The 142,154-nt window shown below is 49.1% G+C and overlaps 1 protein-coding gene across 3 annotated transcripts; it reads right to left on the bottom strand.

Moving 5' to 3' along the window:
- Positions 1 to 40,793: 40,793 nt before the first annotated feature.
- KITLG (KIT ligand) lies at positions 40,794 to 103,739 on the bottom strand. 3 transcript variants are annotated; one of them, XM_054168045.1, is made up of 10 exons: positions 103,564 to 103,739; positions 68,746 to 68,859; positions 62,289 to 62,351; positions 55,511 to 55,690; positions 51,874 to 52,036; positions 50,573 to 50,668; positions 44,473 to 44,582; positions 43,530 to 43,606; positions 41,692 to 41,775; positions 40,794 to 40,904 (listed from the first exon to the last, which is right to left on the bottom strand). In XM_054168045.1, the coding sequence occupies exons 1-9, from the start codon at positions 103,576 to 103,578 to the stop codon at positions 41,736 to 41,738; spliced, it is 858 nt and encodes a 285-aa protein (XP_054024020.1). In that variant the 5' UTR covers positions 103,579 to 103,739; the 3' UTR covers positions 40,794 to 40,904; positions 41,692 to 41,735. The 3 variants fall into 3 exon arrangements, with proteins under 3 accessions (XP_054024020.1, XP_054024023.1, XP_054024021.1); XM_054168048.1 differs by lacking the exon at positions 103,564 to 103,739 and adding an exon at positions 103,390 to 103,414; XM_054168046.1 differs by lacking the exon at positions 68,746 to 68,859.
- Positions 103,740 to 142,154: the final 38,415 nt, after the last annotated feature.

Genomic DNA, 142,154 nt, shown 5'->3' with positions numbered 1-142,154 from the left:
CTTTATCCTTCCCTTCCATAAATCCAATAGGTTCCAAGCCTTCCAGCAGCCAGAAATTCAAGGCACATGTGAATGTTTGTGCAGGGAAGCTGTTGTGTTCAGAGACTGAGATTAACCAGAGTGGTCTCAGAAAACTCTGGATAACAAATGCCATGCTCCCAGTAAAGACCTAGATCCTCATGGCTTGAAAAGAGAGGGCTGCCCAAAGCAGAGCTGTGCTTCCCTAACCTATTCCTAGGGAGAACTTGCAACCTCTTTTTATTCTATTTCCCTGCCTAAAATGGTTTCTCCTTCAGGATATGGTCATGGTCTGGCCTAGCCAGAGGTGGAGAAAGATTTGTCTTGGTAGCAGTGGTGGAGGTGCTCAAAAAAGGTTTGGATGTGGCACTTGGAGCCATGGTTTAGTTAGTCAGGAGGTGTTGGGTGAAGGGTTGGACTGGATGACCTCTGAGGTCTTTCCCAACCTTATTGATTCTATGATTCTGATCCCCTGTGCTAGTGAGAGCAAGCCTAGAGGAATCATAGATCCAAGGAGTCAAGGAATGGTTTGGTTTGGAAAGGACCTTAATCATATCTAATTACAAGCCCCCCACCATGGGCAGGGACACCTCCCACCAGCCCAGGTTGCTCAAGGTCTCACCCAACCTGGCCTTGAACACCTCCAGGGAAGAGGCATCCACAGCCTCCCTGGGCAGCCTGTTCCAGTGTCTCACCACCCTCACTGCAAAGAATTTCTTCCTGATCTCCAGTCTCAATCTCCTCTCTTCCAGGTTCAACCCATTCCCTCTTATCCTATCACTCCCAGCCCTTCTCAGAAGTCCCTCCCCAGCTCTTCTGTAGCCCCCTTCAGGTACTGGAAGGCTGCTCTAAGGTTTCCTTGGAGCCTTCTCTTCTCCAGGCTGAAACTCCCCAGCTCCTCAGCCTGTCTTTGTAGGGAGGTGCCCATCTTTTGATCATCTTGATCTGTCTTGTGGAGCTCTGCTGACTCACCCAAACACAGGCATCTAATGTGAGCTGAGATGCCACAGAGAATCAGGTGTCTGTGTGAAGCTGGCAAATCTGACAGCTGCAGGGTATCTTTACCCTTCTGGACCAGTAAGCAGAAGCCAAGTGAGACACTGCCAGTCTTCTCAGGTGACTGTCTCAGGTGTCTAACTTAGATTAAACCCCATGAAATTACAGTACCACAGTACATTAGAGGTTGAAAGGGACCTCCAGAGGTCATCAGGTCCAACCCCCCTGCCAAAGCAGCATCACCCAGGGCAGGTAATGCAGGAATGCATCCAGGAGGGTTTGGAAAGCCTCCAGTGAAGGAGACTCCACAACCTCTCTGGGCAGCCTGCTCCAGGGCTCCAGCACCCTCACTCTAATGAAGTTTCTCCTCCTGTTGAGGTGAAACCTTCTGTGTTCAACCTTGTACCTGTTGTTCCTTGGCTTATTATTGCACACCACTGAAAAGAGCTTGGCCCCCTCCACTTGATACCCACCCCTCAGCTATTGATAGACATTGATCAGATCCCTCTCAGCCTTCTCTTCTCCAGACTCAACAGCCCCAGGGCTCTCATTCTCTCTTCACAGGGGAGATGCTCAATTTCCCTAAGCATCCTCCTGGTTCTCCCTTGGCCTCTCTCCAGCAGGTCTCTGTCTCTCTGGAACTGTGGAGCCCAGCACTGGACACAGGATTGCAGCTGTGGTCTGAGCAGGGCAGAGCAGAGGGGGAGCAGAACCTCCCTGGCCCTGCTGGCCACACTTTCCTTGATTGCATCTGAAGACAGGAGAACACTCATTTACTGTGCAGGTCTGCAAATGCTGGGCCAGGTGGCCTGGAGAGGTTATGGAGTCTCCATCTCTGGAGCTACTCAAAATTGGCTTGGACACAGTGCTGAGCAATCTGCTCCAGCTGACCCTGCTTGTGAAGGAGGATGGGGCTGAGATGATCTCCCACTGCAACAGTTCTGGGATTCTCTGCTGCTCTGTCAAAACCCTCTTAAGCTTTCAGCTATTTTCAACCACGTTTGAAATCCTTTGAGAGATGTCTTCTGGTGTTATGACTGCTGTGGGAGGAAGTTTAAACCAGGAGGACCAAAAAAAATGTGGTTCTGCTAGCAGCCTTCATTTGCTTGTTTAGACTAGCTAGCATTTTGTTTATTTTCTCTCTTGCTCTGTAATCTCTAGCCTGGGAGACAGAACAGGAAGAAAAGAGCAGTAATGCAGTTTGGTGTGTTGAGCCTGGAAAAGCTTCCTGGGATTCCCTTCCCCATTCCTGTAGGAATAGTGGGTGGGGGGAAAAAATGGTTCAAATATGTTGGAACATCTTTAAACACTGAAGGTCTAGGTATATCTTCCCTTAGAGTTGCTTGGGATGTCTTGTTTTGCAGGAAGGGTTGGTTGGTTGCGTGCAGGAAATGTTCTGTGTGCTCACAGTGTTTGTTCCAACAACCTCCCAGCATTAATCATGGCTGGGATCACAGAGTCATGCAGTGGGTTGGGAGGGACCTCCAAAGTCACCCAGTCCGACCCCCCTGCACTCAGCAGGGACATCCTCCACTAGATCAGGTTGCTCAGAGCCCTGTCCAGCCTCACCTTGAGTATCTCCAGGGATAGGAACTCAACCACCTCCCTGGGCAACCTGTTCCAGTGGTCCACCACCCTCATGGTAAAGAGCATGTTAGAATCCTAGGAGGGTCTGGGTTGGAAGGGACCTCCTGCTGGCCACCCTGCTCCTGATACAGGCAAAGGCTTGGCAGAACACTCCCTTCTGGCAGATGGGCTCCCCCTGCTTTCTCAGATTGAATCACCACAAACCTGGAAGTCCAGGGGAAGTCATCTGAATGCTGCTGAAAGAAAACCCATGGCAGCTGGAGGGAGAAGGGGAGGCCAGAGAAGAGGATTGTTGGGAGTGGGGCAGGAGATGGAACAAATGGTAGAGCAAATAAGGGGAACTCCAGAAATACTCTGTTGACCTTTTCTTTCAAGTTGGCCTTTACCCTTGGGTAATTTCATACAGTATTTATTCTGAGGAAGTATTTCATAATGATGCTCAATCCAGCCTTCCCCTCTGTGTTCCAGATAAACCCACCAGATGCTGGCACAGACACTAAATGGAGGGACTTTCTTGATAGCCACTTCTCCTCCCTGCAGTTCTTTGTTTGCTCACTGGAGCTGCTTTCCAGCACATCCCCCTTTAACCTGTGCTGCTGCAGGGAGTTATTCCTCCCCAGGTGCAGGACTCTGCGCTTGCCCTTGTTGAACTCCACGAGGTTCACCTCCAGCAGATCCACAACATTTTGTCTGGGTCTCTCCTGCTTTCTTTTGCTTTTGAGTCTTAGCTTTTGACCTGCCTCTTGATTCAGAATCATAGAATGGTTTGGTTTGGAAGGGAGCTTAAAGATCATAGTATCAGTCAGGGTTGGAAGGGACCACAAGGATCATCCAGCCCCAACCCCTCTGCCCTGGACAGGGACACCTCCCACTAGCCCAGGTTGCTCAAGGCCTCATCCAACCTGGCCTGGAAAGAACCTTTGCTCCTTTTTATATGTCAATGATTCATGCTTCCACTCTGCTCCCTGTCCTTGGCTGCCTGCCCTGTGCTGCTGCTGTTCATAGCTTCTCTGCACTTGGATATGCTCAGCTGGTCTCAGGAGATGAACAAATTCCTCTCCCCTTCCTTTCTAGCAGGAGTGGCACCGAGAAGCATGGCAGCCAGGGCAGGGAGCTTCTCTGCTGCCCACAGCCTTGTCACAAAAGACACAGGTTGCATTTGGAAGCTTCAGGGTTGCACTGCTTGTTGAAACAGAGGCTGCAAGGTTGATTCATTCTCAGATTGGAAAGGATCATAGAATGCTTTGGGTTGGGAAGGGCTCTAAAGATCATCTGGTCCCAACCCCCTGCCGTGGGCAGGGACATCTCCCACCAGCCCAGGCTGCTCAAGGTCTCATCCAACCTGGCCTTGGTTGTAGCCAGGGAGGGGTTGGTCTCTTCTCTCTAGCAACCAGCACCAGAACATGGGGACACAGTCTCAAGCTGTGCCAGGGGAAGTTTAGCTGGAGGTGAGGAGAAAGTTCTTCACTGAGAGAGTTGTTCATCATTGGAATGTGCTGCCCAGGGAGGTGGTGGAGTCACCGTCCCTGGAGGTGTTCAAGAGGGGATTGGATGTGGCACTTGGTGCCATGGTCTAGTCATGAGGTCTGTGGTGACAGGTTGGACTTGATGATCTTTGAGGTCTCTCCTAACCTTGGTGATCCTGTGATACTGTCATACTGTGATACTTCCAGGGAGGAGGCATCCCCAGCCTCCCTGGGCAACCTATTCCAGAGTCTCCCCACCCTCACTGTCAAGAACCATCACAAAGATCACCGTGGTTGGATCAGGTTTCAGTCCACAAGGAAGTGGAGAGCACAGGAAGGAGCCAGAAAGGGACAGAGGCAAAAAGCCTGGGGTGCAAACTGAAGAAGTGACAGAAGGGTTAATACTGACTCAGAGAAGAAGCTCAGTTCCTGTGGTAGGACAGAGAGCTGCGATGTTGATGTGAGCCTCTGCTACACCTCCTTGTTCTCACTTCAGAGCTCAGCAGGGGTTGGTCAGGTGGCACAGGTGCAGCACTGAAAGGGACAAGTGTTTACACTGCTTCAATAGGGGAGGGATGGATAATACAAGAGCTGGGTGAGTTGCAGAGACTTTGAAGCCCTGACAGAGTAACCCAATTGTATCTACTAAAATCAAGGAGCAAGTCATCTCCAGGCTAGTCCCTTCCATTTCAGCTCCCAAGCAACCCAAACAGCTGAAACAGTATCACTCAGTATCCCAAACAAACATCAAACTCCAAACAAACAACCAAAGCCCACAAATATTTCCTAAGCAAACAGAGTACAGCAGGGAGCCTTTCCCAGCCCACCTGCACATGATCCTGTGTGAGCCTCTCCACGGGATCCTGCTCCAGCAGAGGGCTTGGACTCCTCCAACCCTGACCATTCTGTGAGCCTAGGAATGTTCTGAGAGTCATAGAATCAGCCAGGCTGGAAGAGACCTCAGAGATCATCAAGTCCAACCTAGTACCTAATCCCTAGCACCTCCTGACAACTAAACCATGGCTCCAAGTGCCATATCCAGGCTCTTCCTAAACACCTCCAGGGATGGGGACTCCACCACCTCCCTGGGCAGCACATCCCAAGGGCCAATCTCTTTTGCTGGGGTGAATTTCTTCCTAACCTCCAGCCTAAACCTCCCCTGGCACAGCTTGAGACTGTGTCCCCTTGTTCTGGTACTGGTTGCCTGGGAGAAGAGACCAACCCCCACCTGGCTACAACCTGCCTTCAGGTAGTTGTAGAGAGCAAGAAGGTCTCCCCTGAGCCTCCTCTTCTCCAGGCTAAGCAACCCCAGCTCCCTCAGCCTCTCCTCCCAGGGCTGTGCTCCAGACCCCTCCCCAGCTCTGTTGCCCTTCTCTGGACACCTTCCAGCACCTCAACATCTTTCCTAACCTGAGGAGCCCAGAACTGGACACAGGACTCAAGTGCTGGGTACAGGACAGAAGGACCTCCCTGCTCCTGCTGGCCACACTGTTCCTGATGCAGGCCAGGATGCCATTGGCCTTCTTGGCCACCTGGACACACTGCTGGCTCATGTTCAGCCTACTATCAACCACTACCCCCAGGTCTCTCTCTGCCTGGCTGCTCTCAGCCACTCTGACCCCAGCCTGTAGCACTGCCTGGGGTTGCTGTGGCCAATGTGCAGAACCTGGCACTTGGATGTGTTCAATGTCATGCCCTTGGACTCTGCCCATCTGTGCAGCCTGGCAAGGTCCCTCTGCAGAGCTCTCCTACCCTCTAAACAGCTCAGCTCCTGCCCCCAGCAGAGAAGTGAGCTGCAGTGAATTCTTGGAAGAAAATGACACATTCAATGCAGAGAAATTGCTGTATGTCACCCACAGGAAAAGAGAGAGAAAGAAACAACCACAAAAAGACAAATAAAATACAAGTTGGGTGTTTTAAATGCAAACTCTGGTAGCAGTAGGCACCAAGGAAAAAGTCTCCAAGGGAAAAACCAAAGAAGAAGAAGGAGGAAGGAAAAAAAAGAAGAGGTGCAGGGAAGTTCACCTCAGGTTGTTCATTTTCCATAGCTGGAAGATGTTAAAGAGAGATTGGAGAAGTGTTTGACAGAGCAGATTTTATCTTTGGCAGGGGAAGAAGGCATGCAGGGGAAGAAGGTGAGGAGTAATTAGAGAGCTGCCCTGCCTGCTTTTCCCACCCCCTCCATCTATAACCATTGGGCTGGCAAAAATGTTTGTAAATATCAGAGCTACTCACTCACTCAGGCCATTTATTATTCCAGAGCAGGAGACTCCACAGCCTCTCTGGGCAGCCTGCTCCAGGGCTCCAGCAGCCTCACACCAAGGAAGTTCCTCCTCATCTTGAGGTGGAGCCTCCTGGGTTCCAGTTTGTGCCCACTGCCTCTTGTCCTAGCACAGGACACCACTGAAACCAGCCTGGTCCCTTCTTCTCTGTAGAGTCAATAAGGCTAGAAAAGACCTCAGAGATCATCCAGTCCAACCTATCACCCAACACCTCCTGACTAACCAAACCATGGCTCCAAGTGCCATGTCCAATCCTTTTTGAACACCTCCAGGGACGGTGACTCCACCACCTCCCTGGGCAGCACATTCTTGCCACCCACCCTTAAGGTATTTGCAAACATTGATCAGTTTCCCTCTCAGCCTTCTCTTCTCCAGGCTGAACAGCCCCAGGGCTCTCAGCTTTTCTTCATCAGACAGGTTTTCCATCATCCTCACAGCCTCCATTGGACTCTCCAGCAAAGCTGGGGAGGGGTCTGGAGCACAGCCCTGGGAGGAGAGGCTGAGGGAGCTGGGGTTGCTTAGCCTGGAGAAGAGGAGGCTCAGGGGAGACCTTCTTGCTCTCTGCAACTCCCTGAAGGGAGGCTGTAGCCAGGTGGGGGCTGGTCTCTTCTCCCAGGCACCCAGCACCAGAACAAGAGGACACAGTCTCAAGATGTGCCAGGGGAGGTTCAGGCTGGAGGTGAGGAAGAAATTCTTCCCAGCAAGAGAGATTGGCCCTGGGGATGTGCTGCCCAGGGAGGTGGTGGAGTCACCATCACTGGAGGTGTTTAGGAGGAGACTTGATGGGGTGCTTGGTGCCATGGTTTAGTTGATCAGATGGTGTTGGGTGATAGGTTGGAATTGATGATCTCAAAGATCTCTTCCGGTTCGGTTCTGTTCTATCCTACCCTACCCTATCCTATCCTATCCTATCCTATCCTATCCTATCCTATCCTATCCTATCCTATCCTATCCTATCCTATCCTATCCTATCCTATCCTATCCTATCCTATCCTATCCTATCCTATCCTATCCTATCCTACCCTACCCTACCCTACCCTACCCTACCCTACCCTACCCTACCCTACCCTACCCTACCCTACCCTACCCTATCCTATCCTATCCTATCCTATCCTACCCTATCCTATCCTGTCCTGTCCTGTCCTGTCCTATCCTTGTGCCCCTTGAACTGGGGAGCCCAGAACTGGACACGATGTTCCAGATGTGGTCTGACAAGGACAGGGTGAACGGGCAGGAGAACCTCCCTCGTCCTGCTGGCCACACTCTTCTGAAGGCCACCCAGGAGACCATTTGCCTTCCTGGCCACAAGGGCTCATTGCTGTCCCATGGAGAGCTTGTCAATGCCCTTGTGAGAGGCAATGTTTTCTGTGGAGCAGTGACTCATATTCCAGCAAGTTTTCCATTCCATAACCTCACAATGGAGCCCTTCACAGGCTGTTAATTTGTTATTCAGTATCTATTTGTTGTCAATGATTTGCCTGGAGAATCCCATTAATTAAGGCACTCAGGCCTAAGTGTCATTGTTGTATTGCTGATTCTATCACACCTCTCTTGGGTGGCTGTCTTTTTGACCTCCCCTTTCCCTGGAAACAAGCTTCAGCCTTGCTCTCCAAACTCCCTCGTGCCCTGGTGATTGAACTCTGGCTTCCCCAGGGGGCAATGGGAGGTGAGAATAAAAGTGATGTTTAGCATAAATTTTGCAAAGCAGCTTCTTGTACCACCAGGGAAGCAATAAAAGCCAGGCTGCTTACAAAGCAAGCCAGACACCATTCTTCTACCTGAAAGCACACATGGGGATTGTTAAGTAATAACATATTGCTAGGCAGTCATGATCCTGGATTCCCAGAAGAGACAATTACCCTTTTGTTTCCATCTGAAAGCAAGTGATCCTTCTGTGGAGATGAGTCTTATGCCTCAGCTCTGTTCCCATGTCTGATAGAGCTTTGGAATGGTTCAGTTTGTGGCAGAAGTTGGGAAGAGAGAGTTGGGGCTGTTCGGTCTGGAGAAGAGAAGGCTCCCAGGAGACCTTCTCGTGGCCTTCCAGGATCTGCAGGGGGCTACAGGAAAGCTGGGGAGGGACTTTTGAGGGTGTCAGGGAGGGATAGGATTGGGGGGGATGGAGCAAAACTAGAAATGGGGAGATTGAGATTGGATGTGAGGAAGAAGTTGTTCCTCATGAGGGTGGTGAGAGCCTGGCACAGGTTGCCCAGGGAGGTGGTGGAAGCCTCCTGCCTGGAGGTGTTTGCAGCCAGGCTGGAGGTGGCTGTGAGCAACCTGCTGTAGTGTGAGGTGTCCCTGCCCATGGCAGGGGGGTTGGAACTGGCTGATTCTTGAGGTCTCTTCCAACCCAAACCATTCTATGATTAGAAGGAGCAGCTTTGGCATGACACTGGAGTCACAGATTGGCTTCCTCAGCTGAGCAGTCAGATCAGTAACACCAACAGCTACAAACATCGAATCAGAGAACTGTTTTGGTTGGAAGAGACCTCTAAGATTGCATCCAAGGATGCAGATTGGAAGGGATTCCTGGAGACTGCCTAGTCCAGCAGCTCTATGACCATAGTGATAGAAGGTTCTAACCTTTCAGAGAAGATTTGGCTGCTTTCTGGTGTGGGAAGAGTTCTAAGCAGAATCATAGAATCATTAGGGCTGAAGATGATCAACCAGCCCAACCAGCAGCCCAGCACCACCATGGCCATCAAACCATGGCCCCAAGTGCCATGGCCACAGGTTTCTTGACCACCTGCAGGGATGGGCACTCCACCACCTCCCTGGGCTGCCTGTGCCAATCCCTCACAAATATTTCCTAAGGAGACTGAGAGAGGAAAAGGCTTCTCCATCCTTGAAGAGTGGGAATGAATGTGGCATTGTGGCAAAGCCTCCTGCTGCGTGTATGCCCAGAGAGCGGCCACACAACGAAGCAGAAACCTGAGCCAGGGCAGTTTCTGTTTTCTTCCAGATGTTACCTGATTTTTTCCCAAGGAGTAAGCATTTCTTTCTGCCCCATCACATTGGAGAAAGCACAGAAAAACTGCACTCTGTATCCTCACAACAAAAATATGTCATTCTGTGGTGTAGCCTGAAACTACCACACCTACCTCACTCCCACACTGCTCATATGATGTGCTTCCAATCATACAACCATAGCATGGTTTGGGCAGGAAGGGACCTTGAAGATCATCCAGTTCCAACCCCCTGCCATGGGCAGGGACACCTCCCACCAGCCCAGGTTGCTCAAGGCCTCATCCAGCCTGGCCTTGAACACCTCCAGGGAGGGGACATCTGCAGCATCCCTGGGCAAGTTCTCCCAGTGTCTCACCTCACTGCCAAGCATTCCTTCCTGACCTCCATTCTGAATCTCCCCTCTTCCATCCTAGCAGCTTTGTAACAGCTTTCCTGTTCTGGTTGATCTCTTCAGCCTGTTTGACAAGTGAGTACTTTTGATGCCTATGTTCTGGTGCTTGAAAATCCAAATCATTGTGTGTTTTATTTGACAGTATTGGCCAACCCCGGCGTGCTATGCACTTAGAACAGAGTGGAATAGAGTGGAGTGGAATAGAATAGCATAGAATAGAGTAGAATGGAATGGAATGGAATGGAATAGAATGGAATAGAATAGAATAGAATAGAATAGAATAGAATAGAATAGAATAGAATAGAATAGAATAGAATAGAATAGAATAGAATAGAATTAACCAGGTTGGAACAGACCTCTGAGATCATCAAGTCCAACCTATCACCCAACACCATCTGATCAACTAAACCATGGCACCAAGTGCCTCAGCCAGTCCCCTCTTAAACACCTCCAGGGATGGTGACTCCACCACCTCCCTGGGCAGCACATCCCAATGGCCAATCTCTCTTGCTGGGAAGAACTTCTTCCTAACATCCAGCCTGAACCTCCCCTGGCACAGCTTGAGACTGTGTCCTCTTGTTCTGGTGCTGGTTGCCTGGGAGAAGGGACCAACCCCCACCTGGCTACAACCTCCCTTCAGGTAGTTAGGACACCTTGGAAACCAAAGGTGAGGCAGAATTTCTTCTGACCTACCACTCATCCCCTTAGCACCTGGAGCTCTGTGTAGTCTCTTTTAGGTGATGTGGGTTTGGGTCTCGTGGAGGAAGTGTCATGAATGAGGCAAGGAGTAAGGCAACAGAACCAATGCCCCTCTCCTGCAGCAGAAGGGACATGGCCCTCCTTGGCTGCAGGGTTTCTGAGCTTTGCTAGGAAGAGCTCTGAGCTGTGGTTTTCTCTCAAGCACATCTGGGGGAGCTGCTGAGCTCGGCAGGGGAAATACTCATTGAACCAGAGACAATGTAAGCAAGCAGAAATTAAAATGTTAATTGGAGCAGACATTGGAATCCATTTCTCCTCCTCCCCAGGTGAATGCCCTCAGGATCTCACTCGTTCTTCCCTTCTCCTGTCTTATTAATGTTTAATTCTGCTGTGTAAAGTGGAGCAGCTTAAATGGGTGATAATGAGAAACCTCAGCCCTGAACATGTAATAAGCATGGTTTTCACCCAAGATGCCAGACACAGGCCAAGCAAATGAGTTCTCTCAGCAGTGGGTGCTCTGAAAGCATGAAAATGTGGTTGTTAAGAGTTAAATCTACAGAGCAGTGAGGTGAGAGAGTAGGAAGCAGCCCTGGGCAGGGTGCAGGAAAGCAGGGAATCATGGAGAGGTGCTCTGGGGTGACAACAGATGGACCCCAGAGCGACCCCAGAGCTCTCCTGTGATGCTTGGCTACAAAAGGCTTCAGAACTGCTTGTTTGGTGATGTTTGGGAGACAGTGGCAGAGGAAGGAGCAGACCTTTAATATCTTGCTTTCCAAGAAACCCTGAAGCTGCTGGATGCTTTTTCTCCCACTGGATCTCTTAGGGCATAGTGGGGAAAGAAAGAATCTCTGTAAAAACCCTGAAGTTGGATTTTGGAGTCCATCCTTCTGGCCCAAACCAGAACAGGTAGCACCTAGAGCTTCAGTTCTGCCCCTGGTGAAGTCTCATGATGACTGGGGTGAGTGAAATGTGTTCTGCATGCTTAACTCTTCCCCTTATGCAAGATGCTTGTCCAGGGAGGTGGTGGAGTCACTGCCAGTGGAGGTGTTCAGAGGCACCTGGGGACAAGGTGTAATGGCCACGGCGGTGGTAGCTTGCTGGTTGGACTTGGTGATCTTGGAGGGCTTTTCCCACCCCAACAACTCTGTAATTCCCTGAGTCCAGGCACAAAGGAGAAGAAAAAAATGTCCAGCCTCTGAATTATTACCTGGCTTAGACATGAGACAGCTGTCTAGCAGAAGGTGAGATGCAGCACTTCTGGCCACATCCAGAGGCTGAACTTCAGGTTTCTAATTTGCAAGCCTTAAGTCTGCTCTGTGCTTTAGCACCTTGGGAAGGGAGCAGAAACTGCAGAGTGCTTTGGAGGGTTTTGCCTTGGATCATCATTTCCAGCCTCTGCCATTTACATTTTCTTGTGGGGTGTGTGTGTGTGTGGCTGCAGTCCTGGGGCTATGCTGGAGGTGTGCTTGCCTTTGCTTCAGCTCATGAGAACCAACTGCTCTGTCTGCAGGGTGATTTCAAGAGGAGCACTGAGCCCCAGCTTCCTCGAAACACCTTCCTGGTGAGAGTGTTTGATGAATGGCACTTGATGAACCCATTTGTAAGGCAAAAAGGTGACAATAAAAGCAAGAAACGTGCCTGGCTTGTCCTGGAGTTATTTAGAGGGGTAGAAGATTCATCAGCTTCCAAATCTTTCCAAATCCCCATCAGTGTTACACCAAAGAGGGGCACAGAGTGATGTGTTCTGACAAGCACTGATCATACTGAATATCATTAGCAACCATAATATTTTGATAGGTTTGATAAGAAGCCATCACTCCATCAAGGAAAGGTCTTTCTTTAAGCTCTCAAACACTTCTGTTACGAAGTGAAAGCACAAGGGAAAAAGCTAGATCTGGACAGCCTTATTCATTTAAGGGTCAGCTGGCAGCAGTTTTGCCTTCTAGCAACTCAGAAACAGGAGGAATGGGAAAGAATTTGCCCAAATCTCTCTTTCTTCCTCGGCCTGCTTCTCATCCACCTACTTTGGGAAGAGGGCCAGTAAGGACTGGAAGCACATCTGTTCCTTGTTTTGCATAAAAGCAAATGCAAGAGAGGTTTTGGAGCATCAGAGCCCTACAATTTGAGGCTGCTTGGTGAAAGTCAGGCTGTGTCATGTTTAAATGTGGCTTCAGGGAGTTTGAGCTGTGCTCCTGTACAGCTGAAACCGATGGGTTTGGAATTTCTCACACCTCCGCAAGAAGGGAACCCACTGAGTAGCCAAACCATTCACATCAGCGGTGTTGAGGCCAAGTTAAGTTCCCATCTCTTCCTCATTTAGAGGGAGAACTCCAAGCTGGATCTCCCACAGACCAAAGGAGCCTTGCCTCTAGCTAATGCAAGCTTCTTTTTTGCTTTGTGAAGCAAGCAGTTCTGAATGTGCAGCAGATCCAGTTAGCAGTTTTAATCTGGAGAGGGGTCCCTGCCCATGGCAGAGGGCTTGGAACTGGATGATCCTTGAGGTCCCTTCCAACCCTAACACTTCTATGATAAAAATGCAGATAGAACAAGTCACAGAATTATAGAGTCAAAGAGTGGGAGGGGTTGGAAGGGACCTTGAAAGAACATCCAGCCCAACCCCCCTGCCAGAGCAAAGTCACCCAGGGCAGGTCACACAGGAACACATCCAGGTGGGTTTGGAAAGGCTCCAGAGAAGACTTCACAACCTCTCTGGGCAGCCTGCTCCAGGGCTCCAGCACCTTCACAGGAAAGAATCTTTTCCTCATGTTGAGGTGGAACTCCTTGGGTTCCAGTTTGTGTCCATTGCCCCCTCTCCTATCGAGGACACCACTGACAAGAGCCTGGCCCCTGCTTGACACCAACCCTTCAGATATTTGTAACCACTGCTCAGATCCCCTCTCAGCCTTCTCTTCTCCAGGCTAACCAGCCCCAGGGCTCTCAGCCTTTCCTCATCACACAGAGGTTCCAGTCCCTTCAGCATCCTTGTAGCCTCTTGTGGACTCTTTACAGTAGATCCCAGGCCCTCTTGAACTGGGGAGCCCAAAACTGGGCACAGTATTCCTGGTGTGGTCTGATAAGGACAGAGTGGGTGGGCAGGAGAACCTCCCTTGACCTGAGCAATAGATGACTGCTGGAGTCCATAAGTTTCATAGCTATCTACTGAGCTGCTGTAGTCCCTACAGAGCTGCTCCAGACCTGATCCATTCTAGTTGCACAAGTTTTCATCAGCTACCTCATCCCAGAAGTGAGTAACTGCATAAACATTTTGGCCTTTGCCTATCAGCATCTTTCACCAAGAGTTATTTCACAGGAAAATGTCTGTATCAATTGTAATTATGGCAGATTTGATCTGCTGAGGTGTGATGCCTCTTTGGTTGACTGTGTGAAACAAGTCTCTAGGTCTGGTGGAGTCTCATATTCTGCTCCTGATTGTCAGTAGGATAAGAAGTTACAGGATGCTCCTGCAAGTTTGGGCAATGTCAGGAGAGAATCTAAGGGAAGGAAGGAAGGAAGAAAATAAGAAATTCAGGAAAGAACTCAGGAAGGAATTCAGGAAGGAATAAAGGAAGGAATTCAGGAAGGAAGGAAGGAAAAGGGGAAAAAAGAGAACGAGAGAAAGAAAAGAGATGAAAGGAAGGAGAGAAAAAGAAACAAAAGAAAGAGAAAGAAAAGAGAAGAAAGAGAGGAATGAAAGAGAAGAAAGGAAAGAGAGAAAGAGAAAGAAAGAAGAGAAAGAGGAAGAAAAGAGAAGACAGGCAAGAGAGAAAGAAAGAAAGGAAGGAAGGAGAAAAAGAAGGAAAGGAAGGACAGAAGGAAAGAGAAAGAAAGAAAGAAAGAAAGAAAGAAAGAAAGAAAGAAAGAAAGAAAGAAAGAAAGAAAGAAAGAAAGAAAGAAAGAAAGGGATACAGAGGGAAAGAGAGAAAGAAAGAGGGAAAGAGAGAAAGAAAGAAAGAAAGAAAGAAAGAAAGAAAGAGAGAGAGAAAGAAAGTCCTAACAGAAGTATAGATCAGTAGAGACAGCTGAAATTTCATTTGCTAAGAGGATTGAGTAAGGCAGAATTTACCTTCACTGTGAAAGGATGAAGAGGCTGAAAGACCAAGAATATTTTACTGGCTTCTCCCTAGGGCAAGCAAGAGGTTCTTGGAAAGAGAACTAGAAAGGTGTTAATAGAAAGAGGTTATTTCAGATGACAATTCAGAAGCCCTAAGAGGACCTGAGCTGCCCACTGGAGCAGCTCATCTCTTTGCACTAAGCAGAGGAAGAATGTGGCAAGACTTGTCTGCAGCTAACCTCTGCCTGCAGTCACCCAGCTCTGCTGGCACTGCAGTCATTTGTCCAAAGTCTCTTTGACTTCTGGAAGCCATCACAAATTCAACACGTTCCAGGTTTTGATGGGAAGAGTGTGGGGGTTACTTTATATGCCAGGCTGGAGGTGGCTCTGGGCAACCTGCTCTAGTGTGAGGTCCCTGCTCATGGCAGGGGTTTGGAACTGGGTGGTCCTTGAGGTCCCTTCCAACCCTCCCACTTCTATGATTCTGTGATTAATATGCCTTGCTAATCTTGGATGAGATGATTGATTCTCTCCTCAGCAGTACAGCATTAGGAAATAACTTGTTTCTGCTGTGATTACTTGCAGAGGAAGTGAGAAGTGAAGGTCTAATGCTGCCTTCCACTTCAGGGAGGTCACTTCTCCCAGTTTCCAGGAGAAGCAGCTGCCTCTACTATCTGAGCTCATTCTTAGGTCCACTCACAAGCCTGTGCTTCAAACAGCAGCACACAGATGCCAGGGAATTGCATTGAATATGTTTGGTCTCCCACAAAGAGTTTCCTAGGTGAGTTATAGGCAATACAAGTTCAACATCTTTATTGATGATCTGGATGAGGGGATTGAGTCCATCATCAGTCAGTTTGCAGGTGACACCAAGCTGGGGGCAGGAGTTGATCTGTTAGAGGGTAGGAGAGCTCTGCAGAGGGACCTTGCCAGGCTGGACAGATGGGCAGAGTCCAAGGGCAGGAGGTTGAACACATCTAGGTGCAGGGTTTTACACGCTGGCCTCAAGTTGTGTACTTGAGAGAAGAAGGGCAGTGCAGAGGCAAATGAGGCTGGGCAGTGAGCACCAAGGGACACTCTCCAGCCAGCACTCACAAGCCTGTGGTACCATGGCAACCAAATAGTAGAAAATTCATAAGGAAGTGGGCAGGATGCTGTATTTTAGTCCCTTACTTACAAACAAGAGATAGTTTCTTTCTGATGAGAGAGAACAGGGAAGACCTGCGTGGGCTGAGCAGCCTTAAAAAGCTGTGACAGCAACAGAGGGAAAACCTCCTTAGGCAAATGAGGCAGAAAAAGGAAAGGCAAAACTGACAGGAGGAGAAAGCAGAGCTCTTAGAGCCAGACATGCAGGATTGTGGGGTGTGCAGAGCACACATGCATGAGGAGAGGTCTGCTCATCAAACCATGGAAGGGACCTTAAAGACCACAGAACCATAGAATTGTTTCAGTTGGAAAGGACCTGCAGGATCATGGAGTCCAACCAGCAACCCAACCCCACCGTGGCCATCAAACCATGGCCCCAGGTGCCATGGCCACAGGGTTCTGGAACACCTCCAGGGATGATTACTTCACCACCTCCCTGGGCAGCCTCTGCCAATCCCTGACCACTCTTGCAGCAAAGAAATTTGTCCTCACCCCCAACCCTCCCCTGGCACAGTTTCAGGCCATTTCCTCTCCTTCTATCACCTGAGACTAGGGAGAAGAGACCAAGCCCCACCTCACCGCAGTCTCCTCTCAGGGAGCTGTAGAGAGCAATGAGGTCTCCCCTCAGCCTCCTCTTCTCCAGGTTAAACACCCCCAGCTCCCTCAGCTGCTCCTCCCCAGCCCTGCTCTCCAGACCCTCCACAATATTTGTGTTCATCACACTAAAGCTGAGCTGTATGCAAGGAAAGAAATTAGAGTCACAGAATCATAGGGTGGTCCTGGTTGGAAGAGTCCTCCAAAGGTCAGCTGGTCCAACCTCCTCAAATTCCCTTTCAGTTATCTCACCAGAAAAGTCTCCCTGCTTTTTTAAGACAGCTCTATGAGTGGCTTTAGAAATCAGCTTGTTCAGCCTGAGGGGAAGCACTCTTGGATCCTTCAGTAAAATACACTGAGGAGCTGAGCATTGCCAGCCTAGCCCAGGACCTGCTCTTAAGCTCTGAGGGTCAGCAAGCATGGAGTGCTGTCAGGTCAGGCAACATGCTCCACATGCTTACAACTCCTTTATCTCCCAGCAGGCTACACAAGACCAAAAGTATTTATTTCCCAAATGTAACTAGAGGCTGCTGCTTGCAAGCAAGCAGAAGTAAGGAGCAGTACACAATCAGTTAGCATTTTAGCTTCCAAGGCCCATTCCACCCTGCAGATGCTTCCCAGCCTTCCTGTCTGAAGCCTCTGCTGTAAGCAACCTCACTTCATCCAACTGCATTCATGGAAGTGGAGCCTGGATTTACTGCTCCTGCCTGACAAATGTCATCGTTCTCCTGCTGAGACTGAACAGAGTGAAAGTTGCCTCTGCAAGACTCAGGATTTTTGGGCAAAGTCTCAGCTTTCCTGCCACCAGAAAAGTGTCTGCTTTGCCTAAGCTGGAAAAGTTAATGTCCCCTGGGCATGAGCCAGGGCTAACCTTGTTTTGCCCTGCAGCAAATGAGTCTTTCACAGGATGCAGAATACAGAACTAACCAGGCTGGAAAAGACCTCAGAGATCATCCAGTCCAACCTATCACCCAGCACCATCTGATCAACTAAACCATGGCACCAAGGGCCTCAGCCAGGCTCTTCCTAAACACCTCCAGTGATGGTGACTCCACCACCTCCCTGGCCAGCACATCCCAATGGCCAATCTCTCTTTCTATCAAGAACTTCTTCCTAACATCCAGCCTGAACCTCCCCTGGCACAGCTTGAGACTGTGTGCTCTTGTTCTGGTGCTGGGTGCCTGGGAGAAGAGCCCAACCCCCACCTGACTGCAACCTCCCTTCAGGGAGTTGGAGAGAGCAAGAAGGTCTCCCCTGAGCCTCCTCTTCTCCAGGCTAAGCAACCCCAGCTCCCTCAGCCTCTCCTCCCAGGGCTGTGCAGGATGAGAGGCAATGGATTGAATCTGGAAGAGGGAAGATTGAGACTGGAGATGAGGAAGAAATTCTTTGCAGTGAGGGTGGTGAGACACTGGAACAGGTTGCCCAGGGAGGCTGTGGATGTCCTCTCCCTGGAGGTGTTCAAGGCCAGGTTGGATGAGGCTTTGAGCAGCCTGGGCTGGTGGGAGGTGTCCCTGCCCATGGCAGGGGGGGTTTGGAACTGGATGATCCTTAAGGTCTCTTCCAACCCAACCCATGCTATGAATCTATGGCAATTAGCCTAATTCAGGCTCTTCCTCTCTGGAAAGCCAGGACCATGCCATGTGAGCAGGGGAGAGCTGTAAACAGTTTGCTTAGGGACAGGGGAAAAAAAACCCCAAAAGTGACAGAATTTGTTTAAGTGAAAAGTATCAGCTTGGGTTAGAACCTTCTCTGCCTTCACAAGCAATTGATCTCCACATCCATCACAGCCTGCCTGCATGCTTGGCTCCAGCCCCCTGGGCTCAGCAGCTTCTGCATCAATATGTTGCAGAGCAGTGACAAGTGGCAGCTCCCCTAGAAAGTGAATCTACTTTTGCATCTGCTTTTTTTCTGCTTTGTGGCTATTTTCTCCCCCCCTTTCTCCTTCCCCTCCCCTTCCTTACAAGGTCCCAGCAGCAGATTCTGCAGAACTCCAGGCAGGAAGCAGTCTGCACACTGCAGTGACGCTGGAGAGAGGCAGATGCAGTTCAATGACTTCTCTCAGTTAAAGGCTGAGGATGTCTGGGGATTACTCAGGGTGTCTTAGCAGGCTTACCCCTGCTAAAAGTCACTTTGCATCTAACCTTGCTGTGTGAGGGGAGGATGTTCTCTCCCCTCCCATCCCCACCCCCCTGCCAAACTCTGGCAAGCTCTTCCTATTCTCTAAAGCCATCAGCACGCCTGCAGCTCCACCAGACGCTCTGCACAATCCCGAGGGATCTGCAGCAGCATCCCCAGGGCTTGGCTGGGTCCTGTGCTCCTTGCAGGCTGCTCTGGGCTCTGTGTACACTTCATGCCAGCCTGCTGATGGATGTTTTGCTGATGCTATAGAAATATTTCCTTGCTTTTGAGGGCTTTGATTTGCATTATGCTAAGCATTACAGGTGGAGAATGGCTATTCCATGTCCCTGCTAGGGTGACTGGGGCAGGTCTCATCACACAGAGCTACAAAATAAGGGTTGGAAGGGAGCTCTGGAGGTCAGCCAGTCCAACCCCCCCTGTCAAGGCAGGGGCATCTAGAGAAGCTTACACAGGAACACATCCAGGTGGGTTGGGAATGTCTCCAGAGATGGAAACTCCACCACCTCTCTGGGCAGCCTGCTCCAGTGCTCCATCATCCTTAAGTTACAGAAGTTCCTCCTCATGTTTAGATGGAACTTCTGTTGTTAGGCTTCTGATTAGGCTCAAGGTGTTAGGAACTTCTGATTAGGCTGGAGGTGAGGAGAAAGTTCTTCCCAGAACGAGGAATTGGCCATTGGGATGTGCTGCCCAGGGAGGTGGTGGAGTCCCCATCCATGGAGGTGTTCAAAAAGGGATTGGATGTGGCACTTGGAGCCATGGTTTAGTTAGTCAGGAGGTGTTGGGTGATAGGTTGCACTGGATGATCTTTGAGGTCTCTTCCAACCTTACTGATTCCATGATTCTATGACTCAAGGTGTGGCCTAACCAGTGCTGATGGAACTTCTAATGTTCAAATCAGTGCCTGTTACCCCTTGTCCTGTCACTGTGCACCACTGAACAAAGCCTGCTCCCCTCTTCCTGACTGCCACCCTTCAAGTACTGATCAGCATTGCTGAGATCCCCCTCAGGCTGCTCTTTTCCACACTGAACAGCCCCAATTCTCCCAGTCTTTCCTCATCACAGAGCTGTTCCAATCCCCTCAGCATCTCTGCAGCCCTTTGCTGTGCCCTCTGCTGTCCTTCTCGGACTCACCAGAATGTCCAGCTAAAGCAACTGCTTGTATTTTAAAATCCACTTCCATTTAGGGCACTCCAAAATAATACTAAAAGCTGAGACTGCCACATCCCCTGAGTCTTTGTTTATAGACTTTGTGGCTGTGCCACTTTCCCTAAATACACAGAGAGATACTCAGAGAGATCAGCATCAGGCTGCAGGACACAGCTTTGTTCCAGCTCACTTGCAGCAAGGTGCCTGGTGGAGTCATTTTCAAGCTAAAAAAAGCCCCCTGGGTTCTATTTCTGCAGGGCCACAAGAATGGGATTGTAGAGAGAGCTATTCCCAAGGGGAAGCCTGTGGGAAAAGTTATCATAAACTGGCTCCCACCATTGTATTGTCCAGCAGGCCCCAAAAATAATAAAACCCAACCAAACAAGCCCACAAACAAATAAGTCTCTTCCTTTCTGTTGAAGGAAGCAGGCAGCATTGTGCTCCTGTTGTTTCATCCCTGTGCAGCATGAGAAATGTCCCTGGATGTAAAAAGAGAGCAGCCCCACTCTTATCACTGCTGCTGGCTGCTCCATGGCCAAACATGGGTCCAGTTCTGGGCCCCTCAGGGTAGGAAAGAGGTTGAGATGCTGGAAGGTGTCCAGAGAAGGGCAACACAGCTGGGGAGGGGTCTGGAGCACAGCCCTGTGAGGAGAGGCTGAGGGAGCTGGGGTTGCTTAGCCTGCAGAAGAGGAGGCTCAGGGTGGACCTTCTTGCTCTCTCCAACTCCCTGAAGGGAGGCTGTAGCCAGGTGGGGGTTGGTCTCTTCTCCCAGGCAACCAGCTCCAGAACAAGAGGACACAGTCTCAAGCTGTGCCAGGGGAGGTTCAGGCTGGATGTTAGGAAGAAATTCTTCCCAGCAAGAGAGATTGGCCATTGGGATGTGCTGCCCAGGGAGGTGGTGGAGTCACCATCCCTGGAGGTGTTTAGGAAGAGCCTGGATGAGGCCCTTGGTGCCATGGTTTAGTTGATCAGATGGTGTTGGGGGAGAGGTTGGACTGGATGATCTCAAAGGTCTTTTCCAACCTGGATAATTCAATTCAATTCAATTCAATTCTATTCTATTCTATTCTATTCTATTCTATTCTATTCTATTCTATTCTATTCTATTCTATTCTATTCTATTCTATTCTATTCTATTCTATTCTATTCTATTCTACCCTATCCTATCCTATCCTATCCTATCCTATCCTATCCTATCCTATCCTATCCTATCCTATCCCTAACATGAGGCTCCTTTCCTCCAAGCAGAAATGAATCAACACTGCCCCAACTCACGGTGAAGAGGCCAAGGATTTCAGTCCCAATAAAACTACTTTTGGGTGGCCTTCTGTACCAGGGTCTGTACTGGGACCTGTTCTGTCTAATATTTTTATCAATGACTGCTGAGACACTGGAACAGGTTGCCCAGGTTGAATATATTCACATATTATATCAAGGATGGAAATATCTCTCTATATACATTCATGTTGAAATAGAGAAATATTTCATGTGTTTATAGGTGATAGAAATTATTTAAGTGTAGATAACTGTAACTCTATAAATATTGGTAAATACCTGTGTAACTTATTTTGTTACATTTCACCTCTGGAGAAGTGAAGAATCCAAGGAGACCTTAATGTGACCTTCCAGGATCTGAAGGGGGCTACAAGAAAGCTGGGGAGGGGCTTTTGAGTGTCAGGGAGGGATAGGACTGGGGGGGATGGAGCAAGACTAGAAATGGGGAGATTGAGATTGGCTGTGAGGAAGAAGTTGTTCCCCATGAGGGTGGTGAGAGCCTGGCACAGGCTGCCCAGGGAGGTGGTGGAAGCCTCCTGCCTGGAGGTGTTTGCAGCCAGGCTGGATGTGGCTGTGAGCAACCTGCTGTGGTGTGAGGTGTCCCTGCCCATGGCAGGGGGGTTGGGACTGGCTGAGCCTTAAGGTCCCTTCCAACCCAGACAGTTCTATGATTCTATGACTGAGCATCTTTGTGGCCTCCTCTGGACCCTCTCCAACAGTTCTAAGTCCTTCTTGCGCTGGGGGCTCCAGAGCTGCACACAGTGTTGGCTGACAGAGCTTCAAGCAGCCTGGCCTGGTGGAGGATGTCCCTGCCCATGGCAAGGGGGATGGAACTAGAAGATCTTTAAGGACCCTTCCAGCCCAAACCATTCTCTGAATCTCTGAATTCCATGGTTCTATGAGATCTCAACCTAGGGGGGGTAATTTTTAAGACCAGCTAAGACCTAGCAAGCACAAACCCTCTATTAACTGTGTCTGGATTGAGGCCAGCAAAGCTTGCTGTCATACAGAGGAGAGACAGACAGACAGACAGAATGAGGAGGAAAAGCTAATTCTGTCTGCACAAAATAAAGGCAGAGAGAGAGAGAGAGAGTTTTGTCACTGCAATATATCCCATAAGCTAAGGTGCATAATAGCATTTAATACTCACCAGGCATTAATGAAATGGATTTGGGGCAGCCTGTTCTCTCCCTCCCTTTCTCTCTCATTCTCAGGACCAATGATGATGAATTAAATCTCCTCCAGCTACTGTGGTTGTCTAGTTCTTAGTCTGTGAATGTCAGAGGGGAGTTTGAGTTTTCCTGAGATTAGGAGGGAATTATTTCCACCTGGCATCCTTAAAATAATAGCCAGTAGAACAAGAAGTACATTTCACATCTCAGAGGCAGAATTGCTCAAGCAGTGAGTCAAAGGCTGCTAGCTCCTTAGGCTGGGCTCCTATCAAAGGGCACTTCTGTACTGTTTGGATGCTGCTCCCTTCAGTGAGTCATTTTTGACCTGTGTGACGTGGAGGTAATTTTGGTTAGTCACAGAATCATAGAATTGTTTGGGGTGGAAAAGTTCCTTGAGCCCAACCTTCAACCCAGCACCACCATGGCCATCAAGCCCTGGCCCCAAGTGCCATAGCCACAGGTTTCTGGAACACCCCCTGGCATGGGGACTCCACCACCTCCCAGGGCAGCCTGTGCCAATCCCTGACCACTCTTGCAGCAAAGAAATTTCTCCTCCTCTCCAACCTCACCCTCCCCTGGCACAGTTTCAGGCCAGTTCCTCTCCATCTATCACCTGAGACTAGGGAGAGAAGACCAAGCCCCACCTCACTGCAGCCTCCTTTCAGGGAGCAATGAGGTCCCCCTCAGCCTCCTGTTCTCCAGGCTAAACACCCCCCAGCTCCCTCAGCTCCTCCTCCCCAGCCCTGTTCTCCAGACCCTTCCCCAGCTTTGTTGCCCTTCTCTGGACACTCTGCAGCCATTCAATATTCTTCTTGGAGTGAGGGGCCCCAGACTGAACCCAGTACTCAAGTTCCTTCTGACTACACTATTCCTGGTCCAGGTCAGGATGCTGGTGACCTTCTTGGCCATCTGGGCACACTGCTGGCCCAAGTTCAGCTGCTGTCAACCAGCACCTCCAGGTCCTTTTCTGCTGGGCAACTTCCAGGCACTGTGCCCCAAGCCTGGAGAGTACATGGGGTTGTTGTGACCCAAGTGCAGGACCTGGCACTTGGCCTTGTTGAACCTCATGCCCATGACCTGAGCCCATCGATCCAGCCTGGCCAAGCCCCTCTGCAGAGCCTTCCTACCCTCCAGCAGATAAAACCCTGTGAAAAGGAAGAGCTTCAACACAATAAACTCTACTCCTTCTGATGGAACTGATCAGAATGATGTGATGTAGCCTGCTAGCAGTTAATGCTTGGCTGAGAAAAAAGTGACTTTGATTTGAGATGGAGTTATTTTTAGCCTGCCTGCACTCTAAGTTTGTATAGCTTCATTCACTCAGGAGAAGGGGGTGGGAGGAGGAAGGTGGGAACAGTGCAGTAGGAATTCCATGCTCATTTGTGGGCTTCCTTCCCTACTGAGCAAGATATCTACACACTCAATCTGTAGCTGTCAGCTTAACACACTGGGGATCCATAGGACAATTTTGTTCATTCCCCAAAGCTCCAGCTATTAAAACTGGGGAAAGCCCAATGTTTTATAAGCAAAACCCTTCAGCAGTTCATTGTCTTGCCCTGATCTTTAAGTGGAGCAAGGGAGAAGGGAGCTAACAAGCTGAATATATCTGAAGTGGCTACTGCTGGCTTCCCCTCACAGTGTCCCAGAGACGTTCCATATGGGAGGAAGCAGATCTGATACTTTCTCCTTCTTCAAGAGGGAACTGAAGACTAAGAGGAGGATCTTCTGTCAAAATCAGGAGCATTTGGTCCCTCATGTCTGAGGAGCAAAGTCTGCCAAGAGAAAAATGGTTGATAGTAGGCTGAACATGAGCCAGCAGTGTGCCCAAGGGGGCCAAGAAGGCCAAGGGCATCCTGGCCTGGATCAGGAACAGTGTGGCCAGCAGGAGCAGGGAGGTCATTCTGCCCTGTGCTCAGCACTGGCCAGGCCACACCTTGAGTCCTGTGTCCAGATCTGGGCCCTCAGTGTAGAAAAGATGTTGAGGTGCTGGAAGGTGTCCAGAGAAGGGCAACAAAGCTGGGGAGGGGTCTGGAGCACAGCCCTGGGAGGAGAGGCTGAGGGAGCTGGGGTTGCTTAGCCTGGAGAAGAGGAGGCTCAGGGGAGACCTTATTGCTCTCTACAGCTACCTGAAGGGAGGCTGTAGCCACGTGGGGGTTGGTCTCTTCTCCCAGGCACCCAGCACCAGAACAAGAGGACCCAGTCTCAAGCTGTGCCAGGGGAGGTTCAGGCTGGGTGTTAGGAAGAAGTTCTTCCCAGCAAGAGAGATTGGCCATTGGGATGAATGAAGGATGAGGCAGAGGTTGGTCATCACTGAAAGCCTACCACAAACTCTCTCAGACTCTTCCAACATTGCTTCTCAAGCCCCTGGCAGTATTGCTTGTGGAAGGAGCAGTGCTGGGAGCCTGGGGCACACCATCAGGCCAACCTGAGGGCTCCACCAGCTGAGAGCTGTGCTGACTCTCTTCTACCCACTCCTCTGACCTGATTGACATGGAGAGGTTCAGTTTTCCCCAGCTTTCACTGAGGTCAGCCAGAGCCTGAACATCAGCTGGATGGATAGCTACCTCTTGCTGCTTGAAACCTAACTGTTAAGCTGCCCTGAAATGTACTCTTGATCCTGTAAGCTCAGTGAAGGCAGGAGACAGAGGAGGATTACAGGAAGGCATTGAGCTGCTGGAGCAGGACCAGGGGAGGGCAAGGACATCTAGAGAACAAGAAGCATCCTGGCCTGGGGCAGCAATGGTGTGGCCACAGGAGCAGGGAACTGACTGTGCCCTGTGCTGGGCGCAGGGGAGGCTGCACCTTGAATCCTGGGCTCAGTTGTGGGCCCCTTACTCCAAGAAGGACATTGAGGGGCTGCAGTAGGTCTAGAAAAGGGCACAAAAGCTGGGGAAGGGTCTGGAGAACAGGGCTGGTGAAGAGCAGCTGAGGGAGCTGGGGGTGTTTACTCTGGAGAGGAGGAGGCTGGGGGGAGACCTCATTGCTCTCTACAGCTCCCTGAGAGGAGGTTGCAGTCAGGTGGGGGGCTGGTCTGTTCTCCCTAGTATCAGGTGATAGATGGAGAGGAATTGGCCTGAAACTGTGCCAGGGGAGGGTTAGGTTGGAGATGAGGAAAAATTTCTTTGCTGCAAGAGTGGTCAGGGACTGGCAGAGGCTGCCCAGGGAGGTGGTGGAGTCCCCATGCCTGGGGGTGTTCAAGACACCTGTGGCCATGGCACTTGGGGCCATGGGTTGATGGCCATGGTGGGGTTGTGCTGACAGTTGGACTCCATGATCTTGGGAGTCCAACCAAACACTTCCATGATAGCTATGCCCCCTGAGCAAGCTTCTTGCTGAGAAAGCTTTGGCTTCTTTCCCTCTTCCTAACATTATCTTTAAACTCAGAGAGAGTGATTGCCCATTGGAATGGGCTGCCTGAGGAGGTGGTGGAGTCACCATCACTGGAGGGGTTCAGGGGGGAGACTTCATAGGGTGCTTGGTGCCATGGTTTAGTTGATTAGGTGGTGTTGGATGATAGGTTGAGACATGATGATCTTGAGGGGCTCTTCCAACCTGGTTTATTCTTCTCTTCTCTTCTCTTCTCTTCTCTTCTCTTCTCTTCTCTTCTCTTCTCTTCTCTTCTCTTCTCTTCTCTTCTCTTCTCTTCTCTTCTCTTCTCTTCTCTTCTCTTCTCTTCTCTTCTCTTCTCTTCTCTTCTCTTCTCTTCTCTTCTCTTCTCCTCTCTTCTCCTCTCTTCTCCTCTCTTCTCCTCTCTTCTCCTCTCTTCTCCTCTCTTCTCCTCTCTTCTCTTCTCTTCTCTTCTCTTCTCTTCTCTTCTCTTCTCTTCTCTTCTCTTCTCTTCTCTTCTCTTCTCTTCTCTTCTCTTCTCTTCTCTTCTCTTCTCTTCTCTTCTCTTCTCTTCTCTTCTCTTCTCTTCTCTTCTCTTCTCTTCTCTTCTCTTCTCTTCTCTTCTTCTCCCTTTGCCCCTTTGGCCTCTCAGAAACCTACAGCTGGTGCTGATCCTCTCACTCCTACAGTGGCTCCTAGATGAGAGCTGAAGAGAGCTCATCATGGGATACTTGAACAGTAGCCCTTCTCTTTTCTTCTACTTTTTTTTTATTTCATTAATCTGAGGTTTATTTTATTCCAGGCTTGTTGTGCAGTGCTGGTGGAATACCAAACTGAATGGAGATTTATGAAGCTCATCAGCTGAATGCTAGTGTCCAACATCTCAGGGCTCTGGCATTTCCTTCCACATGAGTGGTTGGTTCAATATCTGAAAGAGCTTAGTTGGGCTTTTGTTGTGCCTGGGAAACTCACTGGCTCCACGAGTTGCTCTTTTTTTAGTTGAGGATTTGTGTCATCTTGCAGCCATTTGCTCCCTTCTGCAGAGCAAGAGGTTGGGAAAGAAGCAGAGGCTTAGGCTCTGCGTCTGTTGTGAGACAGGAAAATTAATCAGGACATAAAACTTTGGGACAAGCTCTTCCATGGGGGATATCCTAAAGAGTTTTTTCTGTGTAGTAACTCTCTTTGGGCATTGGGAACCCCAAGAGGCAGGAAATCCCTTTTCTAGGGAATATGTAGAGTTGCTGGTATGGAAAAAAAAGAAAGAAAGAAGATAATTTTCCAGTGATTAGGAAAATTCCACACTAAATGAGCCCAGGGAGATGTCTGTGCCCCTTGGAAACCAGTAGTCATTGTTGGATGATAGCTTGGACTTGATGATCCCAAAGGTCTTTTCCAACCTGGTTAATTCAATTCAATTCAATTCAAATCTATTCTATTCTATTCTACTCTATTCTATTCTATTCTATTCTACTCTACTCTACTCTACTCTATTCTATTCTATTCTACTCTCTTCTCTCTTCTCTTCTCTTCTCTTCTCTTCTCTTCTCTTCTCTTCTCTTCTCTTCTCTTCTCTTCTCTTCTCTTCTCTTCTCTTCTCTTCTCTTCTCTTCTCTTCTCTTCTCTTCTCTTCTCTTCTCTTCTCTTCTCTTCTCTTCTCTTCTCTTCTCTTCTCTTCTCTTCTCATTCAGCTTCTCATTTTTCCCAGCTCTGCGTTTCTTTTCCATTTTCCTCTGCTTTTGTGTTTGGTTGGTTGGTTATTTTTCATTGTCCAGAAACCAATAATGAATGGAAACCAAATCCCATGGATTAACCTTGGACACTGGGAAGGAGTGGACTGAAGCTGGAAGAGGGGAGATGTAGACTCTTCAAAGATGGAGAAGCCCTTTCCTCTCTCAGTCTCCTTAGGAAATACTTGTCAGGGATTGGCACAGGCTGCCCAGGGAGGTGGTGGAGTGCCCACCCCTGCAGGTGGTCAAGAAACCTGTGGCCATGGCACTTGGGGCCATGGTTTGATGGCCATGGTGGTGCTGGGCTGCTGGTTGGGCTGGTTGATCTTCTTCAGCCTTAATGATTCTATGATTCTGCTTAAAATTCTTGCCACACCAGAAAGCAGCCAAATCTTCTCTGAAAGGTTAGAACCTTCTATCACTGTGGTCATAGAGCTGCTCAGTGTCCCCAGGGGTTGGACTAAGCAGTCTCCAGGAATCCCTTCCAATCTGCATCCTTATCCTGTGACTTTGAATCGGTTCTGTGGTTTAAGCATGGACAAGTGAGCAGGTGGCTTCCAATCTGAGGAGTCTGTGAGAGCTGGAGCTGTTCAGCCTGGAGAAGAGAAGGCTCCAGGGAGACCTCAGAGCAGCCTTCCAGGATCTGAAGGGGACTCCAAGAACTTTGGGGAGTGAACTGCTCCTTTTATGGGTCAAGCACTGGGTCTGGCTTTCTGTGTGGTTCCACATGCCTGAGAAAACAGATGTTCATCTGCTTCTCTGCTAATCCTTTAGCTTTCCTAATGCAGGGGAAAAAAAATAACCCAGCAAAACAATCTGCAGGCCCCAAGCACTCTGCAGTGTCCCTGCCAACAATGGAGAGTTTGTTCTTTCATCCTCCCCTACAGCCCTTTCCATGAGACACTTGGCTCTGCTTTTCTTGCCTTCAGTGGAGGCTGGCCTGTGGTGTCCAGCCATTGCAAGCTGGCATCTGCACAAGAATGTGTGATGGGGCTCTGTATGTTCAGATGAAATATGCTCCAGTGTGCTCTGCTGTGCTGCTGTGGCTGGGTGAGTGTGTGCCAGGGCAGGGGGAAGGAAGCTCACTCCTGAAGAGCAAGCTGGCACTTACCTAATGCTGTCTGCACTTGGAGTGGTGAGAGGTACCTGCAGGTGGCTGTGGACATAGCTTTAAGCCTGAGTTTGATTTCCATTCTAATGATTGGACTCAGTGATCTTTAAGGACTTTTCCAACCCAGGCAGTGCTATGATGCTGGGATTCTGCACAGGCTGGCAGCCTGCAAATGAGTGCTGGCTGCTGAGCACCTCCCTCCTTCCAGTCATTCAACCTGTCCTGGCCTTGCTGTCATTCAGCCTCCCACTTGCTTGCTCACAGAATGGTTTGGGTTGGAAGGGACCTTAAAGGTCACCCAGTTCCAACCCTCCTGCCATGGGAAGGGACATCTCCTGCTAGCCCAGGATGCTCAAGGCCTCATCTAAGCTGGCCTTGAACACCCCCAGGGAGGGGACATCCACAGCCTCATCTGAGTCCTCCTTGCACTGAGGTTAACAGTGTCTGGAACAACTGCCCTGTGGGGACAGGCTGAGAGAGCTGGGGCTGTTCAGCCTGGAGAAGGGAAGGCTCCAAGGAGACCTTAGAGCAGCCTTCCAGTACCTGAAGGGGGCTCCAAGAAAGCTGGAGAAGGACTTTTGACAAGGGCTTGCAGTGACAGGATGAGAGGCAATGGATTGAAGCTTGAGGAGGGCAGATTGAGACTGGAGATGAGGAAGAAGTTCTTTGCAGTGAGGGTGGGGAGACACTGGAACAGGTTGCACAGGAAGGTCTTGGATGCCTCTTCCCTGGAGGTGTTCAAGGCCAGGTTGGATGAGGCCTTGAGCAAGCTGGGCTGGTGGGAGGTGTCCCTGCCCATGGCAGGGGGTTGGGACTGGATGATCTTTGAGGTCCCTTCCAACACAAAGCAATCTATGATTGTTCTTTGAATGTGCACCGAAGGAGTAGGACACATGGAGGAGCAGAACTGGTGTGGGAGCTCATGGCTCCTCTGTTCCCTGCACCTCCTGCTGAGAGAACAAAACCCATTAGGTTGCACCTAGATGATTTTTAAGGTCCCTTTCAACTCAAACCACTCAATGAATCCTTTTAGAAGCAGCACTTTGCCACTCCCTTGCCTGCCACATGTGCTGGCAGCTGGCAGGTTTGGTTATTTTTTGCCCCACTGATGTTCTGAGGTCCTGGCTGCCGTTCAGCAGCACTGCCTGGAATGAACAGAGTCTGCCTCCTCTGACTGGAAATGAGGCAAGGAGGGAGGGATTCAGCTCCCTGCTTGTCATAAATGGACTTTCTAGGGAGTAGCTTTAAAACTGGAGCTCCTGCTCTGGCAGTTCTGAAGATCATATGGCATGGCCAAGGATCAGCTTTTTATGTTGCTAGGGCCCAGCCAGCATGCTTCTTGCTTGGATCAGTGATGTGCTCACTCTGTTGGTCTGATTATTCCTAGTAGCAGCCTGCACTCCCATGATCATTGCAGCCTAGGAGGGGATTGTGCACATACTCAGGTGTCCTTCTTTGCTGGATGTTGCTTCCCCCTCTATTCTGCTCTGCTGAGGCCCCACCTGGAGTACTGCACCCAAGTCTGGAGTCCTTATTACAGGAAGGGTCTGGAGGTGCTGGAGAGCATCCAGAGCAGGGCCACAAGGATGAGCAGAGGGCTGGAGCTGCTCTGCTATGAGGACAGACTAAAGGGAGTTGGGGCTGTTCAGTCCCTGGAGAAGAGAAGGCTCCCAGGAGACCTAACTGTGGCCTTCCAGTATCTGAAGAGGGCTACAAGAAAGCTGGGGAGGGACTTTTGAGGCTGTCAGGGAGTGATCGAAGTGGGGGGGATGGAGCAAAACTAGAAATAGGGAGATTGAGATTGGCTGTGAGGAAGAAGTTGTTTCCCATGAGGGTGGTGAGAGCCTGGCACAGGCTGCCCAGGGAGGTGGTGGAAGCCTCCTGCCTGGAGGTGTTTGCAGCCAGGCTGGAGGTGGCTGTGAGCAACCTGCTGTAGTGTGAGGTGTCCCTGCCCATGGCAGGGGGGCTGGAACTGGCTGAGCCTTGAGGTCCCTTCCAACCCTGGCAATTCTCTGATTCTCCCTTGGGAGCTGGCAGGGTGAGGAGAGAGATGGATCCTCAAGCCTTGTATCACCTACCTTAGCTTAACTTCTGAAACAGCAGTGGGGGTTTTGTTTCTTTTTATTTCAAGCCTTTCAGCTTGGCCTGGTTGATCTTGTAAGCAAATGGGTGAGAAATGCTAACCTGAGCTGTTAGCTGCAAAGCTGCCAAGGCTGCTCTGCAGCAGTAACCTCAGGCAGAGGAGCTATGATAAATGATGGGAAACTCTCACACACACAGCCTCCAGAGGCTTCTCTGCAGATCATTTTGCTTTTCCTCTCTTTATTTATCCCTCCCCCCCCCCGCCCCCTTAACTAGAGCTGTAGTTTTGGTTAGTTTCCAGTAGTGCTCATGTTCCAAACATGTGTTGAAACAGACAGAAACTTGTAATGAAGCTGGAATCAATTAAGGAAGAAGCAGAAGCAGGCATGAATTAAGCTCAGGCCAGAAATGTATTTGGTGGCTTTGAATCACAGAGTGTTAGGAGCTGGAAGGGAGCTTGAAAGCTCATCCAGTCCTCCCCCCCTGCCAGAGCAGGATCACCTAGAGCAGATCACACAGGAGCACATCCAGGAGGGGGGTTGAGTCAGCACTACAATGAAATCACAAAATGGTAGGGGCTGGAAGGGACCTCTGGTGATCATCCAGTCCAACAGCCCCCTGCCAAGGCAGGGTCACACAGGAACACACCCAGGATGCTTTGGAGTGTCTCCAGAGAGGGAGACTCCACAACCCGCCCTGAGCAGCCTGTTCTACAGTTCAGTCACCCTCACAGTGAAAAGAAATTCTGCCTCTTTCCAAGCAAGTTTAAATACCTGACACATGTAACTCATTTCAGGTCAGAGAGGTGACTGTGAATGCTCTTCAAAGGCAGAACAACCCCAACCCCCAGCCAAGCCCTTCTGCCTTCTTGTTTTGCTGCTTCCTGCTTGAGCAGCTCTTTGCATTTCCAAGAGGAGCAAGCTCTTATCAGGTAGATGGCACATCCTGATAGCTCATGGCACATCCTCCTGATAGCTCATGGCACATCCTCCTGATAGCTCATGGAAGATCCTGATAGCTCAGCTGCTTTACCTAAGTGCCAAAGCGCTGCTGTCTCCCGCCGCTGAACTCTGCCCTCAGCGGAGCACTGTTAGCATCCTAGAGAAGGCTGCAGCAAAGCTGGAGGTGGAAAGGAAATGAAACTTAATGATTTATATATATGTTTTAAAACATAATGACAGTTTTCTGCAGCTGAGATTTGCTTGCTTATCTCTTACAGCTCAGGTTAAACAAATACTGATGCAACGCAGCAGGGGCTCGGCACGTTGGGTTCAGGAATCCCTGTGTGAAAGGCGAAGGTTTGGGGGTGAATTACAGAACACAGAAGTAACCAGGTTAGACCTTTGAGATCATCCAGTCCAACCTATCACCCAACACCATCTCATCAACTAAACCATGGCACCAAGGGCCTCATCCAGGCTCCTCCTAAACACCTCCAGGGATGGGGGCTCCACCACCTCCCTGGCCAGCACATTCCAATGGCCAATCTCTCTTGCTGGGAAGAATTTCTTCCTAACATCCAGCCTGAACCTCCCCTGGTGCAGCTTGAGACTGTGTCCTCTTGGTCTGGTGCTGGGTGCCTGGGAGAAGAGACCAACCCTCACCTGGCTACAACCTCCCTTCAGGTAGCTGTACAGAGTAAGAAGGTCTCCCCTGAGCAGGTTGCCCAGGGAGGTGGTGGAAGCCTCATCCCTGGAGGTGTTTGCAGCCAGGCTGGATGTGGCTGTGAGGAACCTGCTGCAGTGTGAGGTGTCCCTGCCCATGGCAGGGGGGTTGGAGCTGGCTGAGCCTTGAGGTCCCTTCCAACCTTGACAATTCTATGATTCTATGAGTCTATGAATGACTAGCTTGGTCTTTTTCTCCTCTGATGCTTATTCTGCCCTTCCAAATAAGTGATAGAATGCTATTAGTAAATATTTCTTATATATCATGCCATCCACAAGATTGCAGACATCTAAATATAGAGAGCTTTTAATGCCATAAAACAGGATCCCACCTGCCCATCCCTGGACACAAGAACGATTGGTATTCCTCCTCTTACTTAATAGCTTAATCATGAAAGGCCTTGCCCAGGAAGAAGTTAAAACTAGGCAATGATTTTCTCAAGCCACCTGCTTGCCAGGTCGGGACCAAGGCTGTGCTCATCTCTCTGCCCTGCAGAACTGACTTGAACATAAGTCTGGTGAGGAGCAGCTGAGGGAACTGAGGTGGTTTAGTGGAGAGAAAAGGAGGCTGAGGGGAGACCTCATTGCTCTCTATAACTCCTTGAAGGGAGATTGGAATGAGGTGGGGGTTGGTCTCTTACATGCAACAAGTAACAGGACAAGAGGAAACGTCTCATCACCCTCACTGTAAAGATTTTCTTCCCTCATCACCAGCCTGCAACCCCCCTCCTCAAATGTCAACCTCTTCCCTCTCCTCCTATCCCTACAAACCCTTGTAAAAAGTCCCTCCCCAGCTTTCTTGTGGCCCCCTTTCCATTCACCTCCGTTACCTGCACAGCAGCTGCTGAGCTGAAGCCACCTGGGAGCACTTCAGAAGCCCAATCTTTTCCTAAACAATTTGAAGTGGTTTTTTTTCTCTTCCCCACCCCCCAAAATAATAACAACTCAGCTGTTTCCTGCCTACAGCAAAACTGCTCAGCACAGGGCTGCAGAGCACAACCAGGAGCCAGGAGGCTCCAACTGCAGAGCGTGACTCAGTGGAAGAGCATGGGAAGGCAGGGTGGGGGCTGAAAGAGTGGCAGGACACAAAGGTTTAGGTGTGCAAAAGGGGAAGCCTGGGGATTTTGGGGATTTTCCAGTACTGGTCCAGGTTGAAATGCAGAAGATTTGCTTGAGTCATGCAACCTGGAGCCAGATTTTCACTCTCAGTGAAAAAAAAACCACCCAACAAAACAAACCTTGGTGGCCTGCCTGAGTATCTAGGTGGATCCATTCTAGGTGCCCCCAGGGAGGGGGTAAGGTGTGTGTGGTTGTGGCACACGCTGCCAGGGAGCAGGAAGGGTGACAGTGCTGAGCTGCTGGTGACTGGGGAGCTGAGTGTAGGGTGGAGCTGCCAGGAGAACCTTTGGATCCCTCTGTGGCACTTGGCAATCCCCAGGCTCGCCCTTGCCAGGGGTTGGCTTTGTGAAGAGTTTCTGTAACCTGCCTCCATGCCTTCAGGGTGGATGATTGAAGTTGCTGGTACTTACCTCTGAGTCTGCTAAATCCAACCACTACCTCCTTCTCCAGCCCCCCCTCCAGCCCCCTCCATCCCACCACCCCGCCCAGAACTTCTCATGGACACTGAGTACCCCTGCTGAAAGCTTCCCTGGGGGGCACTGAGTCTATTCCAAGTGCAGAGCACTGCTGTCAAGATGGGGCCAGTTCTGGGCTCTCCACTTCAGGAGGGACAGGGAACTACTGCAGAGGGTCCAATGGAGGCTATGGGGATGCTGAAGGGATGGCAACATCTGTGTGATGAGAAAGGCCGAGAGCCCTGGGGCTGTTTAGCCTGGGGAAGAGAAGGCTGAGAGGGGTTCTGAGCAATGGTTACAAATACCTGAAGGGTGGGTGTCAAGAGGAAGGGGCCAGGCTCCTGCTTTGGCAGGTGGGTTGGAGTTGATGATCTCCAGAGGTCCCTTCCATCTCCTACCATCCTGTGATTCTATGGCAGCACGTAACAGTCAGCTGTATTCCACTGAAGCAGCATGAAACAGAGCCAGCAATGACCTCCAGAGCAGTACCCACCACGTCAATGGGATCACAGAATCAATTACTTGTTGTGCTTGGAAAAGACCTCTAAGATCATCAAATCCAATCATCAGCCCAACACCACCATGGCCATCAAACCCTGGTCCCAAGTGCCGTGGCCACAGGTTTCTTGATCACCCCCAGGGGTGGGGACTCCACCACCTCCCTGGGCAGCCTGTGCCAATCCCTGACCACTCTTGCAGCAAAGGCATTTTTCTTCATCTCCAACCTAACCCTCCCCTGGCACAATTTCAGGCCATTTCCTCTCCTTCTATCACTTCACACTAGGGAGAAGAGACCAACCCCCACCTGACTGCAACCTCCTCTCAGGGAGCTGCAGAGAGCACTGAGGTCTCCCTCAGCCTCCTCTTCTCCACACTGAACACCCCCAGCTCCCTCAGCTGCTCCTCACCAGCAGACCCTTTCCCAGCTCTGTTGCCCTTCTCTGGACACACTCCAGCCCCTCAGTGTCCTTGGAGTGAAGGTCCCAAACCTGAACCCAGTCTTAACATCTAGCTAAGCAGTAATTGTCCCCCAGATCTCATCCCTTTATTTCCAGGAGGTGATTCAGAAGCCGTAGGTGCTCTGCGGCTGCCTTCAGCGCTGCTGCTAATTGGCTTTGAGGCACATCCCCACTTTGTCATTTCTGAAGGTGAGGGCTGTGCTGTGTTTTGTTCCTGATGACAGCGCTGCTGAGAAAAAAGGAAGGCCTCAAGTATTTAACTTTCAGTACATGACAGATTAAATAACCTGTGGGGTCCTAATAATCATCAATCACAATGGAGGAGATGACAAGGTGAAATTTCTCAGCTGACACTTTGTCACTTGGGGTAGTCACTTCCACTGACAGAAACTATACATTTTTTGTGCTCTACAGCTTCTTTAACTCTAATTGGGCCAATTTTGACTCTCTCTTGCTGTTCTCCTGCACAGCAGAACTGGTGACAAACAAAGAGGCTTTTTTGTGTGATCTCAAATCAGGCTTTCCCCCCACCCCCACCCCCACCACCCCTTTCTTTCTTCCCATGAGCTCAAGAAGGATCTCTTCTTTGCCAAGAGAAGAATGAAAGTTGTGCCTATGTTCTGTGACTGGCCAGAAGCCCAAAGGCTCAAATCAGTCTGGAAGAAGTCAAATCTGTATTTTTAGCCCCTGCCTGCTGGCTTCTCGTGGGATCTTGCAGAGAGGGACACGAGGCAGGGCAATTAGAATCCCCTTTGGGGATCTTTTCCTGGGATGTCTTGAAAGAATTTTCCTCAGGATATGGTGGAGAGAAAAAAACCAGAGGGCTCAGCTCTAAAATCTTCCCAGTTTGGGCAGTCTGCTTTGATTTAGGCTTATTTTCTGCACCACACCAGCACCAAATGATTCCCTTTGAGCATGTAAACCCCAGGAGACTTGGTTGTGTTAGCACACGCTCGGGTGGAGGCTTTGGGAAACTTCATCCATCTGAGAAACGCTGGAGCTTTGGGAGAGGAAAAATTCTCATCAGCCTGGCTACACCAAGAGTGCTGATGAAGTGTCTCCAGGAATGGTTGGTGTGGTGTGAAGTCCTGAAACAACCCTGCCTGCTAGAACTCGGAATGCCTCGACTCAAAATAGCTTCCCTCAAAACTTCTTGACTCAGAAGCTCCTTGACTCAAAACATCTCATGCGTCACCAATCACTCAGAGGCTCTGAGCACAAAAGGTGCTCTAGGAATGGGTATGTTTGAGCATGGAAGAAAATGAAACCCCCTCCCTGGGGCTGTTCAAAGCCAGCTTGGATAAAGCCTTGAGCAACCTGGGGTAGTGGGAGGTGTCCCTGCCCATGGAACTGGATGATCTTCAAGGTCCCTTCCAACCCAAAGCATTCTATCATTATCTTTCTTATAAGCTCCCTTCAAGCACTGAGGGGCCACTGTAAGGTCTCCCCAGAGCCTCCTTTTCTTCAGGCTGAACAACCCCTACCCACTCACTCTTTCCTCACAGCAGAGGTGCTCCAGCCCTCCTCTGGACCATGGCTTTCCCATGCTGAGGACTCCAGATCTGGGTACAGCTCTGCAGGTGGGGTCTTACCAGAGCGGAGGGGCAGAATCACCTCCCTCAGCCCACTGGCCATGCTTGTTTGGATGCAGCCCCAGGTCATGGTTAGCTTTCTAGGCTGCAAGAGGACATTGTCAGCTCATGTCCAGCTTCCATTCACCACTACACAGGGCTGCTCTCCATCCCTTCATTCCCCAGCCTGTATTGATACTAAGGACTGCCTCGACCCGCGTGCAGGACATTGCACTTGCCCTTCTGGAACCTCATGAAGTTCACTTGGGCTCCCTTCTCAAGCATGTCTAGGTCCCTCTGGACCTAGGCTGGCTATCTGGACACATGCTTTGGTAGCACAAGACTTCCAAAAGGATGGTCAGGAAATGAAATGTATTATGGATGAGCCTGTACCCAGCAGCCATGCATCACAGAATCATGGAATCATAGATTGGTAGCAGTTGGAAGGGACCTCTGAAGATTATTGAGTCCAACCCCACTGCCAAAGGAGGATCATCTAGGCCAAGTCACACAGGAATGGGTGCAGGTGGGTTTGGAAAGTCTCCAGAGGAGACTCCACAACCTCTCTGGGCAGCCTGCTCCAGGGCTCCAGCACCCTCACAGCAAAGGAATTTTCCCTCATGTTGAGGATGAAACTTGCTGTGCTCTAGTTTGTGTCCATTGCCCTTTACCCTATCACAGGATAAAAAAAGCCTGGCCCCTTCTTCTTGACACCCACCCTTAGGGTATTTGTAACCATTGCTCAGATCCCCTCTCAGCCTTCTCTCCTCCAGGCTGACCAGCCCCAGGGCTCTCAGCCCTTCCTCATCACACAGATGTTGCAGTCCCTTCAGCATCCTTTTAGCCTCCACTGGACTCTCTCCAGTAGATTCTTGTCCCTCTTGAGCTGGGAGACTCAGAACTGGACACAATACTCCAGATGTGGCCTCACCAGGGCAGAGTAGAAGGGGAGGAGAACCAACCATGACCTGCTGGCCTTGCTCTTCTTAATGCACCCCAGGATCCCATTGGCCTTCTTGGCCACGAGGGCACATTGCTGTCCCATGGAGAGCTTCTTGACCACCAGGACTCCAAGGAGAGTCTGGCAGGAGATGACAGAATTTCCACCACCACCACCACAACCCCCCAAAGGTCAATCTGTGAGTTCTGCAGCAGTGCATAATATCTTTATTTAGAACAATAAAGTATATGAATATAATGTAAATTCCAAATTTGAACTGGTATAAAAAAAGGATCTGGGCCAAAAAAAAATCCAACAAACAACCAACAAACCAAAACCAAAATCAAACAACAATAATCCCCCCCCTCCCCCCCCCCCAAAAAACAAAACCAAACAACCAAACATCTATCTTTGAAGAGGACACATATTTACATCCACATCACATTTCTTGATCACCTTTGTCAATTACCTTCAGCCACAATGTTTTAACTCTGCAAGACAGTGCTGACACTGACACTGGAATCAAAGGGGTCTGCCCTACCAAGCAACCAGCAAAGGTCTGTGTCTCCACCACTAAAGAGTCTGAACTTTGGCATTCCATCGACTTGAGAAGAGAACTGCAACCTGCCACCACTCCTGCAGAGCTGCACTGAGGAGAGAGTGGGAAGTCCTGGCTGGAAGAATGTTTGGGTAATTGTTACCTGTTAAATGCACTCCAAAATGTTGTCACAGAACCATAGAATGGTCTGGGTTGGAAGGCACCTCCAAAGCTCATCCAGTCCAACCCCCCCTGCAGTCAGCAGGGGCATCCTCCACTGGGTCAGACTGCCCAGAGCCCTGTTGAGCCTCACCTTGAAGATCTCCAGGGATGGGGACTCAACCACCTCCCTGGGCAACCTGTTCCAGTGTTCCACCACCCTCATGGTGCAGACCTTGTTCCTTGCTGTTCCATGTAATAGGTGTGGGGACTAAACAAGTTCAGCCTGTGACAAAGAGAGAGCAACAGAGAAAGCAGAGAGCTGGTGGAGATCAGAAGGTCCAGAGAGCAAATGTGGAGGCTGACCACGAAGCTCCATAGGACAGCACATTGGAGAAGCTGACTGAAGACAGTGACCTCCTGGTGAAATAAGTACCATCAATTGATTCAAGTAAACACACAGCTAAAGCAGCAGCTTGAGTGACTCCAGGGATCACCAGCTGCTGCTTTATCCTCACCAGGCCACTACTGTCTGCATGCAAGGTTCAACTGCTCCACAGGAAACCTCGAACCTGATGGTTTCTCACCAACCCACGGGGAGCTGGGGAGCAGATTTGGTTGGCTTTTGTGTGAAAAATAAACTAGAATGCAAGAGTTGCTATTTTCCATTGTAAAAAGCAAGGCTGTTCATGTGCTGTGGTGATGAGAGGGCTCTGCCTACCTAAGAAGAAACTGATGACCCTACAGAAGCTGAACAGCTTCCCCCTGGATAAAGAAGAAGCAATTCAAGGACTATTTCTACCACCCCTAGTCCCATGGAGCAGTCACTTCATCTCCACTGATTTCAAAGATGCCTCATAGATTCCTAGAATGAGCTCACTCCATAGATGCATAGATGCATAGATTGGTTTGGGTAGGAAGGGACCTTCAAGATCATCCAGTTCCAACCCCCTGCCATGGGCAGGGACACCTCCCACCAGCCCAGGTTGCTCAAGGCCTCATCCAACCTGGCCTTGAGCACCCTCAGGGAGAGGGCAACTATAGCCACCCTGGGCAACCTGTTCCAGTGTCTCCCCACCCTCACTGCAAAGAGTTTCTTCCTCACCTCCAGTCTCAATCTCCCCTCTTCCAGCTTCAATCCCTTCTTCCTCATCCACTCCTAGCCCTTGTCAAAAGTCCCTCCCCAGCTCTCCTGTAGTCCCCTTCAGGTACTGGAAGGCTGCTCTGAGGTCTTCCAGGAGCCTTCTCTTCTCCAGGCTGAACAGCCCCAGCTCTCTCAGCCTGTCCCCATAGGGGAGCTTCTCCAGCTGTTACTAGCTCCAGTGCAAGGAGCAGACATGGTGTGAGAAAGTGCAGGGTTGAATGACAGCACAGGAAGGGAGGGAGGTGCTCAGCAGCCATCACTGATGTGTAAAGTTGCCATCCTATGCAGAACCACAGAATCACAGCACTGCCTAGGCTGGAAAAGACCTTTAAGATCACCAAGTCCCATCATTAGAATGAAAACTCACAAGTTCTTGAAGTAAAGCTCTTGCTGACCTGGTCAGTTTAAGGGCAGATGTCAGCTGGCCATCTGAGGTTGGCCACCATCACATTCTGAGGTGCAACCCCCTAAGCCAGGTACATAATTCATAGCCAGGATCTGGAGAGAGCCAGGATGGAAAGATGCACAACCACACTGGGAACTTTCACCATGGTTTCCTTTCTAGGATTTGCATCTCTGTACATCAGGCCTGGCCAGATTCCATGGGTGAAGAAGACAAGTGGGAAGTGAGGAGGCCTTTCTCTTTTGTTCCAAAGAATTCCCTTGCCAAGTGGGGAATGCCAGGACACAGAAAGCTTACTAATCACCTAAAACACAATGCAAACACTAATTACAGCTGATGTAAGTCAAAGCTAAATACACTCTCAACACCTTTGGGGTTTTCCTAAGCTCTAACATTTCAAGACAAGGTTTGGATGGCATGCATCTGCAGCACTGACAATGCATTCATGGCTTGGTCTTCAGCCTGATGGTTGAACACAGTTCAGACTCTTCACTTTCCCTTGGCCTGGCTGGGAAGCTCAGCAGCCTCCACACAGCCAGCAGTCAATACTTCACAGCTCCATGAGATACAGTCACCTCTTTACTGGGTCACCTCTTGGTGAACTGCGTTCACAGGGCCACTTGGTCACCTCCTGAACTTTGCTGACCTCTTCACTTTGTCTTCAGCCAGCATTTTGCTTCTCCTGAATGGAGGCCCCCACCAACACTGATGAACTCCTGAGGCTTTCTGTTGGGACTTTGCTCATGGAGGCCACCACCAACACTGATGAACTCCTGAGGCTTTCTGTTGGGACTTTGCTCATGGAGGCCACCACCAACACTGATGAACTCCTGAGGCTTTCTGTTGGGACTTTGCTCATGGAGGCCACCACCAACACTGATGAACTCCTGAGGCTTTCTGTTGGGACTTTGCTCATGGAGGCCACCACCAACACTGATGAACTCCTGAGGCTTTCTGTTGGGACTTTGCTCATGGAGGCCACCACCAACACTCATGAACTCCTGAGGCTTTCTGTTGGGACTTTGCTCATGGAGGCCACCACCAACACTGATGAACTCTTGAGGCTTTCTGTTGGGACTTTGCTCATGGAGGCCACCACCAACACTGATGAACTCTTGAGGCTTTCTGGGATGGGCAACCAGCCACCTGGCACTCAACAGCGACCACAGGTTGCTGGACATGCATCTTTTGCCAGGCTTAAGCACAGCTCCTTGCAATCAAAAGGCCATGGCCTGGCACGACTTGGCATGCCACCCATGGCACCACTTGGCTTTCAAGTTTTATATACAACATGGAAGAGCACATTCTCTGTATCCATTCCTGCATTTCCTGTCAGTCCAGAGGACTCCACCTGAAGACACCAAGGCGAGGGTAGAGGACACAGAACTTAAATTAAGGATGCAAAGGGTATTTCAATGATTACACGTAGCTGGAGGCAGTTCAAAGATGGCCTTTTAGGTTGAGGATGGGCTTTAATTCGCTGGCCAGAGTCAGCTGCAAGTCTCAATGCAATGCAAAATCTCCAGGTGCCCCCCTCCCCCCCCAGCCAGGGTCCATATTGACACGAGATGCAGCCCTGCTAAGTGCGCACTCCGCTCGCTGTTGTTCAATTCAGTGTTGGTTTCACAGTAACAAACACAAATTGTTCTGGTTTCTCTCTCGTGTCTGTGGAGTCATGGGCAGCAACAACAGATGCAGACTCAGTCTGTCACTCCAGAAGGAATACCAATGTGCTTAAAGCTGCTTCAGTTATGAAGCGAACATGGAACTGTTACCTGCCTGCAGAGGAAATAAACCAGAAAGGACTAATTTAGGTAGAATAGAATAGAATAGAATAGAATAGAGCAGAACAGAATAGGAATAGAATAGAATAGGAATAGGAATAGGAATAGGAATAGGAATAGGAATAGAATAGAATAGAATAGAATAGAATAGGAATAGGAATAGGAATAGGAATAGAATAGAATAGGAATAAGAATAGAATAGAACAGAACAGGAATAGAATGGAACAGAACAGAATAGGACTAGAATAGAATAGAATTGAATTAACCAGGTTGGAAAAGACCTTTGAGATCATCCAATCCAACCTATCACCCAACACCATCTCATCAACTAAACCATGGCACCAAGTGCCTCATCCAGGTTCTTCTTAAACACCTCCACTGATGGTGACTCCACCACCTCCCTGGGCAGCAATGTGCCAAAGGCCAATCTCTCTTGCTGGGAAGAACTTCTTCCTAACACCCAGCCTGAACCTCCCTTGGCACAGCTTGAGACTGTGTCCTCTTGCTCTGGTGCTGCTTGGCTGGGAGAAGAGACCAAGCCCCACCTCACTGCAACCTTTCAGGGAGCTGGAGAGAGCAATGAGGTCTCTCCCCTCAGCCTCCTCTTCTCCAGACCAAACAACCCCAGCTCCCTCAGCCTCTCCTCATACAACATGTTCTCCAAACCCCTCAGCAGCCTTGTTGCTCTTATCTGGACACCCTCCACCCTGTCTTTCTTATACTGTGGTGCCAGAACTGAGCCCAGTAGCCAAGCTGTGGCCTCTATGGATCTATGAACTTACCAGTACACGAATCAGTAACAGTGTTGAGGGAGAAAAAGCAACAGCTACACTTGTAGATGTTCCTTTTCTTTTTGCTGCAACATACTGGGGAAAAAACACACCAAAACCAAACAATCAATAAACTTTCTTACTCCAATGTTGGTGTTTCAAGGACAGAGAAGGGAAGGACTGATCCATAAGGTGCAATAAAAAGGACCTTAACATATTAGAATTTCTCTTTGCCCTTAGGTCTTCCTATTTACAGATGACTTTGACAAGCTTCATGAAGAGGAAGGAGAAACAAAAAGGATTTAAGAAGATGTCTGATGGAGAATGCAGCCAGTTTCAACTCCCTGTTAAGGTCATCTCCTGCATTTAACTAATTGGTTCTTTCCTCTTTTCTTCCTATAAAGCAAGGTTTTATATTTCCTGTGAAGATAAAGGAAGGCTTAATGTGTGCAGAGCCATGGCTTAATGTGTGCAGAGCCATGGTTTAACATGTGCAGAGCCATGGCTAAATGTGTGCAGAGCCATGGCTTAATGTGTGCAGAGCCATGGTTTAACGTGTGCAGAGCCATGGCTTAATGTGTGCAGAGCCATGGTTTAACGTGTGCAGAGCCATGGCTTAATGTGTGCAGAGCCATGGTTTAACATGTGCAGAGCCATGGTTTAATGTGTGTAGAGCCATGGTTTAACGTGTGCAGAGCCATGGTTTAACATGTGCAGAGCCATGGCTTAATGTGTGCAGAGCCATGGTTTAACATGTGCAGAGCCATGGCTTAATGTGTGCAGAGCCATGGTTTAACATGTGCAGAGCCATGGCTTAATGTGTGCAGAGCCATGGTTTAACATGTGCAGAGCCATGGCTTAATGTGTGCAGAGCCATGGTTTAACATGTGCAGAGCCATGGCTAAATGTGTGCAGAGCCATGGTTTAACATGTGCAGAGCCATGGCTTAATGTGTGCAGAGCCATGGTTTAACATGTGCAGAGCCATGGCTTAATGTGTGCAGAGCCATGGTTTAACATGTGCAGAGCCATGGCTTAATGTGTGCAGAGCCATGGTTTAACATGTGCAGAGCCATGGCTTAATGTGTGCAGAGCCATGGTTTAACGTGTGCAGAGCCATGGCTTAATGTGTGCAGAGCCATGGCTTAATGTGTGTAGAGCCATGGTTTAATGTGTGCAGAGCCATGGTTTAACATGTGCAGAGCCATGGCTTAATGTGTGCAGAGCCATGGTTTAACGTGTGCAGAGCCATGGTTTAACGTGTGCAGAGCCATGGCTTAATGTGTGCAGAGCCATGAATCATTTCAGAAGGATCTTAAGAATTTGAATGAGCTCTCATTAAGTCTTTTTTATCAACACAGCTGATAAGCTGGGGCTTATCATGAGGATAGCACAGAAGAGACACCCTTGGGGATGCCAAAATAAAGTGAAAGAGCATAAAAAATGTTAAGGCAAGAAAAGTATTTAGGAGGCCTTAGGAGCCCAGCCAGGGCCCCCCAGCTCTAACAAGGAAGACAATAAAAACAGGTAAGAAGATTCACCTTTTTGGGGTGGTTTCTCAGCAATTCCTCCTCACAGAGGGAGTTACTGATAGGCAAAGATAATAAACCAAAAGTGTTGTATGCACACACCTTGCTCCACATCAGTGTTTATGCTCAAACTAGAAAGGGAGAGGAGTTGCCTGTAAGGGAAGCATCTTGAGCAGGCATTTTGCCTCTCCAGCAAGGGCTTGGGGGAGGGAGGTTTGTGTCTGGCTTGGAGCCTCTGGCTCTAAAAGCTTCAGGAGCCTTCAGGAAGCAGCTCTGCCAGAGAATGTGTTTTATGGATGTCTATAAAGTGAAGCAAAGATACCTTATCTCATTTTCCTCTTGACAGTCGTGACACTGCGTGCTCTCATCGCTTTCAGCTCTGGATTTGGGATGTGTTTTCTAGGAGGAAAATGTATGAAATATAGCAAATACAGAGAAGGGGCTTCAACAGCTCCCCCCTGCACAGCTGCTGGGTGTTTAGGCTGGCTTCAGGCTTTCAGTACCCATGTCAGTGTTGAAGAGAAGGAAGGGAAGGGAAGGGAAGGGAAGGGAAGGGAAGGGAAGGGAAGGGAAGGGAAGGGAAGGGAAGGGAAGGGAAGGGAAGGGAAGGGAAGGGAAGGGAAGGGAGGAAGGAGTTTGGAAGGAAGGAATTTGGAAGCAAGGAATGAAGGAAGAAAGGAAGTAAGAAGTTGGAAGGAAGGAAAGAAGGAAGCAAGGGAGGAATTTCAAAAGAAGGAATTTGGAAGGAAGGAATTCAGGAAGGAAGAAAGGAAGAAAGAGTGGAAGGAAGGAAAGAAGGAATTCAGGAAGGAAGGATGGAATTGAGGAAGGAATTTGGGGAGGAATTCAAGAAAGCATTTGGAAGGAAGGAATTCAAAAGGAATTGAGGGAGAAAATCAGGAAGGAATTTGGGAAGGAAGGAAAGAAGGATGGAAGAGGCAAAAGCAAGAGAGTGTTGAGGGCAGAAGGGGCAAAAGCAAAAGCATCTTCTGAAGAGAAGATAAAAGTGGGAAGCTGGGAGAATCCCATGTTTTCCCCTTGCAGTTCGACAGCTATCATGTTGATAAGACAGGATTTGCACGTTGGTGGTTGGAACCGAGGAATTTGACAACACAGCTTCCCATTTGCATGTCACACAGCTGAGTGAAGATCAAAAGAGATGTCTCTTGCTGTCATCAGCCTCAGAACAGGGCTGCTCTTCCCACCTCCTCCCAGCTCAGGGCTGCAGTATCACCACATCAACAACAAAAGGGAATTTTTCTTACCTTCCAGTATAAGGCTCCCAGAATAAAGCCACTGAGCAGAGACAGCAGTGATGTCAGTGCTATGCTGATCCCTTGCAGGCTGGAGCTGCTAATGAAGCCAAGGGCCTCTTCTGTAAGTGCAAATGTTCTCATTAGTGGAGGCAGAGTTAGAGCAGAGAACTGTCTTAAGGGCAACTCTGCTAGCAACACCTACACAAGAGCATCTCAAGCAGCAAGAACCATAGAATCAGAGAACTGACAGGGTTGGAAGGGACCCCAGGGCTCAGCCAGTTCCAACCCCCCTGCCATGGGCAGGGACAGCTCCATCCCCCCCAGTCCTATCCCTCCCTGACACCCTCAAAAGTCCCTCCCCAGCTTTCTTATAGCCCCCTGCAGAGCCTGAAAGGCCACAATGAGGTGTCCTCAGAGCCTTCTCTTCTCCAGCCTGCACAACCCCAACTCCCTCAGTCTGTCCTCACAGCAGAGCAGCTCCAGCCCTCTGCTCATCCTCATGGCCCTTCTCTGGACACCACAGGGACTGCAAATTGCTGTGGGCATCAGCTGAGCTTCTCAACCTGACTGGTCAGTTCCTTGGGCAGCAGCAGGGGAGCTGCTTGCTCTAGCCACCAAGGTGCAAAAGGGGAGTAGAAAGAAGCCAGCATCTCTCAGAGCTCTCTCTCTGCACCTTAAGCAAGAAACCCTTAGCAAGATTATAGTGAGGCTGGTGAGACACTGGAACAGGTTGCCCAGGGAGGTGGTGGTTGCCCCTTCCTGAAGGTGTTCAAAGCCAGGTTGGATGAGGCCTTGAGCAACCTGGGCTGGTGGGAGATGCCCCTGCTCATGGCAGGGGGATTGGAACTGGATGAGCTTTAAGGTCCCTTCCAACCCAAAGCAATCTATGGAGTGAGCTCATCTGATGTAGACTCCTGTACAGTTTTCATGGGCATTGGGATGGTGCTGTCAAGCTGTGACCAAAACATGGGAAGCCACTCAGCTACACAGTGAGGTCATGGAGCTTCTCTCCACCTTGAGCCAAGGGTGCAAGTTTGGCAACCAACCACTCAAAGCCCTGGCTTGATTCTATTTTTTTGCTGTACACATCCCAAAGGAATTTTCAGTTCACTTCTGCTCAGCTCCACCACAATTACCACACAAGATCTTATCTGTAAAAACACCAGAGCAGCCCTCACCTGCTCATTAGGGGGTTTGCCTCCACTCTAAAGTTGGAACACAGGAGCAGAAGGCAACACCAACAGCATTCAGCCATGGGTGAACCTTGCCAAATTGTGCAATTAACTGAATTAAATGCTGGTATTCTTGCCTTAATCATGAAAGCAGGACTCCTTCCTAAAATAACAGTTCCAGAGCTCTGGGTGTTTACAGTGTTCTTGGAGCTGCTCAGTACTGAATAATAAAGCTCAATTGTTGTGAGGAAATTACAGAAGAAAGCACCACTGAGCTTTCCATGAAAACACAGATGGTATCGTGGAACTCAGCTCAGTGAGGAGTGTTAGGAACAACTCCCCCAGTTCAGGCTTTAATCAGGTGTGATTTACTCCAGGGGATCCTGATCTAGCAGGGGGAGGTTGGACTTGGAGCTCTCAGCAGAAGGAGGGCATGGAACTGCTGGAGTAGGTCCAGAGGAGGCCACAAAGATGATCAGAGGGCTGGAGAACCTCCCCTGTGGGGACAGGCTGAAGAGAATTGGGGTTTTCCAGCCTCCAGGGAGACCTTAGAGCAGCCTTCAGGTACTTGAAAGGGGGATACAGGGGAGCTGGGGAGGGACTTTTGGCAGGGCTTGGAGTGATAGGATGATGTGGAATGGCTTTGAGCTGGAAGAGGGCAGATTGAGACTGGAGGTGAGGAAGAAATTCTTTCCAATGAGTGTGATGAGACACTGGAACAGGCTGCCCAGGGAGGCTGTGGATGTCCCCTCAAGGCCAGGTTGGATGAGACCTTGAGCCACCTGGGCTGGTGGGAGGTGTCCCTGCCCATGGCAGGGGGATTGGAACTGGATGATCTTTAAGGTCCCTTCCAACCCAAACCAATCCATGCATCTGTGAATCTATGGAGTGAGCTCATCTGATGTAGACTCCTGTGCAGTTTTCATGGGCATTGGGATGGTGCTGTCAAGCTGTGACCAAAACATGGGAAAGCCACTCAGCTACACAGTGAGGTCATGGAGCTGCTCTCCACCTTGAGCCATGGGTGCAAGTTTGGCAACCGACCACTCAAAGCCCTGGCTTGATTTGTTTTTCCTTTGCTGTGTGGGAGGTGCTGCTGCCCAGGGCAGGGGGTTGGCACTGGATGATCTTTAAGGTCCCTTCAACCCAACCCATCCTATGGGTTCTATGGTTTTATGAAATAAACTGGGGAGGCTGGAGGTGTTTTGAGAGTTTTATGGGGGAGAAGATGGAGTGAGGAACATGCTACAGGGGGACAGTCAGCATTCCAAGGATGAAAACAGCACTACTGCCATGCAATAGAGGAACTGTACCTTAGAACAACTTAAGTTGTTCCTCTGGACCCTTAGTTGGGGGGGGGGGGTAAGATATTTGGTGCAGATTCAGGCCAGATTCTCCTCTATGAAAGCAGCTGAATTTGATTGTTGTGTAATAAACCAAAGAAGCCATGAAATATGAGTCAGGAACATGGAGCAACAGCATGAGAAATGAGAAGTAATTTCTCTTCTATTATAGCCAATTTCTAGGGTAATTATTCCACAAATGCTTTTATTAGCTGAGGCTCTCCAGGTATGGTCTAAGCTGGGTTTAGAATTCAAAGCAGGCCAAGTCATCTGCCTGCACAGAGTTTATTCACACATTCCCCAACTCATTATGAATCTGGAGGGCTGCTCTGGCAAACTGAATGCTTCTAAATGGTCCAGAAAGCATTAAGTTCAAATGGCTCATTTTAAAAGTGCTTAAAATTAAAGAGGGTAATTAGAAGAAGGGAAAAAAACCCACACAATCAAATTGCAGTGGTTTGTGTCTGGGGATGCTCTCTTTTCCTCCCCCCCCTTCAGGTCTGAAATGTGAATGCAGTGGTGCTGCTGTTGTGAGATGAGCAGTGAAGAGCTGCAAGCTTGATTCATTGTGGTTCCTTCCAAGAAGGTAGGGGTGGAGTTAAAAACAGAAAAGTGAGCAGTAAGGCCAAGACAAAAGCTAGAATCAATATTGAAAATCACCTTCAGGGAGTGAGAGAGACACCAATAAACAGAATCATAGAACCAATAAGGCTGGAAAAGACCTCAGAGATCATCAAGTCCAACCTATCACCCAACACCTCATGCCTAACTAAACCATGGCTCCAAGTGCCACATCCAGTCCCCTCTTGAACAGCTCCAGGGATGGGGACTCCACCACCTCCCTGGGCAGCAAATACACCACAGGTGCCTCTCAGCAAACAACCCCCCCAAAAAACCCAGCTCCAAACAAGTGACTGCAGTGTAACCAAGTCAGCACCCAATGTCCAAATGGATGTCATTTAATCTGCTTAGAAGCCCAGCCTGGCCCTGGCCCCAGCCCCACAGCCCCCATGGCATTTCTACAGAAGGCTGCTAACTGCTATCCCATTTTCCAATCAATTGCTTAAGAGAATGAGCAATTAAAACACACCTGTACAGCATATGGCCAGCCAGGCCACTGCTTGGACTTACTGCATTATTTTAATTAGCTTCCCCCCACCCCTGCCCTGCTTCATTATCAGTTCCAGTTAATAACCAAGATGCATGAACCTGCTTTTGTAACCCCCCTCTTTACCACACAGCCCAGCAGCCCTCCTCTTACTGTCCTGGGTCAAACTCCTTTCATCTCAACTGCTCTTCTAATCTCTCTGTCTTCCTTTTGCCTCCTAGATCCACCCCCCTGCTTCAGGCTGCAGCTGAAAATTGTTCCTCTGGCAGTGACAGCATGAAAATTATCACAGGTTCAGACCTGAGAATGCTCCTCAGCCCCCTCCTGGTGCCTCATAATTGGCCCTGGGCTCATCAGCTTCTTTGCAGCCAGCTCTGTGACCTCTTGGCACAGAATTTATGGCAGTGAGCTTTCTCTTTTCGCAGGGGCAGGCTGGCAGCCAGGAGCCAGAGGTGGTTTGTTGGGGTTTTTTTCCCCCCTCTTTTCTTCCAATCTTCTACTCAGAGGGTTCTGAGGAGTGATGACTTAAGACCTTCTCTTAATTAGAAAGCAATCAGGAAAGGCTTCAAATCTGACAGCAGCTGTGAGCCAGCTAAGAGGTAGCAAGCATGGGGATAAACACCCCAGAGAATGACTAAATCACACACTCCCCAGAGAGGCAGCATGAGAAGCAGCTCAGTGGTTCCTGTCAGAAGCTGCTGTTGTGCCCACCCAGGCTACATCAGGCTGTCTCCTCGCCCATGTTTTCTGAAGCACCAAGCCTGCCTGCCAGCCACACACTTTATCACCACACACCAACACCAGAAGGTCATGGACCTGATGGGATGGGTCCAGAGGAGGCTGCAGCACCTCCACTATGGGGACAGCCTGCGAGAGTTGGGGTTGTTCAGCCTGGAGAAGGCTCTGGGGAGACCTTCCAGCTGCATTTCAGTATCTGAAGGGGACCTAGAGGAAGGCTGGGGAGGTTCAGAAGGGTTTGTGGTGACAGCATGAGGGGTAATGGTGTGAAACTAGAGCAGGGGAGATTTAGGTTGGACATCAGGAGGAAGTTCTGCACAATGAGTGGTGAAACACTGGAACAGGCTGCCCAGAGGGGTGGTTGAAGTGGCATCCCCAGAGACATTCAGGATCAGACTTGCTATGGCCCTGGGCAGCCTGATCTAGTTGGAGGTGTCCCTGCCCCCTGCAGTGCAGTTTGGCCAAGATGACTTTTGAGGATCCTTTACAACCTGATGCATCCTGTGACTGTGTGATGTAGATAAGGTGGATGGCTGTGAAGTGAAAGGGGGCAACTGTAAAAGAGAGACAACACTGTCAGCCTGGCAGACACACTGCCATCCTGAGTGATAGACACACTGCCATCCTGAGTGACTGACAGACACACTGCCATCCTGATATTGATAGACACACTGCCATCCTGGTGCTTCCAGGAAACAGGAACAAGGGACACAAGGACATGGTTAAGCTTTAACCACCATTTCAGGAACCTCTAAGGAAAATCCTCTGCTTCTGTTCACAGGGGAAGCTCCAGAGGGTGTTCACCTTGTACACAACACTGCTAAAAGCCCCTGAAGCTTTGCTGCTTCTCTTCACCTCATGTTCCTCTTCCTCTGACCTTGTGAGGGGCAATGTTGAGGCTCTCACAGCAACAGTTCCAAGGCTTTCTGATCTGTCAGTGACCAGTCATGTAATACACTGACCAAGACAAATGAGGAACACAGAGGTGGCCATGCCAGAGGGAAGAGTCTAGCCTCTCAAAAGTGTAGTGATGTTGCCTTTGACCTCCACCCAAAGCATGCTGACTGTGGAGCTGGCCCTGCTGTGACTCCAGCAAGCAAACATGGGGACTCTCTTCAGGTTTGGTGTCAAGCTTGAGACTGAGGGTCCTTTCAAAGTCAGGCTCTTTGTCCCTGGGAGTGCCCTGGGCATGGTTTAGGACAGCTAGGGAGGTGAGACACTGGAACAGGTTGCCCAGGGAGGTTGTGGATGTCCCCTGCCTGGAGGTGTTCAAGGCCAGGTTGGATCTGGACTAGTGGGAGGAGTCACTGGCTGTGGCAGGGGCTTGGAACTTGGTGATCTTTAAGGTCCCTTCCAACCCAAAGCATTCCATGCTATGAGATTTTGATTGTCTGGAGTAACTCCTTTCCCTGAGAGCTAAACTGAGGTGCCCTGGGACAGCCAAGTTTGCTGAGGCCACATGAGTGGAGAGACCGCTTCCCAGGCAGAACCTTAGAGCCTTGCCCCCTCCAAGTTGGAGAGAGCTGTCACATCCTTCTAAGTGGATAGGAGCTCTCCACTTTGATTAGCTGAGCTGATTGCATTTGGGTTAAGGACAGCTGAGAAACACATGGCACACCATCAGGCACAAGTTAACTTCCCATTAATTTGCACAATTAATGACATTCTTTCCCTCTGAGCTCTCAGAACAGCCCAGCCAGCAGAACCAACTGGAGACACAGCTCTTAATGCAATCACTTGGTACTTACTGTTAGTGCTACTGTCGCTGCCAACGCTGTCATTCCTCAGGGAGCTGGCAGCAACAGGAGGAAACAAAAATGGGTTTGTGACAGCAACCCTGGAATCTGAACAGAAAAACCAGGGTGTCAGCATTATGCAACTGAAGATCCACTCTCCCCCACCCCCGTAAGGTTACTCTTCCCTCTACTCCAGGGCTCCTCTGAGGCTTGTTTGGCTACAGGGCTATTCATAAGGTGGATTAAGCCAAATTACTCCTACCCCTCCCCCAGCCAGCCTTATTAAGAGGCAGATGTGTCAACACACTGAGCTGCCTCTGAATAGCTGCTCTGGACAAGCAATTGCTTGGGTGATGGCACTGCTCTACTCCTAGCTACTGCTGGTGTCACTGTGCAACTGGGTACCTTGCCCTCAGGAGAAGCTAATAGCTGTCACTAAAGGCAGGGAGACAAAAGAGAGCACAACAGCTCCATGGACTAGAAGGAGGAGATTGGACTGCAGGAGCCTGTCTGGAGATTGTTCACACTGTTTTAAACTAAGTAACCATGGCCCTTTGTTGGGGGGGGGGGGGGTGTCTGGGCAGCTCCCTGAAAGGAGGTTGGAGTGAGGTGGGGGTTGGTCCCCTTTCCCTTAGTCTCAGGTGAGGAAATGGCCTGACATTGTGCCTGGGGAGAGTTAGGAAGAGGTGAGGAAAAGTTTCTTTGCTGTAAGAGTGGTCAGGGATTGGCAGAGGCTGCCCAGGGAGGTGGTGGAGTCCCCATCCCTGGAGGTGCTCCAGAAACCTGTGGCCACGGCTCTTGGAGACGTGGGTTAACGGCTGGGGTGGGGCTGGGTTGATGGTTGGACTTGATGATCTTTTCCAACCCAATCTGTTCTCTGATTTTCTGATTCTCTGGCTCTACCACTCTATGATTCCAGGGTTCTGTGATTAATATGGAGGTGACATGAGGCTGCTGCAATTTACAACCTGACCTAACCTCCTGTCCTCTCAGCAGCACAATCTGCAGCTCCTTTGCTGCTTTGTATAAATGAAACAGGGCTTTAATAGAAGATAAGAAGAACAATGTCAAGAGACAATCCAGGATGTATTTGGGAGGAAAGGGAAACACAGCAGAGGACTGTGAGGTTATTTGGGTTACATTAAAGAGTGATGGCAGTGGTTTCACTGCCAGAGACAACTCAGCCCAGGCCAGAAACACAAGCTTTGCTGTTGAACTGGCAGTAAAAAGGAGCCATGGAGGTCCCATGTCAGATCTTTAGCATCACTGTTTGGAGGAGCATCACCCTCTTCAGCTTCTGAGAGTCATCTTACCATTCTCTGGTGTTCCCACTGTGGAAGGCAGAATGCAGTCATTCTTCTCTAACGTGTCTGCAAACTCCTTGTAGACCTCAATGGTGCTATTAAAGTGCCTAAAAAACTCCTCAGGAACGAAGTGACCTTCTTCATAGAGGTGACCATTTTCTTTCACAAAATCCTGGGGCAAAAGAGAGAATTTCAGCTTGAGAGGAGGTCAAGGGAGATGCCCACTTCCACACCCCAACAGATGACAAGAAACAGCCAAAGCTGGCACGAAGGAGCTTGAATTTTTAACCTGCAGGAGAGCAAGTTTGCTGCATGCACCCTTCATAAAACATAGGAGCCCTCTGATCTGAGAGCTGCAGATCAGCTCAGCAGATAGGAATGAATTATTAATCCAGGGGTAGAAAATTGCCAAGGAATGAAAAGCAGTCTCCCATCTCCTTCTGGAAAACAAACCACAAGAGACCTTTTTGCTTGTTGTGCTTTTCCTTTCTGACTTCCCTCATCAAACCCCAGCTCTCTCACATTACTTTGCAAGCCTCCACGTGATCCTTTTCATCTGAGCACACAGGAACACGACCCAGAGCTGTTGTCAGAAGTGCACAGGGACCAGAATACAATAGGTGGAATCCTCTCCTGCACACAGGCAGGCTGAGAGCCCTGATAATGTACCTAAAAATAAGAGCATGACTACAAAGAAGGAAGCTCAGTCACTCTCAGCTCTAACAGACAAGTCTGTTATTGCCAGACTAAACAAGATTGAAGTCCATGTTAAAGACCATTGATGGTTATCTCCTTTAGGTTTCCCCCCCCTGTTCTACCTGACTCTGGCTTTCATAACAAGCATTTCATATGCCAGAAGGTCAAACCTGGCCTGAGGTTACTCTGTTCTCCCAAGAACAGCATGGATTAAATAAATACTGAGCAAAACTCCCGAGTTCTGCCTCCACAATGGTTTCATGTTTGAGGCTGGAAGTACCAGGCTCCATGATAATCCTTCCCTGAAGAGCTGAATAGCTTGTTGCTCCCATGAAACACAGGATTTCTATCTCTTCACCCTACAAAATCCAACCCCTCTTTCCCAACCACATCTCTGCTGAGTGATTTGAACCATCAGGAGCAGAATAAAAGCAGAGCTACTTTGAAGATGGGCCAGGATTCGGGGTGCAGTGGAAAGGGAGGGAACATCTAAATGCTCTCAGCAATGTAGTGGCAGGTGGGGGAGTCCCCATCCCTGGAGGTGTTCAAGAAACCTGTGGCCATGGCACTTGGGGACGTGGTTTGATGGCCATGGGGGTGCTGGGTTGATGGTTGGACTCCATGATCTCAGAGGCCCTTTCCAACCCAACCAGTTCTGTGGTTCTGTGACTCTGTGGAAGAGTTTGGTTTTGTAAGAAACTTTCCTTAACCATTTCAAACAACATATTGATTACACAGAGATTCAGAGAACAGTTTGGGTTGGAAGGGACCTTCAAGACCATCTAGTTCCAAACCCCCTGCCAAGGGCAAGGATACCTTCTCCTAGACCAGGTTGCTCATGGCCTGTCTCATATAAGCACCCTAATACTGGGAAACCTTTTGGACAAAGGGGACTGTGGATTGTGGCAGCATCTCCCTCTCCATCTCCCTGCTTGGCACTTTCCCCAGGTGATGGCCTGAAATTGTGCCAGGGGAGGGTTAGGTTGGAGATGAGGAACAGCTTTTTTGCTGCAAGAGTGGTCAGGGATCAGCACAGGCTGCCCAGGGAGGTGGTGGAGTCCCCATGCCTGGAGGTGTTGAAGAAACCTGTGGCCATGGCACTTTGGGCCATGGTTTGATGGCCACGGTGGGGTTGGGTTGATGGCTGGACTGGGTGATCTTAAGAGATCTTTCCCAACCTAAAGGAGTCTGCATTTCTATGAATGCCAGCTAGTACTTGACTGGGTTGTAAGGTTATGCCACTGTAAATGAGATTGTTGTAACACATTTGATCCTTTCTGGATGCTACACAGGTGCAACTGAAGCAGCGAAGGACTCACTTGACAAGGATAAACATATGGGAGATGTAATATTTGCCCTCAAGAACGTGAGGGATTTTGTCAGCTGTCTTCAGTGGGACAAAACCTTTGGCTACAGAATTTCTTTTTAATTACTGGCAGACTGGTTGGAGCTGGCTAAGGGATTAGAAAGTTAATTTATTCCCCCCCCCCCCCCCCCCCCCCCCCCCCTTTATCATTTTAACACAAGAAAAATCAAATGTCTCTCGAATGAGGCTCCTGGAATCCTTCCAGCTGCTGCTCAGATCCAGACACACATGGAAATGGGTCAAGAGCCTTCAGTCTTTGTACAAAAAAAACAGCCCCCCAAAAAGTTTGATTAAGCCATGGTGAAGCTTTCAGAGCTCCACACAGAGCTGTGCTACACACTCAGAGTATATTAATAGCTGCAGCTCCATCATCTTTAAATTTACATTAGGATCACTGGCAGGATGAATAATTGAAGCTGGATGCAGGAGGGAGATTTCTGCCACTTTCAAACATATCAGAAGGAATTAATTACCTTCCAGCTGAAGGGTACATTTCTGACTACTTAGCTGTATGCAGGTCATTGTATAAACTCTTAATTCCTTGTAAGCCATTTCCCTTTGAAACAGGAGGCAGGGACGAGGCAGTGTTAGCAGAGTGTGCTCAGCTCACTTCTAAACAAAGCAGAGCTTCAGATGTACAGGAATGGAAATGAGAACAAACCCTAATGAGGCTTTGGGGCATTTCTTTCTTCCTTTTTTTTTATCAACTGTTGTGCAACAGAAAGTGGAAATCAAGGGCATCCTGGCCTGCATCAGGAACAGCGTGGCCAGCAGGAGCAGGGAAGCCATTCTGCTCCTGTGCTCAGCACTGGTCAGGCCACACCTTGAGTCCTGTGTCCAGTTCTGGGCTTCTCAGTGTAGGAGAGATGTCGAGATGCTGGAAGGTGTCCAGAGGAGGGCAACAAAGCTGGGGAGGGGTCTGGAGCACAGCCCTGGGAGGAGAGGCTGGGGTTGCTTAGCCTGGAGAAGAGGAAGCTCAGGGTAGACCTTCTTGCTCTCTACAGCTACCTGAAGGGTGGTTGTAGCCAGGTGGGGGTTGGTCTCTTCTCCCAGACACCCATCACCAGAACAAGAGCACACAGTCTCAAGCTGTGCCAGGGGAGGTTTAGGCTGGAGGTGAGGAGAAAGTTCTTCATAGAAAGAGAGATTGGCCATTGGGATGTGCTGCCCAGGGAGGTGGCGGAGTCCCCATCCCTGGAGGTGTTTAAAAAGAGCCTGGATGAGGCACTTGGTGCCATGGTTTAGTTTATGGTGTTGGGTGATAGGTTGGACTGGATGATCTCTGATGTCTTTTCCAACCTGGTAAATTCTCTTCTCTTGTCTTCTCTTTTCTTCCTCTTCTCTTCTCTTCTCTTCTCTTCTCTTCTCTTCTCTTCTCTTCTCTTCTCTTCTCTTCTCTTCTCTTCTCTTCTCTTCTCTTCTCTTCTCTTCTCTTCTCTTCTCTTCTCTTCTCTTCTCTTCTCTTCTCTTCTCTTCTCTTCTCTTCTCTTCTCTTCTCTTCTCTTCTCTTCTCTTCTCTTCTCTTCTCTTTAATGCTATTCTATTCTATGCTATAAACCCACAGCCCCCTCTGGATGTGCTTACCTTATTTTTATCCAAAGCTAGGCATGCCATCAGGTCATTCATGATCCTGGTGAGGTTATTGATGATGGAATAGTTGCTTAAAACATCAGCCATGTCTGAAAGATCTGAAAACTTCTGGAGAAGGTTATGCAGACTCTTGGAAAATTCAGGCACCATCAAATGCAACCAACAGTGATTAGGCTGTCAGGGGATAGACAAGGAACAAAAAAAAAGAAGAAAGAAACTGAAGAGGGTAGATTAAATCTCAGAGTTTTGCACAAAAAAAACCACCCCAGCCCCAAACTGGTTGAGCAGCTCGGTGTGCAAAAGCAGATTAGACTGCTCCTTGCCCACTTAAATTATCTTGAAAGGCTAAATTAATATTCACCTCCTTTAGTGTGGCCAACTTTCTCTTCAGTCCTTCTGGTGAAGTTGCTCTTCTCTCTGATACTGACATATTTATGGCTGCCTCTTACATGCCATCCCTTCATTAAATCCTTAATGAATGCTAAGCATCAGTCTGCTGAGAAGCTGAGCCTTGGGACATACAGCTCTGAACCCCTAGCCCATGCTTTCATTAACCTCTTTATGTTGTTTTTTCTTTACATAACTACTCCTTTCACAATTTTCCCCAGACTTTTCTTTAAGCCACTCTCAGTTTTCACTTTATTACTGTTACCCTACGTGACCCAGTTCACCCCTAAAGATATCTGATTTTAATATCTTCTGTGAATGCTTTGCATGTGTGCTTTTATCCCTGTTTAAACTGCTTGGCTTAGTTAACCTCCCCCTCTCTCTTCAGCTTTTGCACTAAATGCCATTCCTGAGAGCTGCTGCTGCAACTGAAAGGCTTTTTTTGACTTCTCCCTGAGTTCTGAGAGAGAAGAGGGCTCTCCTGTGGCATCTGCCACATCTGGGCCTCTGCAATGAAGTCCACATCCTCTCATGTCATAGAGTCATAGAAACATGGAATCATGGAACCATGGAACCATGGAATCATGGAATCACAGAATCATAGAATCATAGAGTTATAGAGTCATAGAGTCATAGAACCATAATCATAGAGTCAGGATCACAGAATCATAGAATCAGAATCACAGAGTCATAGAATCATAGTATCATAGCATCAGTCAGGGTTGGAAGGGACCACAAGGATCATCCAGTTCCAACCCCCCTGCCATGGGCAGGGACACCCCACACTAGATCAGGCTGGCCAGAGCCTCATCCAGCCTGGGCTTAAACACCTCCAGGGACTGTGCCCCAACCACCTCCCTGGACAACCCATTCCAGGGCTTCACCACTCTCATGGGGAAGAACTTCCTCCTCACCTCCAGCCTGAATCTCCCCACCTCCAGCTTCATTCCATTCCCCCCAGTCCTATCACTACCTGAGAGCCTGAGCAGTCCCTCCCCAGCCTTCCTGTAGCCCCCTTCAGATACTGGAAGGCCACAATGAGGTCACCTCAGAGCCTTCTCTTCTCCAGACTGAACAGCCCCAACTCCATCGGTCTGTCCTCACAGGAGAGGTGCTCCAGCCCTCTGCTCATCCTCATGGCCCTGCTCTGGACACCTTCCAGCACCTCCAGATCCCTCTTGTAATAGGGGCTCCAGAACTGGATGCAGTACTCCAGGTGGGGTCTCACCAAACTGATTTAGGCTTCCATGCTTGGAGAACCAAAGGGAAACACATTGCTCAGTTCCACCTGGCTTTTTACTCTTCTGTGCAACTCTCTCACACACTGACAACAAGTGGCAAGCCAGTGCTGTCCCCTTCTGCAATCATCTCAACAGTGACTTAAAACAAGAAGGAGAAACAACATGTGAACTGGATGGAGTTTGGCTTGACTGGGCTTCCCTTTGCAGCTTCAGGCACAGGGAGAGGGGAGAGGCAGAAGGAAATAAATCACTGAGCGTTAGGGGTTGCAAGGGACCTGTGCAGCTCATCCATCCCCCTGCCAAAGCAGGATCTCCCAGGGCAGGTCACACAGAAACACATCCAGATGGGCCTTGAATGTCTCCAGAGGAGACTCCACAGCCTCTCTGGGCTGCTCCAGGGCTCCAGCACCCTCACATCAAAGAAGTTTCTCCTCATGTGGAAGCAGAACTTCCTGGGTTCCAGCTCATACCCATTGCTCCTTCTCATATTGCTGGGCACCACTGCAAAGAGCCTGGCACCTTCTTCTTGACACCCACCCCTCAGATACTTACAGGCATCAATAAGCTCCCCTCTCACCATTCTCTTTTCCAGACTAAACAGCCCCAGGGCTCTCAGGCTTTCACAGAATCACCAAGGTTGGACGAGACCTCAAAGATCAGCAAGTCCAACCTGTTCCAGTCCCTTCATCATCCTCACAGCCCTGCCCTCCACTGGACTCTCTCCAGTACATCCCTGTCTCTCTTAAAATGGGAAGCCCCAAACTGGACACATGATTCCAGCTGTGGTCTCAGCAGGGCAGAGTAGATGGGGAGGGGAATCTCCCCATATTTTCCTCTCCTTTAGCGTGCAGAAACCTGGACAGAGAGCTTCTGGTTTTCCCTGAAGTGCAAACCTGGCAACTCCTTCCCTGTGAGGATCTGTGGGTGTGCATTCTTCTCTGCAAGGAGCCAGCAGAAGCTTGCCACTGCTCCTAGTGAGCATTTGGCACTTCCAGCAGGGATTCTGTTTTGTTGCTCCCATGGTTTAGCTGTGTGTGGGAGGCTGCTCCCACTGAACCATTCTGACCCACAAAGCAGTGCCTCACTAGAGCTGCCAGTTTGCTTTTCAGCAACAGCAAGCTGTGCAATCATTTCCTAGCTCAGGACCTTCCAGAGTGCTGCAACTGAGAAATGGGAGGCTGTTTGCAAGGAGAAATGGAAGCTGGGCTCTGCTTCACTGGGTGTACATTTTGACCAAGATGAGGTTCATAGAATTGTTTCGGTTGAAGACCTCTAAGATCACTGAGTCCAACCATGGCCACTAAACCCTGTCCCCAAGTGCCAAGGCCACACATTTCTGAACATCCCCAGAGACAGTGACTCCACCACCTCCCAGGGCAGCCTCTTCCAATCCCTGACCTCTCTTGCAGCAAAGAAATTTTCCTCCTCTCCAACCTGACCCTCCCCTGGCACAATTTCAGGCCATTTCTTCTTCTCCTATCATTTGAGACTAGGGAGAAGAGCCCAACCCCCACCCCACTGCAACCTCCTTTCAGGAAGCAGCAGAGAGCAATGAGGTCTCCCCTCAGCCTCCTCTTCTGCAGACTGAACAAAACAATTCCCTCAGCTGCTCCTCATAAAACTTGCTCTCCAGACCCTTCACCAGCTTTGCTCCTTACTATGAGAGTGGTGGAACAGAGGAACAGGCTGCCCAGGGAGGTGGGGCAGGCCCCATCCCTGAAGACATTCAAGATCTGGCTTGATGGGGTTCTATGCAACCTGATCTAGTCAGGGATGCCCCTGCTGACTGCAGAGGGGTTGGACTGGATGGCTTTTAAAGGTCCCTTCCAACCCAAACCATTCTATGACTCTAAGCCAACTGCACATCTGACTCCCATGAGACATCCAGTTAGTCCTTAGCATCATCAAATCATCATAGAATGGCTTAGGCTGGAAGGGACCTTAGACATCATCTACTTCCAACCTCTCTGCCATGGGCAGGGATGCCTCTCAACTAGACTTGCTTGCTCAAGGCCTCATCCCACCTGGCCTTGAACACTTCCAGGGAGGAGGCATCCACAATCCTCTGGGCAGCCTGTTCCCACCCTTGTACTGAAGAACTTCCTCCTATGATCCAGTCTAACCCTGCTCTCCCTCAGCTTCAGGGATGCCTCTCAACTAGACTTGCTTGCTCAAGGCCTCATCCCACCTGGCATTGAACACTTCCAGGGAGGAGGCATCCACAATCCCCTGGGCAGCCTGTTCCCACCCTTGTACTGAAGAACTTCCTCCTATGATCCAGTCTAACCCTGCTCTCCCTCAGCTTCAAACCATTCCCCCTTGTCCTGCCACTAGACACCCTTATGAAAAGCCTTCACTTAGCTTTTTCTTTCTACACCTGTCTAAAAGTTTGGTGTTTTATCTCCTCTTCTGAGTTCATCCCTTGCTGCTGTCAGCTCTGCCTTTTAACCTTGAGGCTACACGAGACCACTTTTAAAGCCACTCAGCTGCCTTGAGCCTAGTGCATAATGCAACAACTCTTCTGCTTAATGGATTGGCTCAGTCTGTTCCTGTTAGGTGCACTACACTGCCTTCCCATCTGCTTTGCATTCCCCCTGCCTTCCTCCCTTTAGTCATCTGCATTTGAGACTTGCTACCTTGGCTCTGTTTCCCACTTCATGCACGCAAGGAAGTTTGAAATCCATTGGGACAAATAAACCCACAAACCGCAGAGCATCGTGTCAGTCCTGTCAGAGATGAAGCCTTTTCAGGGCTGCAGCAAAAGAAGTGTGGCCAGCAGGATGAGGGGGGTGGTTCTGCCCCTCTTCTCTGCTCCTGTGAGACCCCACCTGGAATGCTGTGTCCAGTTCTGGTGCCCCTCACACAGGGAGGACATGGAACTGTTGGCGAGCATCCAGAGGAGGTCATAAAGATGATCAGAGGGCTGGAGAGCCTCCCCTTGGGGGTGCAGGCTGAAGGAGTTTGGGCTGTAAGAGAAGGCTCCAGGGAGACCTTAGAACAGCCTTCTAGTACTTGAAGGGGCTCTAGTAGAAAGCTGGAGAAGAGCTTTTTACAGGGGCTTGTAGTGTCAGGACAAGGGGGCAGTGGATTGAAGCTGGATGAGGGGAAATTTAGACTGGGGATTAGGAAGAAATTCTTTCCAGTGAGGGTGGGGAGACACTGGCACAGGTTGCCCAGGGAGGCTGTGGATGTTAGAATAGAATAGAATAGAATAGAATTAACCAGGTTGGAAGAGACCTTCGAGATCATCGTGTCCAACCTATCATCCAACACTACCCAATCAACTAAACCATACAACCAAGCATCCTGTCAAGCCTCGCCCTGAACACCCCCAGCGACGGCGACCCCACCACCTCCCCAGGCAGCCCATTCCCGTGGGCAATCACTCTCTCTGTGTAAAACTTCCTCCTAACCTCCAGCCTAAACCTCCCCTGACGCAGCCTGAGACTGTGTCCTCTTGTTCTGGTACTGGTTGCCTGGGAGAAGAGACCAACCTCCGCCTCACTACAACCCCCCTTCAGGTAGTTGTAGAGAGCAATAAGGTCACCCCTGAGTCTCCTCACCTCCAGACTAAGCAACCCCAGCTCCCTCAATCTCTCCTCATAGGGCTTGTGCTCCAAGCCCCTCACCAACCTTGTTGCCCTTTTCTGGACACGCTCCAGAGGTGTTCAAGGTCAGGCTGGATGAGGCCTTGAGCAACCTGGGCTGGTGGGAGGTGTCCCTGCCCATGGCAGGGGGGTTGGAACTGGATGAATCTTGAAGGTCCCTTCCAACCCAAACCATTCCACGACCGCATGAACAGAGGGCATTTGCCTCATGCAAAGCTGTGAGTTTCCCAGCTCACAGGGCCCTTGCAGAGCTTGAGAGCAAACCCTACTCATTCAGGCAAGCCTTTGCTGTGGCATGAGTAACACAACCTGAAATCCCTAGAAAGGAATTTGGCAAAGCGGGGCGGGAGTACCGCCGAACGCTTCCTCCTGGGAAGGCATCTGGCCAAGAGCTGCACCTTCCATCACCATGACTGAAAGTGGCATAGGAACAAAGGGAATATGGAAATCCCAGCCCTGAACTTTGCTTCTTCCTCTTTTATTTCTTGGCTGCCGGTTGCAAACGTAAACTGGATGGGAGCCCCTGGCCATGAGGCAGCAGGATGACATGGCATTGCAGCTGGCAGCCAAACCAGCCACACAGCTGAGCAGGGAGAAGCACCAGGACTCATGGCTCAAGCAGCCTCTCCTGGCCTTCTTCATCCACAGAGACAACCTCCCCAGGAGCGCCCTGAACAGCCCCAGTCCAGCCCAGCTCCCACCCAGCAGAGCATGGGGAGCAGTGCTTGGGCTGCAGCTGCCCTCCACAGATGTCAGTCTCATCATAGCATGCAACAAGCAATGTGGTCTTGAGTAGGGGGTCTCTGCCAATGTCAGACTCCTTATACATCACTTCTTCCAACCCCCTTCTTTCAAACTACTTCTTCCAGAGTACTTATAAACTGCCTCTTCCAAACTACCTCTTCCACACTCCCTCTTCTACACCCCTTCCACACTACGTCTTCCACACTCCTTCCACATTACCTCTTCCCCACTCCCTCTTCCAAATTACCTCTTCCACACTCCTTCCAAACTATCTCTTCCAAACTACCTCTTCCCCACTACCTCTTCCACACTCCTTCCAAACTACCTCTTCTAAACCACCTCTTCTAAACCATCTCTTCCACCCTCCCCCTTCCTCACTCCCCCTTCCACACTCCCCCTTCCACAACCCCCCTCCATGCTCCCCCGTCCACACTCCCCCTTCCAAATGACTTCTTTAGCAAAGCCACCACTTTTAACTGACATGATGAAATAATCCCCTATAGTTTGGCTGTTTCCAGACAACATGAGACAAGAAACCCCTCACATTTAAAATGAAGAACCATTTCTTCTAAGATTCCTGTAATGAGAAAGCTTTGAAGTGCCTGCAGGAATCTCTCCATGTTTCTCTTCAATGAGTAACTGAAGCACACAGAAAGTGAAGTAAGCACTCTTGAATTTTTAAGTCACCAAGCCACAGGCTTAGGGACAAAATATTATGGCCACCACTAGTTCCCCATCACTGGTTCCAGTGGGTTCTTTTAACTGGGGTTAAGTGGAAGTGGTTGTACCTACCAGGCTGTCCATCTTCGGGACATATTTCAGGGTTATCATATAATCATTTGGGAGATTTCCAACCTGCAAGAAAACAGACAACCCAAATGTGACTGCTGACCACACAAAGGAAAACTGAAGTCCCATCACTGCAGTCCACAAAAGTCTCTCAAATGTTCACCACAAATATTCAGTGACCCTACCAGGAGCAAAAGTTTACACACTGAACAACCCCAGGTGCCAGTGAAGATTAGGGACTGGTCTGCTGGAAAGCAGCTCCATGGAGAAGGACCTTGGAGTCCTGGTGGACAAGGAGTTATCCGTGGGACAGCAATGTGTCCCTGTGGCCAGGAAGGAAAACTGTATGCTAGGGGGCATCCAGAGTGTGGCCAGCAGGTCAAGGGAAGTTCTTCTCCCCTTCTACTCTGCCCTGGGGAGACCACATCTGGAGTATTGTACCACTGAGTCCAACCATCAGCCCAACACCACCATGGCCACCAAACCATGTCCCCAGGTGCTGTGGCCACGCATTTCTTGACCACCTCCAGGGATGGGAACTCCACCACCTCCCTGGGTAGCCTGTGCCAGTGCTTGACTGCTCTTGCAGCAAAGAAATTTGTCCTCATCTCCAACCTAACCCTCCCCTGGCACAGTTTCAGACCATCACCTGGGGAAAGTGCCAAGCAGGGAGATGAAGAGAGGGAGATGCTGCCACAATCCAGAGTCTCCTGAAGTACTTTGTCCAGAAGGCTTCCCAATATTAGGGTGCTTGTATGGGGCAGGAAATCTATTTTCTTTTGTATCAATGAGGCCTTGAGCAACCTGGGCTGGTGGGAGGAGTCCCTGCCCATGGCAGTGGGGTTGGAACTGGATGATCCTGAAGGTCCCTTCCAACCCAACCCATTCCACGAATCAATGAAAGATCCAATTCCTATTTTCTCATCCTGGCTTGAAATCCACTTAGGCAAAAGACAAAAAGAACACCTTTGGTGAAGCAGCCTCCTTACTCTGTTCAGCAAATCATTTCCACTTCTTCAGGTTAAAGATCATTCTCTTATGGCTGCTTTGGATTCTGCTGCTATAGCAACCAGCAGAAGGATTTCTTTATTTTCTTTTCTGTGCAGGTTTTTTTTTTCCTTTTCTTTTCTTTTTTAGGTAGGCAGTTTTGTTGGATGCAGCAGAACATCTCCTTTGTCCACTAAAATGGAGCTTCAATTCCAAACCAACCCAGCCAGTTCAATGTGCCAGGGCTCCAGAAATGATGAAGGACAATACTCAGCCACCAGTGGAGTCCATTTGAGCCGTGGGTTTTCAGCTCAAGGACATCCAGCTTTTTCCTACAGCTTTAAAAACACAAGTTTGATACAAATGATCCTGGGAGATCCTTTCCCACAAGAGACTTGTTTTGGTTGTTGCTTTATCTTTATACCCACACACTCCCAAAGCAGCAGCTGCAGAGGTGCCACCAGAGCGACCTACATCAAGCTCTATTTGCCTGGCATTTGGGGGAGTTTGATTCAAGGTGCTACAAATACTGACAGAACATTGCAAAACATTTGTTCTTCCTTTACAGCATCTGATTTGTTCTAAAGCTTCATCCACAATTGTTTCCTCTAGGATCTGGACAGACAGGAGAGTTGGGTAAAGGGGAACCTCGTGAGGTTCTTCCTCATGAGGTTCAACGAGAACAAGTGGAGAGTGCTGCACCTGGGGAGGAACAACCCCAGGCACCAGCACAGGTTAGGGGTTGACCTGCTGGAAAGCAGCTCCATGGAGAAGGACCTTGGAGTGCTAGTGGACAAGAATTTATCCATGGGACAGCAATGTGACCTTGTGGACAAGAAGGCCAATGGCATCCTGGGGTGCATGAAGAAGAGTGTGGCCAGCAGGTCAGGGGAGGTTCTTCTCCCACTCTGCTCTGCCCTGCTGAGATCACATCTGGAATACTGTGTCCAGTTCTGGGCTCCCCAGTTCAAGAGAGACAGAGACCTGCTGGAGAGAGTCCAGCAGAGGCTATGAGGATGCTGAAGGGACTGCAACATCTGTGTGATGAGGAAAGGCTGAGAGCCCTGGGGCTGTTCAGCCTGGAGAAGAGAAGGCTGAGAGGGGATCTGAGCAATGGTTACAAACATCTGCAGGGATGGTGTCAAGAAGGGGCCAGGCTCTTGTCAGTGGTGTCCTGTGATAGGCAATGGACACAAACTGGAATCCAGGAAGTTCCACCTCAGCATGAGGAAAAACTTGTTTGCTGTGAGGGTGCTGGAGCCCTGGAGCAGGCTGCCCAGAGAGGTTGTGGAGTCTCCTTCTCTGGAGACTTTCAGCACCCACCTGGCTGTGTTCCTATGTGTCCTGCCCTAGGTGACCCTGCTTTGGCAAGAGGTTTTGGACTGCATGATCTTCAGAGGTCCCTTCCAACCTCTACCATTCTGTGATTCTATGATTCTCAAAGCATCTCAGCACCATGACAGGTTAACAGCTGCTGCAGTTTCTTTTCCAGCTTCCTTCTCATGCCTAGAGAAGCCAGCAAGCAGCCAGCAAGCAGCACTTCAAGCAGCAAAAGTTAGCAGAAGTTGCTCCTTTATGTTCCAAGTTTCCCCTACTCAACCTAGAGGGATTCAAGCCTTAGCAGTGTCAGCAAAACCACAGCTCTTTAAGAAAGGTCACTGGAAGATTCAATTTGTTCCAAATCAATGAACACTACAAGAAGTGAGATGCATTATGTATACCATCAACTTCCCTGGCATCAGAGCCTGCCAGGCACTTCTCAGGCACAGGCAGAATAAAGAAATAACTAACTACCTAAATAAAGGTAGCTGCCCAAGAGCCCTCTCAGCTCCTCACACTATTTTGGAGACCACAGCTCAACCTCAGAGCTTTTTCTCCTTGACAGACTGGGAATCAGAAAAGGTATTTTGGAGTCTCCTCCTGAAAATGGAGATGGCTGTGGGGGGAGGAGGGGAAGGTGTCAAGCACCAAATATATGCCCTGCCTTAAGATGAAAAGCCTTGTTAGTGCTATTGATTAAACTCCACATGCCAGGGGCTCTGCTGCTGGCTAAGCACAGAATCAACCAGGTTGGAAAAGACCTCAGAAATTATCAAGTCCAAAAAAGGGCAAAAAAAAAAGCCCCCCCTCAAAAAAAAAGCAAAGCAGTGTTAGTCCTTGACCATCTCTGAAGCTTTCTGTTTGGTGATTTGGCCTCTGCTTCTTCATTGATTTAATTTTACTGGGTTGTTTTGGGGGTTTGGGGGGGGGGTTTCTGACCTATGTCACTAAATATCCAGGCCTTTAAATATCCTTACCAGAAAAAAACCAAACAAACAGAACCTTTAGGCTGGAGAAGAGGAGGCTCAGGGGAGACCTTCTTGCTCTCTCCAACTCCCTGAAGGGAGGTTGTAGCCAGGTGGGGGTTGGTCTCCTCTCCCAGGCACCCAGCACCAGAACAAGAGGACACAGTCTCAAGCTGCGCCAGGGGAGGTTCAGGCTGGAGGTGAGGAAGAAATTCTTCCCAGCAAGAGAGATTGGCCATTGGAATGTGCTGCCCAGGGAGGTGGTGGAGTCACCATCCCTGGAGGTGTTTAAGAGGAGCCTGGCTGAGGCACTTGGTGCCATGGTTTAGTTGATCAGATGGTGCTGGGTGATAGGTTGGACTGCAAGATCTCAGAGGTCCTTTCCAACCTGGTTAATTCTGTAGCCTGTATCACAGTCTTCACGTTTTCACAGCAGCATTTTGCCCTCTGAAGGATGTGCCCCAAGTCACCTTATTTCAAGAAGGAAAGAACAATGGAACCATCACATCTTTGTCTCATTTTTTTCTCCTTTTTTCTTTTTCCTCATGGTGAGATCTTGAAAAGAGCATAATTTCAGACCTATAGAGAACAAAAGTGTTTGGAGAGAGTTCATTCTCTCATTGCTAATGACTTGCACTCCTACTTCTTTTCTTAATGAGCATCTCTGGAGGTAAATACATTCCTTGATGAGAAAAAAAAAAACAAGAGAGAAAAAAAAGAAGTTCCATATTCTGAAAGTAATTGCAGCAGCTGTCAGTATAGCCTGGCCCCATTGTTCTTTGCAGCACAGTGAGTGGCAAAACAAGCTGCATGCCTGTCACTGTGGCTCTGGGTTTGCATGGAAATGAGGAATCTGCTGTGCATGTCCTCATTAAAGGTGAGCATCAAGCCTGAGGTGGGCAGTATGGCTGGGAACTGCCCAGCAGAAAAGGTGCTGGTTGACAGCAGCTGAACAAGAGCCAGCAGTGTGCCCAGGTGGCCAGCAGCAGCCTGGCCTGGACCAGCAATGGTGTGGCCAGCAGCAGTAGGGAAGTGATCATGCCCTGTATTAGGCACTGGTGAGGTCGCTCCTGGAATCCTGGCTTGAGTGTTGGGCCCCCCACCTGGGGATCCACAACTTAAGTATTCAGTATTGAAGACATTTCAGGACATAAAAGCAATTTCCTGGCCTGAAACTGTGCCAGGGGAGGGTTGGTTGGAGATGAGGAACAATGTCTCTGCTGCAAGAGTGGTCAGGGATTGGCACAGGCTGCCCAGGGAGGTGGTGGAGTCCTCATCCCTGGAGCTGTTTAAAGCCAGGTAGATGTGGTGCTTGAGTTCAGTGGTGGGCTTGGCAGAGGAGGTTTCATGGTTGGAATTGATGACCTTGAAGGCCTTTTTCAACCTAAAATGTTTCTGTGATTCTGTGATTTTATCTCTTTGGTCATAGCATTTCCTACCACCAGGCAGCCCCTGCAGTGAGTTACCAGTAAGGAAAGTTTCTGGTCTTAGGACCTTTTCCTGTGCATCCACAGCTTAAATATTTAGCATTTAAGAGATTTCAGAATATGTAAGCAACTTAATGGCCTGAAACTGTGCCAGGGGTGTTCAAAAACCCTGTGGACATGGCACAAAACCCCTTCTTACTGCTACTAAGGATTTACTCCACAGAGCATGGAACATGGTACCTTATAGCAATGTGATCAGTCAGTATTCTCTGTGCCTTTCTCCCTTCTCATAGTCATGCTGCCAGACAATGATAGTTTGTTTTAAAAGCATTTTAAACCTTCCCCTACATTTCTGCCTTCCCCCCACCCCCAACTCCCCCATTTTGTTCTTCATGTCAAGTTGTCACGGCGTAGAGGAGGATCAGCGTGCAGTGCAGTCAGTTTCATTGGAACCAAGAGCTCCTAAACTAAGATTAAGATCCTAAACTTCCTCCCTAAACTAAAATTAAGATACAAAAAGTTCCTTCTGGGTTAGCCTTCCAATATTCAAGGGGCTTTATGGGAATCACTTCCACATGAAAAAAAGAATCTCAGCAAACACCAACACAGACAAAAGAGGGATGCAGATGATCCCCCAAACCTTCTCAGGTGCACACCTCCAAAACAACAGAAGAGAGAATCCAGCTGTTTGTGCTTTGCATTTTCTGCACCTCTCCATTATTTCTCCAACCCAAAACATAGTATCATAGCATCAGTCAGGGTTGGAAGGGGCCACAAGGAGCATCTCTTTGAACTTCCTAGTGACCTTCACCCATGTTTTGCACCTGGTAGAGAGATATGAATAGAATGGGTGAGGAGGACACAGTCTGGAGCTGCACCAGGGGAGGTTTAGGCTGGATGTTAGGAAGAAGTTCTCCCCAGCAAGAGAGATTGGCCATTGGGATGTGCTGCCCAGGGAGGTGGTGGAGTCCCCATCCCTGGACGTGTTCAAAAAGGGATTGGATGTGGCACTTGGAGCCATGGTTTAGTTGCCAGGAGGTGTTAGGTCTTAGGTAATAGGTTGGACTTGATGATCTCCGAGGGTTTTTCCAACCTTATTGATTTTATGATTCTAGATGGGCCCTGAAAGACTCCACAGCCTCTCTGAGCAGCCTGCTCCAGGGCTCCAGCGCCCTCACAGCAAAGAAGCTTCTCCTCATGCTGACCAACAACTTCCTGGGTTGCAGTTTGTGTCCATTGACCCCTGTCCTATCACTAGGCACCACTGGAAAGAGCCTGGCCCCTTTATTTTGACACCCACCCTTCAGGTATTTACAAGCATCAGCATGATCTCCTCTCAGTCTTCTCTTTTCCACTCTCAGAAGCCCCAGGTCCCTCAGCCCTTCCTGAGGAAAGACATCTTCCAGTCACCTCAGTTGTGTTTGCCACCAGTCTGCACCACACAGAGACTATCAGCTCTTATCTTCATGGCAATCAAGCTGATCCCAGGCAGTATTTGATGAAACTAAAACTTCTGGACAATTTTTATGGAAGGCTGGAGGGAGGAAAACACAAAGGTACATCCACCCCAGCTTGGTCAAGAAGGTAATCACCTCAGTGAGCTATCCTCCTGTCTCTGCAATAAAGGCTTTGGGTTTGACCAAATGACATGGATGGATTTTTAGTGAATTTTAATATTCCCCAGGGCCCTAGCAAGGAAGCACCACTGAGCCACTGATCATTGCTGACCAGCAAGAAGGACATCACCTGAAAGCCACTCACCAGCTTGGCAATGTCATTCACATCATCTGTCACTGGATTCCCGCAGGAACTCTGGGCTTTGACAAGAGGATTCAGCAGGAGGAGTTGAAGACAAAAGCAAGCGATAATCCAAGTCTGGTGAGTGAAAGAAGGACAAAAAGGCACAGGGAAGTAAGTAAACAAGGGAATAAACAAACAAACAGAACCCCCAAGAAAGCCAGCCCCAAATCTCCAAACAAGAGACTGTGGGGATGTTACCCAGAAACCAAGTGCAGAGGCAACAACCCTCCTTCATCTTTCAGGAGGGCAACTTCATAGAATCAGTAAGGCTGGAAAAGACCTCAGAGATCATCAAGTCCAACCTATCACCCAACACCTCCTGACTAACTAAACCATGGCACCAAGTGCCTCATCCAGGCTCTTCCTAAACACCTCCTGGGATGGTGACTCCACCACCTCCCTGGGCAGCACATCCCAATGGCCAATCTCTCTCTCTGTGAAGAACTTCTTCCTAACATCCAGCCTGAACCTCCCCTGGCATAACTTGAGACTGTGTCCCCTCATTCTGTTGCTGGTTGCCTGGGAGAAGAGACCAACCCCCACCTGGCTACAACCTCCCTTCAGGGAGTTGTAGAGAGCAAGAAGGTCTCCCCTGAGCCTCCTCTTCTCCAGGCTAAGCAACCCCAGCTCCCTCAGCCTCTCCTCCCAGGGCTGTGCTCCAGACCCCTCCCCAGCCTCATTGCTCTCCTCTGGACACATTCAGTCTCTCAATGTCCTTCTCAAATTGAGTGGTCCAAAACTGGACACAGGACTCAAGGTGTGGCCTACCCAGTGCTGAGCACAGGGGCAGAATGACCTCCATATCACCATAGGGTCACCTTCATGGCAAGGATCCACAGAAGTGCACTCAATTGATCTTTTCTGGGAGCAAATGCATTTAGAGTACTAATGAGAAAGTTGGTAGGGAGCCATCAGATGACTCGTGCAGGATCCTGCTGAGGTGAGCTCCTGCAGAATGCACAGGTGCCAAACAAGAGAAGAAGATGAACCTGGCAATACTCCAGCAGCAGCATGAATCATAGAATGGTTTGGGATGGAAGGGACCTCAAAGATCATCCAGTTCCAGCCCCTATACCGTGGGCAGGGACACCTCCCACCAGCCCAGGTTGCTCAAGGCTTTATCCAGCCTGGCCTCAAACACCTCCAGGGAGGGGATATCCACAGCCTCCCTGTGCAACCTGTTCCAGTGTCTCACCACCCTCACTGTCAAAGAATTTCTTCCTCATCTCCAGTCTAGATCTGCCCTCCTTAAGCTTCAATCCATTACCCCTCATCATGTCACTACAAGCCCTTGTGAAAAATCCCTCCCCAGCTCTCCTGCAGCACTTTTCAGGTACTGGAAGGCTGCTCTAAGGTCTCCCAGGAGCTTTCTCTCCTCCAGGCTGAACAGCCCCAGTTCTCCCAGCCTGTGCCCACAGCTGAGGTTCTCCAGCCCTCTGATCATCCTCGTGGCCTCCTCTGGACTCTCTCCAGCAGTTCCATGTCCTTCTTATGCTGGGGGCACCAGAACTGGTTGTGGTGCTCCAGCTGGTGTCTCGCAGAAGCAGAGCAGAGGGGCAGCATCACTTCTCTTACCCTGCTGCTCACACTTTGGATGCAGCTCAGCGCACAGCTGCCTCCTGGGCTGCCAGGGACCATTGCTGGCTCCTGGGGAGTTTGTCATCAACTGATACCCCCAAGCCCTTCTCCTCCAGAGTGCTCTCAATCCACTCCCCACCCCGCCTGGGCTGCTGCTTGTGTATAGCTAATGAAAGACTTGCCGTTCACCCGAGAAAGGATTTGATAAGCCTGTGCCTCTAGGAGACAAAACTACCCCAGCCCACAGCAAGATAAAAGGAGCAACTTCATCACCCACAGCCACTGCATTTGGCTACTCCAACTGCAGGCTCAACCACGGCTGGGACTCTGCCCAAACTCTGAAGTCTCAAGCCACAATAAAATCCATCTTCTCTAAGCGACACGTCCTGGCTTCTCAGGAGCAGCAGCTTGGCTTTGGCACTACCACCCCCCCCCCAAATCCTATTAGGAAGAGCAGAGCAATGTGCTCAGAGAGGCTTGGGAGCCCCAGCCAGCAGAGCAGCAGATAACTAGCTGAGATGCACCTGGGTGTCTCCTTGGCTACACCGCCTGAACTTCTTCCTCGCCTTCTGTTGTTCCTTGTGCTTCGCTGGGTTCCCACAGAGCCCTCTGCCAACTCTAAGCTGCAGATCCTTCATTTCCAGAATGCTAAAGCATTTAAGTTATGGATAATCAAAAGTTGCCTCGGGTGGTGAAGCTTCCTGTGCCAGCTGAGTGAAGCTGTCAGCAGGAGCCGATGATGCTGTACATTTACTGCAAGTATGGCATTTGTCTGTGCAGGCTCCCGAGCCTCCACGAGGGCAGGACCGAGACCAGGATTTGCTTTTGCACGAACCCCATCTGATGCTTCTCAGCTCTGTCTGTTCCTTCTGACAGGCAGAGAGCTCCTGTCTCCAGCCTTGCCTTCAAGCACTATGTAACCTTTCCCTTTAAGACCCAAACAGACCAAACAACAGACTCAGAGAGACATAGAATGGGTTGGGTTGGGAAAGACCTTAAAGATCATCCAGCTCCACCCCCCCTGCCATGGGCAGGGACACCTCCCACCAGCCCAGGTTGCTCAAGGTCTCATCCAACCTGGTTTTGATCCCCTCTAAGGAGGGGGCATCCAGAAATTCCCTGAGCAACCTGTCCCAGTGCCTCACCACCCTCACTGTCAAAAATGTTCTCCTCGTCTCCAGTCTAAATCTGCCCTCTTCCAGCTTCAATCTGTTCTCCACTCCTTGAAAAAACAGTCCCTCCCCAGCTCTCCTGGAGCCCTTTCAGGTACTGGAAGGCTGCTCTAAGGCCTGCCTAGAGCCTTCTCTTCTCCAGGCTGAGCAACCCAAGATGAAGCTCTCTAGGAAAAGAGAGAGAGACAGTCACAGAGGTGGAAGGGTAAGTATCACGACAGGAACCTAGAGGGGCTAATAAAGCATGAGGACAAGGATTACTTGGGAGCTACATCAACTTGATGGAACAGTGCCAGGTGCTCTACCTGCAGCTGTTAAATGACAAGCTAATCTCTCTCTTGCAGCTTACATCTCTCCAATCTTGTGTGGATCTCAAATGAAACTGGTCATTTTCTTTCTTAGAGGGTGCTTCTCTGACTCACTTAGGTAAACCCAGTGCGGACTGCTGCTGGAAAGACAACCCAGCCTCCTCCCCCCTGCCTCCTGCACTTGTCCTGGTGAGATGGTTCCACCAGCTGTACCAGGCAGACAGCTCCCATTTCTGACTCCCTTAGCCATTTTTCAGGCAGAGCAGCCTCCTGATAGAGGCAACTGAGACAGCAGAAATGCTCCATTACAGATGGGACATGGCAGGACTGGCAGAGACTGCACTTGGCTGTCCCTAACCTGTAACAAGGTGAGGATGGAATTCATAGAATCACAGAACCATGGAACTGTTGAGGATGGAAGAGAGCTTTGAGATCACCAAACCCAGCTGCTCACCCAGAGTTCACAGCCCCATCACTGCTGCTGAGCCACATCCCTCAGCACCACATCCATGCATCTTCTAAATCCCTCCAGGGATGGTGACGCCACCACCGCCCTGTGCAGCCTGGGACAGTGCCTGAGAACCCTTGCTGGGAAGGAATTTTTCCTAATATTCAACCTGAAGCTCCCCTGGCACAACTTGAGACCTTTTCTTCTTGTCCTGTCACCTGTTGCATGTGAGAAGAGACCAACCCCCACCCGGCTCCTACCTCCTGTCAGGGAGCTGTAGAGAGCAACGAGGTCCCCGGCAGCCTCCTCTTCTCCAGACTAAGCAACCCCAGATCCCACAGCCCTTCCTCAGCCTGTGGTGCACCTTCAGACAGCACAGGGCCCTGGGGTGGTGAGTAGACTTCCCCAGAAGGAACGAATAAGAATATTCTGAGCACAGTCTGCAGGCTGAGAATGGCTCCTGCTCCGACACGGCTGGCATTTAGATAGGTTTCTGATTTTTCTATTTGTACAAATGATCACTGAGATAATTATCCAGGTGAGGAACTTAGCCTTGCAGTTATGAGTCACCAGCCCTGGAGGTGTTGAAAGAACACGTGGACGTGGCACTGCAGAGCATGGCTCAGTTGTCATGGCAGTGCCGGGCTGAAGGTTGCACTTGATGATCTTAGAGGTCTCTCCCAACCTCCATGATTCCAGGATTCCATGAATTGAGGCTCTGCAGAGATGGGACAAAGATGCTGCCAGTCTCTGAAAAGACCTTGCAGTGCTCCTTGCAGGGCTAAGAGTTCAAAAAAATATTAAGAAGTGGCTTGAAGTGGTCAGAGAAACAAACATCTTCCTTTCCCAGCACAGGCTGCTCAAGGCCAGGGACCTCGAGTTAACAAACGGCTTCCTCACTGCAATTTTGGCAACAAAGCCGTGAGACAAAAAGGTGAGACAAGTTGTGGATGACAACCAGCTCCAAACTGAGCTTCCAGGAAGGAACAAACCCAGTAGTTCCACCTTCAAACAGGACCCAGGAGGTTACACTTGCAGGGATGTTTCCCTGATGTTTTCTTTGGAGATGGAGTCAGTTTCTTTACTGAGTTCCTCAACAGAGAATCAGGGAATTGTTTCAGTTGTAAAAGGCCTCTAAGATTGTCCAGTCCAACCATCAACCCAACCCCACCATGGCCATCAAACCATGTCCCAAAGTACCATGGCCACAGGTTTCTTCAGCACCTCCAGGGATGGTGAGAGGAGGCTGAAGGGAGACCTCATTGCTTTCTACAACTCCCTGAGAGAGGTTGCAGTGAGGTGGAAGTTGGTCTCTTCTCCCTAGTATCAGATGATAGGACAAGAGGAAATGGCCTGAAATTGTGCCAGGGGAGGGTTAGCTTGGAGATGAGGAAGAATTTCTTTGCTGCAAGAGTGGTCAGGGATTGGCACAGGCTGCCCAGGGAGGTGGTGGAGTCCCCATCCCTGGAGGGGTTCAAGAAACCTGTGGCCGTGGCACTTGAGGACACGGTGTAGTGGCCATGGTGGGGTTGGGTTGATGGCTGGACTTGATGGTCTTAGAGGACTTTTCCAACTCAAACAGTCCTGGGATTCTATGAGCAGTATGTAAAGATGGGATTTGTTCTCTGACCTGTGTCAGTGTCACAGGATGATCTCTGCTCAGTCTCCTCAGCTCACTTGAGTAACATTGATAAAAGGAGCAGCATGATTCCATAAGCCCAGGACTCTGGTGCCACCTTAGCAATTCTCATCCTTCTGGATCCAAAACAGAACAGGCTGTGGGTGCCCCTTCCCTGGAGGTGTTGAAGGCCAGGTTGGATGAGGTCTTGAGCACCCTGGGCCGGTGGGAGGTGTCCCTGCCCATGGCAGGGGGGTAGGAACTGGCTGATCTTGAAGGTCCCTTCCAACTAAAACCCTTCACTGAATAAAAGCTGCTCACACTGAGGCTTAAAATCACGACAAGCTTTCTAACCATGGAGATCAACCAGAAACACTTCCCCCTCCCTTCATACATTCAAACCCAGCCTTTTTCTTTTTCTGAACTGCTGTTCAAACCCAATGCTCTGCAAATTTGGAGAGGATTTGAGCTCTTCCTCGCTTGTTTGTTCCCTGTGTCATCCAACAGGAACTGAAGATCTGCACAAACCCTGCTCGTTCCAACACGCCTATTATCCAAAATCTTTTAATTATTTGCACTTACCAAATATTTATATTGCAGATGCCTGCAGGCACATTGTCTATAAGGACTGCCTAGATCAAAGGGCCAAGCTATTTTTGTGCAACTCTTAACTAATGGCCAAACCTGCTGTTTGGGCAAAACTCGCACAGGCTGAATTAAAAGCGAGGACAGAACAAAAGGGAGCCTCAACCAAAAAAAAAAGGGCTTTATAAATAGAGAGTCCAGCTTTAACACTTTCCTCAGCAGCAATGGGAGGACTCAGCCCACATTTCCATACATAATTAACTAACCCCCCAAAGAGGATTTTTCAAAGCTGGCCACGGGATTTAATCACACAGCAGCTGCTGGGATTAAACGGAAGGCAGAGAGATAGCAGACAGGAGGGGATCCGGGTAGCAAAGAGTCTCTTCTGCTGGTGGGCTCCAAAAAGATACTGTAGAGGTTGTGTTAAGGGATGGAATCAAACTGTGGGCATAGAGTAGAATCATAGGATTGTTGGGTTGGAAAAGACCTCTGAGAGCATCAAGTCCAACCAGCAGTCCAACACCACCATGGCCACTAAACCATGGCCCAAATGCCATGGCCACACATCCCTCATGAAAAGGTTCTCAGGCCAGAAACTTTCTTCACTGGCAACTCATTGCAGGAGCTGCCTGGTGGCAGAAGAGGCTATGAAGAAAGAGATCAAATCATAGAATCACAGAATCATTTTAGGTTGAAAAAGACCTTCAAGGTCATCAGTTCATGAAACCTCCTCTACCAAGTCCACCACTGAACTCAGGCACCACATCGACCTGGCTTTTAAACACCTCCAGGGATGGGGACTCCACCACCTCGCTGGGCAGCCTCTTCCCATCCCTGACCACTCTTGCAGCAAAGACATTTTTCCTCATCATCTCCAACCTAACCCTCCCCTGGCACAACTTCAGGCCATCAAATTGCTTTCATATTCTGAAATCTCTTTAATACTGAATATTTAAGCTGTGGATGCACATGAAAAGGTTTCTCAGGCCAGAAACTTTCTTTACTGGCAACTCATTGCAGGAGCTGCCTGGTGGTAGGAGAGGCTATGAAGAAAGTGAGAACATCACAGAATCATTTAGGTTGGAAAAGACCTCCAAAATCATCAAGTCCAACCATTAACCCTCTTCTACCAAGCCCACCACTAAGCCATATCCTCAAACACCACATCCACCTGGCTTTTAAACACCTCCAGGGCTGGTAAGTCCACCACCACTCTGGGCAGCCTCTTCCAGTGCCTGACCACTCTTCCAGCAAAGCAATTGTTCTTCATTTTCAACTTAAACCATACCTGGCACAGCTTCAGGCCCTTCAATTGGTTTGGGATTCTGAAATCTGCATATTTAAGCTGCTTTTGTGGAAGGGGGAAAAATAAATATATATATATATATATATATAAATAAATCATTAGACTGGAAAGCATAATTCAAATTAAAGATTTCAAGCAGACACTTGCAGTCATCCTGCAAATGATTTTAATGAGTGCTTAGAAGCCCAAATCTACCATTTCAGCTATCAGCATTTTTTGAGGGCTTAAGCAGTGATTCAGTGTGTTGAGGACATGCTTTCAGCTGTTAAACCAACAACATTCTCGCTTGTGGTCTTCATGTGCACCCTGAAGTGTTGACACAGGCTGCTGAGCGAGCGCTTCAGCATCTTTTTCACACTCTGCTCTCCCAGGCAGACATGCTCATCAATGCTCAGCTCATTCCTGCAGTGGAAAGCAGCAAGGGGAATACCACAGCGATCAGCAAGCCAAACGCTGGGAAGTCAGGACATTCCCAAAGAGCTCAGGAAGGTCAACAAAGTCCTGAAGCCCAGGCACAAAGCCAAGCTTGGGCAAGGTCTGGCTTGAGAGCAGTGCTGAGGAGAAGGGCTCGGGGGTGTCAGTTGATGACAAACTCCCCAGGAGCCACCAGTGGTCCCTGGCAGCCCAGCAGGCAGCTGTGTGCTGAGCTGCATCCAGAGCAGGGAGAGCAGCAGCATGGGGAGGGGATTCTGCCCCTCAGACCCCACCTCAGCACTGCCTCTGGTTCTGCTGCCCCCAACACAAGAAGGACCTGGAGCTGTTGGAGCAGGACTCTCTGAGAAACTTGGGGCTATTCAGCCTGGAGAAGGCTCCAGGGAGACCTCAGTATCTGAAGGGGACTACAGGAGAGCTGAGGAGGCACTTTTCACAAGGGCTTGTAGTGATAGGATGATGGGGAATGGCTTTGAACTGGGAGAGGGGAGATTTAGACTGAAGATTCGGAAGGAATTCTTTCCAGTGAGGGTGGTGAGACACTGGCACAGGTTGCCCAGGGAGGCTGTGGATGTCTCCTCCCTGGAGGTGTTCAAGGCCAGGCTGGTGTGAGGTGTCCCTGCCCATGGCAGGGGGGTTGGAACTGGATGATCTTTGAGGTGCCTTCCAACCCAAACCATTCTGTGATTCTGTGATCTGTCTCATACTGGATCTAATCACAAAGAGGGGAAAATCACACACACACACAAAGGGCAAACAATAAACCATACCAAACCCACGAAGCACAGGGAAGGCAGAATGGGTTCTTCATTATAAACCTCCTTGCATTCAAATCATATTAGCCATGGAATTGTTTTCAGCCCAGTTTCTCGAAGCAAGTCATCCAATTAACCACAACCCCAAGCCACAGCTCCAGCAGGGCTTAGCTAACAATGTGGGACAGCACTCACCCTGGGCCAGGCTTCCCAACGGTATTTTTCAACTGCTGCTTAATCCTGAGGTAGGAAAACAGCTCTCAACATCGGCTCCTGGGGCAGGGCTTGCATGCTGCTCCTCTGAGGCACAGCTTGTGAACTCCTGCCGCAGACAGCATGGCTTGGGCACTCGTGGGGAGCTAAACCAATGCTCAGACTTAAGCCTTAAAGCAGTGCAACAACACTCCCCACAATGGAAAATAACAAGAAAAATATTCCTTGCCTTTTCTTTTCTTTTCTTTCTGTATCACAAAGCATCCAGAAACATAAAAGCAAAACAATTCCTTCACATGTCCTCCAATCTGTTTAACTCTTAGTTGTGATAGAGGTAATGGCCCCTCTGCTTGGCACTGGTGAGGCCACATCTGGAGTACTGGGTTCTCTTTTGGGGCCCCCTCACTCTGAGGAGGACATTGAGGGGCTGGAGCAGGTCCAGAGAAGGGCAACAAAGCTGGGCAAGGGCCTTGGCCACAAGTCTTATGAGGAGCGGCTGAGGGAACTGGGGTTGGATAGCCTCGAGAAGAGGAGGCTGAAGGGAGAGCTTGTTGCTCTCCACAGCTCCCTGCAAGGAGGTTGGAGAGAGGTGGGGGTTGGGACAAGATGAAATGTCCTCAAGTTCATAGGTTCACAGAATGGGTTGGGTTGGAAGAGACATCAAAGATCATCCAGTTCCAGCCCCCTGCCATGGGCAGGGACACCTCCCACCAGCACAGGTTGCTCAAGTCCTCATCCAGCCTGGTCTTGAACACCTCCAGGGAGGGGACATCCACAACCTCCCTGGGCAACCTGTGCCAGAGTCTCCCCACCCTCACTGGAAAGAATCTCTTCCTAATCTCCAGTCTAAATCTGCCCTCTTCCAGCTCAAAGCCATTGCTCCTCATCCTTTCACTGAAATCCCTTGTAAAAAGTTGAAGCAAGGGAGGTTCAAGCTGGGTATCAGCAAAAATTTCCTCCCAGCAAGGGTTCTCAGGCACTGGAAGAGGCTGCCCAGGGTGGTGGTGGAGTCTCCATCCCCAGAGGTGTTTAAAGGGCATGTGGATGTGGTGCTGAGGGATGTGGTTTAATGGCAGTGGCTTAGCAGCAGTGGTGGGGATGTGAGCTCTGGGTGAGTGGCTGGGACTTGATTATAAAGGTCTCTTCCAACATCAACAGTTCCATGGCTCTATGCAGGCCACTCTCTTTACAGTCAGTTTTGGAGTGCTTTAGATGTAGAATCAGACAATCAAAGAATAGTTTGGCTTGGCAAAGACCTCCAAGATCACTAAATTCAACCATCAGCCCATCACCAGCAAGGCAAAGAAACCAGGTCCCAGGTGCCATGGCCACACATTTCTTGAACACCTCTTTTTTTTCCTCCTGTTTTTTGGTGTTTGTTTTTTTTTCTTCTGAGACAGACACATCTAAGATCCATGGTCTTGCAGTGCTGAGAAGATGATGAATCACACCACTCTTTCCCACCATCCAGATCCTGGGAAAACGAGGAAGCTGCTTTAGACTTGATGCCAACTTAATTTGGTGCAACCTCAGGCTAATTGCTATCATCCCCTACCCCTTACAGCTCTCCTTGACAGCAGCAGGAGCAGCAGGCTGCCCCAGCCAACCTGCTGCTGCTGCTGCCCGCAGCAAGGTGCAGCTGAACCCCTGCTGCTGGGTTTGGGTTGCGTGCTTCAGGTGGAACCGAGATGGACACGATAAGCAAGGAGAAGTGTAAATTGCTGTTGGCTTTGCCTTGCAAATCCATGCAGGCCAGGTATTTTGTAATCCCATGCAGTCAACTAACCAACCAGTGCCTTCAGTGCTTCAATGAATGCATTTCTTTTCCACCCCTGCCAGGACACCCCTGGAAAGGATTTCTGTTCCAAACCACGTTGTTGGTTTTGGCTCCTCAGAAATGTTATCTGTCCCATAATACATTTTTGCCCACTGTTGAATCCCACTTGGCAATCAGGGCTTCAAGCAGTTTCCATGCATCTTAAATCAGGCCTGGGTGCCAGCCAGCTTGTTCAGCTCTCAAACACTGGGGAAGTGAAGTTACCAAGAGACAGGTAATTATCCAAGTTGCCTCTGGAGCTTCTGTTAACAGCACCCAAATAAATATTGACTGAGCATCATCCATCAGGGGGCCTGCTAGCTCTGCAAAGAACCAGCACTGGGAATGGGCAAAAAGGCTTCAGCTGGAAGAAAGGTGTGCAGTTCTTGCTGGTAATTACAGCTTCATTTGCTTCTAACTGAGTTGGTCTGGCAAAGGTAGTGCTGGGGGTTGGGGAAACTTCAACCCACCACAGAAGGTTAAAAAAACTAAGAAAACCCCCAAGCCAACCACACATTTTGAAAGAGCTCTTCCTGTTAAATCACAATCACAGAGCCAGGGAATTCTTTGAGTTGGAAAACACCTCCAAGGTGGAGTCCAATCACCAACCCAGCCCCACCATGGCCACCAAACCATGGCCCCAAGTGCCGTGGCCACACATTTCTGGAACACCTCCAGGGATGGGGACTCCACCACCTCCCTGGGCAGCCTGTGCCAATCCCTGACCACTCTTGCAGCAAAGAAATTCTTCCTCCTCTCCAACCTAACCTTCCCCTGTCACAATTTCAGGCCATTTCTTCTCCTCCCTCTATAATCTGATACTAGGGAAAAGAGCCCAACCCCCACCTCACTGCAACCTCCTTTCAGGGAGCTGCAGAGAGCAAGGAGGTCTCCCTCAGCCTCCTCTTCTCCACACTGAACACCCCCAGCTCCCTCAGCTGCTCCTCCCCAGCCCTGTTCTCCAGACCCTTCCCCAGCTTTATTGCCCTTCTCTGGACACATTGCAGCTCCTCAATGTCCTTCTTGGAGTGAGGGACCCAGTGGTCATGGTGCTTGTGTTGTGCTCCATGATCTTCAAGGTCATTTTTCAATGTTATGACTCTATCATTCTTGACCATCTCTAGGGATGGTGACTTACAGACTAGGAGGACCTCTGCACAGACATATTCTTTATCCTACATTAGAGTGATCACTACCAATATGGACCTAGAATCATAGAATTGTTAGGGTTGGAAATGACCTCAAGGCTCAGCCACTTCCAACTCCCCTGCCATGGCCAGGGACACCTCACACTACAGCAGGTTGCTCACAGCCACCTCCAGCCTGGCTGCAAACACCTCCAGGGATGAGGCTTCCACCACCTCCCTGGGCAACCTGTGCCAGGCTCTCACCACTTCTTCTGTTCATGGGGGACACTGAGATGCAAAATGCCTCCACTGCCAAAACAGGAAGGAGCAGAAGACCAGACCTCGGTGGGCTCAACAAAACAACCTGCCATTACCTCAGAAACTCCAGAGAGAGGAAGATTTGCTTTGCTTAGGGGCTTTTGGTTTGGGGGGTTCATCTGGGGGGTCGTTTTTTGGTGGCTTTTTCTCTCTGGTTGTGGAGTTTTTTAATTGTATTTTATTTTGGGGGACTTAGGTCTGGGGTTGGTTTTTTTTTTGGGGGGGGGGTTGTGCTCATGTTTGTCTTGGGGTTTTTTGTCCTTGTTTTGGTTTTTCTTTTGCTTTTTTGCTTTTTATTATTTTTTTCTTTTGTTGGCTTTGTTTTCCTTGGAGTTTGGTTTGGTTTTTTTTGGGGGGGGGTGGAGAAGCTTTTTTGATTCCTTTTTTATTATTTTCTTTATCTGTTTTTTTTTTTTCCTTCCCCTCCTCCTGGTGACTTCCAGAAGCATTTTTGTCCAGCAGCAACCCAAAGGCATTGTTCAGCAGTTGGAAAGAGGAAGGCAAAAGGAGAGAGCAGATTATCTCAGCAGGGAGGACAGGATTCTCACATTGTGTGGAGGTGGGTGATTTGACTCCCCCAGGGAATGAAAAGCCATTCTCTCAAGGCAAAGCCTTAATTAAAGATGGCTTTCAAAGATCTGTTTCAGATGTCTTGCTTGTTTGCCAAGTTTGTGCAGAAAAAAAATTACTACTATCTAATTAATGAATTAAACAATCCACTGTCCTGAATGTTCTGTTGAATTAGCATGAAAATGCAGCCAGAGCCACCCTTTCTTCATATGAAACCTTCAAGCACCAGTGAGAGAAATGGAAGAAGAGCTCTTGGAGAAAGTCTCTCCTGGATCTTCAGTTCTTAACACAAAGGACTTGGAATTTGGGGGGGGAGAACTATGAAAGTGATAAAAGCATAGAATCAGCAAGGTTGGGAAAGACCTCAGAGATCATCAAGTCCAACCTATTACCTACCACCTAACACCTCCTGGCAACTAAACCATGGCTCCAAGTGTCACATCCAACCCTTTTTGGACTCCACCACCTCCCTGGGCAGCACATTCCAATGGTCATATACTCTTTCTGGGAAGAACTTTCTCCTCACCTCCAGCCTAAACTTCCCCTGGCACAGCTTGAGACTGTGTCCTCTTGTTCTGGTCTCTTCTGGTCTCTTGGTCTCTTCTCCCAGGCACCCAGCACCAGAACAAGAGGACACAGTCTCAAGCTGTGCCAGGGGAGGTCCAGGCTGGAGGTGAGGAAGAAATTCTTCCCAGCACGAGAGATTGGCCATTGGGATGTGCTGCCCAGGGAGGTGGTGGAGTCACCATCACTGGAGGTGTTTAGGAAGAGCCTGGATGAGGCCCTTGGTGCCATGGTTTAGTTGATCAGATGGTGTTGGGTGATAGGTTGGACTGGATGATCTCAAAGGTCTTTTCCTACCTGGTTAGTTCTGCATTCTGTACTCTATCTGCCAGGGAGGTGGTGGAGTCACCAACCCTGGATGTGTTTAACAGTGGTTTGGATGTGGTGCTTGGGGATATGGTTTAGGGGTGAACTTTGAGGGGCAGGGTTAATGGTTGGACTTGGTGATCCTGAGGGTCGTTTCCAACCTGAATGGTTCTGTGAGAGGTGGAGGAGTCCCCATCCCTGGAAGTGTTCAAGAAACCTGTGGCCATGGCACTTGGGGACATGGTTTGATGGCCATGGTGGTGCTGGGTTGATGGTTGGACTCAGTGATGTTAGAAGCCTCTTTCAACTGAAATAACTCCATGATTCTACGGAGAGGATAATTGCTGAATGCAGAGTAAAGCTGGGTGTCGGTGCAGGGGAGATTGTGTTTCATCCACCTACATAATCATAATACAGCCTTACAATTACAGGCTTAGATGTGATTAACCAGTACTGTTTGGACCTCTTGGGTATGCCAACACCAGTATAAGCCTTGACAACACTGAGGGGTGCTAGGCTTTCACACCCTCATTACAATATCTGTCATGAGACTATTCATGTTCTGACGTTCCACAGCTGCTGCCTTCGTTGGTCTTCAAGAGCACACACAGCAAGGTGAGGAACAGAGGTTACATCAGTTGTATGGTTTGCATAATGATAAAGGTCATAGAAGCATAGAATCAGAGAATGGCTCAGGCTGGGAGGGATCTTAGAGATCATTTACTCCAATCCCCCTGCCAAGGGCAGGAACACCTCTCAAATAGACTCAGATGCTCAAAGCTTCATCCAGCCTGGCCTTGAACACCCCTATAGAGGAGGCATCCCCAGCCTTCCTGGGCAGCCTGAGCCAGTGTCTCACCACCCTCATTCTGAAGAACTTCTTCCCAAGATCCAATATCAACCTGCTCTCCCTCAGCTTCAAACCATTCCCCTTTGTCCTGTCTCCAGACACCCTCAGGAAAAGTCCCTCTGGAGCCTTCCTGTAGCACCCTTTCAGGTACTGGAAGGCAGCTCTAAGCCCTCCACCCCCCAAGACTCTTCTTCTCCAGGCTGAACACCCCCAGCTCCCTGAGCCTGTCCTCATAGCAGAGGTGCTCCAGCCCTTGGATCATGGAATTGATCTCTAGCAACTCTCTTCAGTCCCTCTGCTTTGTGCAGATCTCTCTGGGTTGTTCTACCTGGAGAAGAGAAGGCTCTGGAGAGTCTGTAGGGTGGCCTTCCAGTATCTGAAGGGTGCTGAAGGAGAGCTGGGGAGGGATGTTTAAACAAGGGCTTGTAATGACAGGATGAGAGGCAATGGATTGAAGCTTGAGGAGGGCAGATTGAGACTGGACATGAGGAAGACATTCTTTGACAGGGAGGGTGGTGAGGCACTGGCACAGGTTGCCCAGGGAGGCTGTGGATGTCCCCTCCCTGGAGGTGTGCAAGGCCAGGCTGGATGAGGTTTTGAGCAGCCTGTGCTGGTGGGAGGTGTCCCTGCCCATGGCAGGGGGTTGGAACTGGATGATCTTTGAGGTCCCTTCCAAACCAAACCATTCAATGACTCTATGAAAACAAACAAAGCAACTCCCTTTCCCTTACCTTTTCTCAGATCACAAACTGTCTTTTTTCCCCCTTTACCCTCTATAGTCTGCTGGTTTCACAGACTCTCAGCTGCAGCAGCTGTCAATAGAGGGTGACCCTACCTCTTCCTGGGCATTGTGGTGGCTCTCACAATGGATGCAGCTCCCAGCCAGGGGAGTGCTTCAGAAGGGAGGGGAGCAAACAAACCTCACATCAACACTTTAGGTCCTGCCACTTTCAGACGGCACTGGCTCCTCCTCGTTCAGTCAGAGCAGCTTCTCCCTTTGGTAAGTAACAGCTGACATGAAAGGTATTCCCAACTTACTCACACAAAAGCCACTTTCTCTGGAGCTGTGCCAGGCAGGAGCACCTGCATCAACTTAAAAAGGCTTGGAACAGGAAATTTAACAATGCACCAGGACTGAGAAGTTTTCACTTTGATCCCCCCACCCCCCAAACCCCAGTTCCTAACTTTAATTATGATGTAACATCTACTTCCCTCCCCCCCGCCTTTTTCCTCTCTTGCAACATGCTGGTAAGGAAAAGTAATCTTGTGTTTTAAGAGAAACCAACCAAGCCAAACCAAGCAGACATTCAGCCAAGCCTGTGGTCAAAGGTTTCAGCACTGATGAAAGAAAGTGATTCTGCTTTTCAGCTGCTTGAAACCTTGGATCTGGTGGGAAATCCTTAATGGATATTTTGGGTTTCCTTCCCTGATCAGTAGTGACACCTCGGATTCTGAACATAAGCAATAAAAGCTGGTGCTCATTCTTGCAGAACACAGCAGATACTCTTATGGCCACTATCCTAAACCTACATAATTATCTTGGACCATGTTAGCAGAGCTGAAAAGCCCTTACAGAATTGTTTGGGGTTGCAAAAGGCCTCTCAGGTTAAGTCCAGATGTCAGCCCAACGCCACCAAACCAGGTGCCATGGCCACACATTCCTAGAACATCTCTAGGGATGGGGACTCCACCACCTCCCTGGGCAGCCTCTGCCAATCCCTGAACACTCTTGCAGCAAAGAAATTACTCCTCATCTCCAGCCTAACCCTCCCCTGGCACTGTTTCAGGCCATTTCCTCTCCTTCTATCACCTGAGACTAGGGAGAAGAGCCCACCTCACTGCAACCTCCTTTCAGGGAGCTGTAGAGAGCAATGAGGTCTCCCTCAGCCTCCTCTTCACACTAAACACCCTGGAGGTTTTTTGGTTGTTTGTGTGGGGTTTTTTTGGGTGGGGGGGAAGAAGCTTTTTTGATTCCTTCTATTATTATTTTCTTTATCTTTTTCCTCTCCTCCTGGTGACTTCCAAAAGCAGACCCCAGAGATCTTCAGGAAAAGCCTGGATGAGGCACTTGGTGCCATGGTTTAGTTGATCAGATGGTGTTGGGTGATAGGTTGGACTCAATGATCTCAAAGGTCTTTTCCAACCTGGTTAGTTCTGTTCCATTCCATTCTGTTCCATCCCATTCTGTTCCATCCCATTCTGTTCCATTCCATTCTGTTCCACTCCATTCTGTTCCATCCCATTCTGTTCCACTCCATTCTGTTCCATCCCATTCTGTTGCATTCCATTCTGTTCTATCCCATTCTGTTCCATTCCACTCTGTTCCATTCCACTCTGTTCCATCCCATTCTGTTCCATTCCATTCTGTTCCACTCCATTCTATTCTATCCTGTTCCATTCTGTTCTGTTCTATTCAGTACTTGGAATTCCAGCTTGCTGGCTTAAATGGCTTCATGCCTGCCCAGTGCTGAGGTTGTATTACAAGCACCCTGCCATGTTTTGAAGATTAGTGTTTAATTTGATAGGTCATTTACCTGCTTTGTCTGCAGCCTCCCAGACTGTAACTTCAAGGCATGTGAAGTGAGTCTCATCCATCATCTGGTTGGACTCAATGTTCTTAGAGGTGTTTTTTTCAACCCAAGCCAGTTCCAGGATTCTAGCACTTTGGAGAAATATTGTTTTCACACACTAAGGCAGAGCCATTCTTAATGTGTTCTGATAAATGTGGGGTTGCTTTCTTCTTTCACAGGTCATTACCTTAAAGCTGGATTGTTCACTTCGGGTTTTGAGTATGTATTAGGAAGGGATAGGATTCAAATTGTGTAGGTAATAAAATGCTAAGCATTTTTTGGTTTGGAAGTAAAATCAGTGAGTAGGTATTGAAGGCAGGACCTGGATACGAGTTGTGGGATTTCTTTGCTCAATCAGACAATTCACAGGTTCATAGAATTGCTTGGGCTGGAAGGGACCTTAAAAATCATCCAGTTCCAATCCCCCTGCCATGGGCAGGGACACCTCCCACCAGCCCAGGTTGTTCAAAGCCTCATGCAGCCTGGCCTTGAACACCTCCAGGGAGGGGACAGCCCCAAGCTCCCTGTGCAACCTGTTCCAGAGTCTCCCCACCCCCACTGCAAAGCATTTCTTCCTCATCTCCAGTCTAGATCTCCCCTCTTCCAGTTTCAATCCATTCCCTCTCATCCTATCACTCCCAGCCCTTCTCAAAAGTCCCTCCTCAGCTCTGCTGTAGCCCCCTTCAGGTACTGGAAGGCTGCTCTAAGGTCTCCCTGGAGCCTTCTCCAGGCTGGACAGCCCAAGCTCTCTCAGCCTGTCCCTATAGGAGGGGTTCACAGATTCACAGAATTCTCTGGGTTGGAAGGGACCTTCAAGACCATCCCGTTCCAACCCCCCTGCCATGTACCAGGATGAAGTCCACCAGCCCAGGTTGCTCAAGGCCTCAACCTGGCCTTGAACATCTCCAGGGAGAGGACATCCACGACCTCCATGGGGCAACCTGTTGCAGTGCCTCCCCCCCCTCACTGGAAAGCATTTCTTCCTCATCTCCAGTCTAAATCTCCCCTCCACAGGCATCAGTGGCTGCAGCTGTCCAACATGCCAGCTCCGCACCACGTTTGGGGAGTTCCAACCATTCATACTCCCATGCTAAAAGGAAGCTCTTCCAGTAGCAATGCCTGGGCTGTCATTACTCTCCCATGCAATTGGAGTTCAGCTACAGCCTCTCTTTCAAAGTGTTTTCCTCCTCTCAGAGCTGAAGGCTGGATTGTTACAGATGGTGATTTTGGCAGATGGTTGTACATGCAACTGAGTTTATAATTAGGCCAAATCTGACTTGTGCAATTAAGGCAAGGAAGATTTGGAAAACAAGAAGTGTCAGCTCAGTGCATAATCAGTCTGGTGGCCACAGCAAACCGAAGGCACCTGAGCACTCACACTCACAGAGCGTACTGCCTGGATGAAGAGGGCTTCCTCGGGGCATGAACTAGAAGCTAAGCAATCTTGAGTGGAAACTGGAAGTATCCATGGCCTTTCACCTACCTCAATGTATAATCCTTTCTTATTCAGTTGAGATTAATGAGACTGTCTGAAGCAATCTAACAGCTCCCCTCTGCTCAGAGAGGGCTCTCAGTGTCTCCTTCCCTCCCTCTGACATTCAGCTGACCCCTCTGTAAGTCACTAAATTCACAGACAGTGCCTGGCCAGTTCAGCTCTGAGACAGCAAACTAATCCCTGGGGAATGAGTGGAGGAGGAGAACAGATCTGCAAGGATGACAAGATTAGGACTGCTCCTTTCAGTGGAAGTGACCTCTTGGGTTGACTCTAGCATATATCAAGCTCCACTTCAAGCTACATTATACCTAAGGGCAAAGCCCTCTCTGACCTGGCAATTCTGTGAAGGTAGCATTGCCTCTTTCAGCACCTTCTGACTTTCTGTGATGTGAAACATTTCACAGAATCACAGAATGCTTTGGCTTGGAAGAGACCTTTAAAGCTCACCTACTCTAACCACCCTGCAAGGACATCTTCAACGAGATCAGGTTGCTTAGAGCCCATCCACCCTGATCTGGAATGTTTCCAGAGATGGGGCATCTGCGATCCCTCTGGGTGATCCAGGCCAGTGTCTCACACCCTCAGTGTAACAAATTCCCTCTTTCTCTCTGGTCCAAACCTCCCCTCTTTTAATTTAAAAGCATCACCCCTTGTCCTGCCACAACAGACCCTGCTAGGAAGATTGTCCCCACAAAGCTCAGGCTAAGGTGAGCTCCAATTGCTGCAGAGCTGGCAGTGAAGTAAATTCTCAGCAGTTCCTTTCATGGTAGTTGGCTTCTCTGCTGAGAGAAGCTGCACTTGGTTCATGTCTGTATTATACTGCTCATCACACTCCTGAGTCAGAGTTTGAACAACTCCTTGGTCAAAGCTTCTCACAGAATCACAGGGCTTGGAAGGGACTTCCAAAGGTCACCCAGCCCAATCTCCTCTGCTGCAAGCAGGAGAATCCTCAACTAGATCAGGTTGCCCCAGAGCCCTGTCATAACTGTTCCACCACCCTTGCAATGAAAGGAACATGTAATGATGTAGTCCACTCATATCTGAAGACAGGAAGGGCTGCTCAGTTATGGCTTGATTGCTCCAGTGGTGTCTAATAACACAAAGCTTTGTATATATGGCACAAGTTTCCCAGATACCAACGGTAGCACAGAATGATACCTGGTTGGAAGGGACCTCTGGAGATCATCCTGTCCAATTCCCCTGCCAAAAGCAGGATCACCTAGGGCAGGTTCACACTGGAGATTAGGAAGAAATTCTTCCCAGCAAGCATGGTGAGACACTGGCACAGGCTGCCCAGGGAGGCTGTGGATGCCTCCTCCCTGGAGGTGTTCAAGGCCAGGCTGGATGAGATCTTGAGCAAGCTGGGCTGGTAGGAGGCGTCCCTGCCCATGGCAGGGGGATTAGAACTGGATGATCTTTACAGTTCCTTCCAACCCAAGCCATTCTGTGATTCAGCAGAGATGAAGCTTAGGCTGTGTGGAAGAAAACAGGATGGTGACAGAGATGCCTTCAGTATTTTGGCTGCCAGAAGTGCTGGAGTTCTCTTGTCAGAGGCGACGATGCTTAAAGGCAACCAAGGTGAGGAAAGGAGCACCAAAAGCTGAGGGGAGCACTTTCCATTTTCTGTCTGAATGGGGAAAGGTGAGAGGAAACTGAAGGATGAAAAGAAAAGCATTCCTTTGTAGATTTGATGATACAAAAAAAACCAAGGCAGAATTTTTGGTCCCAGATAGGAAGGGAGAAGAAAATCTTCCCCATCCATGGCAGAAGAAATTGGGTAGGGGAACATGAGCACCACCTTGCTTGGGCATGGAGGCTAATTTTCAACTGGATTTAGCCCAGCTTTACACTGCTAAAGGAACAAACACTGAAGCAATTTGGCAGAACAGCTTGAACCAAACAATGGTTATGTCTAGAACATTTACAGCCATGGATTTAGAGAATGCATGGCAAATCTTAGGGCAGGTTCTCTGCTAGGGATTATCCCACAGGAGATCAAAGCAGCTTCACTGCCAGGATTTAAACTTACCCTTTGCAAGCAAAGGTTCACATTGCCTTGCAAAGAAAAGCAATGCACCCCAGAATCCTTGGAACTGGTGGCAAACAGAGCAGAACTGCAACCTGCACGCTGCACAAACACATTAATTTGGGGGGGGAAACAAAGCAGCAATTGTGAATATTTGAGAGATTTTTTTAGTCCCCCTTCCTTGATAAAATAACCACCAAAAAAAAAGGCTCTGTTTGGTCAGGAACATACTTTTGAAACCAAACCACAGAGGGTGCCAAGCAGTCTTAGACAAGGCTTCCTCAATTCATTTGGCTGATTAACATTCCCATTCCTGCCTGCTGCAAAGTTGGAAGAGAAAGAAAGAAATGAATCAAAACCAAATCTCCATCATCAGTAAGTTTGCAGATGACACTGAGCTGGGGGCAGGAGTTGATCTGTTGGAGGGTAGGAGAGCTCTGCAGAGGGACCTTGCCTGGCTGGACAGATGGGCAGAGTCCAAGGGCATGACATTGAACACATCCAAGTGCCAGGTTCTACACATTGGCCACAACCCCAGGCAGTGCTACAGGCTGGGGTCAGAGTGGCTGGAGAGCAGCCAGACAGAAAGGGACCTGGGGGTACTGGTTGATAGTAGGCTGAACATGCGCCAGCAGTGTGCCCAGGTGGCCAAGAAGCCAATGACATCCTGGCCTGCATCAGGAACAGTGTGGCCAGCAGGAGCAGGGAAGTCATTGTGCCCTGTGCTCAGCACTGGCCAGGCCACACCTTGAGTCCTGTGTCCAGTTCTGCGTCCTCAGTTTAGGAAAGATGTTGAGTTGCTGGAAGGTGTCCAGAGAAGGGCAACAAAGCTGGGGAGGGGTCTGGAGCACAGCCCTGGGAGGAGAGGCTGAGGGAGCTGGGGTTGCTTAGCCTGCAGAAGAGGAGGCTCAGGGGAGACCTTCTTGCTGTCTACAGCTACCTGAAAGGAGGTTGTAGCCAGGTGGGGGTTAGTCTCTTCTCCCAGGCAACCAGCACCAGAACAAGAGGACACAATCTCAAGCTGTGCCAGGGGAGGTTTAGGCTGGAGGTGAGGAGAAAGTTCTTCATAGAAAGAGAGATTGGCCATTGGAATGTGCTGCCCAGGGAGGTGGTGGAGTGACCATCACTGGAGGTGTTTAGGAAGAGCCTGGATGAGGCCCTTGGTGCCATGGTTTAGTTGATCAGATGGTGCTGGGTGAGAGGTTGGACGGGATGATCTCGAAGTCTTTTCCAACCTGGTTAATTCTGTATTCTGTCACTGCCATTCAGATTCTCTTATCAGTTTCAAACATAACATTGTCTGCTTGCCATTGAATGCAAAAGGCAGATTCTGCTGAGTTCACTGAACAGCAAGCAAATGGAGGCTGGAAATTAGAGGGCTGGGACTGAGGGCTTCTTTCCACTGAATCATTTGCATGCTTTAATTTCACCCTCCCTACATTTCTAAGCTCTTCTTTTAATTTAGGGAATGATTTTGCATACATGCAGCGTATTAAATACATCATGGCCTGACTCCTCACTGCTTTGCTTCAGTCCCTTAATTCAGTCAGACCACACAAGTCAGCACCTTGATATCCTACTCCCAATTATGAAATCTCCAGAAAGAGAAAGGGTTTTGTTTGTTGGTTTGCTTGGATCAACATCAAACAGAGGAACAAATTTCCCTACACACTTTGCAACCTCCACCTTCACAGGCACTGTCCTGAACTCCACACTTGGAAATCACAGAGACATTCAGGTTGGAAAGGACCCTCAGGAGCACCCAGTCCAACCCAGAACCCTGCTTGATGGAATCACAGAGACATTTAGGTGGGAAAGGACCCTCAGGAGCACCCAGTCCAACCCAGAACCCTCCTTGACGGAATCACAGAGACATTCAGGTGGGAAAGGACCCTCAGGAGCACCCAGTCCAACCCAGAACCCTCCTTGACAGAATCACAGAGACATTCAGGTTGGAAAGGACCCCCAAGAGCACCCAGTCCAACCCAGAACCCTCCTTGACAGAATCACAGAGACATTCAAGTGGGAAAGGACCCTAAGGAGCACCCAGTCCAACCCAGAACCCTGCTCTACAGAATCACAGAGACATTCAAGTGGGAAAGGACCCTCAGGATCACCAAGTCCAACCCAGAACCCTACTCTGCAAGGCTCACCCCTAAACCATAGCCCCAAGCACCACAGCCAAACCACCTTTAAACACATCCAGGCTTGGTGACCCCACCTGGGCAGCCCAAATAATGAGGTTTGGACCTCAGTGTAGAAAATTCAGTACGCAGACAGTTTTTCTGGGGTTTTTTTTTGGTCAGTAGTTAGACATCTTTTAAGTTTTTTGGGGTTTTGTTTCTTTTCACCCAGGAGCAGCTCTTACAAAAAGAGCTCCTGCATCATTTGCAGAGTTTATTTTCTGTCCTGAACAGAAGTAGATTTATCAGGGCATGAACAGCTTAAGATTTTACAGTCTGACTTATAATGCCCCTATTATTATTATTAGCATTATTAGCATTATTATTAGCATTATTATTAGCATTATTAACATTATTATTAACATTATTAACACTATGGGGTTTTATTATTATTATCATCATTATGTTTTATTCTTTCTTTCTTTCCCCCTCCAATATAATTAGAGGTCCTCTGTTATTAAGCAGACCAAAGAATCCATCCAGTGATGATGCATCATCATACTGCAGACATAAATGGAAGACACCCCCCCCCCCCAGGGAGGTGGTGGGATCACCATCCCTGGGAGTGTTTTAAGTCTGGATGTGGCACTTAGTGCCATGGTTTAGTTGATCAGATGGTCTTGGGTGATGGGTTGGACTTGATGGTCTCAAAGGGCATTTCCAACCTGTGGTTCTGCACGATTCTGGGACGTGTATTGGGTCTGCTGCTACCAAGCAAGCAGGAGGTAGCAAGGAAAAATTGAGGGTTTTTTTTCTTCCTATTTCCAAATTCATGTTAAAAGTCTCTACACCTGGCATCAGAAAACCATTAATAAGAAAACACTTGAGCATATTAAGCTCTTCCTTCAAGAGGAGGGAAAAAAAGGAACTATTTAGACATTAGAATAAAGTCCCAAGGGAGGTGGTGGATTTCCCTACATTAAACAGTCTCAAGGCCCAGCTTGGCAGGGTGCTGGGCCAGCTCATTTAAGCTATATTCCTACCCTGAAAGGTTGGACCAGGTGACCCTTGAGGTCCCTTCCAACCTGGCATTCTATGAATCTCTGAATAAATTTGAGCATGTGAAGGTATCCCTTAAAAAAAAGGAATTATTTTGACTTGTCACTGTGAAGCTCAAAGTTCTGCAAAGAAAAAGCTATAAATCCTTTGACATGAAAGGTTTAAGCCTGTCCTGTATAGAACCCTGAGAAGCCTTCACTCCAAGGAGGTTCCATTGTGCTGTCCTCTGCCTCCTTTCTTTCATGACAAAGCATGGTGCAAACTCACACCTGTGTTACTCCTTCACAGACTGAATGGTTTGGGTTGGAAGAGACCTGGGAGATCATCTAGTTCCAACCCCTCTGATATTGATAGGGACACCCTCCACTAGCCCAGGTTGCTCATGGCCTCATCCAGCCTGGCTTTGAACACCTCCAGGGAGGGGGCATCCATGACCTCCCTGGGCAACCTGTTCCAGTGTCTCCACAGCCTCACTGTCTCTGCTGTCAAGGAAGTACACACCCTTGGCAGGTGTTTCTGTGCACATGGTTCAATGGGGTAAGATACCTGGATTCCCTCCTAACTTTCATTAGTTGTGCTGTTCATTTAGGGGAAAAAAGACACTGGCAAACTCTCAGCACAGGAGATCCTACCTCCATCAAGCAGAGAGACCCAACCAAAGCAAATGCAGACTGTGGGTCCTATCACTCAAAAAAGGAATAGAGTAGAGTGGAGTGGAGTGGAGTGGAGTGGAGTGGAGTGGAGTAGAGTAGAGTAGAGTAGAGTAGAGTAGAGTAGAGTAGAGTAGAATAGAATAGAACAGAATAGAATAGAACAGAATAGAACAGACAAGAATAGAACAGAATAGAATAGAACAGACTAGAATAGAATAGAATAGAATAGAATAGAATAGAATAGAATAGAATAGAATAGAATAGAATAGAATAGAATTAACCAGGTTGGAAGAGACCTTTGAGATCACTGAGCCCAACCTATCACCCAACACCATCTAACCAACTAAACCATGGCACCAAGCACCTCATCCAGGCTCTTCCTAAACACCTCCAGTGATGGTGACTCCACCACATGCTCTGCCTGTATTCCTAAAGCTGTATGTAAGGTGCTTCTAAAACTTCTTCAGGTCCTTCTGAAGATGAGATGGGAGACCATACTGGATGACTTCTTGACTGGAATGGTTCTCAGGCACTGGAAGGGGCTCCCCAGCGGGGTGGTTGGATCCCCATCCCCGGAGGTGTTGGCGTGACGCGGAGATGCGGTGCTGGCGGACACGGTTTGGCACCAGACTGGGTGGAGCTGGGGAATGGTTGGACTTGATCTTCAAGGTCTTTTCCACCCTGAATGATTCTGTTATTCTGTGAGACACCAATCCTTGGCCTTAGCTGTCAGCCAACTGATGGCCCTGGAGCTGATGGCAGTGGAACAAAAGAAAGGCAGAAGACCAGCTGAGGAAGACAGTGGGTGAGGTGAGGATGTGTTGCCACTGAGCCACTTAAAGTGATTACACTGAAGTCAGGTTCAGTCACAAGGGATGCCTATGCCTGGAAACACACCAAGGTGCATGAACACACAGGACTGGCAGGCTGATGTTTTCAGGCTCTGATCTGCAGATGGCTCCACCTTTCTGAATGGAGCTTCAGAGGTTGGCATGATCAGGAATCTGTGAATTTGGAGTTGTGGCCTGACATACAGGACCCCCCTACACTCTTAATTCATCTGTCAGCCACCTCAAGATTAAAGAAATAAACCTAGCAGCTCAGTTACCTTGGTCTTAAACAATGATTTAGGAGAGTTCAGCTCTTAATCCACACTGATCCAGTTCAGATTTGGAGCAACACTGAAGCTGCACTTCAGATTCAGAGTCTGCACTCAATTTTATTCCCTCTTTCCTTCCCTCTGGCACAATGCATAATTACTTACACAAAGTAGAACAGCTTCAGCAAGACAGACTGGATGGTCAGATCCTTCCTTGGAGACTTAAGTTCCTACCCAAGAAAAGATGTGAACCTGTGTGTCTCTCACCACTCCAACAAGCATGCTCAGGGAACTTCTTCTAGATTCGCTTTTTTTTCTGTCTGGATTCAACCCAGGTTGCTCACAAAGCCAGAGGTGATTTCTGTAGGCTGTACTACTCATCCTCTTCTGACAGCCCAGCCTAAACCTGCAGGTTTTGCAGAACACCAGGTGAAGCTGAAGTGTGCACCCCACCTCTGCCAGGGCCCCAAGGCTGCCAGCTCACAGCCTTCCCAGCCCTGCTGTCCAGAATCAGGGAGAAGTGGGTGAAGGCAGAGGAGTACTCAGCCTGCCTTCTAGCAGCTCTTCCCTGGGACACCAAGAAATACCATGTGGATGGCTTTTGTAAGCAGGGGCCAAATCACAGGTGGGACAAGAAGAATCACTTCAGGTTTGGGCTAAACATGACCTTGAGGGTTGTTCCTGAATACATTCCATGTATGTATTCTATGTATGGGCTTCTCATGGAATCACTATGGTGGGAAAAGACCTTTAAGATCTAATGGAAGGTGTCCCCCTCTATGGCAGCAGGGTTGGAAGTAGACAACCTTTGAGGTCCATTCCAAACCAAACCATTTTATTGTTCTATGATCATCATGCCCAATCCTTACCTAACTCTACCAGGGCCACTACTATGCCATATCCATATGCAGTACTCTCCATCCAATTGAGTTTTGCAGCAAAACCAAAGAACCCAACGTTGCAGTCCCTGCATGGTCAAAAGTGCACTGAGACAGCAGTGAAGGTTTGGGGCTAGCAGGTATGGGAGAGGAGGATCCACAGATGACCTGCTCGACAGAGCCTGCCAGGAGCCATGACCACTGCCACTGGCTGTACAAGAAGGTCCTACACTTGTCCCTCCTCAGCCTCAGTTCTCTCTTCTAGCACCAGTTCTAGGCACTTCCATAGATGCAAAGAACAGTTTGCATTGGAAGACACCCTAAAGATCATCCAGTTCCAACCCCCCTGCCACTGGCAGAGACACCTCCCACCAGCCCAAGTTGCTCAAGCCCTCATCCAACCTGGCCTTGAACAGGGAGGGGACATCCACAGTCTCTCTGGACATCCAATGCCAGTGTCTCACCACCTTCCCTGGAAAGACTTTCTTTCTAATATTCAGTCTAAATCTGCCCTCCAAAGCCTGGCTGCAAAGCAGTGAGCACCACAGGGTCCTCCTCCAGGCAATGCCTGCAGGGCCATGTCAGAGCTGGTGCTATTTTCACCTCACACCTCAGCTTCTCTCTGCTCCACACACAGCCATCACAATACCAAAAAAACCCCCAACCCAACCTTAACCCCATGTATAAAGCAGAAAGTTCCTAATCAGATTTCAAATGGCTGCTGCATCCCTCTGCATCTGTGTGATTTGAACACTGCTCCAGCAGAAGCAGCAACCAATCACTCACCCAGTGCTTATTAGATAATGACAGGAAATTAGAGGAGACCTTTGCATGGATTACTGTCAGCCAAAGTGTTCACTGATATCAACTCCTAAGCTGATATTGGTTAGGGCTATGTCTAAATAAAGGACATGCAGCAGAAATCACAGAATGTTAAGGCTTGGAAGGGACTTCTGGAGGTCATCCAGTCCAAGCCCCCTGCCAAAGCAGGATCACCTAGGGCAGGTCACACAGGAATGCATCCAGAGAAGGAGACTCCACAACCTCTCTGGGCAGCCTGCTCCAGGGCTCCAGCACCCTCACACCGAAGAAGCTTCTGCTCACGTTGAGTTGGAATCTCCAGTTTGTGTCCATTGCCCTTTGTCCTAACAGAGGACACCACTGAAAAGAGCCTGGCCCCTTCTTCTTGATGCCCACCCCTCAAACAGACATTAATAAGATCCCCTCTCAGCCTTCTCCAGACTAAACAGCCCCAGGGCTCTCAGTCTTTCTTCATAAGAGAGATGTTCAAGTCCCATCATCACCATCCTTGCAGCTCTCCCTTGGACTCTCTCCAGCAGGTCTCTGCCTCTCTTGAACTGGGGAGACCAAAACTGGACACAGTATTGCAGGTGAGGTGTCACCAGGGCAGAGTAAAGGGCAGGAGAACCTCCCTAGCCCTGCTGGCCACACTTCTCTTGCTGCACCCCAGGATACCATTTGCCCTCTTGGCCACAAGGGCACATTGCTGTCCCATGGATAACTTATCATCCACCGTGATTCCAAGGTCTCTCTCCATGGAGCTGCTTTCCAGCAGGACAATCACTAACCTGTGCTGGTGCCTGCTGTTATTCCTCCCTGGATGCAGGATTCCACACTTACAAATAATGCCTTCCTTAAGGTATCTCCTTTCACACACCTCAGATCTTATGCATGCTACCAGCTTTAGTCAAATAAACCACTTAACACTGTTCTTGTTTTCTGTTTCAAACTGTACCATAGTTCCAGTTTTCATCCTCACACCCAAAACTGCCTGACCCTGTTTATAGAATCATAGAATCAACCAGGTTGGTAAAGACCTCAGAGATCTAATTGTGGCCTTCCAGTATCTGCAGGGGGCTCCAAGAAAGCTGGGGAGGGACTTTTGAGGGTGTCAGGGAGTGATAGGACTGGGGGGTATGGAGCAAAACTAGAAGTGGGTAGATTGAGATTGGATGTGAGGAAGAAGTTCTTCCCCAGGAGGGTGGTGAGAGCCTGGCACAGGCTGCCCAGGGAGGTGGTGGAAGCCTCATCCCTGGAGGTGTTTGCAGCTAGGCTGGAGGTGGCTGTGAGCAATTCCTGACAATTCCAACCTACATTTGCCAATAACCAGAACACTTATTTACATTTGTCAGTAACTAAAACCATCCAGCAAATAAACCTGCATTCTATGTGCTCCCCACAGCCAGGTACTTCAGTGTGGGCAACACCGAATACAGGACACAGAATTAACCAGGTTGGAAAAGACCTTTGAGATCATCAAGATCATCACATCCAACACCATCTAAGCAACATAACCATGGCACCAAGTGCCTCATCCTGGCTCTTCCTAAACACCTCCAGGGATGGTGACTCCACCACCTCCCTGGGCAGCACATTCCAATGGCCAATCTCTCTGGCTGTGAAGATCTTTCTAAGAGCAAGCCTGAACTTCCCCCAGGCACACTTAGAGACTGTGTCCCCTTGTTCTGTCACAGGCTGTCTGGAAGAAGAAACCAACCCCCACCTGGCTACAACCTCCCTTCAGGGAGTTGCAGAGAGCAAGAAGGTCTCCCCTGAGCCTCCTCTTCTCCAGGCTAAGCAACCCCAGCTCCCTCAGCCTCTCCTCCCAGGGCTGTGCTCCAGACCCCTCCCCAGCTTTGCTGCCCTTCTCTGGACACCTTCCAGCAGCTCAACATCTTTCTTAAAGAGGAAGGTTGGCTTTGCAGGCTTCCAGATGACTGAGTCTGCAACACACAAATGCAATCAGCAAAGACAAAATAAAGAGCAGCACTACCTCTCTCCACTCACCTCCCATAGATCCATTTCCTTCGTTTGGTTTTTTTCCCAGAAGTGCACAGGACAAAAAAAAAAAAACACCAACAAAGCACCAAAAGAAGACGAAAACAAGTGGATTTGCAGCTGCCCAAGCTCAGGTTTGGCAGTCCCAAGAGCAGGCTGAGAACAAACACTTTCGTTTTCCTCTGTCGGCTCCCACACCGCTCAGCTGGAATTGCGTAGGGAGAAGGCTTCTTGTGGGGTGGCTTTTTTTGTCCCTTCTCCCCCCTGCCTTGCATCAAATAAATGGGTGCTGTGTTTACATACTGCATACTGAGCATTGCCTGCCCCAAGCCAAGGGGCTGCATCTTGCCAGCTCTTCGCTTGCCTACAATATGGCGATGCCCTGAGCCAGCATAGCATTAAGTCACGGAGCAAAACTTGGGAGGGATGGCACTGGCAGCTTGCAGAACTCCACCTGAAGGAGTGACATGCAGTGAAGGGGGGAAAAAAGAGGGGGAAAAAAAGAAAAGAGAAACTTGCTGGCAGAACTGGGCCAGAAGCAGGCTGGGTTCATGGCCTCAGCCTAAACTACAAAGCCAGGCGCTGCATAGCTCACCAGAGATAAAAACTTACAGGCGTGCAGGACAGGCAGGAAAAAAACCTAAACAAAGGCTCACTGCACATGCCTTACACAATGCTCTCCCACCCTAGAGCCCTCCCAGGTCATCTGCTGTTTATTCTCCATATGACACTTTATTCCAGGACGTTCTCTCCAGCTGCAGGAGCTGCAAACTGGCCTCCCCTAAGCAGAGTCGGATTCAGAGGAAAAGAGAAAGCGAGCTCAGTCCATTGCTCAGCCTGAATAGCAGCAACAGCCTTCTGGCTCCAGCAAGCTCTCTTTTTTCTGTCTGATGAGCAGCAGCTCTCACCAACCACGAGCTCCAAATGTCTTCCTGTGCCTCATGTTCATATTTTTGCAGAACAAGCAAGAAATATGGGAGAGAAGAGCTAACTATGACCCCTAAAATAATGACTCTGCAAGCTCACACCAAGGTCTCAGAGAGCTGCTTTGTGTCTCTGCTAGGAGACTGGAGCAGGCCATTGGTGTACTCCTCTTTCAGGTACTGCTCCATAACAACTTCTGCAGAGGCTCCCACTTCAGTGACACAAAAGATACTACAGGCAGGACAACTGAAGGTGGTCATTTAGCTATCAGCAATAAACTGTCAGCACAGAGATAAAAAGCCAGGAGGAGATCTAAAGCTCTGGAGGCTTTTTTAAGGCCAGGCTGGATGTGGCTGTGAGCTGCCTGATCTAGTGTGAGGTATCCCTGCCCATGGCAGGGGGGATGGAACTGGATTATCCTTCAGGTCCCTTCTAATCCTAACAAGTCTGTGATTCTATGATACTACTGAAGTTTCTAAGAGGCTGTGCATCTAACCCAGAGCTGAAGATCAAGCACCTGAACCAAATACCTGTGATACCTACACATCAGCAGCCCTTCTGAGCTGGCCCCACGGGTGAAGCCCTCCTCCTAGCACATTTCTCAGCAACTTAATCCTATTTAGACCACCTTCAAATCAAGCAGAGAGCAAGCAAAGCAGACACCTGCAGGGTGTTTTGTGCAGGCTTGCACCACGCCAGCACCTCTCCACCACCATTTTGTTCAGAATGCAAACAAAAGCTGCCCAAACATCAGGGATATTTCATTTGTTGGCAATGTCAGCATGCAAAATAAACAGAATCATAGAATCAATAAGGTTGGGAATGACCTCAGAGATCATCAAGCCCAACCTGTCACCCAACACCTCACGACTAACTAAACCATGGCTTCAAGTGCCACTTCCAATCCCTTTTGGGATGCCTCCAGGGACGCATGTTCAGCTCTCCTCTGCCTGAGCCTTCCTGCCTAGAGGGCAACTTAGCTGTGTCCAGACAAAATCAATGCAGGAGTCAAACCCTGGGTCTGTGGACAGCCAGGGAGCTCAGGTGGGGCTGCAGGACCATGGAAGGCAGTAGTGAATTCATCTGGCCCTGGGTCAAGCAGCAGAAGGCTGCTTTGCCAGCCCTTGGTGAATGTCTCTATTGGATGCTGACAAATCACTTCTCTGCTGGTATTGCTTATTATCCACTTTGTTAGGACTGATAGTGGTAGAAACCAGTACCATGCCTGCTGGATTTGCAGCTCTGCCTGTGCTGTGTTTTTCCTTACACAAGACAGAATAAATAAATAAATAAATAAATAAATAAATAAATAAATACATGAAAGACATAAACTCACTTCTGGTAATAGTTTTAATTACTAAGTATATAAGCCTGCAAATCCTCTCACATAAGTAATCCTTCAAATGAGATTAATGCATGGAAATAGCCCCATTGAAAAAGGATTTGTATGACTGGACCCCTGAAAGCTTAATCACACCTTTTTGGGGTTTTCTGAAAGGCATTAGCAGTTTTTAATGCAGCCTCCAAGAGGTGTTGGTGCATTTGAAGCAGGGGGGATCATATGCCTTTACCAAAGTGGGGTGTCCTTGCAGAAACAACCCCTTCTAGGACTGACAGTGCTGGGGGAACGTGCTCCTGCAGTTCCTGTGGTTTCTCAGGTTGAGAGGGACTTAAATAAACTGAACAACCTGCTCACTCCCAGCCCTGCGCTCGGCACGACTCCTCTCGCAGCACTTTCGGGTCCCACTGACGGATGACTCAGCTGCTCCTTCAGCTCTGCTCCTTAGACACAAGGCAGAACTACCCAGCTTGGGAAAGACCTTCGAGATCATCGAGTCCAACCTACCACCCAACACCATCTCATCCACTAATCCTTGAAGGAAGTTCTAGACTTAGGAGTGTAGGGGAATGTGAAAGGGAGTTGGAGCTGAGGAACAAATCCAGCACCTTCTAATCAACTAAACCTAAACCTTGAAGGAAGAAGCTGCTAGACTTAGGACCATAGAGGAATGTGAAAGGGAGTTGGAGCTGAGGAACAAATCCAACACCTTCTAATCAACTAAACCTAAACCTTGAAGGAAGGAGTTGCTAGACATAGGACTGTAGGGGAATAGAATAGAATAGAAAATAGATTAGAATAGAAAATAGATTAGAATAGATTAGAATAGAATAGAATAGAATAGAATAGAATAGAATAGAATAGAATAGAATGTGAAAGGGAGTTGGATCTGAGAAACAAATCCAACACCTTCTCATCAACTAAACCTTATATATATTTCAGCCTTGTGCACTATTACTTCAAACACCAAACCTCCTGATTTGTTTTCACTCCTGTCCAGGTATTGCTAAGTGCTTTTGAGGCTCTGTGGTGTCGTGGTTCTTGCTTTCTGTGCTCTGTCTGTTGTGGAGTAATTTATAAGTCATAGAATCACAGCATCAGAGAATTGTCAGGGTAGGAAGGGACCTCAAGGATCATCTAGTTCAAACCCTCCTGCCATGGGCAGGGACACTTTCCACTAGGTCAGGCTGCCCAGAGCCACATCCAGCCTGGCCTTAAAAACTTCTTTCCTGGCATCCCAGTCCTGTTCTTTTCCCCAGTCTAGATGAAGCTAGAAGCAGCCATGGGAGAGCAAACAGATTAATCTCCCAAGAGAAACAGTGGATTCCCCTACATCAGTCACTTTTAAGACTCAGCTTGGCAGGGTGCTGGGGCATCTCATTTCAGCTACAGGATCACCTAAGAAAGGTTGGCCCTTGGGGTCACTGTGAAAATTTAACATGCCAAGTGCCCCAATGTGCCTAAGTCCTCTTTCTTGAACCTGCTTCCCTTGCTCTCTCTTTGCACAAGGCTCTTCATGGCTTTAGCAGAGAGCCTTTCTCAAAGCATCTCCCGCTCTGACGTCCTTGGAATGGTTAATGCTTTGCTATCACATTTGTTTGCTAATCCTTACAATGAGGGAAACAATCCTTTGGAGAGCTGGGAGTCTGTCACTGCCTCCAAAAAGCAGGAAGCATAACTGCTTGAAGGCTGACAGATGCTTCACCACCATGACAAGAAGCTGTTCCACAGGCTACAGCTCATGAGCCCCTGAGTCAAGCCATATGGTCCTGAACGCCAAGACTGCCTCTGTCTTTCCCAGTCGCTCGGCAGAGAGGGATTGCTTCTGCTTTGCTCTGAAGCTGCAAAAGCACTCTCTTGGCTTTAGGAGTTTACAGTATGAAATAAAACACTTGACCACTTGCACTCATAAATCCTCATTTGTTTGCTGAGGAGTTTTGGTTGGGTTTTGGGGATTTTTTCCCTTCCTTTCTCTAGAAGCAGCCCTACATGCATGCTTCTGTGGGCTGGGATAACATCTTGTGACTTTGACTGCTGTCCACCCCGATATTAAATGAATGCACATAGCTAAGCACACATAAATACGGCTCTTACACTTTAAAGAGACTCTTCCCAACTAATAAACTCTTCAGCATATTTGACCAAGTTTGTATATAAGGGTCTGAAACAACAGCTTGGAGGAGCACAAGGCATCTTTAGTCATCTAAAAGGGAGTTAGCAGCAAGGGATGCACACTGTGAGGATTCAGAACTGATCTGAGATAATGCCTCACTGTACTTCAGCAGCACAAAAATTAACTCCCCAAGTTATTACTCCCTAAGTGTGGGCACATTCTCCAGCGCTTTGGCCAGCTGAGATTTAAATATTCTCCCCCCACCAAGGGAAAAAACAAACAGGCATTTCTAATTCCTGTTCTAATTCCTCTCATCTCCTGAAAAACTATTTAACTGCCCCAAAGACTTCAGTAATATATTTTCTGTCATTTCCAATGATTATGATGAAATATCTTCAGGCTACCAGTGCGTGGACGATCACAATTGCCAAGACACAGAAGAGAGCAAAAAATTATCTTGCTTCTTCCTAATCAAGAAGTGGAGGGGAAGACAACCTCCCCTCCAAGAGCAGGACCTGAGAGCTCAAGTCTCGGCACCCAGAGCTTCCCGAAGTCGACCAGCACCTTGCAAGTCAAGCCTTTAAACTTTTCCTCTTTTGAGTCTCCTTGAGCTTTTTCCTCTTACAAAATGATGTCGTGTCCGTGTGTCCACCCCCCCGCCTTCCACTCGCGCCTGTCCTCAGTCTTCCTTTAAGAAAAATAATGATGCACAAAACATCGATTGCAAAGTGGAGAAATCACGGTGGGGACCCTCAGGACAGTACCGAGCGGCTCTCCGCGGTGGGGTTTCGGGAGGAAGGCGGTGGGGACCCTCAGCCCCGACGCGGAGCCGCTTGAACGGAGCCCCCCGAGCACAGCAGCCGCGGCACCGCTGCCTCCCTTGAGTTCCCGTTTTCGCTCTCAGCTCGTCGGTACAACACAGCAACCGATTTATCACGGCGATTTGTTTTTTCTTTCCGAGCTCTCCCGCCGCTCACCCAGCCGCTCGCTGCAACTTTTCCACGGGCTGCGGGCGCCGAGGGCAAGCACCGGCGGGGTTTGGAATTAGGTGATCTCTAAGATCCCTTCCAGCCCAAACGATTCTATGATTCTGTTTTATGTTTTTCTTCCGTCTCCACCCTGCTCCCCTTAAAATCTCTCATCAACAGCGGCAGCTTCCCCCCTCGTAGCCCCTCACCTCCAGGGCTGTCCCGGGAATCACCACCAACCCCCTACCGCGGACGCTGTTCCCTGCCCGCCGGGCTGCCCCGACCCGCAGCTCTCCCGTCCGCAGCCGACCTTCTCGCACCAGGAATCACAGAATTTGTTTCGGTTGTAAATGACCTCTAAGGTCATCGGGTGTAACCTACGACCCAAAGTCACCACGGCAATTAAACCACGTCCCAGATGCTGTGACCACAGGTTCCTTGAACACCTCCAGGGATGATAACTCCACCACCTCCCTGGGCAGCCTATTCCAATGCAATCCCTGACCTCTCGTGGAGCAAAGAAATTTTTTGCCTAATCTTCAACCTAAACCTCCCCTGGCACAATTTCATGCCGTTTCCTCTCGTTCTATTACCTGATATTAGGGAGAAGAGACCCTAAGGAGATGAGACCGACCCCCACCTCACTCCAACCTCCTTTCAGGGAGTTGTAGAGAGCGGTGAGGTCTCCCCTCAGCCCCCTCTTCTGCCCACCGAGCAACCCCCCGCCGGCTGCCCGCCGCCCGCCGCCGCCGCCCGGCCTCACTCACTTGTGCCTTCTTCATAAGGAACGGCAGCGCTGCAGTCCAGCCCAGCCGGCCGTGTGCACACTCCCTTCAGCGGAACTGTAGCTCCAGCATAATGCAGCAGCGGATAGTCCACGCATTGGGGTTGCCCACGGCGAGCCCCGCGTTGCCTCCGCCTGCCCCGATCTCACCCCGCTGCCGCCGCCCTGCGTCCCACCTCGCCCCCGCTGCCCCGCAGCCAAAGCGCCCGCACCGAACTGGAGCCGCCGCCGGAGCCCGGCCAGAGCTTTTATATCTCCGATCTGCCTTCAGCAGCGGCAGCGGCGGCGGCAGCCCAGGCAAGACACGCCTTTGCCTTTCCCCTCCCTCCTTCCCTCCTTCCCTCCCTCCCTGCCTCCTGGAGAAGCGGGAGCCCAGGGAGACCCTGTCGGGAGGGGGAAGCCCGAGTGAACTTCGGGGAAGTTGGAGGCAGGGACAGGCTGAGCCTCCTCCTTCCCCTCCCCGGGCTGCCCACCGCGAGAGAGCTGCTCGGGGGGCGGTCGGTAGCGGCCTCCGGGGTTGGCAGCGGGGGGAGGTTTCTGCCTCACGATGCCCGGCGGGTACCCAAAGAAGCGACCCTAGCCTCCGCCGTGGGCTCTGGCAGTTTCCAGAGCAGCCTCCTGCTGCCGGCACTGAGCCAAAGCCCTTGCGTTGTGTTGCCCTCAAGCCACCCGGGGAGAAAGTGGGGTCCCGAGAGGGTCCCCACGCTGGACCCGCGGCGGGTGGGCTCCGACGGCTGGCAGGGAGCTCGGAGGGCTGATAGCGGGCTCGGAAAGTTGGCAGAGGGCTCAGAGAGCTGGCAGTGAAGGGTTGGCAGTGGGCTCAAAGGACTAGCAGTGAGCTGGAGGGTTGGCAGGAAGGCTGGCACTGGAGGGCTGGCAGTGGGCTGGAGGGCTGGCAGTGGGCTGGTTTGGCAAGAGAGCCGGCAGTGGGCTGGTTTGGCAGGAGGGCTGGCAGTGGGCTCAAAGGACTAGCGGTGAGCTGGAGGGTTGGCAGGAAGGCTGGCACTGGAGGGCTGGCAGTGGGCTGGAGGGCTGGCAGTGGGCTGGTTTGGCAAGAGAGCCGGCAGTGGGCTGGTTTGGCAGGAGGGCTGGCAGTGGGCTCAGAGGACTGGCAGAGCTCCCGGCAAGTGCCCAGGATTCGCAGTGCAGCACCCAGCAGCAGCAGCGGTAGTGTCTGCATCCAGCAGCAGCAGCGGTAGTGTCTGCATCCAGCAGGCAGCTCTGGGTTTGCCGTTTCCATTTCAGTGCTGCCGCCCCATAACTGCTGAGCACGAACTTAGGCACCGGAATAAACATTTCACCTACAGCTGGAGAACTCCTTTTACCTGCTCCAGACACAGAAAAGTAGCTGAGCAGTGCCTCCTAATGCTTGTGTAAAGGTGATCCTACAGCTCTTGTCACCATTTGTATCCCCTGTGAATGATGTGTTGGTGTTGGGTGTGGAAAACTGACCGCTTGGAGTCCATCCCAGCAGCACTGGCAGAGGTTGGGTCCTGCCCAGAGAGCACAGCCTCAGTCTTGGAGCTTGCATTAAATGGAAGGAAGAGGGATTTATGGAAGCAGCATTTCCTGAGACAGCAGTCTTGGGTGCTGATTAAAAGGCACATTAACACAGAGCCAAGAGGGAAAAGTCTGCCCAAGTCAATGGTCATTTCCTAAGGGAGATTAGATCTGCTCAGAGTGCACAGTAAGGCATCTCACTGGAGGGAATGAATGGCTAAGTTTCCAAAAGATAGGTTTCTGCCAAAGTGAAGATGAGCTCTTCAGGCACAGAAAGAGTTTTGAATCCATCCCCAACTCCACTCTAGAATCAGAGAATTGTGTTGGTTGGAAAAGACCTCTAAGATCAGAGTCTGATCATCAGCCCAACACCACCAAGGCCATCAAACCATGTCCCAAAGTGCCATGGCCACACATTTCTTGAACACCTCCATGGATGGGGACTCCACCACTTCCCTGGGCAGCCTGTGCCAATCCCTGACCACACTTGCATCAAAGAGGTTTTTCCCAATCTCCAATTTGAACCTCCCCTGGTACAGCTTAAGGCCATTTCCTCTCATTCTATCACTTGAAACTAGGGAGAAGAGCCCAAGCCCTACCTCACTGCAATTGCCTTTCAGGGAGCTGTAGAGAGCAATGAGGTCTCTCCCCTTAGTCTCCCCTTCTCCACACTAAACACCTCCACTTCCCTTAGCTGCTCCTCACCAGCCCTGTACTCCAGACCCTTCCCCAGCTTTGTTGCCCTTCCCCAGACACACTGCAGCCCCTCAGTGTCCTTCTTGGAGTGAGGCCACCAAAACTGAACCCAGGATTTGAGGTGTAGCTTCACCAGGGCTGTGATTGGAATTTCAGGCTAGGGCAGATAAACATCTACAGTCTTCTGGCCTCCAATCCAGAAGAATGGGCTGATAATTGTCTTTTACATCATGACACTGCTGATGACTTCATGAGAGTTTTGTTCACTTCTTGACTATTACAGCACTCAGTGACATTGGGGTTCCTGTGCAGCCCTTTGTCAGGCTGTTTGATGTGCACATTGTAATCTGCTCTTTGAACAGGTTGTGGTTCAAGCAATAGAGAAGCAGTGAATGAAGAACAAAAACCTGAAGGACCACGCTCAGTGAAAGCATATTTTGTACCTCACCTGGTGGTGACCAACCAAAGCTGCTTCCTCAGTCTACTCATGCAGCAAAGGGCCAGGAAATTAATGTGTTATGGCATCCTTCCTCCTTGCAACAGATGACAGTTTAGTCTCCTGGGGAGAAGCCCTGCAACATGTGAAGGAGCAGCCTGTCAGAGCAGTTACCTACCTTATGGAAAACACTTACTGCTAGTCCTTCTCCACCTTCAGCTCCATCACAGTCCACCATCAGTCATGGCAGGAAAGCATTGATGGATGCCCTGTGTCTGGTTACCACGAGGATGGAAAAGAGTCTGGAGCCTGATTAGTTCTTTTTCTTAGAATCATAGAATCACAGAATCAACCAGGTTGGAAGAGACCTCCAAGATCATCCAGTCCAACCTATCCCCCAGCCCTATCCAATCAACTGGACCATGCCACTGAGTGCCTCATCCAGGCTTTTCTTGAAGATCTCCAGGGATGGTGACTCCACCACCTCTCTGGGCAGCACATCCCAATGGCCAATCTCTCTGTGAAGAACTTCTTCCTAACATCCAGTCTGAACCTCCCCTGGCACAGCTTGAGACTGTGTCCCCTCATTCTGTTGCTGGTTGCCTGGGAGAAGAGACCAACCCCCACCTGGCTACAACCTCCCTTCAGGTCATTGCAGAGAGCAATGAGGTCTCCTCGTCCTCTTCTCCAGGCTAAACAACCCCAGCTCCCTTCTCCTGAGTGTTCTTTCAATATGCTGTAGCTTTAATGCAGTCTAAAATGGGCATCTGAAGATCTTACTGGCATGAGGGAATTCTCAGCTAGAGCAATCTGGTAGATGGAGAACATAGCTTAGGAAAAAGTGATGGCTGCTGGAGTTGTGTGATCCATGACAATCCCTTTCTGGCTTCTGACCACCCTCTGCATCTCAGTAGATGTTAACAGAGCTGTGAGGCTCCTCAAACCTCTTGTAAAGTTGTGCAGCCCCTAAGGTTCCAAGGAGATCAGAGGACAGCAGCAATTCATAATTGATTGTTGTTGTTGTTGGTCTTCACTGATGGATTTTTTTCCCCCCACATATGTGCTAAGAGAGGGATCTGATTCATCTGGGACTGCACTCAAAAACACTGCATCTGCTTCTGAGAAATGGCTTCCATGTGTGATCTTGAGAGTGATTCAGCTTCTTCAGATCAGGGGGACCTGGTGGAGAGCACTGTGATTATTCTGATGGCATGCCTCTGTTGCCTTCTATGGTGAGGGAGGTTGCAGGGATGAATGATGCCCATCCAACTGTTCCTGGCATTCAGTCAGGAAGAGACCAGAGTATATATTGGAACAGGCAAACTGGCTTTGTTCCAGGCCTCCAGTTTCCATGTAACCATGGTATACCCTGCTGTGGTGGTTGCTAGTGGCTATCTTCAGTAGTGTTAAGCTCAATTTACCCAAATCCTTTGTCCTGTTTCTGAACTGGTGGAATCCTCAGCTCATGAGGACAATTTAAGCTTATTCACAGAGTTTTCTCTACTGGCTTTAGAGGATTGGAGAGGACTGGGGCTGTTCAGCCTGGAGAAGAGAAGACTCTGGAGAGAACTTATAGCAGCCTTCCAGTACCTGAAGGGGGGCTACAAGAGAGCTGGGGAGGAACTTACAAGGGCATGAGGGAGTGCTCTCTACACGTCCCTGAAAGGAGGTTGCAGTGAGGTGGAGATTGGTCTCTTCTCCCTAGGTGATAGAAGGAGAGGAAATGGCCTGAAATTGTGCCAGGGGAGGGTTAAGCTGGAGATCAGGAAAAAATTTCTTTGCTGCAAGAGTGGTCAGGGATTGGAAGAGGCTGCCCAGGGAGGTGGTGGAGTCCCCATCCCTGGAGGCGTTCCAGAAATGTGTGGCCATGGCACTTGGGGCCATGGTTTGATAGCCATGGTGGTGCTGGGCTGATGGTTGGACTGGATGACCTCAGAGGTCTTTTCCAACCTTAACAATGCTGTGATTCTACATTATGTTACCACTTTTGTCTTTGTGTGGTGAAATCTGATTACATTAGGAGTGTAGGGAGGAATGAGAATGTAGGCAAGAATAGAAGGACTTCCTAGGCTGAGCTCCTGGCCATCAGGAGAAGCTGCACCATTAAGATAAAATGAGTTAAGTTTCTTCCCCCTGCTCTTCTGTGGGAATGTTGGGTTAGAATTTGACTCACCTCCTGCTTGGAAACCTTCTTTTAATTTGAAGCCCAGTATATTCATTGTTAATTTATACATGTTTGTTCTTGGGCCAAAGTTATCCTTTACCATAAATAGTTCTTTCCATTCCCTACTACTTTTTTGATCCTCTTGCCCAAACTACTGGCAATATGCACATTAATAAATAAAAGGGAGACAGAGCATGGGCTCAAGTCCTGGCATGCAGTTGTCTCTGGAGTTTCACTTTTATCACTCATTTTGGCATGGTTTTGGTCTGGCCAAGTGCTGTTCTCCAAGCCTGAGCTCAGCCAGAGGAAAGCTACAAGTCAGGACCCGTTTCCAGCACTCACTTTCCCCCCTTTCTTTAGGGGAAGGAAGAGAGTTTTGCTGCATGGATGCAAACCACCCTCTGCCACTTCTCCTGGGGCCAGAGAATGGGTCAAGAGACTTAAAGCTGTGGTTTTGATTGCCTCATTTAATGCATGCACTAAAAATAGTCTTTGCAAATTAGACTGGGGGGGGGGGGAAGAAGGGGCCGGGGGGGGAGGGGGATGTTTGGTGGAAGAGGTATTGAGGAAATGCCCAACCACAGCACCTGTGGAGTAAAAGTGAGCTTTCATTCTGGAATTTGCTCCATTTTGAGGTTTGGAGATGCAATCAAAGCATTCTACTGGCATAAAAAGAAAAAAGAAAGTGGTAATGCAGAAATCATCTCGTGCTAAAATGTTCTTTCCTTCCCTAGAAGGTCTTCTGCTGTTGGTTGGAGCTCACCAAGGGAGTGAGACCCTGTACAGGGAGGGTGGTGAGGCACAGGAACAGGTTGCCCAGGGAGGATGTGGATGCCAGGATTATTACAAGGGCTTGTGGTGATAGGATGATGGGGAATGGCTTTGAGCTGCAAGAAGGGAGATTCAGACTGGAGGGTAGGAAGAAATTCTTTGCTGTGAGGGTGGTGAGACACTGGAACAGGTTGCTCCCTCCCTGGAGGTGTTCAAGGCCAAGGTGGGCAAAGCCTTGAGCAACCTGGGCTGGTGGGAGGTGTCCCTGCCCATGGCAGGAAGGTTGGAACTGGATGATCTTGAAGGTCCCTTCCAGCCCCAACCATTCTGTGATTCTGTGATGTTGTGATTCTGTGATTCCATGATTTCCTCCAGATACCTCTTTAAAGAGAGAGGAAAAGTAGAGAGTGAATTATTCTTCTCCATTTCAAAGGCCTTGGTGTGACTGGGATACTTTCACTGCAGCTGTAGAGAGAGTTCACATCTGGAATCCCAGGGAGAAGGATGAGAAGTGTTCTAAATTAGTTTTGTGCAACAATTTAAACCCCTGAGCTTTGATTCTCAGCTTCACTAAGATGTCAGTACTAATCCAGGCAGAAGCCCTGAGCTCTGGCAGGATAGATAACCAAGAAAAGTGGAGATGAGATTTGTTTCCACCTCCCTACTTTGGAAATAATCCAAACCGGAGAGCTGTGACACATCCACGAGCCTGAGTCATTCCTCAGGCTGGTTTCATGCCAAGTTAACCACTGCATTGCTCTTCTGCTGGTCATGAGAAAGGTAGCACCTGTGTGGTTGGAAGCAAGAGGTATTTTCCTGTGCTTCTTTTTGTTGTTGCTGTAGTTCAGCTTTTGTAAAGAGGAGCAATTTTCATCAGTATCTTCCATTTATGAAGTCATTCCCTAGCTTTACTGAGGAGCTGTGGAACATAGCTCAGCCTGCTTTGATTTCTGCTGTAACATGAACTCAAAGCATTGTTTTCAGAGGGCCAGATTCATCTAACAGCTCTTTCCCCACACTTTGCAGCGCTGGACAGGTCTGTGATCCTCTTTCTTAGTCTCTGTGTCTTGCAGTGCTGTCTAGCAGTCACCATCCTCAGCTCTTTCAGAAGGAGGTTTTGCCCTATTTTCTCTTTCACTCCTAGACTGAGGGAATAATTCTTTCAGAAAGCATAAGGAAAAGAAGGGAGAGAGAGAAAATGCAATGCAGGGCATTTTGTTACCCACTCCATTTTACTCTTCTTTCCATTTTCTTGGGGTATTCCTTAATGATTATGTTGCCATCGATCTCCCAAGCTAAGCATCTTGTCAAATTGAAGTCTTTCATAGGAGGAGACTGGATGGGGTGCTTGGTGCCATGGTTTAGTTGATTAGGTGGTGTTGGGTGATGGGTTGGACTCAATCTTGAAGGTCTTTTCCAACCTGTTCTGGTCTGGTCTATTCCTATTCTATTCTATTCTACTCTATTCTATTCTATTCTATTCTATTCTATTCTGTTCTGTTCTGTTCTGTTCTGTTCTGTTCTGTTCTATTCTACTCCTATTCTATTCTATTCTATTCTATTCTATTCTATTCTATTCTATTCTATTCTAATGTTATTATTTTCTTAGGTCCTTTTTACATCCTCATTTTAAATGAACTGCCTTTCAAGATCATTTGGTCACCTTCTGCTCTTTAATTGTTCCAGAAATGACAAAAGGGCCCTAAGAATATTGTTGATGCTCCCTTAGTTGTTTTCTGTCTGGCACATACCTGCTTCTCTTTTCTCTAGACTAATAATTCAAGCTCTTTTCAAGCCTTTTAATGGGAAAATAGATTCATGGAATCGTGGAATGGTTTGGGTTGGAAGGGACCTTGAAGATGATCTCATTCCAATCCCCCTGCCATGGGCAGGGACACCTCCCACCAGCCCAGGTTGCTCGAGGCCTCATCCAGCCTGGCCTTGAACACCTCCAGGGAGGGGACATCCACAGCCTCCCTGGGCAGCCTGTGCCAGTTCATCATAGCTTACCCCAGGAAAAAGAGGCTGAAAGAATAGAATCATAGAATTATTTGGGTTGGATGTAGGATCATCAAGTCCAATCTTCAACCCCACACCACCTTGACCCAAAGTGCCATGGCCACACATTTGTTGAACACCTCCAGGGATGGGGACTCCACCACCTCCCTGGGCAGCCTGTGCCAATCCCTGAGCACTCTTGCAGCAAAGAAATTTTTCCTCCTCTCCAACCTAACCCTCCCCTGGCACAGTTTCAGGCCATTTCCTCTCCTTCTGTCACCTGGAATGGGGGAGAGGAGCCCACCCCCCACCTCAAGCAAGCTCCTTTCAGGCAGGAGAAGGCAGCATGTTTGTTCTGATGGACAGGACCCAAGTTTGTGCAGTGATGCTGACAGCACACTTCAGGCTGGTCCTTGCAGTGATGTGGTTAAATCTGACAGGAGACAGCTGCTCAAAACTGCCATCAACAAGTTCTGCTGCTCCTCATGGCAACCTCTCCACAGGAGCTTTGGCTTTCAGTGCTCCAGCAGCCCTTTGTCCTCTGTTAGGCTGAGCCTTGGCTGTCCTCCCTTCCCTGTCCTCCCTTCCCTGTCCATCCCTTTGTCTCTACAGGAGAAGGCAGAGTGTATCCTTGCCAACTTCTTTCCCCTTGGCCCTGAAGTTGGTGGCTGTTCCCTTGGCAGCTTGTGATCCTGCAGCTCTCCAGTTGTATGCTGCACCTAGTGACAAACAGACAGCTTTGAGCTGCCTGTCTCATCTCCTCTAACACATTTCCTTTCGTGACATGTTCATTTTCTTTGTAAAATGAAAGATTCAATCCAGCCACAAAAGGCAGAAACCACAATGTGGGGAACACCTTGTCATTCTCTTTGGGGTTTAAAGGAGAACTTTCTCAATGCAAAGAATCATCACAAATTCACAGAATGGATTGGGTTGGAAGGGACCTCAAAGGTCATCCAGTTCCAACTCCCCTGCCCTGGGCAGGGACACCTCCCACCAGCCCAGGTTGCTCAAGGGTTTGTCCAGCTTGGCCTTGAACACCTCCAGGGAGGGGACATCCACAACCTCCCTGGGCAACCTGTTCCAGTGTCTCACCAAATCCAACTGATAACCCTACTCTACAAGGCTCACCCCTAAACCATAGCCCCAAGCAGCACATCCAAACCACCTTGAAACACATCCAGGCTTGAGGACTCTACCACCTCCCTGGGCAGCACATTCCTGTGCCTGACCACTCTTTCCCCCCAAGAATTCTTCCTAATTTCCAGTCTAAACCTACCCAGTGGCAGCTTGAGACCGTTCCCTCTTCTTCCATCACCAATTACCTGTGAGAAGAGACCAGCACCAACCTCTCCACAAGGTCCTTTCAGGTAGTTGTAGAGAGCTCTGAGGTCTCTCCTCAGCCTCCTCTTTTCCACACTAACCATCCCCAGCTCCTTCAGTTGCTCTTCACCAGATTTATTCTCCAGGCCCTTCAGAGCTTCCTTGCCCTTCTCTGCCCTGGCTCCAGCTCCTCCACATCTCTCTTGTACTCAGGTGCCCCAAACTGGACCCAGTGCTCAAGGTGTGGCCCCACCAGAGCTGAGTCCCAGGGGACAATCCCCTCCCTGCTGCTGCTGGACACAGCACTGCTGATCCCAGCCAGGATGCCTTTGGCTTTCTTGGCCACCTGGGCACACTGCTGGCTCCTATTCTGTTGTTTGCTCATTAGAACCCCCAGGTCCCTTTCTGCCAGGCAGCTTTCCAGCCACACTGCCCCAAGCCTGCAGAATTTCGTGGGGTTGCTGAAGAAATCTAGATGTTATCAATTATTCTATTCTCTATTATCTATCTATTATTCTATTCTTTATCTGTAGCTTGGAGAAGAGGAGGCTCAGGGGAGACCTCCTTGCTCTCTACAACTCCCTGAAGGGAGGTTGTAGCCAGCTGGGGGTTGGTCTCTTCTCCCAGGCAACCAGCACCAGAACAAGAGGACACAGTCTCAAGCTGTGCCAGGGGAGGGTTAGGCTGGATGTTAGGAAGAAGCTCTTCATAGAAAGAGAGATTGGCCATTGGGGTGTGCTGCCCAGGGAGGTGGTGGAGTCACCATCCCTGGAGGTGTCCAAAAAGGATTGGATGTGGCACTTGAAGCCATGGTTTAGTTGTCAGGAGGTGTTGGGTGACAGGTTGGACTTGATGATCTCTGAGGTCTTTTCCAACCTCATTGATTCTATTATCTATTTATTATTCTATTCTCTATTCTCTGTTATTCTATTCTCTATTTTCTACCTATCATTCTATTCTCTATTCTATACCTATTATTCTATTCTCTCTTCTCTACCTATCATTTTATTCTCTATTCTCTATTCTCTACCTATCATTCTATTCTCTATTCTCTATTATTCTATTCTCTATTCTCTATGATTCTATTCTCTACCTATCATTCTATTCTCTATTCTCTCTCTATTATTCTATTCTCTATTCTCTATCATTCTATTCTCTACCTATCATTCTATTCTCTATTCTCTCTCTATTATTCTATTCTCTGTCTTTCTATTCTCTATTCTCTACCTACTATTCTATCCTCTCTTCTGCTCCCTGCATCCTCCTCCACATATTTACTTCTAGTTGAGGTCTCTCTGGGTGCCATGAGAAGAAGCGAGGTCTTGGGCCAGCCATTCCAACAATTCCATTTTTACTCAGTGGAAATATCCTTGATTTATGCCCACAGCCACATGATGAAGAATCTGACCTTCTGTTTAGACTTTTTGCTATGCTGTGTGTACAATAACAATCTAATGAACCCGGGCCAGTTCGATGGCGGCGCTGACGCTAACGAATGGGCCTGGAACACAGCAAAGATTCCTCAGCAAGATAAGATACTATAAATTTAGCTACTTAGAGCACTGCAAGGAAGCATGCTGAGGTTGGAGTTTTAAACAGAATAGCTGCCTTAAGCCAATCCACCCTAGAATGCACAAAGGAAGAATTGATGGTAATTAGGAAGAGACAAATGGCAGCATTCACTTCTGGAATCCTGGGCCCATAGAAGCATCCAGTAACCACTTTAGGTCTTTAGGTTTCTTACTTGGCAGAAAAGGAATTATATACAAGGGGAACTTGCATGCTGGAAGGAGGCTCCACTCTGTCTCCAGACATACAGAACATCTACAAGATGAGTGGAAAGAGGTTTATAATAATTACACAGGGAGCTGGGAACAGCCTGGTTGCCTAATATGTTCTGTTTCCAGTCTGCATTTTTCTGCTATCTGTGTTAAAGGTTCTAATACCTCCTCTAAGGCTGCTGCAAATCAACAATTCAGGCCTAGGAGGGAAAAAAAACCCAAGCCCAAACATCTTTGCTTTTGTCTTATGAAATTCTTTGGGAGTTTTTCTAAATGAGAAAATGTTACCCAGAAAAACAAAGAAAGAAAGAAAGAAAGAGAAAAAGACATTTGCTTTTTCTGGGACTTGGATTCTTTTGGAAAGCTTCAGCAATCTGAACATAAACAACCTGAGAGTCAATCTGTTCTGCTCTGCAATGGTAAATGGCCTGAAGCTTTTGGAACCATCCTAGTGGAAGTGGAAGCTGGAGGAGAGACAGAGAGAATCATAGAATCATGGACTCACAGAATCCTGGAATCACAGAATGGTTTGTGTTGGAAGGGACCATAAAGATCATTCAGTTCCAACCCCTCTGCCATGGGCAGGGACACCTCCCACCAGCCCAGGTTGCTCAGGGCTTCATCCAGCCTGGCCTTGAACACCTCCAGGGATGGGACATCCACAGCTTCCCTGGGCAACCTGTTCCAGTGTCTCCCCACCCTCACTGGAAAGAATTTCTTCCTAATCTCCAGTCTCAATCTGCCCTCTCCCAGCTCAAAGCCATTGCCTCTCGTACTGCTGCGCATTGCCCCCAGCTTTCTTCTAGACCCCCTTCAGGTACTGAAAGGCTGCTCTAAGGTCTCCCCAGAGCCTTCTCCAGGCTGAACAGACCCAACTCTCCCAGCCTGTCCCCATAGGAGTGGTTCTCCAGCTCTCTGATCATCTTTGTGGCTTCCTCTGGACCTCCTCCACCAGTCTGAAGATCCTCTTGTGCTGGGGGCTCCAGAACTGGATGCAGTGCTGCAGATGGGGTCTCAGCAGAGCAGAGCAGAGGGGGAGAATCACCTCCCTCATCCTGCTGGTCACAAACAGGTCTATTGTCTCTGTTCTCCAGACTCAGCAAAGCATCACCTTCTAATGATGGGAAAGAAAAGGGAACAGGCTGGACTTGGCTTTCAGGAATAGTGGTGGTGGCTCATTTTCTGCTGTGGAAGAGGAGCCGGCCTTAGCTGCTAGCTATTCAAATGAGCCTGGCAACTCCAGCTCCAGTCTGCTTGTATGCTGAACCACTGACTTCAGAGATTAGTTGGGTGTTTTTTTTTCCCCAGGACATGTCACTTAATTTGCAATTCAGAAAAATCCTCCACCCTCTCCCTCTTAAAAAAAGAGAAGGAAGGAAGTTTTCTACAGACAGTGCAGAGAGTGCAGCCTGGTGTGTGAATGGTTCCACATTTAATCCTTGCTTCACATGCTCTCTGCTGGAGCCACACTCACAGAATCACAGAGCATTAGAGCTTGGAAGGGACCTGCAAAGGTTATTGAGTCCGACCCCCCCCCTGCCAAAGTAGCATCACCCAGGGCAGGTCACACAGGAATGCATTCAGGTGGCTTTGGAAAGTCTCCAGAGAGGGACACTCCACAACCTCTCTGGGCAGCCTGCTCCAGGGCTCCAGCACCCTCACTGTAAAGAAGTTTCTTATGTTGAGGTGAAACCTTCTGTGTTCAAGCTTGTACCTGTTGTTCCTTGGCTTATTATTGCACACCACTGAAAGGAACTTGGCCCCCTCCACTTGACTCCCACCCCTCAGCTATTGATAGACATTGATCAGATCCCCTCTCAGCCTTCTCTCCAGACTAAGCAGCCCCAGGGCTCTCAGTCTCTCTTCACAGGGGAGATGTTCAAGTCCCCTAATTAGAATAGAATAGAATAGAATAGAATAGAATAGAATAGAATAGAATAGCATTAACCAGGTGGGAAAAGACCTTTGAGATCATCAAGTCCAACCTATCACCCAACAACATCTAATCAACTAAACCATGGCACCAAGAGCCTCATCCAGGCTCTTCCTAAACACCTCCAGTGATCAGCTTTGTGGCTCTCCCTTGGACTCTCTCCAGCAGGTCTGTTGAACTGGGGAGCCCAGCACTGGACACAGGATTGCAGCTGTGGTCTCAGCAGGGCAGAGCAGAGCGGGAGGAGAACCTCCCTAGCCCTGCTGGCCACACTTTCCTTGCTGCACCCCAGGGTCCCATTGGCTCACTCACATGGCTTTGATGTATTTGTTGTGCTGAATGGGCAGGGATATCTCCATCTGCTTTTTCTCCTGCTTGGGACCGATGCCTAAAGAGACAAAATGTCCTCGAACCAGAGAATGATAGAATTGTTTGGGTAGGAAAAGCTCTCTAAGGTCGTGGAGCCCAAACATCAACCCAGCACCGCCACGGCCATTAAAACATGTCCCAGGGTGCCATGGCCACAGGGTTTTGCCTGGCCCCATAGCAGAGGTGCTCCAAGCCCTCTGCTCACCTTTGTGTCCTTCCTCTGGACCCACTCCAGCAGGTCCCTGCCCTCCTTGTGTTGGGGTTCCTTCCCCAGATAACCGCCGACGTTGCGAGTGCTTCCTGAGAGAGCAGAGATGATTAAGATGCTTCCCCCAGAGCATAGTTTCCCTCCTCCTGTGTCTATTTGTAATATTTAATGCAGTCCCTAAGTGTTGTATCACTGACTACAAACAAAAAAAAAGTGAAAGTATGTTAATTATCACACAGATTTATTAGCGGATTCGAACAGACTGGAAACAGAGAGGAGGAAAAGAGCTGCCAGGAAGCAAAGCTAGACCTCAGCATTTAACACATTTGGAGGCAGCATTTGTACCACCTGGGCTGTCACAGAGCAGAATGGGAGGCAATGCTGGGAGAATATGCACCAAAAGGAATGAGGGCCAGGTGGGAGGAGGCTTTGAGCAACCTGGGCTGGTGGGAGGTGTCCCTGCCCATGGCAGGGGGGGTTGGAACTGGGTGAGCTTTGAGGACACTTCCAGCCCTAACTGTTCTATGGATCTATGAATTGTCTTGTGTGCCAAAGACCTTTGTACTGATGCACTCTGAGACTTGCTTCCATATTGACACTCACATCTTTGCCTTTGAATCCTGGACTTTCATGGAATGGATTGGATTGGAAGGGACCTTAAAGATCATCCAGTTCCAACCCCCCTGCCATGGGCACGGACAGCTCCCACCAGCCCAGGTTGCTCAAGGCTTCATCCAGCCTGTCCTTGAATACCTCCAGGATTGGGACATCCACAGCCTTCCTGGGCAACCTGTTCCAGTGTCTCCCCTCCCTCACTGGAAAGAATTTCTTCCTAATCTCCAGTCTCAATCTGCCCTCTTCCAGTTTCAATCCATTCCCTCTCATCCTATCACTCCCAGCCCTTGTCCAAAGTCTCTCCTCAGCTCTCCTGTAGCCCCCTTCAGGTACTGGAAGGCTGCTCTGAGGTCTCCCTGGAGCCTTCTCCAGGCTGGACAGCCCAAACTCTCTCAGCCTGTCACTACAAGGGAAGTTCACCAGCCCTCTGACCATCTTTATGGACTCCTCTGGACCTCTTCCACCAGTCTGACGATCCTCTTGTGCTGAAGGCTTCAGAACTGGAGGCAGTGCTGCAGGTGGGGTCTGAGCAGAGCCAAGCAGAGGGGCAGAATCCCCTCCCTGTGCTGCTGCTCTCCCTGCTCTGGATGCAGCTCAGCACACAGCTGCCTGCTGGGCTGCCAGGGACCATTGGTGGCTCCTGGGGAGTTTGTCACCAGCTGACACCCCCAAGCCCTTCTCCTCAGCACTGCTCTCCAGCCATTCTCAAGTCACCTTTAGGAAATCCCTCATTTAGCTCTCGGGGTCTCCATGCTGCTGACTTGCTGCTTCTGCCCAAGGGACACCAACAGGCCTTCTACCATCAAGCCGCTGTGTCAGAGGCATGTGAGACACTTTGTTAAGCCAGGACTTTTGCTGGGCTTCTTGGAGCAGCATCCCCAAGCTGTGGTGCTCCTTGTGCCTCCCTGCCTGCAGAGCCTGGCTTTCTGCTGCAAACCCATACCTGCTGTCTCCAGAGCTTGGACTTTAATTGCCTCTGCTCCTCGTCGTGATTTATGGTATTTATGAGTCTGTTCCCTCTGGCAGAGGCTCAGACAGGGAAACCTGCATCTCCTCTTCCAGGATGTATGACTTTAAAAACACTCTAATCTTTTTGTTGGGGTTCTTTTTTTTTTTTTTTGGTGTTGTGTTTTTTTTCCCCTCCTCCTGGAATTTCACAAAAGAGCAGCCAGAACCTCAGCCAGGGTGGATTGGCCTCTTGTATTGACTGTGATGGAGCTGAGATCATTTACATTGCTCATTATTTAGTCTCTTTGGGTTTTTTTTAACTTTCAGGAATGCTAAAGAGGGCTTTAATTTTTTATAGAGATCTATTTTTTTTCTAGTAATTTCTTTTTTTTTTTCCAGGGCCCAGAAAAGCTCTGCTTGACCTTTACCATTCCTTACACACAAGGGGAGAGGAGAAATGCCTCTGCTTGATCTTAATCCCTCAGGGTTTTCAGATTTAAACAAGTGCTTTGCAAACAGTTTAGGCCAATGTCAAACACTTTGGTGTTTTCACTTCCCACCTCCCCACCCCCCACCCCACCTTGTTTTGTTTTGTTTTCTGAGACCTTCTGCAATTTCATTTCAGCCAAGGTCAGGCCTGTGAGTGCTGAATTCATTTTGCACTGGGGACTAGAAGAAGTCATAGGCTGAGGGTGGATTTAGGCTGGAGATTAGGAAGAAATCTTTCCAGTGAGGGTGGGGAGACACTGGAACAGGTGGAATCCCCCTCCCTGAAGGTGTTCAAGGCCAGGCTGGATGAAGCCTTGAGCATCCTGGGCTGGTGGGAGGTGTCCCTGCCCGTGGCAGGGGGGTTGGAACTGGATGATGCTTAAGGTTCCTCCCAACCCAAACCACTCTATGAAATGATGAGGAAGACCTTTTGGTGTTTGTCTTATTGCTGTCTAATTAAAATCATAACATGGCTTGAGTTGGAAGGGACCTTAAAGATCATGAAATAATCAAATCATAGAATTGTTTCATTGGTAAAGGCCTCCAAGACCACTGAGTCCAACCATCAACCCAACACCACCATGGCCATTAAACCATGGCCCAAAGTGCCATGGCCACAGGTTTGTTGAACACCTCCAGGGCTGGGGACTCCACCACCCCCTTGGGCAGCCTGTGCCAATCCCTGAGCACTCTTGCAGCAAGGAAGTTTTTCCTACTGTCCAACCTGAGTGCTGGAGTGTTCTTTTGAACTAGATCTCAGTTGTCCTCTAATAAGCCATGTGGACTTCCTTCCTAGAGCAGCTGTTGGGACATGTGCAATGGTTTCCATCTGGGTGAAATTCTCCAGGAATTGAGATTCCAAAGCACTGAGCAGTCATCTGGAGCATCTATGAGTCAGGCAGGATGGAGATGATCATTTCAAGGCACCAAACCGCATCCGGTCCGAAGAGGTTAGAGGAGCAGCTGAGGGAACTGGTGGTGTTTGGCCTGGCGAAGAGGAGGCTGAGGGGAGAGCTCATTGCTCTCTACAGCTCCCTGAAAGGAGGTGGAGGTGAGGTGGAGGTTGGGGTGAGGTAGAATTTGGTCTCTTTTCCCTAACCTCAGTTGATAGAAGGAGAGGAAATGGCCTGAAATTGTGCTAGGGGAGGGTTAGCTTGGAGATAAAGAACTCTTTGCTGCAGGAGTGGTCAGGGATTGGCACAGGCTGCCCAGGGAGGTGGTGGAGTCCCCACCCCTGGAGGTGTTCAGGAAACCTGTGGCCATGGCACTTGGGGACATGCTTTGATGGCCATGGTGGGGTTGGGTTGATGGCTGGATTCAATGAGCTTAGAGGTCTTTCCCAACCCAAATTGTTCTATGATCCTGTTCTAATATGTGGTTCTCTTCTCACCTGTGTGTAGGTGAAAATGACCCAGAATGATCGAATCATAGAACTCTTTGGGTTAGCTACAAACCAATATATTGGTTATATTGATTAAATTGGTTATATTGGTTTAATTGGTTAGATTGGTTAAATTGGTTAGATTGGTTAAATGGGTTAAATTTGCTTATATAACCAATCCATTTGGCTACATTTGCTGTGTGCCAACCCCATCTGCAACGTGGAATGGATAATTACACAACATATAACCCATAACATGAGATGTATTTATGTAATCATATGACTTACACAAAACAGATCCAAGAGGGGAAAAATATACACCCTTTCAAAGGCAGCAAACATTGGCTAATTAAATACATCACATCTTATGAGAAGTAAGTGGGGAGTTTGGGAAACCATCTGGAATTCATTCATTGGCTGTAAGAGAACATCAAAAAAAGCCTGAAATAAAATAGGTTAAAAAGTGAATAGCAAGTTTGTTCTGCCCCTAGCTGGGTTTCTTTTTGCCTGAGTCTGTGATTCTGCTTCAGGACAGAAGCAATGTAAGTGAACAATCCTCCTTTTATTTTGGTCTGCATATGTTTAATGCTGATAGTAATGGATTTCATAGAATGGCTCAGGTTGGGAGGGACCTCAGAGATCATCTACTCCAAGCTCCCCACCATGGGCAGGGCCACCTCTCAATGAGACTCAGCTGCTCAAGACCTCGTCCAACCTGGCCTTCAGCACCTGCAGGGAGGAGGCAGCCACAACCTCCCTGGGCAGCCTGTTCCAGTCTCACCACCCTGGCACCGAAGAATTTGTTCCTAAGATCCAGTCTTGGCCTACTCTCCCTCAGCTTCAAACCATTCCCCCTTGTCCTGTCCCTAGACACCTTGATGACAAGTCCCTCTGCAGCCTTCCTGTAGGATCTCTTCAGTTACTGGAGGGCAGCTAGGAGGTTCCCCCAGAGTCTTTTCTTCTCTAGGCTGAACAGCCCCAGCTCCCTCAGCCTGCCCTCAGAGCAGAGGTGTTCCAGCTCTTGGATCATCGTTGGATATCATTTGCATGCCATTAAATGTCATGGCTTCCCAGATAAGGGTAGAAAATGCCATTACTCCTAGAACTGCTCAGGAATGAAGCACCAGAGCTCTTCAGGAACAAGGCAGCAGAGATCCACTCCCCAGTCAATACAAATATTGGCTTAGAACTGCTTGGTTTGGATGTTCTGTGACACAGGTTTCTTCACTTTGATCACTGTGAGCTCAGCCAATAGGAAAACAAAATAATGTTCAAAAGGTGCCTAAACTCTGCCTCTGAGCTTTTCATGCCCACTGGCAAGCTGAAGAAGTGATCAAAGTTAAGGAGAGTGTCTAAAAATGCATCTGGTTTGTGGAGGGAGCTTTTGCTTCCCAGGAAATGATGGCATGAAGCAGGCATTCCCACCAAGCAACTCCATAAACTGTAAGCCTCTAAGGTGTTCCCATAGACACTGTCTGCCACAGACTGCTCAGCCTTTCTTCCTTCTAGCTCTGGGCTAGCTCCAGGAAAAGTCTTAAAAGCCTTTAAATCTCTCTTAGAGTCACACAATCAGAGAATGGGTTGGGTTGGAAAAGGCCTCCAAGGTCATCAAGTCCAACCATCAAGCCAACCCCACCATGGTCGTCAAACCATGGCCCGAAGTGCCATGGCCACAGGTTTCTTGAAGACATCCAGGGATGGGGACTCCACCACCTCCCTGGGCAGCCTGTGCCAATCCCTGACCACTCTTCAACCTGACCTCATCTCCAAGCTAACCCTCCCCTGGCACAATTTCAGGCCATTTTCTCTCATCCTATCACCTGGTACTAAGGAGGAGAGACCAGCTCCCACCTCACTGCAACCTCCTTTGTGGAAGCCGTAGAGAGCAATGAGGTCTCCCATGACTGTGGCCCAGCAAGTGGTGGAGGTGTTGGGTAGAAGGTTTGGACTTGATGATCTTAGAGATCTTTTCCAGCCTTAATGATTCCCTGATAATATCATTCTGCAGCAGAGTGCCTGCTTCCATTTTTTGCTTGCTTGTTCTTCCTGAACATGTCACATTTTAGGCAGCAATCTGCCATGGGCAGGGACACCTCACACTACAGCAGGTTGCTCCCAGCCACCTCCAGCCTGGCTGCAAAAACCTCCAGGGGTGAGGCTTCCACCACCTCCCTGGGCAACCTGTGCCAGTGCCCAGATCCTTCTGAAAACTATGAAATGATTATTGGTTGCTTTGTTTTGTTTACCTTTCAAATATTGCTTGAGCAGTCTCCTGGTTTGCCTGACTGTGGCTTTGTGCTCAACCTGCTCAGAGTTCACAGCCCCCAGCTCCCACATTTGGGCACCACTTCAGTGCTCTCCGTCTGAGCCTTCTTTGCCTTTGCTAATCTGTCCTGCACCATTGCTGAGCTTCCTTTTGTTCTCCTGCAAGCTTTCATGGCAGGAAGCATCTCCACATCCTTTCTGCCTTCAGTGTTAGGCTCTGGGCTCTGCTCCTGCTGTTGGCAGGGCTCTGACTCTCCTAGTCAGGGTTTTGACGTCACCTTTTAGCCACCTTTTGAAGTCTGCTTTTCACAAGCCTGATGATTTTGAGGCCATTCTTCTTTCTGGAGTTGACCACCATCAGGATGGCTTTTTCATGTGGGTTTTTTTGTTTGTTTGGGAGTTTTGGGTTGGTTGGGTTGGGTTTCTTTGTTGGGGGTTTTTCAAGGGGTTTTGTTTGGTTGCTTGGTTTGTTTTGTTTGTTTGTTTTTACTGGGGAGTGGATTGTGGGGTTTGTTTGGGGGAGTTGTGTGTTTGGTTGGCTTTTTGATCCCTCTTTCTTCCTGCTCTCCCCTTATCGTTTCTTCCCCCTTCCCCCTGTTTCTTTTCTTCCCTCCTTTCCCCCTTTTTCTTTTCCTCTTCCCTCCCTTTCTTTTCTTCCTCTTTCCCCCCTTTCTTTTCTTCCTCCTTTCTCCCCTTTCTTTTCTCCCTCCTTTCTCCCCTTTCTTTTATTCCTCCTTTTCCCCTTTCTTCCCCCCTTTATCCCCCCTTTCTTACCCCCTTTTTACCCCCTTCCCACTTTCTTCCTCCCTTCTTCCCTCCTTTCTTCCCTCCCTTCTTCCCTCCTTTCTTCCCTCCCTTCTTCCCTCCCTTCTTCCCTCCTTTCTTCCCTCCCTTCTTCCCTCCTTTCTTCCCTCCCTTCTTCCCTCCTTTCTTCCCTCCTTTCTTCCCTCCCTTCTTCCCTCCTTTCTTCCCTCCCTTCTTCCCTCCTTTCTTCCCCCCTTTCCCCCTTTCTTCCCTCCTTTCTTCCCTCCTTTCTTCCCTCCTTTCTTCCCTCCTTTCTTCCCTCCCTTCTTCCCTCCCTTCTTCCCTCCTTTCTTCCCTCCCTTCTTCCCTCCTTTCTTCCCTCCCTTCTTCCCTCCCTTCTTCCCTCCTTTCTTCCCTCCCTTCTTCCCTCCTTTCTTCCCTCCTTTCTTCCCTCCCTTCTTCCCTCCTTTCTTCCCTCCCTTCTTCCCTCCTTTCTTCCCCCCTTTCCCCCTTTCTTCCCTCCTTTCTTCCCCCCTTTCTTTCCCCCTTTCTTCCCTCCTGTCTTCCTCCTTTCTCCCCTCTTTCTTTCCCCCTTTCTCCTTCCCTTTCTTCCCCCCTTTCCCCCTTTCTTCCCTCCTTTCTCCCCCCTTTCTTCCCCCCTTCCCACTTTTCTTTCCCCCCTTCTTCCCTCCCTTCTTCCCCCCCTTCTTTCCCCCCTTCTTCCCTCCCTTTTTCCCTCCTTTCTTCCCCCCTTTCTTCCCCCCTTTCTTTCCCCCTTTCTTCTTCCCCCCCTTTCTTCTCCCCCCTGGTTGTTGATTCTCCTGTTGACATTTTTATTTGTTAGCTCGGGAGCTGCTTTTGATTTTTTGAGGCATTTTGGGGCTGTTTTCTCCATTTTTGGAGCGTGCTTTGCTTTCCCTTCATTTTGGGGGGGCTAGTGCTTTGCTTTTGGCCATTTTGTTGCCTTTTTCCCTTTCTTTTTTGTTGGTTGTTTTTTTGGTTATGGGGGGGTTTGAGGGGGTTTTGATAGCTTTGATTTTAACGTTGGGGGGGGGTTATTTTGGGTTGCTTTTGCTTTTTTTTGGTTGATTTTGGGGCCTTTACTTTTGTTTGCATGGTTGGGGGGGGTTAATTTGGTGCATTTGTTTTCTTATTTGTCTTTGTTTTATTTATTTATTATTTATTTTATTAAGTTTTATTAGTTTAAATGAATTTTTAATTAGTTGTTATTAATTTTTTATTAACCTTTTAAGGTTTTGTTAATTTTGGTTGGTTTATATATATATTTTTGGGTGTTTTTTTGGGGGGGGGGTTGGTCTGGGGTTTATTTATTTGTTTCTTTAGTCTTTATTTGTTTCTTTAGTCTTTATTTGTTTATTTCTTTAGTCTTTATGTAGCCTTTATTCATTTAGTCTTTATTTGTTTAGTCTCTATCTTTGTTCCTTGGCTCTTGGTTTGCTTCAAACTTGGTGGAGTCTGTTTCAAAATGCCTTTATTTATTTATTTTGGGGGGGTTTCTCTCTGTCTGTCTGTTTGTTTGTGTGTGTTTGGGGTGAGGGGGAGCTTGTTTGGCTTTTCTTTTCTTGCTGCAGCTGCCAGTGCTGTAAAAGCCGTGCCCAGAGCGTGGTCAGTTTCACAGAGTCCTTCTGGCAGTGAAGCCTGAGGAAAGCAGCTGTGTTGAATTGAGAGAGAAGATACCTCCAGAGGATAAACCCCACAGGTTCTGCTGTCCAGTTTCTCAGCTACCATCATTTCCCCTAGAAGCTTTCCTAGAATTCTTCCTTCTGGCATCAAGCTTCCCTCTGAGCTCCAGGCTGGAGACTCTAAATGATTCTGTGGGCTGCAATCTGCTGCATCAGTGTCTAAGCAAGCAGCACCAGAACATGAGGACACAGTCTCAAGCTGTGCCAGGGGAGGATTAGGCTGGATGTTAAGGATGTTAAGTTCTTCCCAGCAAGAGAGATTGGCCATTAGGATGTGCTGCCCAGGGAGGTGGTGGAGTCACCATCACTGGAGGTGTTTAGGAAGAGGCTGGATGGGGTGCTTGGTGCCATGGTTTAGTTGATTAGATGGTGTTGGGTGATGGGTTGGACTTGGTGATCTCAAAGGTCTTTTCCAACCTGGTTAATTCTATTCTATCCTATCCTATCCTATCCTATCCTATCCTATCCTATCCTATCCTATCCTATCCTATCCTATCCTATCCTACCCTATTCCATTCCATTCCATTCCATTCCATTCCATTCCATTCCATTCCATTTTATTCTAGGGATTGAGAGGAGCACAGAGGCAATTACAACCATCCTGTAGCTCTCCTTAGGCTAGTGCTAAACCATATCCCTCAGCACCACATCTCTATGTCTTGTAAACACCTCCAGAGATCCTTATTCACCTCCTTGGGGGTGGGGGGCGTGGGGGTGTTGCAAAAAAAAAGAGGAAAAGAGTGAACAAAAAGATTCAAAAGTGGCTTCACAGGATGCCAGGTTGGAAGGGACCCCAAGGGTCATCTGGCCCAAACTTTCTAGGTAATAAAGAGGGCTTGCCTTCATTGATGGTTTTTCCAACCTGCTTGATAAACACTGGGATTTCCCTCCCCCTCAGTTTCCCCATTCTCCTTGCTAGAGCTGATGGACTCATAGAATCAACAAGGTTGGAAAAGACCTCAGAGAGCATCAAGTCCAACCTATCACCCAACAACTCCTGACAACTAAACCATGGCTTCAAGTGTCACATCCAATCCTTTTTTGAACACCTCCAGGGATGGTGACTCCACCACCTCCCTGGGCAGCACATCCCAATGGCCAATCTCTCCTTCTATGAAGAACTTTCTCCTCACCTTCAGCCTAAACCTCCCCTGGCACAGCTTGAGACTGTGTCCTCTTGTTCTGGTGCTGCTTGCCTGGGAGAAGAGTCCAACCCCCACCTGGCTACAACCTCCCTTCAGGGAGTTGTAGAGAGCAAGAAGGTCTCTCCTGAGCCTCCTCTTCTCCAGGCTGACACTCACATACATTCACTGAGGCATCCCAGTGCTGATCCCTCAGTCTGCAGCTGGCTGAGGTGGATCTTTCCATGGGTTTGGGGGGGAAGGGGTTGGCACTACAGTGGTTTGACACTCTGGCTTTTAGTTTTAGGCCTAAAGCCAGTTTTTCTCTCAATGAAAGGGCCAGCTAGAAGAAAGCCACCAGGAGTTGTGCAATGCAGCTGGTTATGAAATCTCCACTTCTTTTTTCCCTTCTTACCCAGGATGTGATGCCTCTAGCTGCCAAGACTGGAGCTCATCTCTTTTTGTCTCACACTATGCTAACTGCCTGCTTACCACAGAGACCATCCAACCATTTACTTCAGGAAATGGAGCCAAGGCAGCATCTACAAAGGCTGTTAGCTAAGATGGGAAGCTCAGTGAGTAAATATTTCTTACTTTCTCCATAATTGCATGTGACAACTCTCCTGTGTTTTGCTTCAGTTTATTGCCTTTTGCATCTGCTTCTTCTCTTTGTAAGAAAAGATTAAGTTTAATTATGTCCTAATGTTCCCCCTTTCAGCAGCTGGACCACATTAGATCAGAGCCTACTGCTGCTGCAGCTGCTTACCAGCAACAGAACCATAGAATCACACAATGCATGAGGTTGGAAGGGACCTCCAAAGATCATCTTGTTCAAACCCCTTGCAGGGAGCAGGGACATCAGGTTGCTCAAGGCCCAATCAAGTCTGACCCTGAATGTCTCCAGGGATAGAGCCTCATCCACACCTCATGGTAACCTGTTCCAGCATTTCCCCACTCTCATTGTGCAGAACTTCCTCCTGATGTCCAACATGCACCTCCCCTGCTCCGGTTTCCAACCACTGCCCCTCGTCCCCTCACTGCAAGCCAGTGGTCTCCTGGGGTGCGCTAAGAAGAGTGTGGCCAGTGGGCAGCATTGTGCTCAGTTCTGGGCTCTCCAGCTCCAGAAGGACAGGGAACTACTGGAGAGAGGCCAAGGGAGCCTATGAGGATGCTGAAGGGACTGCAACATCTGTGTGAGGAGGATAGGCTGAGAGCCCTGGGGCTGGTTAGCCTGGAGAAGAGAAGGCTGAGAGGGGATCTGAGCAATGGCTGCAAATACCTGAAGGGTGGGGGTCAAGAAGGGGCCAGGCTCTTTTCAGTGGGGTCCTGTGATAGGACAAGAGGCAATGGACACAAACTGGAACACAAACACCTCAACATGAGGAAGAACTTCTTTGGTGTGAGGGTGCTGGCGCCCTGGGGCAGGCTGCCCAGAGAGGTTGTGGAGTCTCCTCCTCTGCAGACTTTCCAAACCCACCTGGATGCCTTCCTGTGTGCCCTGCCCTGGGTGACCCTGCTTTGGCAGGGGGGTTGGACTGGATGACCTGCAGAGATCCCTTCCACCCCTCCCATCCTGTGATTCTATGATTCTATTTAAACTTCTGTACTCTACCAAGACATCTGGGATGCAGGTGTAAATGTTATGGTTGGAATCTCTAGCTCTAGTCTAAAGCCTGTTGAATCTATTCATAGATTCACAGATTCATAGCATGGCTTGGGTTGGAAAGGACCTTGAAGATGGTCTTGTTCCAACCCCTCTGGCTGTGGATCCATGTGAAAAAGTTCTCAGGCCAGAAACTTTCTCTACTGGCAACACATTACAGGAGCTGACTGTTGGTAGAAGAGGCTATGAAAGGAAGTGATAAAATCATAGAATCACAGAATCATTGAGGTTGGAAAAGACCTTTGGGATTCATAAACTCATAGAATGGTTTGGGTTGGAAGGGACCTTCAAGATCATACAGTTCCAACCCCTCTGCCATGGGCAGGGACACCTCTCACCAGCCCAGGTTGCTCATGTGTCCAGAGAAGGGCAACAAAGCTGGGGAGGGGTCTGGAGCACAGCCTTGGGAGGAGAGGCTGAGGGAGCTGGGGTTGCTTAGCCTGGAGAAGAGGAGGCTCAGGGGAGACCTTGCTCTCTACACCTCCCTGAAGGGAGGTTGTAGCCAGGTGGGGGTTGGTGTCTTCTCCCAGGCACCCAGCACCAGAACAAGAGGACACAGTCTCAAGCTGTGCCAGGGAAAGTTTAGGCTGGATGTCAGGAAGAAGTTCTTCATAGAAATAGAGATTGGCCATTGGAATGTGCTGCCCAGGGAGGTGGTGGAGTCACCATCCCTGGAGATGTTCAAGAGGGGATTGGATGTGGCACTTGGTGCCATGGTTTAGTTGTCAGGAGGTGTTGGGTGAGAGATTGGACTTGATGATCTCTGAGGTCTCTTCCAACCTTATTGATTCTATGATTCTAAGGCCTCATCCAGCCTGGCCTTGAACACCTCCAGGGCTGGGACATGCACAGCCTCAGCTGATCTGTTTCTACTAACTTGAGGCCATGTTTGCAGCAGTTCTTTGTCATGCACACGAGGAAGCCTCACAGTGGGAGATTTCATGAGTATGCAGGACTGGAACCCTGACAGGAACATTTATTACTTGTAAAAGGAACAGTTGCAACACCCCCCCTACCCCCCCCCCCCCCCCCCCCCCCCCCCAATTGATTAGAAACATAATCCCATTTTATTTGTCACAGTTTATTTGTGTTTTTTAAGGACAGAATTGTGCTGGTAAAGATCCACCTCCAGAAAGAGATTTAAATAGCAGTAAAATGGCTCTTGCCTCTCAGACATCTGCAGATGGCTGGGGGGAATTTTAACAGCTTCTGTCCTTAGCTTTCTCTTGGGGAGGGGGGAGAGTGAGATTCCCTGATGTGGTCAGTGTAGAGGATTACTTCACTTCCTTCCTCCTAAGACAGGCATGAGCAAAATATTATATATAACCTCCTTATATCAGAGGAGGAGGAAGCTGCACCTATTAGGAGTGTGGAGAATAATATAATCATCCTTGGCTTTTCCTCCCTGGAAGTGACTTCAGGGAGAGAAAACTGTAAAAGTGCTCATGACCCTGTGAATCTCTCCCTTGGCCACCTGAGAGCTTAGTTCTGCCTCTGTTGCCATGCTGCTCACAGAGCCATGCCTCTTGGAGCAGAACTAAAGGAAGCTTTGACGCTGAGGTGCTGGAGAGTGTCCAAAGAAGAGCAACCAAGCTGGGCCTTGAATGGAACCTTTATGAGGAATAGCTGAGGGAACTTGGTTTGTTTAGCCCTCAGAAGAGGAGGCTGTGGGGAGACCTCAGCATCCTCTACAACCCCCTCAAAGGAGGCTGGAGGTGGGGGTTGGTCTCTTCTCACCTGCAACAAGTGGCAGGACAAGAGGAAATGGCCTCAGGATGTGCCAGGGGACAGTCAGGTTGGAAAGGAGGAAAAATTTCTTCACACAAAGGGTTCTCAAGCACTGGCACAGGCTGCCCAGGGAGGTGGTGGAGTCACCATGCCTGGAGGGATTTAACAGATGTGTGGCTGTGGTGCTGAGGGATGTGGCTTAGTGGTGGTGGCTTAGCAGCAGTGGTGGAGTTGTGAGCTCTGGGTGAGTGGTTGGACTTAGAATCATAGAACTGACAGGGCTGGAAGGGACCTCAAGGATTATCCAGTTCCAACCCCCTTGCCATGGGCAGGGACACCTCACATTAGAGCAGGTTGCTCAGAACCACATCCAGCCTGGCCTTGAAAACCTCCAGGGCTGAGGCTTCCACCACCTGCAGAGCTGGATGCAGTACTCCAGCTGTGGTCTCAGCAGAGCGGAGCAGAGGGGCAGAATCCCCTCCCAGGCCCTGCTGGCTCTGCTTCTCTTGCTGCAGCCCAGGCTCTGCTTGGCTCTCTGGGCTGCAAGTGCTCACTGCTGGCTCCTGTGGAGCTTCTCCTCCACCAGCACCCCCAGGTCCTGTTCTTCAGTGCTGCTCTCAAGTCCATCCCTGCCCAGCCTGTATCAGTGCCTGGGATTGCGCCGACCCGGCTGCAGGACCTTGCACTTGGCCTTGTTGCACTTCATGAGGTCTGTTTGGTCCCAGCTCTGAAGCCTGTCAAGGTCTCTCTGGATGGCAAAGTCCCCCTGGATGGTTTGATGAGCTCAAAGAGCAGCTCAGTGATTCCATGCTTCTTGAAGGTGCGGAGCAGCCACCGGAGCTGTGCTGCTAGAGCTGAACCACTTCACTGTGAGCTTTAATTTAGCTCTGGCCAAGAGCAGAGCAAAGCAGATTGTGCAACATTCTGTTTTTATGGTTTCTGTGTAAACACATTAAAGAGATTTTTTAATCAGAACTTCACAATACAGTCATTTATTAGTAACAAACAGAGGATTTATACAGCTGCTTTGTCAGAGACTTGGAGAAATCCTGGTTATGGTAAACTTGCAAGATTAAACCTAAACAGTCTAATTCTAACACTTGATGAGGAGTAAGTGGGGTGAGGCTCAGGCTGTGCCAGCTCCACTGCAGGCTTGCAGAGAAGAAGTCTCTTCTGGATCCATATGCTTCTGCCCGTTCATTCAAAGCATGTTCTCCCTTCTTTTTTTCCCTCTGTTCTTTAATTTGAAGCCAGGATCATTCCTCTGCCTCTCCCACCCTTGGATTCTCTTCCCAGTCCTATTTTTTTTTCTGGCAGAAAGAACTGTATTTCCTCCTTCCTGACTTTCTTCTCATCTACATCTCTCTTCCTTACAACTGCCTTCTACTTACAGTTTCTCTGGACTCCACATCCCTCCTCATTAACCCTTCTTCAACTCCTCACATGACTTCTGTAGTCCTGAAGAAGGGCTGAGAGGCCTGAAGCTGCTTAGTCTGCAGGAGAGACACTGGCACAGGTTGTCCAGGCAGGTGGTGGAAGCCTCATCCCTAGAGGTTGTTGCAGCCAGGCTGGATGTGGCTGTGAGCAACCTGCTGTAGTGTGAGGTGTCCCTGCGCCGCTCATGGCAAGGGGAGTTGGAACTGGCTGATCCTTGAGGTCCCTTCTAGCCTTTACAATTCTATGATTCTATGAAGAGAAGGCTGAGAGGGAATCTGATAATGTCTATAAATATCTGAGAGGTGGGTGTCAAGAAGGGGCCAAGCTCCTTTCAGTGGTGCCCACTGATAGGACAAGGAAAAACAGGTGCAAGTGAGAAGGGAAGGGAAGGGAAGGGAAGGGAAGGGAAGGGAAGGGAAGGGAAGGGAAGGGAAGGGAAGGGAAGGGAAGGGAAGGGAAGGGAAGGGAAGGGAAGGGAAGGGAAGGGAAGGGAAGGGAAGGGAAGGGAAGGGAAGGGAATTAACCAGGATGGAAAAGATCTTTGAGATCATCCAGTCCAACCTCTCACCCAACACCATCTCATCAACTAAACCATGGCACCAAGTGCCTCATCCAGGCTCTTCCTAAACACCTCCAGTGATGGTGACTCCACCACCTCTCTGGGCAGCACATTCCAATGGCAAATCTCTCTTTCTATGAAGAACTTCTTCCTGACATCCAGCCTAAACTTCCCCTGGCACAGCTTGAGACTGTGTCCTCTTGTTCTGGTGCTGGGTGCCTGGGAGAAGAGACCAACCCCCACCTGGCTACAACCTCCCTTCAGGGAGTTGGAGAGAGCAAGAAAGTCTCCCCTGAGCCTCCTCTTCTCCAGGCTAAGCAAATGATTCTCTGATTGCTGTGCTCACTTGAAATCACATGTCAAAGTGCCCCTCTGTACTTCTTCCTTGCAGAGCCCAGCTCACTGTGGGTTCCAAGGCTGCAGCTCTTAATTTAGCCTCCAGCATCTTGCTGAAAGGCAGAGCAGTCCCAAACCCTCCTGCAGGCTATGTGGGACACTCATCACCACATTCAGTGCAGAAACAGTGTGCACAATGGGAGATCTGCAACTCAGATATGAGTGGGGAATCTGTGCTAACCTGGTAGCACAGAGGCACCTTCTCAGTCTCTGCTGTTATTTCTGTTCCATCTGGTAGGGAACAGTTGGATGATGGCAATGGAATGAGAGAGGTTGTCTTCTAAACAGGATCAAGTTGTTCCAGAGGAAATTCAGGTTGGATATTAAGAAAGTTTTCTTCCCAGCAAGGGTTCTCAGGCCCTGGCACAGGCTGCCCAGGGAGGTGCTGGAGTCACCATCCCTGGAGGGATTTAATAGATGCATGGATGTGGTGCCTGGGGACAGGGTTTAGTGGCAGTGGCTCAGCAGCAGTGGTGGGGTTGTGAGCCCTGGGTGAGCTGTTGGACTTGGTGATCTCAAAGATCTCTTCCAACATCAACAGCTCTGTGGCTCAAAGGATATCCTGGAGAGACTTAAAGAAAGGGCTGGTGGATTCCTTAAGGAATATTTGGGTGTTGTAAAGAGTTAAATGAATTTAAAAGACTTCAATTTTGGTTTGTTTAATTTGGATTGTGGAAACCAGAGAGGCAGCATCTGAATGTAGATGTCTTTCTGGAAGAGCAGGAGGTTGCCTTAAAGATTAGTAACTTCCAGGACACTAGATTAGAAGTCAGGAGTAAAACCTTTGATGCTGAGAAGCAGCAGCTTGAATTTTATTCAGAGTAGGCAGAATGGTAGGAGGACAAAAAAACCCCAGTCTGTGTTTGGATTGAACAAGGTAGGTATCAGAAATGTCAAGAGGGAAAGGGGTGGGTTTGACTGAAGTCCAGGGATGGAGATTTGAACAGTTTGGAGGTGGAATTTGGAGGTCTATTTCAACCTAACCAACTCTGAAATTCTATGAAATCTCTGTGCATTAAAGAAGTAGTGAAAAGTGTCTTTGCCAACCTAAAGAAGTAGTGAAAAGTGTCTTCTCCAACCTAAAGAAGCAGTGAAAAGTGTCTTTGCCAACCTAAAGAAGTAGTGAAAAGTGTCTTCTCCAACCTAAAGTAGTGAAAAGTGTCTTCTCCAACCTAAAGTAGTGAAAAGTGTCTTCTCCAACCTAAAGAAGTAGTGAAAAGTGTCTTCTCCAACCTAAAGTAGTGAAAAGTGTCTTCTCCAACCTAAAGTAGTGAAAAGTGTCTTCTCCAACCTAAAGTAGTGAAAAGTGTCTTCTCCAACCTAAAGAAGCAGTGAAAAGTGTCTTCTCCAACCTAAAGAAGCAGTGAAAAGTGTCTTCTCCAACCTAAGGGAAGCCACTCAGCAGTAAAAGAATGAGAGTGGTTTCAGCTGGGCTAACAGTGCTGTTGAATGCCTCATGCAGTGGGAGCCCTTGAAGCAAAGCTTCATGATGTTGTTTGCACAGCACCAAAGTCCTAGCAGGAAGTAGCTGAGAACACTGATGCCTTCCAGAAAGACCAAATCCTTGTGTGACAGCAACCTGGGCTCAGTTTTGGGCCCCTCACTGCAAGAAAGACATTTGGGGGGCTAGAATCTGTCCAGAGAAGGGCAACAAAGCTGGGGAAGGGTCTGGAGAGCAGGGCTGGGGAGGAGCAGTTGAGGGACCTGGGGTGTTTAGTGTGGAGGAGAGGATGCTGAGGGAGACCTCATTGCTCTCTGCAGCTCCCACAAAGGAGGTTGCAGTGAGGTGGGGGATGGTCTCTTCTCCCTAGTCTCAAGTGATAGAAGGAGAGGAAATGGCCTGAAATTGTGCCAGGGGAGGGTTAGGTTGGAGAGGAGGAAGAATTTCTTTGTTGCAAGAGTGGTCAGGGTTTGGAACAGGCTGCTCAGGGTGGTGGTGGAGTCCCCATCCCTGGAGGTGTTCCAGAAATGTGTGGCCACGGGCCATGGTTTGATGGCCATGGTGGTGTGGGATTGATGGTTGGGCTCAATGATCTTGGAGGTCTTTTCCAACCCAAAGAGTTCTCTGCCTCTATTGCAATATGTGGTTCTCTTCTCCTCTCTGTGTAGATGAACAAGACACAGAATCACAGAATTGCTGTGGTTATATGTAAACCAATTTATGCTTGTGTTTGCTGTGGTGGTGTTAGGTTGCTGGTTAGACTCGGTGTTCTTGGAGGTCTTTTCCAACTGAAACCATTCCATGATGCTGTGAAAAGAGGCCCAAGGTAATAAAAGAGCTTGCCAACGAAATTCATAGCAAAACAGAGAGCAGACACGTTCTTTGAGGGGCAGTTAAGGTTTTGCTATCAACAGCAACCAAAAAGGGGGGAAAAAATTATGGCCCTAAACCTCTGCCTTTTGTTGCATAATCAAAGTTGGCTGTCAAGTTTAGGATCATTAAATGAGAGAGAGAGAGAGAAAGAGAGAAGAAAAAACCTCAAAAGCTTCAAAGTGTATTAATGCCAACACTCATTTTGAACAAGTTCTTGCAGAGCCTTTGATAAAGAAGTCAATAAACCTGTAGGAGCCTCTGGACATCTACAATTAGCTAAAGCTGAAGATGATGAAATAAGTAATGAGGGACAAAACATTGGAGGCATTTTTATGTGCTGGAAAATTAACTCTGTGTTTGTTTAGCATATACTTTTGATGCTAGGGCTATTACTGTTATCAGACATCTAACACTTAACCAAGCAGAGAGCATTCAAGCACAACAGCATTTATTAGCCTCTGTAGCTGGAGTGAGGAGCACAGAAACAAAGAGAAGGTTTTATTGAGCTGGGGGAAGGAGGAGGGAAACAAACCCACCCCACATTTTTTTTTCTGCTTCTTTGGCTTTAATAACTAAAGTAAAAGAGTTGTAGCATAAATTACAGTTAAGTAGGGTCTGAATAGGAGCAACTGAAGCTTAATTTGCCATGTTTAATCCAACACAGTCTCTATCCTGACCTGGAGCAACCTTCCTTTCATTTTTTAACTACTTCCCAGATTGCTTTGGGTTGGAAGGGACCCCCAAAGGTCATCTTGTCCAACCTCCCCTGCATCGAGCAGGGACATCTCCAATTGCATCAGGCTGCCCAAGGCCACCTCTGGCTTGTTTAAGGAGGAAGGAAAATAATAAATCATTAAACCCAGGAGCATAGCTTTGCAAATTGGACCAAGGTGATGTACAGCAAGATCAAGGGCAACAAAGCTGGGGAGGGGTCTGGAGCACAGCCCTGGGAGGAGAGGCTGAGGGAGCTGGGGTTGCTTAGCCTGCAGAAGAGGAGGCTCAGGGGAGACCTCATTGCTCTCTCCAACTCCCTGAAGGGAGGCTGTAGCCAGGTGGGGGTTGGTCTCTTCTCCCAGGCAAGCAGCACCAGAACAAGAGAACACAGTCTCAAGCTGTGCCAGGGGAGGTTCAGGCTGGATGTTAGGAAGAAATTCTTCCCAGCAAGAGAGATTGGCCATTGGGATGTGCTGCCCAGGGAGGTGGTGGAGTCACCATCCCTGGAGATGTTTAGAAAGAGCCTGGCTGAGGCCCTTGGTGCCATGGTTTAGTTGGTTAGATGGTGTTGGGTGATAGGTTGGCCTGGATGATCTCTGAGGTCTTTTCCAACCTGGTTAATTCTGTATTCTCTATCAGCCCTTTGTTTGCAGGGCAGAGTAAAGGTAGAGTTAGCTTTCACCTGGGAAGTTCAGACACAAAATGTGAGCCTCAGGTCTAGAGCCTGGGAGGTTCTCCCTTAGATAATTTGATTCTTTTGGAAGATGTCTGTGTGGGACATGAGGACATTTCTTAGTCTGCAGCTAGCAGCTAACATGTGCTAAAAGCCATCTTCAGTGTTCTTCATGATGCTGAGAAATGCATTAAAGAGGGGGAAAAGATCTTGGATTTGTGGAGTGCTGTAGAAAGAGAAGTGTTTGTATTCCAAGAGAAGGCTGAACTGGAATTCAAACTGTTTTCTAGCTGCAAGTCTGAACAGTGTTCACAGAGCTGCTCTTTAAACAAGACCCTCGGATATGAATAGTAATGCATCAGGCTAATGCGCTGTCTGCTGCGCTGCCAAGGAGGATGAGAATGATGGGAAGTAGAAGGTTCTCCTCCTGCTAGGAGCAGCCCAAATCAGAGAGCTTCCCATGCACTGAGAGAGGCAGAATGCTCTCCAAACTCAGGCACACACAGCTCTGCCTCATGCCCCACTGAGCACAGCAGAGCAGGGATGTTCATAGGCCGGGGCAATGGGTTGGGTTGGAAGGGATCTCTTAAAGGTCATCCAGTTCCAGCCCCTCTGCCATGGGCAGGGACACCTCCCACCAGCCCAGGGTGCTCAAAGCCTCATCCAGCCTGGCTCTGAACAACTCTCTCCTTCTCTGGAGATATTCAGAACTCACCTGGCTGCATTGCTGTGCAGTCTGCTCTAGGTGCTCCTGCTCTGGCAGGGGGTTGGACAGGATAGGCTTTCGAGGTCCCTTCCAGCCCCTGAAACTCACTCTGTGACCTTGAGGGAGGAGGCATCCACAGCCTCCCTGGGCAACCTGTTCCAGTGTGTCACCACCCTCACTGGAAGGAATGTCTTCCTCATCTCCAGTCTCAATCTGCCCTCCTCAAGCATCAATCCATTCTCTCATCCTATCACTGTAAGCCCTTGTAAAAAGTCCCTCCCCAGCTTTCTTGTGCCCCCACTTCAGGGACTGCAAGGCTACACCAAGGTCTCCCTGGAGCCTTCTCTTCACCAGGCTGAACAAACCCAACTCCCTCAGCCTGCCCCACAGGGGAGGTGCTCCAGCCTCCTGATCGTCTTTGTGGCCTCCTCTGGACCTGCCCCAGCAGCTCCATGTCCTTATTGCTGATGTAGATGCCATCCTCTTCATCTTCCACAGTGTGAGTGGTCTGCAATCGTCTGCCCCAGGCAGGGACTGTGATATCTGACCCTACTGTGACTGGCTTAAGGATCTGTAAAATGAGGTTTCCAAGCAAATTCTTTTGCTTTGCTGGAAAGACAGCCCAGGGAAATGAGCCTCTGAGGTTAGGTGTCAGGGCCAGGTATTCTCAGCTTCAATGCCATGGTGACAAGGCAAAGATCCCCATGACAGGCTGCTGTAAAGAGAAAATACAAACAGACCTGCAATGGTGGAGTTTTCACAGAGCCACTGAATCAACCAGGTTGAAAAAGACCTCAGGAGATCATCAAGTCCAACTTCCAGTATCTGCAGGGGGCTATGAGAAAGCTGGGGAGGGACTTTTGAGGGTGTCAGGGAGGGATAGGACTGGGGGGAAGGGACAAAAACTAGAAATGGGTAGATTGAGATTGGATGTGAGGAAGAAGTTGTTCCCCAGGAGGGTGGTGAGAGCCTGGCACAGGTTGCCCAGGGAGGTGGTGGAAGCCTCCTGCCTGGAGGTGTTTGCAGCCAGGCTGGAGGTGGCTGTGAGCAGCCTGCTGTAGTGTGAGGTGTCCCTGCCCATGGCAGGGGGGTTGGAACTGGCTGATCCTTGAGGTCCCTTCCAACCCTAACAACTCTATGATTCTATGACCTAATCCCTAACACCTCCTGACAACTAAACCATGGCTCCAAGTGCCACATCCAAGCCTTTTTTGAACACCTCCAGGGATGGTGACTGGACACCTCCCTGGGCAGCACATTCCCATTCCCCTGGGCCCCCAGGGAGGTGGTGGAGTCACAGTCTCACAGTATAACTAAGGTTGGAAGAGACCCCAAGGATCATCAAGTCCAACCTGTCTCGACAGACCTCACGACTAGGAGTCAGTCACCGTCCCTGTTCCCATTCACAGGTTGCAATGAGTGCACATAAAGCCTAACTCCCATTTGTTGGGTTTCAAACCTGTTGAATGACTTTCTAGTGACAACAGTTACTGAGCAAAGAGCACCTTAAGGCATTGTCCTTAAGCAAGGGCTCTCTGAAGTGCAAAGCCTTACCCTATGCTTTAAAGCCTGGAGAAGAGGAGGCTCAAGGGGAGACCTTCTTGCTCTCTACAACTACCTGAAGGGAGGTTGTAGCCAGCTGGGGGTTGGTCTCTTCTCCCAGGCAACCAGCATCAGAACAAGAGGACACAGTCTCAAGCTGTGCCAGGGGAAGTTTAGGCTGGAGGTGAGCAGAAAGCTCTTCCCAGGAAGAGTAATTGGCCATTGGAATGTGCTGCCCAGGGAGGTGGTGGAGTCACCACCACTGGAGGTGTTCAAAAAGGGATTGGATGTGGCACTTGGAGCCATGGTTTAGTTAGTCAGGAGGTGTTGGGTGATAGGTTGGACTTGATGATCTCTGAGGTCTTTTCCAACCTTATTGATTCTATGATTCAACCTTGATTCAGTACAAGGTGGAGTCCAGCAAATCAGCTGCTCTCCTACTGACGGTGCCAACCAGAAGAGAAGGTGGCAAAGAATGCCAAACACCTTTTCCTTCCATATCTTTCTCTCTCATATCTTCAAATGTCTTTTATTTGTTCTTCCTTTGAGAGGCTCTCCCTGGTGCTCAGCACCTGCTCCTCCTGCCTTGTCTCATTCAGAAGCCCTTTCCCTCTTGAAGCAATTTGATCTAGGAGAAGCTCAACAGATGCTCAGCGAATTGCATTTTCTGCCTGCTGCTAATTTGATTTGAAAGAGGAAGCAGGAAATATATTCTTTGCTTTAAAAGGAAAACCCTGGTTCAGTGCTCCCCCCCCCACCCCCTTCCCTGCCTTCCCCAGAGTTTTATTCAAGTGCCACAGGTTAGAATAGTTCACCTCTAGAAAAAAAGAATATGATATCATATTTTCCTTGATCTTTATGTTTGGCCTTCCCTGTTACATTAGGATCCTCCCTCCCTCTCCTTTACATGCCAGTGCCACAGGTTAGAACTCTTTAAGCCTAGAAAAAATAGAAATATGTCATGTTTTCATGGATTTTGGGGGTGGTTTTTTTGGCCTTTCCTTTTATATTAGGACCCTTCCCCATCTTTTCATTCAGATGTCACAGATTAGAACTGTTTAGCCCTAGAAAAAAACAGGAATGCATCAAATTTTCATTGATTTGGGGTTTTTTTTGGCCTTTCCTTTTATATTAGGACCCTTGCCCTCCTTTTTATTCAGATGCCACTGATTAGAACTCTTTAACCCTAGAAAAAATAGAAATACATCAAATTTTCATTGATTTTTTTGGCCTTTCTTTTTCTACCAGGACCCTTCCCCATCTTTTCATGCAGATGCCACAGATTAGAACTGTTTAGCCCTAGGAAAAAACAGGAATGCATCAAATTTTCATTGATTTGGGTTTTTTTTTGGCCTTTCCTTTTATATTAGGACCCTTCCCCTCCTTTTTATTCAGATGTCACTGATTAGAACTCTTTAACCCTAGAAAAAAATATACATACATCAAATTTTCATTGATTTTTTTTGCCTTTCTTTTTCTACCAGGACCCTTCCCCATCTTTTCATGCAGATGTCACAGATTAGAACCTTAGAACACTAGAAAAATCACTAAAAATATCAGGTTTTCATTCCCCTCCCCACCTCCACTTTCCTACTCTACTAGGACAGGTGAATGTCTGTATTTAAAGACCTGAACAATGAAAATGCCCAGGAAAAGGGAAAATAAATAGCTGAGATTAATAGTGAAATAATTTACTGAAGGTTTTGTCTCTGAATGAAATGGAAGAGATTGCAGGAGGAATCTGGAGAGCATCTCCTTATTGTTTTTAGGGAATAAGATTTCCCATCCATCTCAATGCTTTCCTCCCACTAAGTGCTCAGCCCTGTCTTCCACTGCTTTTAGATGAGACAGAACAGATGACCCCAGTGCATTTTCAAATACATTAGTGACTGCCAGGCTCTCCTCCCTGCAGTGAAGGTTGTTTTCTCTGCAGTGACAAAGGGAAAGCTAAAAGACAAAGCCAATTTTCTACCTGAGCTCAGCTCATGCTTACAGAAGCTCAAGGCTGACCTGAATTCCTCAAGGGAGCAGAATGAAAAGCAGGCTTTAAAAGTAAATAGGCTACAGAAATCACTTCAGAACAGTGTCAACCAATGACTTTTAGGAGAGGGTCAGTGTGGTCATGGACCAAAGTCTATCCCTGCTCCTATGAATCATTATGCTAAGGGAATGAACATTCTGCCCCTGTGCTCAGCACTGGTCAGGCCACACCTTGAGTCCTGTGTCCAGTTCTGGGCTCCTCAGGTTAGGAAAGATGTTGAGATGCTGGAAGGTGTCCAGAGAAGGGCAACAAAGCTGGGGAGGGGTCTGGAGCACAGCCCTGAGAGGAGAGGCTGAGGGAGCTGGGGTTGCTTAGCCTGGAGAAGAGGAGGCTCAGGGGAGACCTTCTTGCTCTCTCCAACTCCCTGAAGGGAGGCTGTAGCCAGGTGGGGGTTGGTGTCTTCTCCCAGGCACCCAGCACCAGAACAAGAGGACACAGTCTCAAGCTGTGCCAGGGGAAGTTTAGGCTGGAGAAAGTTCTTCCCAGCCAGAGAGATTGGCCATTGGGATGTGCTGCCCAGGGAGGTGGTGGAGTCACCATCACTGGAGGGGGTTCAACAAGGGATTGGATGTGGCACTTGGAGCCATGGTGGGATGTAGGAAGAAATTCTTCCCAGAAAGAGAGATTGGCCATTGGAATGTGCAGAGTAAAGGCAGAGTTGGCTTTCACCTGGGAAGTTCAGACACAAAATGTGAGCCTCAGGTCTAGAGCTTGGGAGGTTCTCCCTTAGATAATTTGACTTTTTTTGAAGATGCCTGTGTGGGACATGAGGACATTTCCTTAGTCTGTAGCTAGCAGCTAGCATATGGTAAGAGCCATCTTCAGTGTTCTTCATGATGCTGAGAAATGTATTAAAGAGGGGGAAAAGATCTTGGATTTGTGGAGCTTGTGAGTGCTGTAGAAAGAGAAGTGGATGTAGGAAGAAGTTCTTCTCAGCAAGAGAGATTGGCCATTGGGATGTGCTGCCCAGGGAGGTGGTGGAGTCACCATCCCTGGAGGTGTTTAGGAAGAGCCTGGATGAGGCACTTGGTGCCATGGTTTAGTTGGTCAGATGGTGTTGAGTGATAGGTTGGACTGGATGATCTCAAAGGTCTTTTCCAACATTATGAAAGGGAATGAAAAGGGACTTTTGGAGATGGTCAAAGTGATCAGTGACCAAAATCTGTCCCTGCTCATAACAAGCATTATGGAAAGGGAATCAACATGATGAAAGGAGACCCTTAGAAGTTGGTCAGTGTGATTATTGACCAGAATCTATCTCTGCTCATAACAAACACGAGGGAAAGGGAATGAATTTGGTTTAGAGCAAGTTACCCATTTCACTGGGCATCCTCCTCCAGTGTCTTTCCCTCACTTGAATTTCTTTCTAATCTCCAGTCTAAATCTTTCATCTTCCAGCTGAAAGCCATTTCTCTCTCATCCTATCACTTCCAGCCTTTCTCAAAAGTCCCTCCTCAGGTCTCCTGCAGCCCTTCAGGTTGTGGAAGGCTGCTCTAAGGTCTCCCTGGAGCCTTCTCTTCTGCAGACTGAGCAGCTCAAACTCTCTCAGCCTGTCCCCATAGCAGAGGTGCTCCAGCACTTTGACCATCTTTGTGGCCTCTTCTGGACCTGCTGCAGTAGTCCCATGTCCTTCTTGTGTTGGGGGCCTCAGAATTGGATAGGGTACTCCAGGTGGGGTCTCAGCAGAGTAGAGGAGGGGGTTTTTGCTCGTTTGTTTTGGGGTTTTGTGTGTGTGTGTGCCACTTGTACCACTGAGTCCTGTAACTCTGACTCAGATCACTGACTCCAATCACTGACCTCACACCACCATGCCCATTAAATTATGTCCCCAGGTGCCAGGGCCACACATTTCTTGGACACCTCCAGGGATGGGGACTCCACCACCATCTCCCTGGGCAGCCTGTGCCAATCCCTGACCACTCTTGCAGCAAAGACATTTTCCCTCACATCCAATGTAAACCTCTCCTGGCACAATTTCAGGCCATCCTCTCTGCTGTGAGAACTGTATCTGAGACTTGCATTCTAAGAATATGGGTGGGCTCTTTTTTTTCCCCTTCTTTTTTTTCTTTTTTGTTGGCAAGGGAGCCAATGTTCTAATTTCCAGCCAGGCTTTCCCACTGAAACAGCCTGCAGATCCTCTGTGGAAACATGAGAGAGCATATCCTCCAGAGGGAGAGGATTAACCTCCTTAGCATTCACCAGCATGTGCCTCAGGGTAAGAACATTGCATATGGATAGTTCCTGAAGAGAAACTGATGTGGCAGAGATTCAGACTTTGGTGTGCCTTGACATAACTTGTTTGTCTGCTCATGCCTTTCATTTTCTCATTTCAGGAATATTTTCCAAAGCATTTGTT

The sequence above is a fragment of the Dryobates pubescens genome, chromosome 15, assembly GCF_014839835.1.
Source record: "Dryobates pubescens isolate bDryPub1 chromosome 15, bDryPub1.pri, whole genome shotgun sequence".
NCBI lineage: Eukaryota > Metazoa > Chordata > Aves > Piciformes > Picidae > Dryobates > Dryobates pubescens.
The sequence above is the reverse complement of the archived record's forward strand: the minus strand, read 5'-3'. Positions and strand labels throughout refer to the sequence as shown.

Coding starts and splice junctions, on each gene's coding strand:
- KITLG (XM_054168045.1), bottom strand. Junction 62,352..68,745: donor TGAATGACATTGCCAAGCTG/GTGAGTGGCTTT, acceptor GTTTTCTTGCAG/GTTGGAAATCTCCCAAATGA. Junction 55,691..62,288: donor TCCCGAAGATGGACAGCCTG/GTAGGTACAACC, acceptor ATCCCCTGACAG/CCTAATCACTGTTGGTTGCA.